Source organism: Budorcas taxicolor, chromosome 6 (genome assembly GCF_023091745.1).
Source record: "Budorcas taxicolor isolate Tak-1 chromosome 6, Takin1.1, whole genome shotgun sequence".
In the NCBI taxonomy this organism is placed as follows: Eukaryota; Metazoa; Chordata; class Mammalia; order Artiodactyla; family Bovidae; genus Budorcas; species Budorcas taxicolor.
The window spans coordinates 43,832,571-43,976,749 of record NC_068915.1 but is presented as its reverse complement, the minus strand read 5'-3'; the positions used below and the strand labels follow the sequence as shown (position 1 = coordinate 43,976,749).

General features: G+C 38.9%; 1 protein-coding gene across 2 annotated transcripts; it reads left to right on the top strand.

Annotated features, from left to right (window-relative positions):
- The first annotated feature begins 32,809 nt into the window (after positions 1 to 32,809).
- Positions 32,810 to 137,200, top strand: PPARGC1A (PPARG coactivator 1 alpha). 2 transcript variants are annotated; one of them, XM_052641799.1, is made up of 13 exons: positions 32,810 to 32,928; positions 38,273 to 38,452; positions 98,616 to 98,810; positions 100,603 to 100,725; positions 101,588 to 101,792; positions 105,699 to 105,744; positions 105,854 to 105,927; positions 117,639 to 118,557; positions 119,111 to 119,215; positions 119,366 to 119,486; positions 129,659 to 129,780; positions 130,112 to 130,263; positions 136,063 to 137,200. In XM_052641799.1, the coding sequence occupies exons 1-13, from the start codon at positions 32,881 to 32,883 to the stop codon at positions 136,164 to 136,166; spliced, it is 2,394 nt and encodes a 797-aa protein (XP_052497759.1). In that variant the 5' UTR covers positions 32,810 to 32,880; the 3' UTR covers positions 136,167 to 137,200. The 2 variants fall into 2 exon arrangements, with proteins under 2 accessions (XP_052497759.1, XP_052497760.1); XM_052641800.1 differs by lacking the exons at positions 32,810 to 32,928; positions 38,273 to 38,452 and adding an exon at positions 94,548 to 94,567.
- The last annotated feature ends 6,979 nt before the right edge of the window (positions 137,201 to 144,179 follow it).

Sequence of the window (144,179 nt, the reverse complement as noted above, 5' to 3'; positions counted from 1 at the left end):
CCATTGTGTGAACATGTCTGCTCCCTGCTGTTACTAGGGGCAAGAAAGGAGGGACAATCCTGGGTGGCTATAGAAATTCAGACCACACATGGATGTGTACCTGCATATCTTGGCAAGAAGGTGAAGTAGCCTTAGAGATGCTCCTTTCTTGATGTGATGGGATGTTGAGGGCTCCCTGTCTTCTGTTGCATACCAAAGCTAAGAAATCTACTTTGCCTCAGCTGGAATCAATTTCTCTTCAAGTGCCAAACACCCAGTCCATCAGGGGCCAATTTCTCACATGCCTGACATTTCTCCCTTGCACAGAAGGATTCTTAGCATTTGTATATTGTTTCTCCCATCAGACTGCAAATTTGATAAGGTCAAAATCCAGATCCGATAACCTGGGGATTGTTCCCTGCTCTGGCTACTTTCTAGGATGATAGGAACATTTCACAAACATTGTGGATATTCCATAAATATTGTGGAATAAATGATATTACTCCCTGTGGATGGGTAACAAGCAAGGCTAACACACTTCGAAGTGCTCTGTAACATTTCTAGAATTGCGTTGTAATTTGGAGGCTAGCAGAGGCATTCTCTTTAGTCATATGTTCCTTGAAACCATGAAGTTATTATTATTACTGCTTTCAGGATTGAACTTCCTTTTGAAAACTGAGTCCAGTGAATCCATGAAATGTGCACCTGTAAAACCATGCTTGCGTTCAGCTGCCTCCGTGTGCCTTGGACAATAACATCCAAAGAAGCGCCACACAGAGTGTACTTATCTTGTTAACCCTTCCCCTCCCACCTGCCTGCCTGATGGGCTCTCAGCACTTGCAGACAATTGTGTGGTTTCCAGTGAAAGGTCCAACCAAATGGTGCTCGGGTTCTTGGGGGGCTTTGCTAGAGCTGCTGCCTGGTGCGCCCCAGAGTCAAGTGTGGTGCTTGTGTTTAATGTTTGGGCAGCCAGGTTAGATCACACGGCTGAACTGGCTCAAGCTCACTGTGGATGCCAGGAGAAAAATAGTTTTATATTGCAAGGTGTTTCACTCCCATAGCACTTCTCTGTGTGGAAACTTTCCCAGGAGTCGAAGAATCCCTCATTCATTCAGTGCAATTCCTTACACTCTCCACCCCCATCTCCCTAACATACACCACACACATACACACAGAGTTGGTTTTCTGAGGACAAACCTTGGGTTGTTTACCGGTTTCCCAGAGTACAAAGTCTTGAAGAATTGAATTGTGAATGTAATCTGAAGAATCAAAGTCAGCCTCATTCCTTGGGAGAATGTGACGAGTGGGGGAGGAACTGTTCCTTTCTGAAGCTCAAAGTGAAGTAGTCCACTCCCTCCCCTTTGAGACAGGCAGTGGGAGGGAGGTGGGAGGATGGCATGGGGGCCTCAATTGTCCTTTTTATAGAAGAACCCCTAGTTCCCTGGGATGTGCCTTCTGGTTCCTGGCTGTTTACTTGAGGGGCAAGCCCCAGCTGGGTGGTGTGGCTGGTGAATCCTCAGCAGAACGTGAGTTCTGGCTGGGACAGGCTCCCTGTTGCTGGGACTGGTTTGAAGAATGAGAGGAACCTCTTTGTTGTTTGCAAACAGGAATCTGAGTTTGGTTTGGCTCTGGTTATTTCAAAAGCAGGGCAAGCAGGAAAGAGGATTTTAGAGGCTGAGTGAAGACATTGTAGGACACAGAGGCCACATAAAAGAATTCCAGCACAACAGCTTGCCCCAAGGTCCCCGTATCTGAAGTTGGAGAGGACTGGGATTGGGGAGATGGAAAGAAGAGAGCTGTGGTATGAGAGGGAAAGAGGAGAGGAATAATTGCAGCGTTCTTCATATACAAGTTAAGGGTTTTGGGGAGAATGAAGGTTTGGTTTGTCCAAATTAAAATGAAAGGATTACAGATTTTATGCCTGAATCAAGTTCTCAGGGGGTGGGGGTGGGCAGCAGGGACTGCGTGCCCTCTCATGGCTTCCGTTACCTTCAATGCGTAGTGTTTTCTGCGTTTTTGTAGCTTCGTGTTCAGGGGTAGCAAATTGAAGGGTTGACCACAGTACAAACCAACTACCATTATAAGGATTAACATCAGTATTAACCTTGGTTCCATTTTCCTCTTTTAAAAATGTAGGTGGATATAGTCACAGAGGCTCTTATTTTAGGTAAAAACTTGGTAGACTACCGAGTTAGCTCATCACCTGCCGCAGGAGAATACTGTCCCACTGGCAGAAGCATCTCTGCCCTTGATCTTAACCCATCCCATTACATTTACGATGCTCCTTTGAACATTTTATGTTTTATCTTTGAAAAATCAATAGATAGTTTTTGACAGATTGTGATGGGATTTCTTTATGCATACCGCTCTTCTGGCTGAGTTAAAAATGATCGTCTCTAAAATGATTTCATTTACATTTGATCCTATGTGGACCTCAAGGGTCAAACAGAACAAGCTAGACTTCTGGAACTTCGCTTTTAACCTCTCACCCACCACTGGTGACTCTTGCTTTCTTGGTCCCATTGTCTTGTTGAATATGTTGGCTTCTATTATACCCCCTTTTCAAGGTCTCCTATTAACAGGCACCTAACAGGGCTGACTTGATTCCTCCGATCTGACTCAAGTCTCAGGTACTTTTTCTTTGTCCTCCAGTTACTCTCTATTCACTCTGCTAAGCCACTTTATCAGTACATGAAAAAAGAGAAAATTCTGTCAATAACAATATTTTATCTAAGGCTCCTGACCAATTAGTGTAAAAGCCATCACTCAAATTCTATTTTCCATTAGGAAGAGGGTGGACTCTTTTCTAAGGGCTGAAGCAAGAGGAGAGAATCACCATTCATTTATTAGAAGTTAGAATACAGAGCGAGTGAAGGCTGATCTGCCTCTCAAGAGGATTCACAATTCGTTTCTCTTTCAAAGAAAAAAATCTCTTCCTTTCTTGGATGAAAAGAGAGATTTCAAACAGCGAAATTTTTCCTTCAAGCAAAATATCCTTTAAGATATATAGCATCATTGAATGCTACGATTATTTGGGAACTTAGAGATTTTCTATGGCCACCTCTCTATTTTAAAGATGGAAAAACTGAGGCCTGCAATATTTACATAAACTTATACAAATCATGTATATGGTAAGGGTAGAATGAGTATAGGAAGCCAGGTTTTTAGAACTCTGAAACTGACCCTTTTTGCATGTAACCATACAAAAAATATTTGTTGAGTACTTTTGAAATAGTCAGCAGGGTGCTTAGTGCTGTCAGAATTTAAAACAATAAAAATAAAAGGTTGCTGCCCTCAGGTGAGCTTTATGATTTATTTTAAAAAGTTAGATATATTCAAGTGAAGAAACTGGAGAAGGGTGAAGCTTGGCATATAATCAAGTGCTAGACGGTACAGTGAGGGTAGCAGTCAACCTTAATCATGTTCAGTCATGGCTTACGAGCTAGATGAATCCCCAAGAACCCATAGGATAGTTACCCGGAGAGAACAGCCCAGAACAGAGCAGCAGGGTCAGCATGAGGTCTGTGGAATAGGGATGGCAAATCCTTGACACACTGGCTACTTGTCCCATTCTTTATTCATGGCAGACATTACTCACTGATTGCAGAGCTTTTCCCAATGCCTAGACATGGTTGAATTTTTTAAAGCAATGAATTCCTGGTAGCTAGTATGAAATAGTTGGAATAGATAGGTGACAATGAAATCTGTTGGTTAATTTCCATGTTAGGATAGAAATATCTTCCTGATTAGAGTGATGAGTTCCTATTTTCATATTGTTGTTGTTCAGTCACTCAATTGTGTCCGACTCTTTGCAACCTCATGGACTGTAGTCCTTCACCATCCCCTGGAGCTTGCTCAAACTCATGTCCATTGAGTCGGTGATGCCATCTAACCCTCTCATCCTCTGTCGTCCCTTCTCCTCCTGCCTTCTATCTTTCCCAGCATAAGGTCTTTTCCAATGAGTTGGCTCTTCGTAGCAGGTGGCCCAAGTATTGGAGTTTCACCTTCAGCATCAGTCCTTCCAATGAAGATTCAGGACTGATTTCCTTTAGATTGACTGGTTTGATCTCCTTGGAGTCCAAGGAACTCTCATTAGGAGATAAAAATATATAACTGTCTTTAACAATCATGAATAATATTAGTCACGACGACCCATTATTAAGGTCCCTGGAATGTTTATATATAATCTATTTGAATTTAAATCATTTTTACTCAACTTGGACCTTTCCAAATCTAGTGTTACTGCAGTGCCTGGTATATACTGGGCATGCAGTAAATATTTGTTGAATGAATGAGACTCACAGTGAAGTTAATTGTTGCCTTGAAGAGGTGAAAGGCCAGAATTTTATGAGCTGAATACATCCAACTCATGCTGGGACCTGAGTTAGGAAGTAGAATATCCCTAATATATCTCAATGCGCAGCTCCCTCCTTCTGTAAAATTGGTATCAGCAGGGCCCTCTGTTTCCTGCCATGCACATTTGCTTTAAGTCACAACATTAATTAATAGAGAAAATTTATTGTAAAAAAAAAAAAAAGTAGCAATTCTAAATTACTTGTTTCCATGCATTTGGATGCCCTATCCAACTTCATTCTACCAGACATAATTTGGCAGGTTTTATTTTCAGAGAATATGTTGGTACTTGTATTTTAATTCAGTTATTAATCAGTGGTATTGTAAAGTACATGAGGTCTATCTAGGATTTCAGACATTATTTCAACTACTCACCCACAAGTGAGCAACATTTATTAAGTGTCTGCTCTTACGGGGCTTTCTTTTAGGTAAAGGTGAGGCTACAGAGAAGGACAGGGCATTATTTCTAGTCTCAAGGAACTCAGGATATAGGAGGGGCAATGATGGAAATTAAGATAGCTGCAAAATCTGCCACTTACAACATGTGTTCCACACATGGATCTCTTTTTTCTTTATATTCTCTACATGGGGTGAGCAAATACATTTCATCACTGTGGCCTGTTCCAGTTGTTTCATAATGATTCCTTGGAATTCATTGTCAAAATGATTCTGAAGCTGTGGGCAGATTCGGAAAAGACACACTGTGAGTGATGTTAGTCTATGAGCAAAGGAGAGTAAGTGAGAGGCATGTGCCAGGAAAGGACACAGCCTTTGTACTGAGAAGTGGACTCTCAGGAACATTCCCTTATGCCTGCCCCTAGTTCTGATTTAGTAGTTCATGATTTTCCTGTTCAGACGTAGGATCTGTAAATGCCATGCTGTTTTGATTGATGGTGTGAATACAATTAGATCGAAGCTTTGTTTCCAGGGGGTTAAAGAAATAGAGAATAAAGACCTTTCAAAAGTTTAATGATGATGTCTAGATATTTATTTTAAAAATAATGGTGATGATAGCTAACATTTGTATATTACTTTGTAGTTTACCAAGCACTTTCACAAATTGGAAACAACCTAACTGTCTGTGAATGGAGTATTGGCTGAATAAATCAAGGCACTTTCATACAATGGAATACTAGGCAGCTATTATATGGAATGATGTAGATCTTTATTTGCTGATATGAGATAACACCTATGATAAGTTTTTTAAAAAACTGGTTTTAGAACAGTATATTGTATGTGTCTAACCCTGTTTAAAAACTATATTTTCACAGACACATCTATATCCATATGTAGATATGGCATTGAACGCAATCTGGGAATTTACAGACGAAAATGTTAATAGTGGTTGTCACCGCTTACTGGGGTATAGAAGACTTTTACTATCTCTTTTCCATCTTTCTGCATTTTCTGAAAAACTTATGACTGCTCATGAAAATAAAAAAAAAATAAGTCATCCGTTAAAAAACTTAAGGACATTAATAGATATTAAGGTCACTAGATCCTCAGGATGACTCCGAGTGTACGTATTATCTGTGCTTTACAAATGAGGGGCACAAGTTCAAACTGACTGCCAGCAGTTAGGTTGACTTGGAGAAGGAAATGGCAGCCCACTCCAGAACTCTTGCCTGGGAAATCCCATTATGTGTTAGGCAATATTCCAGTTGATTTACATCTGTAAACTCAATTATCACTGCAGTCCTTTGAGGTAGGTCCTATTATTATCTATATTCTACAGAAGAAGAGATTGTGGCACAGAGAGGTAAAGTAAATTTTCAAAGGTCACACAGCATGTAAACTTAGAGAACTAGGATTTAAAACCAGTTTGCTTGACTCCAGAAGCCATGGGCTTCACAATCATGCCATGCTACCTGATAGAAGGCTCAGGGTGGGAAGAGGTAGCCTTGGTAGCTGAAATTAGCTCTGCTGGCTTCAAATTCTGTTCCCGTATCACTACACACTTGCATGTGCCTCTTATTTTGTGCTTGTCATGGCTCATCAGCGCATTATCTCCTGATCTCAGCACGGTCATAGTCTGGTATAATTTGTTTGCATGCTCGTGCTCAGTTGTGTCCGGCTCTTTGCGACGCGGTGGACTGTAGTCCACCAGGTTCCTCTGTCCCTGGGACTTTCCCAGCAAGAGTAGTGGAGTGGTTGCCATTCCTCCTCCAGGAGAACTTTCTGACCCAGGGATCAAACCCGTGTCTCCTGCATTGCAGATGGATTCTTTACCACTGTACCACCAGGGAAACTCATAATTTATTTAGGTGACTTCATAATAAATTTCTTCTGGAATTCAGTATTGAGAAAAAAAATCACTCTTGACTCCATGACAACATTTATACATATATCATCTACTGTGTAGATTTTGAATTGTGCTGCTAGAGAAGACTCTTCAGAGCCTCTTGGACAGCAAAGAGATCAAACCAGTCAGTCCTAAAGGGAACCAGACCTGAATATTCATTGGCAAGACTGATGCTGAGGCTGGAAGCTCCAATACTTTGGCCACCCGATGTGAAGAGCCTACTCATTGGAAAAGATGCTAATGCTGGGAAGGATTGAAGTCAAAAGGAGAAGAGGGTGGCAGAGGATGAGATGGTTGGATAGCATCACTGACTCAATGGACATGAACCTGGGCAAACTTCGGGAGATAGTGAAGGACAGGGAGGCCTGGTGTGCTGCAGTCCATGAGGTTGCAAAGAGTCGGACATGGTTTAGTAACTGAACAACAATAACAATCTACTGTATGCCAGACACTTTTCTAGGAGCTGAGATAAAATAGTGAACAAAAAACAAAGACCCCCCTATCTTCATGAACTTTATATTCTAGTGGAAGGCGACATAATACAAGCAAAATATACAAAATTTAGAAAACTGATAAATGCTATGAAGAAAAATATGGAAAGAAAGGGGATATTAATGGCTGATGCTGGAGGTAAGACTGGAATTACAGTTGTATTGGAGAGTTCAGAGAAGTCTTGTTTCCTTTTACCGAATAATGAATATTTATCTAACCCAAGACTTTTTTATTTTTGTCCAAACTGCCAGGAAACTCAAGTAAATTCAGAACTCAGTTACAAAAAAATAATGCATTTCAAGTTTATACCTAGTGTCTACTTCCTTTCTCCTCTTAACCTGATTTGACCTGGTTTTCATTTTTATAGTCTTGTTTTATATGTCTAACTTCATTTGTGATCCAGGATCCCATTTTTAGAAATAGGTACGGGATGCCTTTTAAGTATCAAAGAAATGAATAGTCCATGATAAGTACAAGAGAAACCAATAGCGCATTTTCCTAGAGTTCAGAGGGATCTCGCCGCCTTTGTCCTCATGTTGACAGCTGAGCAATCTCATCTCTGATTTAGCTGGGGACTCTTCCTTCCCTTTTGCTGCTTTCTTCCCGATGCCCACTGCTTTCTCTCCCTCCATCTCTTTCTCTCTCTCTCTGTTTCTTTCTTTCTCCCTTACTCTGTTTCTATCTTTCTTTCCAAGAAGTTTTAGACTTGTGTTTCTTGGATAGAATCAGTCTGTCTTCTTTTAAAGTACAAAAATATTTCCTCTTCCATTTCTGTAACCTTTTTAAGTGACAGCAAAACTTGCTAAGACCATGATGATGTCTAGCAGGAGTTGTGACTGTTGATGGATGTTGCAGTTTCCTCAAGTAATTAAAACTACAGTTATTTACAAGGCTTCATTTAGAAACTGTTGCAATATATAGTTGGTGTTAATTGATGACAAATTCAAGCTATTTATCAATAATGCAAGATATTTGTGTCAACATCTTCTGTTGCTATGCTCACACTTTTAGCTCTGCGGTCTTGAGAAACAGTACTATATTCTAGCATTAGTGCCTGGACAGTGACAGAACACACTGGTGTTGGCTGACATCCAGGCAGCTATGTTCAGTTCAGGTCATGTTGACCTGTAGTTAACATAGTGTCTAGTCCTTAGTCACCAAAAAGAGAGAGTTTTGTTTTTAAATATGATTTTGAAGATCTGTCAACCATGCATGTTAACAGTATTTCTCTTTGGTTGTTTTTCTTGCTAAAGGGTAGGAAAAAACACTCTCAACAATTAGTTGTTTGGGATTAACTTATACACACTACTGATATACAAAGTAGATAAACAACAAGGTCCTACTGTAGAGCATAGGGAACTGTACTCAATATCTTATGATAATCTCTAATGGAAAATAATATGAAAAAGAATATATATGTATGTATAAATATGTATATATATATAATTGAATCAGTTTGCTGTATGCCTGAAACTAATGCAACCTTTAAACCAACTATTGTTCAACAAAAAAAAGCAAATAAAAGCCCCACTCTCCACACATTTCTGTGGATTGAGTTCATAATCATAGTCTCAAGTTTTGGGAAAGTTTGGGAGATGGCATCTTTGTGCCTATGACAAAGCCATTGCAAGGCTATGGGTGTCATATAGCCTGATATTGTAGTTGTTTGGATATGTCAGTCTCTTCTACTACATTTAAGGACACAAATTATGTGTTAATCAAACTGGTGCTTAACAGTGGTGATGGTTGGTAGACGGTCAGTGATCAACAACTATTTGAAGAGTAAATATGAGAATTTATGTCCATATGATTGTCTTATAGGAAAGATATGGAAAACACATAACCAATTTCTTAGTGGTATAAAGAGAATCTAAAATTAAGTAAAAGGCTTTAGAACATGCCTGAAATATAGTAAGCATTCAATACAATTTGCTCCTTATTAATATTATTTATTATATGATCTGAGTGTTCTTAGGGCATAGCAGAATGCTTGATATAGAGTTCACCTTAATAAAGATTCATTCAAGAAATGAACATATGAACAAATGAACACAGTCTCTTCCAGAATAGATCAGGTGTCCATTCTCTTAGCTTGTCTAGCACCTCCTGCATTGCTTTACTCCAGTAAATTGTACTAACATAATTATACTTATTGCAGCAGCATGGATCTGCTCACTCACCAGCCTGTGGTGATCCAGAGAGAGGACTTATCTTCTTTATAGTCACAGTCTGGAGGCCCGCACAGTCTGTAGAATGTGGCAGGTTCTCAGTGCATGTTTTGTGACTGCATGGATGTGAAGATGGGTGAATGACTATGTGTCTCCTCCATGATGTTCTGTTAGCTCAGAATAAAAATAGTTTGGGTGGATACCAAGAAATAGGGAAAAAAATGTTCTACCTTGCTTTAATAGCTATGGTGGCAGTTAAGTTGCATCTGACTCTTGCGACCCTGTGGACTGTAGCCCACCAGGCCAGAATTCTGGAGTAGGTTGCCATTTTCCTCTCCAGGGGATCTTCCTGACCCCGGAATCAAACTCAGGCCTCCTGCACTACAGGCAGATTGAGCCACCAGGAAAACCCTTTACCGATTGAGCCACCAGGAAAGCCCTTTACATAGCTATAGAATTCTAGTATTTGTTCCTTCTCAACACCTGTTTTTTTAGTTGCTTAGTTACCATTTTGGACCTATGGACATAATGATGAATAAGGCAATGTCTTTATCTTTATGGAGAGTGTGTTTTAAATATCTTTGTGCGTTATTTTATTTGCATTTTTCTCTTCTGAAAAGTCCTCATTTACTTTTGCAATTTCATTAAAAATTATATTTATAGGCTTGTAGACATTTTGCTAGAAGACGTTTGTTCTAATACTGCTTCCCTGGTGGCTCAGTGGTGAAGAATCCACTTGGCAATGCAGGAGATGGGGATTCAATGCCTGGGTGGGGAAGATACCCCTGGAGAAGGAAATGGCCACCCTTTTGAGTATTCTTGTGTGGAAAATCCCATGGACAGAGGAGCCTAGTGGGCTAACAGTCCATGGGGTCACAATAATACACAACTAAGTGACTAAACAACTACTACGACTGCTGAAGGGCCTGCATTCCGTATGCTCTTTATTACATGTGTGTGGGAAACAGAGAGGTGAGAGAGACAAAGAGATGGGATGGGGAAAGGAGGGCTCATTGACTACTAGTCATTGGCTAATTATACTTTCTAATTATGTGTTTCTTGGTTAAATTGGTTAAGGGGAGGAGGGGGAAAGAAAGAGAGATTTGAAGAAATTGATATACATGATGAGGAAGGCTGGCAAGCCTAAAATCTGCAGCTCTGTTGGGCAGACTGGCAGGCTGAAAACTACAGACTTGAGGCAGCGTTCTTTCCTCTTAGGGCAACCTCAGTTTTTGGTCTTATAGTTTATAATTGATTGGATGAAGCTTGCCCATATTATGGAGAGTCATCTGCTTTACTTAGAAAACTGATTGTAGATATTAGTTACCCTTGAAAAATACCTTCACAGTGATACCTAGACTAGTGTTTGAAGAACTAGTCACCATAGACGAGCCGAGTTGACACATAAACAATGAGATTATTACATTTTATGATCCTTCATGAGGTCCGCCTAAGAGCCTCGGCATAGATAAGGAAATAAGGAACAGAGAACCTTCATCCCTTTCCTCAGGCCCTGTGGCTGTAAGCCGTGGTCAGCATCGGAATCGAATGTCTGGGGCTCTGTCACGTTGCCTCTCAGCTTGGCTTAGCGACCGAGAACCTGCTTTTGAAAATGCCATCTCTTCACCTGGAATTCTTTCTCTCTTTCTCTGAACCTTTTCTAAGGCATTTTTCTGCTTAAAAAGGTAGTTTCCTATGCTGGGTAACTTTTCAAACTAGCCTGGATGACCTTTGTGTGGTTTGGTCTTTTCATTTTGTTATTATGCAGTGTGTGTGTGATGGAGTGGGACAGGAAGTTCCTGAACAGTGCTCAGAACTGCATTTCTTTAAACATGAGTGCTTTTCAGGAGCTACTGGTATGTATTTTAATACATATTTCTTGATGAGTTAATTCATATTCACATGTCATAATTTCTCTAGTCTATGGTGGATGTTGTCAATCGTGTGCCCAATGGAAACTCGTTGATCAATTATATTTCAACATATGTTTCCTGATGAAATGCGTGACCCTATTTCCAGTTTGTATGTACTGTGTGCTCAGCTGCTTTGGTCATGTCTGATTCCTTGCGACCCCATGGACTGTATCCCTCCAGGCTCCTCTGCCTATGGGATGCTCCAGGCAAGAATACTGGAGTGGGTTGCCATGTCCTCCTCCAGGGGATCTTCCCGACCCAGGGATCAAACCCCAGCTTCTTATATCTACTGCACTGGCACGCAGGTTCTTTACCACTAATGCCACCTGGGAAGCCCCCTTAACCTAGTTTATCAACATGTAACAGCAGAAATTGTCAGACTGATGGACCATCTGGAAGATCATCAGATAACTATCAGAACTTGTTGGTGATATAAATAATCAGGACTATAACTGTATATCATGTCTGTTGTCTCAAGATTTCAAGTCATCATCACAAACCTAATATGAGAAGTCCTATTAGAATTACTTTCAGAAGTCCTATTAGAATTAACTCATATCTCCATCCCCACAAGATCATATGCTCCTTGAGAGAGGATAGATTGTATTCTATTCATATTTGTGAGTAAGATCAATAGAAAATATCATTATCCTGATAATCAAAAGATGATAAAGGCAATTATTTTCCACTGAGTATGCCCCACACTGTGCTGGGTACACATAGAATGATTTCAAAGCAGGGAGATGGGAGAAAGGCCCTGTTCTGATAACACCTGCTTCTCCTTCCCTACTCTCTTCTGGGCAGCCTGGGCTTCTCTGTTCTTCGTCCAGCAGATTCTTGTACAGCTGCCTCAGACTCATAGATTCCATCGTCCCTATTAAACTGTGGGCTCTGTGAGGCCATTAGCCAGCTCTAATTCCACTACATAGCTGTAGCACATTGCAGTTTTAGTTAGCAAAGACGAAAAACTCTGTTAGCAGAGGGAGGCAGTTTAGTGTAGAGGTTAAGGGCATGCACCCTGAAACTAGGTTGTTAACTTTTAGTGTCTCTTTCCCCATCTGAAAAAAAGGATGATAATAGTTCCTATTTCATAAGATAATTCATATGTATACGAACATTTAGAATGGTAGTGGGTACATGATGGACATTGCAGCTTGGATTGTATTTTTTTTTTTTTAAACTGCCTATTTCCTTTTTAAACTACCTTTGATTTTCTATCTCTGGTCTAGTTACTTCCTGGAATTTCATAGGTTAAAGATTGATTTCCAATAATATCACATAAGCAGCTGCATCCCACCACCTGGTTGAGAACCAGATCTTGGCTCTCACTATCTTTCATACTTCTTTGTATTTCCCTTAGCAGCTAACTCTGGACCTTGGATGATTCATCATTTGTCACCAGGCCTTTTTATTTTCTAGTCCCCTTAGTATTGAGGAAAGCTAACATTTAACCAAATATCTACAGGTGCCATGCTAGGTATCTCATCCTTACATTCTCCATGAGGGCAGTGGTGTCATCCTTATTTTATAGAGGCCCAGGGAAATTAAGTGTCTTAACTCATTTCAAAGAGTCTGGGAGTATCAGAGCTTGATTCTGTTCCCAGGTCAGCCCTATTTAAGGGGAATGTTAGCTCCCCTTCCTTATCCTTCCTCCTTCTGCCTCTTACTCTTCTGGGGACTCAGCAGGTACCTCCCAAAGACAGAGAAATCCATATGCCTTTTTCCATCCATGTATGCCTCTTGCAGTCAGTAATTCGGGATCCCAGAACTTTTATTGGCGAGCCCATGGATGGATGAGCAAGGTCCTGGCAAACCACATCTCTGTTTTGCTTTATTTGCATGTTGGCAGCCACACAGAATTACCCAACACTACTCTAAACTAGTGAGTAAGGCACTCAGCAAAGCAGGTCACACATGCAAGGGCACACAAATTTTTCCTTTGAAAGATGATTGCATTTATTTAAAAGAATGAGATAATGCCATTTGCAGCAACGTGGATGGGCCTAGAGATGATCGTACTAAGTCAGACAGAGAAAGACAAATGTCATATGATATCATGTTTATGTGGAATCTAAAAAATGATAGATATAAGTGAACTTATTTACAAAATAGACCCACAAACACAGAAAACAAACTAATGGTTACTAAAGGGGCTAGTGAGAGTGGGGGCAGAGATAAATTTGAAGCTTGAGATTAACAAATGCTCACCACTATATATAATAGGTAAACAAGGATCTACTGTACAGCACAGGGAACTATATTCCGTAGCCTATAATAACCTATAAGGGGAAAATCTGAAAAATAATACGCACACACACTAAATCACTTTGCTGTACACCTGAAACTAACAATGTAAATGAACTATACTTCAGTTTATAAAGTGGTTAAAAAAAAGCGATCATTGGATATAGCTACTGTGACAAAGGTTATAACTCTAGGATTTCTCTACTCATGAGTAATTTAGTGATGGGTTCACTCATTATTTGAATTAAATGTGGACCTAGATGGAAGAACTAAGTGAAAGTCACTCAGTGTCTCCGATTCTTTGTGACTCCGTGGACTGTAGGCTGCCAGGCTCCTCTGTCCATGGGGATTCTCCAGGCCAGAATTCTGGGAGTGGGTTGCCATTTCCTTCTCCAGGGGATCTTCCCAATCCAGGGATAAGACCCCAGTCTCTTGCATTGCAAGCAGATTCTTTACAGTCTGAGCCCCCAGGGAAGCCTATGTGAGCCACATGTGGGGCAGGGGCCTCTGACATCTTCACAGGACCTGTCTGGCATTCTTGTTCTAGACTGTTTATACGGTAAATTAGATCTGTTTTCAAGCCCCTAACTGACCCCCATCTTTTCTCCCTCACCACACATGCCCTTGTTCTGTTTACATGTGGGTGTGTTGATTGATTGTGAGTCCAACCTTGCACTCACTCTTAGACAATAAGCAGTTTTAGGGCAGAAAGTTTTATGATCTTACACAGGTTCAGTAGCTGGCATGTTGGTGGACCATCTTTTGAACATCGTGGATTCTTACTGATTTGTTGGCTCATAGCAGCTGGCTGGTTCCCCTTTTATCTTGTGTTCTATGCATTTGCAGATATATACATATATATGCGTATGTATATATATATATATATATATATATATATATTCCCCACCTCCCCCTGCCGCCCCATGCAGGTATCTAGGTGTAGAGAGACTGGTAATGTGTATCTTCCTGTTTGCTGTGGCATTATAGCCCAGAAATCGTCCTTTGACTCCAACTCTTTTTAGCAAGGACTTTTAAGTTTTAATTGTTATCTTTAGGATTGACTTTCTACCTTTACAACGTGGGAAGACTGTGAGCAGTTAGTATTTAGTAGGCAGAGTTCATGTGGAGGAGAAGGAAGTCTATCTCACACCCTTGGGCAAGTCTCAAGTTACTGTCTGAGACTATAAATAACAACTGTGGACATGAATTACAGAGACAGATTCTTCATGGATAATTTTCCAAGCAGTAAGGTGTTTTCTTTCCTCTTCCCTATTCCTTTTTCAAGTGATGGTGGTTACTGATAATATTTACAAAAAGAATATATGAATTCTGAGAATACATTTCCCTTCTCCTATGTCACCCATTAATTTATTTTATTTATTTTAAACTCTGGGCATTTCTGCAGTAGTTTTATGATGCAGATTTTCAGCAAGAGCTTTGGTGCATATGAGTAATCTAAACTTCACATTTTCCTTTTTTTGTTTGTTTGTTTTGTTTTTTGATTTTTTTTTTCTGAATGGGAAAGTACTGCATTTTACCTATTTCAGCATTTTCAAAATTTTGATTTTTCATATTTAGTCCTTAATAATTTTGCCTGCAAATACCTAAAGAAGATGCTTAGAGCTGGAAAATGTAAATATTGTCTGTCACTCCTTCTTTTGAAGCAAGTGACATTTGTTAGCAATTTGTACCATCTCTTTGCTCATACCTTTGTCCAAACTTGCAGTTACTGAAGCATTGGAGATAAATTTAGATATCACTTTTTTTTTTCCATTTAAGAGTTTTCAAGATTTTTCTTTCACATGAAACTTTGATCTTTAAAAATGCCTATGTTACACGTTGAGTTGGGACTCACTGTAATCTCCAAGCTGAGTTGTCATTTCTACTCTCTCTTCTCTAAGTAGGCAAGACACCCCCAGAGAAGGAAGCATGAAGTCTGGTCCTCATTCACCTTTGCATATTCATAAATCTCAGTGTCTGTTCCATCAGCCTGTAGGTACAGAAACTTTACTGCATACATTTTATTTAAAAAAAAAAAAAAAAAAGCTTTAGGAAGGGAGAGACAGGGAGGAGTGGGAGGACAGAGAAAAATAGCTGGATCTGAGAAATCAGACAAGTAAAGGAAGTGGGCATTTGTGTAGCTCCCCCTGCAGGTGAGACCTGGGTTCTGCAGCCTCTTACCTACACACCTTGAACTTTTGTGGAATCCCATGGTTAAGCCTGCAAGGTAGGCAGTGTGTTCATCTTCTAGATGGATAGATAAAGACTCAGAGAAATTAAGTAGTTCGGCTTGTGGGACGGAGGTGTAGAGGTGGTTTCGTATTCGTGTTTGTGTCTGGCGTTCCTTGCTGAGGGCACAGTCTTCACAGCCAATGTATTCTGTGTCCATCTGAATTAGATTCTGCTTCAAAGCGTTTGTTCTTAGCAGCCTAGTTTACATACCTAGAAAGGGATCATGAATATGAACTTGGCTTAATGCTCTTTTAGAAAGTGAGTTTCTTTTTATAAAATCATTATCTTCAGATTAGACCTCAAAATACTGCAAAACCAAAACACGCACGTTTCATTCCTACTCAGTTACAATGAGCATGGTTTTGATTTTTGTTTTAGGCATTGTGGTGATGGTGGCCATGGAGATTTCAGAATTAATAACACATGTCTACCTCCCAGGTGACCACAGCCTGTCCTGTTTGCCTTTGTTCCTCTACCCTCTGGGAGGTGTGAGGATATCAGAGCACAGTCTATTCTGGCTTTGAACTCTGGGCCATTGACTTTGGAACCTGCTCCTGTGAATGATGGCCTTCTAGTCCACCAAGTGATCCAAGGACTTGGGGTCTTAGTTATAATTGTTTCAAAACCAGCACCACAAAATTCTGCAAGCCTACACTGAAATCCATTCAATGGAGTTTGTTTTATTGATATTTTGTAAATCACAGGAGATTAGAAAACCATGTTTTTTAGTCTTTCTTTCTAGATACTTTTACCACAGTGAGTTTTGAATGGCCCTAACTCATGAAACCTTTTTGTATTTGTCCACACTTCAAGCAGAGTCTATAAAATATATATTGTAAGTTTATTCAGTTATTCATATTTAGAGTCAAGGTACCGGTCTATTTGCTGAGTTCTGTTCTAGAGAGAGAGAAACACGTTGCTTGTACTTCCTGATATAGATTTGTAAGACAGTAGATTTGTGGCATGAAAAACATTTTTTGTAGTGTGATTTGCCATGTGGCCTTAAGATGTGTTGTAGTCAGTCCTTCGCTTGCAGTTGCCACCTTCAGAAGGAGTCTTCATTTCTTTAGGGAAAAGAGTGGAGGGAAAAGAGTGGCCTTGTAATGAGGGTTTCTTTTTCTCAGGAGATGCTCTCAATGATCTGAATCAGACACCCCAAGTTAACGTCAGAGGTTGATCCACAGAAAAAGGGACATTCTTTTAAATGATTTGCAAAATCACATTCAAAGAGACCTGTGGTATGGTTACTGTTGGCCAGAGCAGGGTACCATGTGTTGACTGTATTCCTGTCTGAGCTCTGCCTTTTCTTAACTTTCCTGGCAGTTTTAGCTAAATGAGTTTGGTGTTTGCTTCTAAATGTGAAGCTCTGGTCCCCTTCTGATTAGTGGAGAGACTCCTAGATGTCTAAGTTATTTGACTTTAAGGCACAAGCAAAAAATGCCATATTTCTGCACAGTCTGCAGAATGTCTTCAGTCAGACAAGACTGACTTCAGATTCCAGGTCTCACACATACCAGCTTTTTGTCTTTAGAAAAGTTACCCTCTCTAATATTCAGAATTTATCCCTAGAATTGACATAATATTAGTACTTGCTTCTCCTGTTAGTGCAAGCACTAAGTGAGATAATCCACAGAACTACTCAGTACACTGCTTGGCACATAGGAAATATTCCCCAGATGTTAGCTATCATTTTCTTATTGCTATTATTTTTGCTCTATCTCAAAGAAGTATGGACTATGAATGTTAGAGGTAGAATGTTCTCTAGAAATAGAAAAGACCCTGTTCTTTGAAAGCTGAAGAAGGAGAGGGGGAAAAAAGGAGCCCCGTACTTTATTTCCCATCCTTCAAACTTGTTTATTACAGTAGTAGGTTGCCATGGAAACTTTCAGGATTAAGATGGTATTATTGAGTTAAGCATTCAATAAACACCTCAGGAAAGAAATCTAAGACATGTATGCACACCATAAGTAGTTTTCAAATGAAAGGGTTACTTAGGGGCAAAGAAGGGATGGCAGTTACTGACTTGCTTGTCTCATGGAGTTGCCCGAGAGAATGACGATTGAGTTGAAACTGTGATCATCACCCTGCTTTTGCCTCTTTGAGGGCCATTCCACAAAGTTGTCAGTAGTTACAGCCAGAATTTCAAAATGGGAAGCTGCTCTTTACGTACCAGGGAGTGTGGCTTTCCAAAATAGATTCTGAAGTCGAAAAGAACTCTGAGTGTTTTTTGAGAAGGGCTGACCTCCTTTCATGCCACTTACTGTGAATTAAAGCTGCGAGGGAGAACTAGTTCGGGCATGTGGTCCAGCACTTAGAGCTGCCGCTGCCAGGGAACAAGATTTGTGTTTCTAAGGAGATACAACAAAAAGGAGAATGCTTCAAGAGCCAGCGGCTGTCAGAGTGTAAAAGTATCTATGTTCAGAAAGGGAAAGAGAAGTTGAATTAAGTAATCTTATACAGAAGTTACAGGGTGCCCTTCTGCTAATAATTCGTAAATGCAAAAGCAAATAGTTGTGGTCACAAAGGGCTTAGTACATCTCAGCTGATTTGAGTTCTCAGACTCGAACTGGATGTAATTGGTATTGACCTGCTCTGTGCATGTGATTTTCAGATGGTCTGACTCTTGTCTGTCATTTTGTTGGGTTGTATTAGTAACAGAGACACAGGGTGACATATTCCAGCAGAGGTTTAGGCAGCCAGTTGACAATGAGAGGCAGAAAACTCTCATTCTACCAACCAGAACAGCAAAACAGAATCCTCTACCAGTGTCTTGAATGCTAGTGTCAGCCTATTTGCAAATGTTTAATCAGTGATTAGCATGGAAAGATGCCCTGGATGGGTTCCTTGGATAAAGTATCATCACAGGACAGAAATCACAGGGAGAGTGCACCAAGGAAAAATTACAGTACAGCTATATTTACTTTGTGCCGCTGCAGTGGGGTTTTATTTTCCACAGTTGGAAAGGGAACCACCTGTCTGAGCTGCTGATGTCAGAGAGCTCCCTCGAGACACAGGGCTGTTGGAAAGCACATGATACTGTATGTATTTGCTCTTATGTCCATATCAGGCTAAGATTGGGTTTCAAATCTGTGCCCTATTGTGGAGTTCATTGAGCAGTGACTCCCAGGTGCCCTCCCACGTCACCATGCCCTTGTGAATTAAAAAGTCGCGTGTGTGAGCCCCCGTCGTGAGTGTGCCCTCGACCTGCTGTGCAACTATTTACACTGCAGTAAAATGAATGACATGCATCCTAGGGGTTATCATTTATGGACTCAGTTCTGCAAGTGAGTATGGAGAGACATGGTCTCTGCCCCCAGCCTCCTGCTGATGTCTTGGCTTTTATTTTCTTTCTAATTATCAGGATTTAAAAATATATATCTTTCTCAGATTTGGAGGTTTCATGTGTGGATTGTTAAAGAGGAAAAAAAAGAGAATAGAATGAGTAGCATTAAAACATATACATCACCGTGTGTGACATAGATTGCTAATGGGAATTGCTGTCTATATAGCACAGGGAATTTAGCCTGTTGCTCTGTGATGACCTAGAGGGGTGAGATGGAGGGGCTGGGTGGGAGGCTCAAGAGGGAGGGGATATATGTATACTTATGGCTGATTCACACTATTGTGCAAAAATCAACACAACATTGTAAAGCAATTATCCTCCAATTAAAAAAATTTTTTTAATTTAAATTAAAAGAATAGGATGTGCCAATCTTTTAAATTTTTGCTTATTTATTTAACTTAATTTTTTTGTGTGTAGCATGTCACTGTGGGGGAATTGTTATGGAATGAATGAATGCCTAATGCCTAATTTGGAAAGGAAAAGGCTGGAGAGTATGACCATGCAGCTTCAAGGCACCTATTGAATTATAATAATTATCTTTTAAGATGCTGAAGTGTTGTATAACCACTGCTCCAATTCTTTGTATCTAGGGTAGAATCAAGCCTTTTAAACATAGCTCCTTAAGGCAACATAAAGGCCACTGCATTGCACAACTCCAGGGGGCGCCATTTCCGTCATCATCCAGGACTCACACTCATACCATCCTGCTGACTATATATCCAATCCCAGAAAATATGATGCTATTAACATTGTTCAAACATTTCATAAAAATAGAATTGTTACCAATGATTGCAGAAAGCATGCTATCAGTGAAGTTGTTCATTATTTTAATTGTACCATGCGTCTGAATTTGAATATCTTTACCAACTTGCAAATTATATGGTTGTTACACAAAGTAGGTAGAAAACAGAGTTTCTGAGAGTGTAAATTACATTCTTGGGCCACATCAAATCAATGTCCTATTAGGGATCAGAACCAGGGTTCTTAATTCCCAGACTTCCCATGATGCACACCCTCAATTAAATTAATATTTTAAATGATGCTTGGTACTTTTCCTCAAATCTTAGGAATAAATAGGATAGGCTAAGACCCCCTGGTTCATCTAATCTTTCCCCTAGTGTAAGATTTTCCTCTGAACCATTAAAAGTGTTATAATATATGATTGATATTAATTAGTTTTCTGTAAAGTACTACACTCCTTAACATGAACTGAACTAGAAATAAATATATTACCATGAATTAAGATTTTATTAGTTGCGAAGAAGAATTGGATGAAGGCACCTATGTGAAATCCTAAGTACAGGCATCCAATTGAATTAATGCCAGCACTGCCTTGAGATTAATTTGAGTGCTGAATAAGAAATAGTATACCATAACATAACTGTGTTTACTGAATCATTTTTGGCATCCAAAACTAAAGCTACATTATAAATGCAACAACAGGCTTTTCTCCCTTGGAAGAGAGAAGTGAGTGCATTTTGTAATTCAAGTGAATGTTACCCACTGAAAAATGCCCCTAGTCCCCAGGAAGAGAACAGGGTTCTTGAGGACCTTGCATACTCATCCCTCAGAGTTTGCATACTTTGTTCCGCTCTCGCCTTCTGCAGCCTGGTCAAGTTTTGGAATACGATCAGCTCTATTTTCTCTCCACCCCCCAATCTGGAGCACCTGGTTAGACCTGACTTTATAAGTTTCCATCTCATTATTATGTATATGTTTTGAAAAGGTATGGAAGGTGTTGAAAAGATATACCGGGTTGCCTCAGGGATGTTCCTGATTTTGTAAGGAGGGTGGATTATACAGCATTTAATACAGGGCTGTGAGAGAATACGGTAAAGCTCCAAGGATCACTGTCCACTAATGGGGATGGAAGTGATGCACCTAGAGGTGAGTCCTGCTAGTGCCCTGCCCTATCACCCCTTTACATTCTGAAAGCCACTGACTCTCTAGTCACTCATTTTATTTGCGTCTATGATATCACTTACTTGAGAGTGAGTGCAAAACTTTAGGCCACCACTGCCAAGTAGGAAGATTATGGCTATCATATGTATACTTTGAAATTTTCTGGTAGCCACATTTACAAAAGGGAAATTTAAATTTAATAACATCTTTTATTTTTCACAATATGTCCAAACTATTATATCAATGTGTCATCACTATAACTTGTTAATATCTTCTATTCAGTTTTTCACATTTAAGACTTTGAAATCTGTATACTTTGTATTGACAGAACATCTCAGTTTTGACTAGACACATTTCAAATGCTCAGGACCATGGGTGGGTAGTGGCTGTTGCATTGGACAGCACTGTTTTCAAAGTATATCCCTCCTTGGCAGCATATCCTGACACAGAAAAATTACTTGAAAGAAAAAAAAATACCTTAAATATCTAAAATAAAATATAACATATCCTTTATATCACTTTATCAATTTAAAAATTAATTGTATGATTGATCACAAATTCCAGAAGAATGTGAATGCTGAGACAGTTTGTTTGATGGGCCACTGGTGGCAAAATTGACTTTATATTGAATTGTTTTGCTCCTGTGGCTTTGTTTTCCATTTTTGCCCCCATAGGTAGCATCATTTTAAAACATGATTTGCTACTTGGCGGGTCTTCTTGGATTTGCAAACTCATAGTATCTTGTCAGTTTTCAGGCCCCATATGGATGTCTTGCTTCTTAACAGAGAAACTCTTGAAAGACTTTTAGCTCAGATCACTTTTGTGGCCAGCATCATGGAAACAAAAACTGCTCTCTGCAATTGCTGCTTCTGATCTCTTTAGAAGTAGACCCAGGTCAGGACTGGTGTGAGGCTGGTTTTCCCTTTCTTCACGTACAGAAATTTGACATCCTAAAAGTGTAGGTGATGATTCTGTGTGTGCACCCAAAGAAAGTTGGCTGAATATAAGACTTCAAAAGAAAGTCTGCTCTGCTTTGTTTCTAGGATGGGTTTTAGATGAGGAAGCCAGGAAAGAGCAGATCTCTGTATTTACTCTGATGGTGCTTGACGTTCAATGAGGTGTACATATTGGTATGTGAATAACAGGTATCATTACTGAGTACTTACTATATGCCAAGCGTTAGGCTCGTATACAACTCGTTGAACCCTAACACCAATCATGTAAAGTAGGTATTAATATTTATATTTCCATTTTCACAGCTAAAAATGAGAGATCAGATAATTAAACTCACTTGGGTTCACACAGACAGATGCATGCGTATGCTAAGTCGCTTCAGTAACATCTGACTCTTTGTGACCTCTGTCCATGGGAGTCTCTAGGCAAGAACACTGGAATGGGTTGCCATACCCTCCTCTAGGAGATCTTCCTGACCCAGGGATCGAACCCACATTTTTTATGTCTCCTGCATTGGAAGGCGGGTTCTTTACCACTCTTGCCACCAGGGAATCAGACCCCAAAAGTTATGTTCTCAGAGAAGAGGAGCAGGTTTTCACACCAAGTCGATGACCCCCCTAATAGTGAATTTTAAACCAAAGGCAAAGTACTAAAGTTTATGAGTTGAAAGTTTTTTTCACTTCATTTAAGAAATACATTCAGAGAAGTGAGTTAACCAGAGACAATTATGTGATATTGCTTATACATGGAATCTTAAAAAAAAAATGGTACAAGTGAACTTATTTGCAAAACAGAAATAGAGTCACCAATATAGAAAATAAACTAATGGTTACCATGGGGGAAATGAGGGAGAGGGATAAATTGGGAAATTAAGATATATACACACTACTCTAGATGATCTCTTGCATTGGGGGCAGATTCTTTACCGTCTGAGCCACCAGGGACTCATATATAAAGTTGATAACTGATAAGGACCTACTGTATAGCACAGAGAACTCGACTCAATACTCTGTAATGAGCTATATGGGGAAAGAATCTAAAAATAGAGTGGTTACGTGTATATGTATAACTAATTCACTTTGCTGTATACCTGAACCTAATACAATATGGTAAACCAACTATACTCCAATGAAAATTTAAAAAAGAAAGAATTCAGATACTTAACCCTATCTCATCTTTTGATAGAATATAAATTTAGACAATTGAAATGGCTTTGTCCAAGGTCCACACTGGGTCTCTTGATTCCTACTCCACTTCTGATTGTCTGTGTGGTTCATTGGCTTCTTTAAGGTTAGTTGAACATTCAGAATTTTTTTAACAGGAAGGTAGTAAACTTTAAAATTTGCAGTATGGGAAGATTTTCTGCTCTTTCTTCTCTATGCATTTTAGACTTTTTAACTGACATATACTATGAATACTGAAAAGTGCATATATCATAAGGGTTGAGTTCCATGAACTTTCACTAACTGACCGTATCCATGGAACCAGAATTGACAGAAAGAAATAAACCATAACTAGCTTTCTGGAGGGCTTCCCAAGTAGCTCAGTGGTAAAGAATCAATGCAAGAGACACAGGAGACAAGGGTTCCATCCCTGGGTCAAGAAGATCTCCTGGAGAAGGAAATGACAACCTGCTCCAGTATTCTTTCCTGGGAAATTCCATGAACAGAGGAGCCTGGCGGGCTCCCATCCAAGGGTCCTCAGAGAGTCTGACATGACTGAGTGACTGAGCAACCACAGTATTTCTGGAGCCCCTTGCCCACACCATGCTCCCAGCTTCTAACCAAACCAAAGTCAGTCTCTAACCTGACTTCTGGCTTAATAAATTAGGTACATCTGTTTCTGTACTTATTCATATAATGGCTAGAGTAATCATCAAACATATACTTTTTGAGTGTGTCTGGCTTATTTATCTTCACATTATATTTGCTGGAATTATGCACATTTTCACGTATAGTAGAAGTTTTTTTAATTCTCACTGATGTATTTGGCTATACTTTTGAAGTGTAAGAATCTCATCAACCATAATATTGCCAGTAGAATTAATAAGTTTATTGAACATTAATTACTGTTTAAATTGCTTTTAAAAAAGTATTAAGCTTACTTTTATTTGATTCAGTCTAAAACAAAATAAAATAACAAAACTCAATTATGGAGCCTTAGCGGTCGCAATGTAAGGTATATCCCAGCAAACCACTCTTGTCCTGTGTTTTTACGCAATATTCAACATAGGGTAATATAATAGGGAAAACAAAGAGGGCACAGTCTGAAAATACCCGCAAGAGAGTGCCGAGTTGGAGTTCCCACTAAATAGCTTTGTATGGCTGTGTAAAAGGTTAGGTGTGGCCTATTTTTAGGTACCCTACATGGAAATGGATGTACTAAGATGGATGGCAGAAAGTTATACCTCGGAAGTTGTCAGAGATTTTTGTTTTGAAAAGTGGTAGGAAAAGAATCCTTTCTGATCATCTGTTTGGGGCAGAGTACAGCCTGGGCTCTTTAACGCTTTTGAACTGTTGAAAAGGGAAACTCTTGTAAATTGCCTTTTGGAGATTTGTTTCACAGGCCCAGAAATCAAGCTATCTTATGTTAGTTTCTTATTGTTTCTTTTTTTCTGGGTGCAAGAAAATGGGAAGTTTAATCTGTCTTGCGACAGGATACTGCTGGGGTGTCCAGCACTTAGGTGCTGGTGGTTTATCAAGCACCTTTTTCCTTACCGAGGTTTATCATTTCCCTGGTTTTTCTCCTCTGTTACCAGGGCTCCGTCTCCAAATGTTCTGTTAGAGGAATGTAGTATGTCTGAGGCTATTCATTCAGCACTAAGGGACGATTTCTAAGTGTATGGTATTATTTGGCTCTGAAGCACAGGTCTTCCTTCTGCTAAACAGGGTTGTATGTACAAAGAAAAGAGCTAAACAGGACAACTGCATAACTCCCAGTGATATATCAACTATGTATCCTGTGATACATCCTGATTTAATATATTTGCTAATAATGCCAGGATAACATATGTTAGGCATTTGTCCTTCTTTTCTACCTCCACATTCTATAGTAACACCTCAGATGATCTTTCTCAAATTAAAAAAAAAAGAAAGAAAAGGTAAGGTCTCCTTTTAACAAATACTATGAGCTTTTAATTTAATGGGCTGAGTGCTCTGGTAATAGGAGGCAGGAATGTTACTTTAAGCTCTTATTTCCATGGACCTTATTCCTATTTACAAAACCCTAAATTTCAGATCCATCCACCCTTCTAAATCTTCTCTCTCTGGGTAACATTATTTCTTACCCATTGTAAAACCAAATCACATGTGAGTATGTTAAATTACATCTATATGTAGGCATAAGTGAATAGTCACTATCATATCAGCTGTGTGTTTTTCATCCTTACTATGCAAGCAGGGACTTGATCTTCAATGTGACTTGTACCGTTTAATAGAGTTAATGATAAACAAGGTGAAAGCTTGCTATTTCTCTGGGGCAATGACCTGGGCTTTGTAAGAACCTGGAGTCTGTAGAAGCTGGTCTTCTTGTGGGCAATATTCACAGAAGTATGATATATTTCCAGTTCTCATCTATTCTTTTTCTGCAATGGTTAGGAAGTTTAAAGATCCATATTTCTATGAGAGTGCGCTTTTACTTTTCCTACGCATTCTCCCTGATCTCTAGTTCCTTTGAACAGTGCAACATTTGCGTTCACCCTGTGCAAAGACGTTGTCCCGTCTCCTGTCTCTGTCAGGGCAGAGACATCACTGCATTTGAGAGTTGACGGGGATCTTAGATATAATTGAATCCGACCATCTCTATTGACAGATGAGGAAACTGAGGCTAGAATCATTAAGTGAACTGCCCAAAGTTGAATTGCAGAACCCGTGTCCTTCCTACCATCTTTTTCCTTCCTTTCTGGGCTAAATCAAGATTCACAGAGTCACTCGGCTTATCAAGAAGACTTGAGCCTCACGTCATTACTTGAAATCTCCTGAATTTGGCCTTGGTTTCAGCCCTGTGAACCATCTTCTCATGAAAATTCTTAATGGTCACAATAATGATCACCCAAGTGTAGGAAGAGTAATTTGCAGGGAAGATCCATAAAACTGCAAGAACACTAATTTGAAGAGGCTGACAGTACAGCTTTCACCCCTGTGGAGATGGTCAGCCTTCTAGGGGAAAGGGGAGGTCAAGGTCTCATGTGACATTTGGAGAACCCAGAATGAGGTTCCTGCCCAAGAACAGAGCTGCAACGTGACAGCATTTACACAGGTGGCTCCACATTCAGGAACAGATTGTGGTACAGAAATTCACTTGCAAGTTGCTGGTTTGAAACTTGGACTGCATTTTTCGCACCAGTCAATTTCACTTGTCTCCTATCAAAGCCACATCTCCAACAGCTCTTCCCTTCTTCCTTCTATAACTGCCCCATCTTATTCCCAGCTGGTAAAAATCCCGTCTTGAAAAATTTTCTTAATACTTTAGTCATACCATTCTAAAAGTATTTACTTTTTTTTCCCCTTGGTATGTGCTTCTGAACATCATTAGATGCAAGAAGGGAGAAAAAATATGATGAACAAATATAGGTGCTTTTGTATAAATAACTGAAGTCTCCTTAACTGTACTAAGGATAATTGCATTTTTCAGTGGAACTTTTGTTTCACTTAACTGGTGACATTTCAAGTTGACAAACAAAGTGTAGATGGCCATGGCATCTGGGGTCAGTGATTTGGGCCCACCTCGCAGGCAAGCTAATAGCCGAAAGCTTTCTTTTCCCCAGAATTCAGAGCTCAGAGTGTTTTTCAGGGTGCCAGATAGTAACTTCTCCCAGCCTTGCATCCTGAGCGGAGTGGCTATTAGACTTGATAGGCAGAAATGGCTTCCTTTTAGATATATGATGAATATTGAGGTTTATAGTGGATATCAGAGGCTGTTTCTATTTGTTACATTCCCTGTATGTTAAGAATGCATAGTTATAAGTCTGAATTTCTATATTTCTTAAAAAAAATGAATAGTTTTATTCTTCTGAATATAAAAGCTATACATGTTTATCTCAGAAAATTTAAAAATTGTAGAAAGACACATATATTCACACATACAAAAATTTAAAAGAACTTATGTCATTGGCCACTATTAACACCTTGTTATATTTTCTCCTTATCCTCTTTGTTCTTCTGTTTTTCTGAGTGTTATTTATATGTAAGTTTTTGTGACTATAGTTTCTTCAAATATAATTTTAAACCTTAATATATTTTGAATATTTTCTTATTATGCTATTAAATTTATTTTACTACAGTTTTTAATGATAGCATTGAATATATATACATACTGAATATGTCTGTATGAATATATATGAGTTTATATATATATATATATAGTGTGCCATAATTTATTTTGTCAGGGCATTATTGTTGGACACTTACACTGCTTTCAAGTTTTCAATAATGTAAATTATGTAGCATTGACTATCTCCACACTAAAAATCTTTGCATGTATCCCCCTGTTATTTCCTTAAGATGAAGTTCTAGAAGTAGAATTTTTGAATCTATGGGGTTGCCCATTTTTAACATTTTTGACACATACTTCCTGCTCATTCCCTAGAAAAATCTTTACTCATTTATAATCCGACCAGTGGTATTTGACATCTATTTTTGATTGAGCTGCTAAATGCAGAGGTCAGTCTTAGAAGTGGTCTTCTTGGTTAAGAATATTTCCTCAGAAGTCCTGTGTCTAGTTGGGATAGCAATAGAAAGTAAGATTTTATCCAAAGCATCACAAAATTTAGCTTAGACCTTAAGCTAATTATTTCCCAAGATGAGAATTTATTTCGTTTCTACATCCTCATATTTTTAGGATATATATTTACTGTGCTAGAGTAAATTCAAATGCCGAAGCACTGGAAAAATATACAACAGAAATAAAAGCAAAATAACCAAAACCCTTCCAAGTCTGATCTGGTGGGATTTAAAAAAAAAGGAAAAAAAAAACTTATTTAATTCTTCCATCTCAAGAATAGTTGAAAATACAATTTACTTCACTACAATCAAAAGAAGTTAAGCTCATTAGGACCCCAGCTCTAGAAATAAGTACCAAAGGGAACTGCTTGACTAACAATTTTTTTTTTCAATTTAATAATTGTGTACCCTAATTTTCTCTGGCCCTCAGGAACTTCAGTTAGGGGATAAAATGTTTTTCTTACTAAGTGAGTTCTGTTATTGAGGTTCAGTAGGACTTTAACATTTTAATAATAACATTTAATAAAATAGCATGTGCTTTATATTGTTTAAGTTAAAAAAAAATACAAAATAACCCTGTTGAACAGTTCTTGTTTAAACAACCAATAACTCACTGCATTATACATGAATTAACCTGAAATAATTAAGGTAAATGAAAATGTCTGTAAATTCTCAAATACAGCAGAGTCAAGCATCAGACGAAATCAGATTTTAACCATCCTTTTATTATCTCTTATCTGTGGGCCTAATTAGCATACTTCTTGCCTTACATTTAATTTAGTCCAACTGACTGCAATTTGGACTAATTCGTAGGTAATTTTTTGTTTTAGCGTGAGAAGTTCCAAGAACAGGTTTTGAGATCCATGTTAAAATATGGGCTCATTTGCCTAGAGCTGGTCTGCAGACGATTTCACTGGAGATGAGAGAGAGGTTGCTGAAGTTGTTTATCACCTCTAAGTTTACTGAAAAATAAAATAAATAAATGAATGCTAGGAGGCATTAAAGTTGTCCACTGATTTTTCTCTGTTTGTTGCCCGAATATGCTTAGTTCACAGTGACATCACCATGGTGGTTTTGTGTAAAACAAGACTTCATTTTAGAGTGCTGTAGTCTAGGGGCCTTTATTATACCCTGCCCTCCTACCAGCTTCTGTGCCCTGCACAGCCACAGCTTCAGCTTCGAACACGTCCCAGGGGCTCAGAGCACGTGCTCAGACACTGACGTGGAGTTTCAGGATCAATGAGCCCCTCCAGGTATTAAAAGCCAGCAACTGAATGCCTGTTAGTAATGATTAACTTTAAAAATACTAGCCATTCTGGGCAGATCCCTTTCCTTTCTAGGCAGGTAGCATTCCCAGGAATGTTGGTTTCCCATAAAATAGACAGTCTCTAGGTTATAAATTTGCCTCAGGGGACTTAGCTGTGCTTTTGATTTGAGAATGAATGTTAACCTTATGTATGAAACTTCAGTCTTCCAAGGAGGATTTTTAGAGATCTGTATGCTCTTTTTGACTGTTATCTAAAATCCTGGCTCTGTCTTATTTTTCTCAGTTATAAAATGGGTACACAGATCATCTTTATTGTATAGTTTTGAGGACTAAATTGATTGAAATGTGGTATCTAAACTGCTGATTTCAATGTCTAGCCCTTATAAGCTCTGCTGTAGGTTTTCTTCTCTCTTTTTCTTGCTTGGAAATTTTCAGCCTTAAGTTTATTCTTATGCAGTTTATTGTAAACTTAGAAAAACAAATGAAAAAAGATATTTATGCTGGTAGCTCTTCACTTCTGAGTTCTCACCTATACATGTAATAATTAGATCCAAAAAAATTGTCTTTGCTGTTGTCTACTTGGGTAATTCAGTTTGACTGTATTTAGTTTTTAGAAATGACAGTTGTCTGAAATGTGGAGGCGAGCAAAAGCCTGGAATTTGGGGCAGGAGTGGGGATTGAAACCTAAATGTTATGTCCTTAGTTATATTTTTTCCGAAGAATTGAATTAGTCTCTTGAAGGTTTATTTTCTCTTTTGTTATCAACTTTAAGGATAGATCCTCTTGCCTCCACCTATGTTGGAGTCTTGAGAAACGTTAACAGAACTTCTGAGCAGAGAAAATCCACTGGGGTGGAATCCAAGCTCTATGTAGATATGGAACATCATAGGTACTCAACAGATGTTAATAAATACCTCCTTCTATTGTTGAGACAAAATGGGGTTGATTTGGGTGTGCATTTAATGTTTAGTGAAAGGACCTTGTACCTAGAAATGGTATATTTTAAGGAGGACAGGAATCTGGATATTGAGGAAAATAGCATTGCTTCTTTCATATAAGATTATTCTCCATTTTTAATGTCTGTCATCCCCCAAATTGTAAGTTCCCTTGTGTCCATGACATATGCTGTCTTGGAAGCCCTTGCAATACATTGCTGTGGACACAGTAAGATTTCAATAGATCTTTGTTGATTGAAATCAAACATTTGGAAATCATGGAGGCAGAATTGATGAAGGGGTAAAAAGAGGGCCACAGGGAGAAAGGAAGAGAAACAGTCAAGGTAGAGGGGGAATCAAATATAGAAACTTCCTGGGAAAGACCAAGGTTGATGAGTGACTGACAATTTTTGTTTTCCTGAGAAAAGAAAAACTGGACATAAGAGAAACTTTAATCTGAAGAGCTAATCACCCAAATTATAAGAACTCTAAAATATCCCTCTCATTAGTTATCTTTTTGAGACAAAAAAAAAAGATAGTGGAAGTTATTATAATTTGCCCCAAGGATCTAGATAAATTTGTATGTGTATATAGTAATAGAAATTTGTGAGAAAAATTGTGGTATGCTGTAGTTTATAAATCATTTCAATGTTTTGACTTCTCACTAACCCTTTTTCTCTCTTCGTGATAGTAAGAAAAAAAAAATGTATAATTTTCCATTATTTGTAAGGGGGAGAATGTGCCAAGGAACCGTGTACACACACACACATCCACCTTTGGTTTCAGTAGGTGCTGATTTAATTAAGAAAAAGTGGAACTAGGTGGCAAAAAAGACAAACAAGAAAGCCCTGATAACAGAATGTAAACAGGTTCAAATATCAAAAGCAACAATACAGAGTATTCCAGTGTAAAGAACTTCTCTAAAAGGTTTAAATAAGATTAACATAAATATATGTACACACACACATATATGATGGAGGCCTTGCATTCAATGAACACAAATAAAAACATCAGAGAATATCATGACACAGGGATCACCTGATAATAATGAATAAACATCAGCTCTTCTTGGTCAAGTGACCAATATTATTTCACAGTTGACTGTGTTGAGGGCAGAGCCAATGACCTTTGCCCTGCATTTTAATAATTTACTATAGTTTTACATTAAATCAGAATATAATTGTGAAGAAAATTAGTGTTTCTTTGTGGGGAATGCAGAGTAATGCCACTAATTGCATGTATAAAAGCCTTCCTGAGGTTGTATTTTCCTGTTCTTTCTTGATTTAGAAAATTAAAACTACGGTAATTTTCCACTCTTTGTAAGAGGCAAAATGTGCCAGTGAAATGTATTCAGCTAACTTAAAATGTCAATGCTTTTGGCCATCTTTTTATGTCCAGTAATGACAAACTGTCAATTTCATTACGTTATTCAGGAATATACTAGCAACTTGTTGCAGATATCAGAGTAAGTGAATTTTTTGAAAGAGTTGTGATCTGAAAGAAGAAACAGTCTGATTTTTTTGTTTGTTTGTTTGCTTTTGGGTTGTTTTTTCTTTCACCTTAATATTTGAGTGACTTTATAGTTAGAGCAAATCACCATTTTTTTCTTGATAAAGGGAAGGACAATAGAGAATTCATTAAGTTAAACTTAGTAGAATAGAAAATTAAACAAATAGTGCTTGAGAATTATTTTTAGATACCTGGGGAACCTTTTTATCAGATGAAATATTATCAAGTAAAAGAATCAAGCTGATTTTAAAAGTATATGGAGTTTATTCACAAATATACAACCACGTGTACATCACTCTGGAACTTGGAAGGGTTAAATCGGACCACTGTGGGGTTGTGGGAAGTGTTTCCCAGAGTTGTCTAGTACCTTGAATTTGTTATGGATTCGATGTGTAGTGTTATTCTAAAACAGTTGCACCTGCTTTAGCTCTCTGTCTCAGGCTCGAAGCTGAAAAATTCAAAAAATGAAAAAGCTCAAGAAATGAATATTTCTGTTAATAACATGTTGGTATTTTTCCCCGACTCCATGAACATTCTTGATCTCACAGGCAAAATGCACAACCCAGGGCACTAGGGTTGGAATCCAGTGTTTATTCAAAAAGGCACCCTAAGGCAGTTAGAGAGGGAATGCTGCATGTATGGGGGGCGGGTAAAGGCAGCTGGAAACTAAGCTGATCTGGGCCCAAGCTGCAGCGACTGTCTTTACTAACTTGCTTTCTGAGAACTATGAGAGAAATGGAAATAATTTGAAGGACCCTGAAAGGATGGCATTTTGTTGCTTGTTCTCCTTATATGGAGCAAAGCAAACTGCAGTAACACTTCTCGGGAGCTGGTATTCCCTGCTGCCACGGGGACAGCCGTTTTCTGCGTGGAGGAGTTTGTTTATACCTTAAGAAATACAGTCTGTTTTGTTGATTAAATAAGCAAGAAAAAAAAAGTCATGCCTCATCCTCTGCTTTCAAACACTCCCCCAATTAGAAAATATCTCATAAAAATGCATCATGTGATACTATCTTGCTTTAGTCCCAAACCGAGTTCACTTGGATGTCTTCAAATTTGAGTCCTGAGGGAGTACACATTTGAGCTAAGAATGTAGTTACTCTGTCATGAAATAGGGAGCTTTGCCACTTGCTTGTTTTGGAAGGAAAATAAATTAAAAAAAGATTGCAGGGGATTTTAGTTATTATATCGTCAGGGCTCTGTTCAGAGTTGGTGGCATTCAAAGCTGGCTTTAGTCACAGCATGATGCCCCAAAAGTCCAAGTGTTCCCTTTCTTTCTTTCTTTCTTCTTTCCGTTTTTTTTTTTTTAAGCGTTACTTCACTGAGGCAGAGGGCTGCCTTTGAGTGACGTCACAAGTTTGAGCAGCTAGCAGCACAGGAGAAGGGAGGCTGGGTGAGTGACAGCCCAGCCTACTTTTTAATAGCTTTGTCATGTGACTGGGGACTGTAGTAAGACAGGTGCCTTCAGTTCACTCTCAGTAAGGGGCTGGTTGCCTGCATGAGTGTGTGCTCTGTGTCACTGTGGATTGGAGTTGAAACAGCTTGATTGGCGTCATTCAGGAGCTGGATGGCGTGGGACATGTGCAACCAGGACTCTGTATGGAGTGACATCGAGGTGAGCTGGGGCTGGGCTCGGCACTGCAGCCAGGACCGAAGCTTCCCTCGCGATGCAATTATTCCTGTGGGGGGGGGGGGGGGGGGAAGGGCTTGGGTTTGGGTGAGGAAAGGAGGCAGAAAAGTAGCCGGGGGCAGGCGCTTTTGGAAGAGAATCTCAATCTTATCTTAACTCCTATAAGTTTGCTATTTTAAGGCGACTCTGAGATACCTTGAACAAATCAAAGCTTAGCTGCTGTCATCAGGATCTGTTGCAGTTAGAAACTCTTTCCATGTGCCTTTGGCTCTGTTTCTACTCATATGCAATATTTATGCTCTAAGATATTGATATGAATCAGAAGCTGAAGTCTTTCCAGTGGTGTTTAGTGGCCTGGTTGGAAAAATGCCATTTCTATTTATAATAAGATGAAGATAAAAATATTAAAATGGATGGACTCAAATCTAGTCAGTTTTGACTCTAGTCTGGATTTTTTTTTCTTCTCTCTCTGTTCATCAGACGGAGAACTCAGAAAATCCTAAGTAATCCTGCTGGGCTATTTTAGATTGCTTTTCCCACAGAACACAAAACAACAAAAGCTGATTCCTTTAAAACTCCGCTGTGTGATTGAAAGCTTTGGCCAGCAAAAAGAAAAAAAGACCTGCTTTACGGTGCAAGGCTTTCCATTAGCATCTAGGCAGGGAAGCCAATGGTTAAAACTGTCTGTACCACGGAGAGCTGCCTGAAGCCGGAGAGAGAATAGAGTTTATGCAGGACTGTGTGTGGAGCTGCTCGCTGCTTGTGTAAAAATAGACGGCAATACATCAATTCCACAGTCTCTGCTGGCTACAATTCATACAGGGGGAGGAAAAAAAGCAAGCCGGTTTCCTCGTAATCTCTGGAGTCTAGAGTGACTAGCAGTGGGGGACGGAGGACGGCGGCATGTTTGCATTCAACACAATGGAATGTTCTCGGAAAGTTTGGCCAACTTGGGAAACAAGTGAAACTTTCTGTGGACTCTGGTGAGATGGACCCGAATTGAATTGCAGGGAGGATCTGAGTGGCTAACAATGAATCTGGCAAAGGGCTGAGAGAGCTTCCTCTGGGAAGCTGGGGGCACGTAGGGTAAGGGGAGGATCAAGGGCTACACGTGATTTGATTAAATAAGATGTCCATGTGGTACGGTGATACACATCTAAAGTGAAAATAATTTGGCCAAGGCTGTCTGCGAACGCATTTTTCTTCTCTAGCGAGGCATGCCCTGGATTCTTAACTCTTCGCTGGGTTTGCAAATGCTGGCTTCCTCTGCCCTCTCCTGCCTTGGCAGATGCGTTTTTGCGGATTGTAATTGTTCTTATCTTGTTGTGATTTCTTGGTAAGGTGGGAGAAATATGGATAATTCATATATCCTGTAGCTATTATGAGTCAGGGTTCTAAGTGGCTTCAAAGTCCTAATTGTCTTCGAGTAGCTGAAGTATCCTGTGGGTGGTTGGCTGGCACTGTGGGTCTCAGCTGCTGTAGTTTCATTTTTCCATCATGTATTATTCCTGATGCCGTTAGGAGTTGATTGAGGAACTAGATCATATGGAAATAGGGAAGATTTATTTTCATCATTGGCATTCCTGCAGTCATATTCAAAGAAGCATCAGAACCGTTTAGAACAGGGCTCTTTAATTTTGTGCTTAGGGAGGCGAGGTCTCGGGCTAATTGTCTAGCCGTGGATTGAGTTGTCGGTCGGTCGGCTGAGACCGGCCAGTCTCTCCTCTGTTGCACCGGAGGCAGTAGGCGGCTAGCAGCCCAGCCTTGGCGGCAGCAGCCCTGGGAATCACCTCCGCCAGGCTCAAATATTACGAGCAGCAGGTAGTGTAGGCCGCTTTCATTTTTTGAATCATTAATGTTTGCTGTCATCCTAAAACGTATTATGCCCTTTTGCACATAATGACAAGACAGCACGTTGGTTAATAAAGGCCTATATCACTGTAGCTACTCGGAGTCCCCAGTGTTGCACAGTTTAATGAAGGTGATGTCCAATAAGGTTACTAAGATTGATAGAGACAGTTCTGATGACATACACTCCACTAAGACTGTCACTCTTTACTGACCGCTGCCCTCCCCTCTCTCCCTTGCTTTGACTAATTTTTTTTTTAAGAAGTAAGATTCTTTTCTCGTTAATACAATTAATGTGGCCAAGTCCACTCTTTCTGCTCTCCCTCTCTTTAAAATTTACCATCAATGGCACAAAAACCTCCAAAAGGTTAATGGAGAATTATGCTTAATTATAATGATTCATTATCATCAGTGCAGTTAAGCTAATTTATTGTCTGCTCCTTAACTAAGAGAAAAGTCTGTTGGGGTGAAATAACATACAATAATTAGCCTTTTGTGTTTAGTGACTGCTTTCTCCTTTTAAATCTTATTATAAAATTAAGGCTGTGGTTGTGAAATAGCTGTCATAGTTGCAGAGAGGCAGTAGAATGTGTCTCTGTAAATTGCCATAAAGCACACCTGTTACAGATGTATAGGGAAGCAGTAAATACCAGCGTGTCAAATGAGGACAGTTACAGGGCTCGGACTGTTAAGCTGGCATCATCCAAAGACCAAATATAAATTAATAACAGGAACACTTGCTACCACTAATGTGTTTTAGATTATCAGGATAATGCCACGTTCAGAAGTCTTGATTTTATTAACACGTCAACATATGCACATTTCTCAGCCATAACAGAAGAGCAAAAATGAGACAAACTGACAGAGAGAAGAAAGGAAAGAAATATGTGAATGACAGCAGAGTAAAATACACACAAAAAATTGATCTGTCTTTTCAGTGGTTTTAAAAGTTACTGAAAAATACATATTTCTGAAAGGTTGAAGGGTTTTGAAGAGGGCATGCCTTTAGAGGGCTGTTAAAGAGAGAGACAGCAAGAAGTTGTCCACCAAATCAGTGTCAGCATTCCAAGACATGGGTTCTAGAGTGTGCTATCCACAAAAGGAATGTAAACCGAATGCACAGATAGTGTGTTATCTAACTTATTTTTTTATTTTCTTGTTGCTTTTGCTTTTTAAAGACTCTCCCCCAATCCTAGTAGTTTTTGTACCACTGAAAAAGTTTTCCCCTTGTCTCTGAATTGGTCATGTTGTAGAAGAGTTAACATTGTCTGTGTGTATTGTATTTGGAGGACAAGCAGTGAGCGAGTGTAGAGACTGGGACGTGTTACACCCATAACAAAGCATGAACATTGCACCAGAACAAAACCTTCTCTTCAGCCTAGCTTACTTATAAACCTAGTTTAGTATACCGACCTGCAACTTTGGGATAACTCCAATAATAAAAAAGGAAAGACCAATAAAATGATAAGGAAAGAGTCGCAATGGAGGTGATTGCTCTTCCTTGGCATTACCTTTGTGCCTGCCTTTCAGGATCTCTCTGGGGCCTGGTGGTTTTAGGGAGGAACTGCAGGAATGTTCAGGCTCCTCCCAGCCTCCCCTTACCAACTGCTGACTCCATTACCCAGTACCTACTTCTCAGCGTGGTGCTTACAATCACACTGCTGCATATGACCCGTGTAATGTAGCCTGCCAGGGATGACAGGGGTGCTTGAGAAAAAAATCTGCATGGAACTTATTTTATTCAAAATCTAAATGTCAAGCAGCATCTTCAGCTTCATGCCCAACTGCTGCCTGGATAGGAACAACTCCCCAGCATCTCTCCTGACCTTGGAGGGGAGGGCCGTGTGGTTGACACCTGGGAGGGTGTGTTTGCCAACTGAGACCCCTCGGCTTGCAGGTGGATTAGTCGTTATAGCTCTGATATCACCAGATCCCTGCAATAAGCAGTTTCTGCAGGGTTCTTCACAGATTGCAGTGCTGTTAGTGGTCAGATAGCCAGTTCAAAGTAGAAATCCGCCTCTTTCGGAAGAGGGTCCACTTTCTCAAAAAAGCCACCGTAGGGGACAGTTAACAGACCACTTACTGTATACAAGGAGGTGACAAGCAGCCCAGCCACAATAGAGGGTGTTTTAAGCCTCTCTATACATTGAAATCATTTTTTAAAACTCCAAAGAAAAAAATCATTCTTTTGAATTCACTTAGAGCAAAATATAAATGTTGAAGAAAAATATGGTTGTTGTGTGGTAGAGTGGTTTTTCTGTTCACACATCAGGTGATCCCAGTTGTATACATCCATCCACAGACCCACACGTGAGCACACAAGACTTGCTAGTTACACATAGTGAGAGATACAATGATAATAAGAAATGTGATTTCTGTCCTTCATCTCAAGGGACTTATTTTTGATCTGTTTAAGATGAAGTTCAGAAGCTCATGAAAAGTCAAGTAAGAGTAAAAGATTTAAATAACAATTCAAGAGAACCATGGACACGTTAAAGGACTCTGCATCATTAGTTGCTAAATGAATTATATGGATTATAATAGTTAAAAGGAGCGTAAGTGGAGAGTTTTCCTGGTATAGTTCTTATTTTTTTCTCATTTAGTAATCATTTATTTTGTCTCTCTTATATGTGATGGCAATTCCAAGGTGAAATCAAATTTATAACTTTCCCTCAAAGAGCTTCCCTGATGGCTTACATGGTAAAGAATCCTCCTGTAATACAAGAGACCTGGGTTCAATCCCTGGGTCAGGAAGATCCCCTGGTGAAGAGAATGGCAACCCACTCTACTGTTTTTGCTTGGAGAATCCCATGGATAGAGAAGCCTGGTGGGCTAAAGTCCATCGGGTTGCAAAGAGTCAGACAGGACTGAGCAACTTTCACTCAAAGTGCTTATATTCTGGGACTACCCTGGTGGTCCAGTGGATAAGACTCCGTGCTCCCCATACAGGAGGGCCCAGGTTCAATTTCTGGTCAAGGAATTAGATCCCACATGCCACAACTAAGAGTTTGCATAACACAAGGAAAAGATCCCGCATGCTGCAACTAAGACCTGAAGAGCCAAATAAATAAATAATTTTTTAAGAGCTTATTCTCTTTTTAAAAAAAGAGTGAGTGAAATTTTGCATATAGTTAACCAGAAAGCAATTTGAAACTTGGTAAGTGCTTTCAAAGAGGTACAAACAAATCTAAATTTATTTCTAACTGGACAAATAGGATGACTTCATGGAAGCATGGCATTTACCATGGATTTGGAGGTTGAGTTTGGGATGGAATGGTTCTGGCAAAGTATCCTTTGGGAGCAAAGGGAGTTAAAGAGTCTAGGATGTTTTTTTCTAGGGACTAAAACCCTGGAAACCAGCTTTGGTGGTGTTGTTGAATTAACCAGGCTTAATTCCTATCACATGCTATTACAGTTTAATAAATTCCTGCAGTTAATGAAAGTTTGTTGTGGTTTTTTTTTTTCTCCCTGCCTCCTGCAGTGTGCTGCTCTGGTTGGTGAAGACCAGCCTCTTTGCCCAGATCTTCCTGAACTTGACCTTTCTGAACTAGACGTGAACGACTTGGATACAGACAGCTTTCTGGGTGGACTCAAGTGGTGCAGTGACCAATCAGAAATAATATCTAATCAGTACAACAACGAGCCTTCAAACATATTTGAGGTAAGGACAGCCCTTCAGGAAAATTAATTTCTCATTGAACTTGGTTTAGGCCATGCTAACATGATTATTGGCCTGAAAGCATAATGGGTTCTTACTTTGCTGTCACCAAAAGACTTTTTAATCATAGTTAGGTACTTCCTATTTTGTGGAAAAACAATATTTGGAAAACAAATGGCTTTTTTTGTTGTTGTTGAGAATTAAGGCTCTGAGGACCCATAACAGAGTGTATCAAACTCTGTTGAAATACTGAGAGATTGTGAAAGAATGAATGACAAAGAAGAGTAAATGACTAAACCTGTTTTTTCCTGTCTATTTCCCACAGAAAATGGCACCTAATGTAAAACGTAAAAGAATGCATTTCCTTTTAACCAAAGGGCTAGGTCTACCTTTACTTATTTTACAAAGTAGGGTTATAAAATAGTAGGCAGGGTTTTTTTTTGTTGTTGTTGTTTTTTTACTATTAATATTATATTTTGATCATACCTCTGATTTCTTTATATTATGGGAACTTCTACACCTGACTACCCTGGTATTTACTTATAATTTAGTCAAAATTAATTTACCTTTCACTAGTGAAAATTGGAGAAGGCAATGGCACCCCACTCCAGTACTCTCGCCTGGAAAATCCCATGGACAGAGGAGCCTGGTGGGCTGCAGTCCATGGGGTCACTAGGAGTCGGACACGACTGAGCGACTTTACTTTTACTTTTCACTTTCCTGCACTGGAGAAGGAAATGGCACCCCACTCCAGTGTTCTTGCCTGGAGAATCCCAGGGACGGTGGAGCCTGGTGGGCTGCCGTCTATGGGGTCGCACAGAGTCGGACACGACTGAAGTGACTTAGCAGCAGCAGCAGCAGTGAAAATTACCTCCCAGACTGTAGACTCTTTATTATAAGCCTACCCTATAATAAAGAATGTTAATCTGCACCTATTAAAGTGTTACTTTGAGAAAAGACGTTCTTTCTCACAAGATCAGTACTCATTTACTTGAAAATGAATGATTTCTTATGGGGAGAAATGAAGCGGTTACTCTAGCAAGTAAAATGAGTTGGGTGGGATTGTCAAGTCAACTAGTTTTCAGTGTTGCCACCTCCAGCGACACCATTCTCATGTAACATTTTCTACCTCCCATGTGCCAGGATTCATACAAAGCACTATAAACTTATTTTTTATCTACCAGCAGAGACACTTCTTACACTTCAATGTTGTTTGGTTGAAATCTCGAGTCATTAAGAAAACCAATTTTACAATATTTATTGAGTTTTTCCAGCACCCAGCACATAAAAGGCACTGAATAAATGTTTATTGAGTCATTAAGAAAGCCCATTTTACAATATTTACTGAGTTTTTCCAGCACACAGAAGGTGTTGAATAAGTGTTTCATGAGCAGTGAGTGAAGGATGAATATGGTAGATTCAGCACAGTAATAGTAACAGCAAAGCGGCCAACATCTTGGAACACTTTTGCTTTACATACGCCATCACCCTCATCCCTCAAAACAACCTATTATTGTTTAGGTACTCTTCTTGTGATTCTCATTTTACGTGTGCTGACAGTGAGTTTAACAGAGGCTAAGTGATTTTCCCCAAATCACACCATTGACACAGACGTGGGATTTGAACCCCAGGTGTATCTGACTTCAAAGTCTATTACCATTGATTAAAAATAGAATAACTGAATTTGGGTGACAGCCATCCTTTACAAAGACATATCAAGCTGCTTCTTTGCTCAATATATTTAAAAATAGAACAGAATCTTTGCTTTCAGTGTTGGTTGACATGGAAGCAGGTATATAGCTGGTGCGCTTGAGGTGGCTGTAGATTCTGTCAGCGGCTAAGATTTTATAATACGTCTGGAGCATTAAGTGGGTCTTAGAAGAGTGCTTAAGGTAATGGAGTTAAGGCTGGGGAGGAGGAATCAGGTGGAGGAAACACTGAGGGTTTGTGGTTAGTTATACTTTCCCAGGCTTCTCAGCCGGGTCTCGGAAAGTTCATGTGAGGACTTGGCTGGTTCGAACTGGTAAATTGAACATTCCTCATCCAGTACACTTGTCAGGTTACAGGCCCATTTTAAGTCATGCTGCATTAAATAAACAGTACTTTTAAAAATGTTCATCCCCATAGTCCTCTTATCTAAAAATCGGCTATTTCATATTGGGTGAATGCCATGCATTTTGCAGAGGATGGTTAGGGAATAACTGGAAAGGGGTGTGTGTGTGTGTGGGTGTGTGTGTGTGGGTGTGTGTGTGCACGTGCGCGTGCATGCATGCGTGCATGTGTGTGTGTGTGTGTTGGAAGGGGTGGTGGCATGATAGCTGGTGCCTCCTTGGTGGGCTGGTTGCAAATTCAGGGACCTGTGTCCCTGAATTTCATGTTGTGACACCTGGATAAGGTACTTCCCATTAACATTTTCAGAGGACTTGGTTTGGCAACTCGTTAGATATCTATGGATGCTGTATCTGCATGAAGACACCCCTTTTGTTTTCCTGTGTAACTTTCTACCACTGACAGAATTGTTTTCAACACTCTAAACACAAGGTTTATTCACTTAACCTGTCATTAAGTCATTTTAAACCAGTGGTTCTCAACCAAAGGCAATTTTGTCTACCTGGGGACATTTAGTATTGTCTGGAGGGATGTTTAACTGTCAGGACTGAGGGCAGGGGGATGCTGCTGGCAATTAGCGGGTAGAGACCAGAGATGTTGTTTAACAGCCTACAAGGCATAGGATGACTTCCAACAACAAAGAATCATTTGACCCCAAATGACCACAGTGGAGAAACCCTGTTATTTTTTTTTTAAAATAGTTACTCGGAATTTTTAGAAAACTCTAAAGATGAATTGGTCAGATTTCTGAGAGAGAAAATAAAGTTAAGATACAGGATACAAAGACTTAGAAGCCATATAAAATTATTGAGATGCCCAGGGCCTCAGGACTGATATGTCAGAAATTCTCTTAGTGGCAGACAGCAAAAAAGTGACTCTATATAGAAGTTCCCATAACATTTTCTCTGATGTCACAAAACCCATCCTTCTTTGTGGATTAAAGGGTAATAAGGCCATGTGTGGCAACACTGTTTCACCCAGCAGCATTCTCAGCATTTGTATAGAGAAAAGATGCCTCTGCTCTTTACCCTCGAGTGTTAAACTCAGACATCTTTTGTATAATGCAAAAAGAAAAGTGTGTTTTGAGCATCGGTGGAATTCTAAAACTGTGTTGTCCCCTGTGAAGAAGCTCTATAGGCAACAGAATAACCCTGGAATGGCTACAGCTTTGCACGTCGCTTCTCCCAAAGCTGCGTCACCCCAGGTACTCCCAGCGCCTGTGACTTTAAACCTGTCACAGCGGACTTTCACCTGTGCTTGCTCACTCTCCTCCTGTTCTCAAAATCCTGCCTCATCACATTTGTGAAGGCCTTGTACTTGACCAAGCCCAACAGTCATGGTCTCTGCCACCTCTGATCTGCCAATAACAAACATTATCTACCTCGGATTCCCAGAATAAAATAAGGCGCTGAGTTGTTCAACGCTTTTCCCTGACTCAAATAGCACATTGATGACACTGCTGGAAACTGGCCACAGGGTTTCTGAATTCTCATCAAAACAGGAAGAAAGAGGGTATTTAAGAGTTACATTTAGTACTGCAGAATATTTAAATGTTGGGAATAAATAGAAATTTCTTCCTTTGACCTCTTCCATACATTTGAGTCTAAGGTTAATGTTTATGTAACATAAGAAGAAGAAAATGAAAGAATGAAATTGAATGTCCTGATTTGGGAAACAGTGAGTTTCTGAACGGGAGCAGGGTGAGCAGACACACAATTGTACATGCTGGTTGAGTAACTGGGCACACAAACAGCGATCTCTGTTTGCACAGCCTGTTTGGATGTGTAAATGCAGGTGACCAGGTATGATTCAGAAGCCATTCTGTGAAACAGGGCACAGGGCCTATAGGTGCAGCGCCCAGTGAATCTGATCCATGTGTCAGGAAAACAGGATGCTGTCCCTGGATCGACTGGTAGCAAGATTTATGTTTCAGAATATTGCAACACAACTTCCTTCTCTGTTGCTTTGTGCATTGTTCGAAGAAGGAGAATAAAGGAGTACTTTTACAGCATGACAGTGTGTAAAGATGGGTCACATAGCTTAGGTTAAATAACACATTGGCTCTTCTGGGACATTGTGGGCCACCTTGTTTCTGCTTTAATTTTTTTTTAAATCAAGGTATAGTTGATTTATGATGTCATATTTATTTATTCATAATTTTTGGCCACACCCTGTGGCAGGTAGGATCCCAGTTCCCTGACTAGGGATCAAACACATACCCCCTGCTTTAGAAGGCAGAGCCTTAACCACTAGGCCACCAGGGAAGTTCCATCACTGCTTTATTTTAACCTCTGCTTTAATGCCTCTGTGATTCCAGTGAATGGGCGTCTTTCATTCATTGACTTGTTACTTCTGAATGCAGCTACTTGGCTTCTTTAAAACATGGAGAGTAAGAATGTAACTGTCTCTAGGTCATTCCTCATAATATGTTCTGAAGTCTGCCTTTGCTAATGTGGAGAGAAGGGCTCTCAGCTGTGGCCTGCATTCACGTTGGCTAATTGCTGGAACTCGCAGGAAGGTCTGATACTGTGAACTTTTGTAAAAGAAAAAAAGATGGTTTCCAGTTTTCTTATCTGTAAGGTGTCCTGTTTTATGCTCTCAAGGGAATGGTGGATGAAAGCTTTCAAGAATATTCGATCATTCTGGTGGAAATATAGATGAATTTACACTTTTTCCTTTAACTTTGTAGTCTAATTTTTTCAACAATGGGCATATATTCTATACCTATGAAAAGTTGAAAAAAATCTTGGCTATTCAAAAAAACTGAGTATTTGAGGAACAGAGAACCAGCTTGTCTTGTTCACTGAAGTTTTCCTAGGTGATTTCTTAGAAAACAGGAGAAAGTATGTACTCAGTAAATAATTGCAACCTTATGAATGGATTAGCTATCATATGTTTATTGATGGTATGAACTGCCTTAGGTAATGTGAAAACTACATATAAAGCGCCAAAGATCTATTTCCTAAAAGACTTTAAATCTAGTTTTGGAGGGTAAATGGTGAAATGAGAAATGATTAGAAAAGAATGAAAAAGACTGTGCATACAAGCATGCATATACATGTATGTGTTCATATATATCAGCAGCTGGAAGATGTGAGGTGGCGTATATTCATGTGTATGCACACATGTACATTTACATGCATGGGGTTATATACTACATATATATTCAGTTCAGTTCAGTCGCTCAGTCGTGTCCGACTCTTTGCAACCCCATGAATCGCAGCACGCCAGGCCTCCCTGTCCATCACCAACTCCCGGAGTTCACTCAGACTCACGTCTATCGAGTCCGTGATGCCATCCAGCCATCTCATCCTCTGTCGTCCCCTTCTCCTCCTGCCCCCAATCCCTCCCAGCATCAGAGTCTTTTCCAATGAGTCTTTTGGCAAATACTGCAAAACTATGTGTTTGCATATGTACTTGTATGTGTGTGTGTGTGTATTCTAGCGTATACTGAGGGAATCAGCAAGAATAATGTCACCAAGGCTGATGATAGAATAAGAGTGATGGGTTTTCATGGACAGGTTATGAAAGCGAAGGGCTTGGTTTACTCAAGTGAATTATGTATTAATGGGAACACAGGAATAAGAGGAGTAAGTCTGGATTTAGGGTAGGTACAAGATTATGCCAGGTCATGAGAATCCAGTTGCAAATATTTAGTTTCCACAATAGCAATTAGGGTGCTAGTGAAGATTTTTAGCAGGAGAGCAATGTGATGGAGACGGTATTTAAAGATGATCATTCTGATCATTGTGAGAGCCATGGAGAAGCCAAAAGTAAAGGAGTCTGACAGCAGGCTCTGCTGCATTCCAAACCCCATGCGATGCAGGCGCGGAGAAGGGACAAGGTGACAGCAGGGATGGTGTCCAGGGAACAAAACCTGAAGCACCTCGAAGGAAAATTCCATCAGTACTGACAAATATGAGTTAGGTTAGAGAGGGAGCTGGCAAAGCATGCCAACTGGAAAATATTCCGAAGAGAATCAGAACTTCATGAGTATCTATCTGGTTCAGTGTCTGTTCACCTTTAGGACCTGAAGTACTTTCTCGGACTGTGAGTCATTTTACACAGGGGCTCCCATCTCCCTGCTGCCTCAGGGGCAGAACATATTTAACCCAATCCACACATTTACATGGTGTCTGCTTTTTCTCACTTGTCTCCTTGGAGGAAATTCTGTAGCCTTCCATGGTAATGAATTCCTGCTTCTGACTGTGCCCGTGGTCAGGCAGACTTTTCTATGAATGGCAAACCTCTTAGAATTTTAACAAAACAAACAGAGGGAAAAAATGTGTGTCCAAACCACCTCCCCTTAATTTAATCATCAGGAGAATAAATTCTCCTTTGTTATGTCGAGAGAACTAATTCATTTACAATAATCACTTCTTGAAGATTTCTGGAATTTCCAATTTGCCATCAATAAATGTTTGTCATTTAAATTCAATTTATAGCCCGCAACCAGATTTTTGCCGCACTTGGTAATGAGACTTACGGAGAACATAGACTTCAAGTAAGAAAATAATAGCCCTTTAAGTGGGGAGATAATTGGCTGTAACATAAGAACATTGAAGAATGTTGAAACTCATGGAGACTTATGGAGTATTTTAAAAATTTATGTTGTACTTATCTTTGCATTTGTAGTCTACCACAAAATTCCAAATTCTGGGTATAAATCAGTTAGATGTTCATCTTGGAGAGTCACAAATCAGGAAGCAACAATCTGACCCAGCCTGTGTACAGCTTTATTTTCAACTTCTGCTGTCGGCTTATCTGACAGGGAGACTGAATAGGTTTCTTGTGTGTGTTCCTCTACACACCTCAGTTAAAGACCATTTTAGACTTCTTGCCTGGATAACATCTGCCTTATCTTGGGAACATCTGGTTTATCACCCTGTTTCCTCGCTGCCATTATGCTGACCACTGGAAAATTATGGCTCAGGAGCTCTGATCTACGGGGGTATGTCTATTGCCATCTACCCGTACTAATAAATAAGTCACAGGATGCCGGTTACATGACATCCGTGACCACCATCACTAACTTTCCTGGTGGTTGCTTTTGTTACGGTGCATGTGTGCTAAGTTGCTTCAGTCGTGTCTGACTCTTTGCAACCCTGTGGACTGTAGCCCACTAGGCTTATCTGTCCATGGGATTCTCCAGGCAAGAATAATGGAGTGGGCTGCCATGCACTCTTCCAGGGGATCTTCCCAACCCGGGGACTGAACCTATGTTTCCTGCATTGGCAGGTGGGTTCTTTACCACTTTGGTCAGTGTAAGTTTTGATTACAGAAATGAGGTCGGCTGCTGTTTTTCACAGAAGTCAATTCAGTTCTTCAGTTCAATTCAGTTCAGTCACTCAGTCGTGTCCGACTCCTTGCGACCCCGTGAACTGCAGCACGCCAGGCCTCCCTGTCCATCACCAACTCCCGGAGTTCACTCAAACTCACGCCCATCAAGTTGATGATGCCATCCAGCCATCTCATCCTCTGTCATCCCCTTCTCCTCCTGCCCCCAATCCCTTCCAGCATCAAAATCTTTTCCAGTGAGTCAGCTTTTCGCATGAGGTGGCCAAAGTACTGGAGTTTCAGCTTTAGCACTGTGCAATTTGGAAAGTGAGAATCCATATGTGTTATTGGTCACAATGATGATAGAAAGTGGTTCTGTTGTTTATTCTTTAGACTGTGTCCAACTCTTTGTGACCCCTTGGACTGTAGCCCACCAGTCTCCTCTGTCCATGGGATTTCACAAACAATAGTGAAAAAGTTGGCTTAAAGCTCAACATTCAGAAAACGAAGATCATGGCATCCGGTCCCATCACTTCATGGGAAATAGATGGGGAAACAGTGGAAACAGTGTCAGACTTTATTTTTTGGGCTCTAAAATCACTGCAGATGGTGACTGCAGCCATGAAATTAAAAGACGCTTACTCCTTGGAAGAAAAGTTATGACCAACCTAGATAGCATATTCAAAAGCAGAGACATTACTTTGCCGACTAAGGTCCGTCTAGTCAAGGCTATGGTTTTTCCTGTGGTCATGTATGGATGTGAGAGCTGGACTGTGAAGAAGGCTGAGCGCCGAAGAATTGATGCTTTTGAACTGTGGTGTTGGAGAAGACTCTTGAGAGTCCCTTGGACTGCAAGGAGATCCAACCAGTCCATTCTGAAGGAGATCAGCCCTGGGATTTCTTTGGAAGGAATGATGCTAAAGCTGAAACTCCAGTACTTTGGCCACCTCATGCAAAGAGTTGACTCATTGTAAAAGACCCTGATGCTGGGAGGGATTGGGGGCAGGAGGAGAAGGGGAAGACTGAGGATGAGATGGCTGGATGGCATCACCGACTCGATGGACATGAGTCTGAGTGAACTCCGGGAGTTGGTGATGGACAGGGAGGCCTGGCGTGCTGCAATTCATGGGGTTGCAAAGAGTCGGACACGACTGAGCGACTGAACTGAACTGAACTGAATGCTGGTGTGGGTTCCCGTTTCCTTCTTCAGGGAATTTTCCTGACCCAAGGATCGACCCCATGACTCCTGCATTGGCAGGAGAGTTCTTTACTGCTGAGCCACTGCGGAAGCCCAGAAGGTACTAGTCTGTGCTTTTTGAGGTAGAGACCAACTAGTTCGATACTCTGGGTACTCCAAGAAGTAGGTGAGCCACTGTATGGGCATATCCTGGGTTTTTCCTACCTCCTGAACTCGCCAGTGAGTCACTGAACTGAACATTACTCTGCCTGGATATCTTTGGAGCCAGAAAAGTGGAGACCCATGTCCACAAGGAGGAAAACTTGGAGAGGATTCAGGAAAAAGTGGCTCATTGCCTCTGAGATTTACTTCAGAGATATTAGTCGAGGTTAAAGTAATTAAGATGCAGGATACTGCAGTGGACAAACTATTTGCATAGCAACCGTGTGTGCTTGCACAGTATGCTTATACAGAGTGTCTGTTTGTCCTCGTCCCCCTATCTATACGCAGTGTGGTGGAACCACAGCCCAGCAGATGGCTTACCTCTGAATGAGATCAACACACAAAGCAGATAAAAAGATGAACATTAAGGACCCACAGCCAAATTTTCTTCCACTGTTCTCCACCCTGACTTCACATTTTTAACAAGGTTCACCTGTCCCGATAATTATGTGCCTAGTCTTTTAGAAATGAACACTTTTATTGTGGATTTTATAAAAGGAATTGCCTATGATGTAACACGATTTTGTAAGGATCATTTTTTTCTTCTTTAACCTCTCAGGTTACTTTCAAGATTGTGTGCTCTTGAGGTATACTTTGAAAGCAAAGCAGGATACTGTGTTTTACTGTAGCCTGCCAAAGATGCAGAATTACAAGCAGGTAGAATGAGAGCAAGGAAAAGGGGAGAGAGGTACACAAGGAAATACACAGTCTTGCTCTGAGCAAGGGCAACTTTTTACTATGATAAATGACTTCTCATCCATTATGCCATTTGTCCCAAAATGATGATAGGAGATACTTTGTACTTGTTCTGTTCCAAAATAATAGAATAATTCACATAGTTTCCAATGCTAAACACTGATGCTGTGTAGACCTCCCCATCCCCATTACTAGTGCATGTTATTCATTCAAGGTTTGCAGCTGGATAGATTAATGAATTACCAGATCTTGCGTAAAATGACTTGGCCTGACTTTTAAACTAGGTTTTTATTTTTTTTGTCTGTTTTTTACCTTTTTGGGGGCCAGTCTTGTGATTGGCGTTAATGGGCTCTAAAGATGAAGCCCCCAAAAGCGTTATTTATTTATTTTTTTTAAGAAGTAGCTTTGTTAACTCTTCCCCCCCCCCCCCCCCCTTCTTCATTCTCTCCCAAACTTCTCAGAAGCAGTTAGTTCAAGGAGGTAAAAGCGGGCTGGTCAGGTTGGGAGAAGGGAGACTTGGTGGCCAAGTTCCTGACGGCTGATGCCCTGCTCTGTGCCACATCAGCATGATTTATCGGAGCTTTGACAACGGCACAGAGTTTAGGGTTTTAGAGCGAGTTCCTTGGTGTTTCTCACACAATATGCAGGGCTGGAGCTCTGAACTTTGAAGGAAAGCCTCAGAGCTATTTGCAAAGTGCTGGTGCTTAGTGAATACTAAATTACATTTAGGAAATAGTCTATTGCTACCAGTTATACTTCATTTTTATTCTTGACACAGACACCTAAATCAGAGAACAGTAACATTTCAGAGATTATGGAAGCAGTTTGGGTATGTTCCAACACTATAATAGGATCAGAATTTTAAGGCCTTTTGTATTATTACCAATAGTCACTTAGTTTCTACTGCAGTGTACTTTGTAGGGAATTACAGCTTTTACTAAAAAGATTAAAATGCTATTATGCAAATGATTGCAGTATGTTATTATGTTTACAAATTAACATCCATGGCTCAACACACAAATTAACTAACTATTCTATCTATGTTATTAAGGATTTAATAAAGTAACTGGTAATAAAAATGGGGAGCTTGGAACACTTAATAGGAAACAATTCTGATTTAACATGGAACTCAAGCCTTATGTTTAAGGTTCTAGGTGATCTGGTGGTAAAATAAAGTTGAGCAAAGCACAAAGAACTGGGACTATGAGAGCCACAAAGCTGCTTGTCTGAGATGCTAATGACCAGGAACTAAATAACTTCAGGCTACAATGTACGGTGGGCAGCATATCAATAAATCTAAGCAAAGCACACACACTATCTTCTGTTAATAAATAGTTCATTGAAATGATAATCGCCCTCCATTGCATGTTTGATATGTTCCATACACACAGAGAATACTCACATTATTCTAAAATGGAGCTCAGAGCAAATTTTACTGTGGCAAATGGGATTTAGCTGCAGAATATCACTGTGTGATAAAAGAGGAGAAGGCTAGGTTCAGACTAAGATGACTTTACAAACAGGCTGCAAATTGCTATTCCTGGCTGTTCATAAGAGATCATAAAAGCGAGGAGATAAGAACCGCCAAGGTCTCTGAGAAATGAATGTATGTGATTATGTTATCTTGTGGGTTGGATTTACTAGACAGACCAGCAACACCTTCACTTCAGTCCAACAGGAAAAGTAGAAAGAGAGGTAGATTTTGAATAGGAACCTTTGTTAGAATGGGCAAGTTCCAAAGCCCTAGAATTACAGTCTTTAGAAAGAAATCTAAGATTCCAGTCGGTGACTCCATTTCTTGATCTTAAAATGAAAACTAAGAGTGCTGCTCTTAAGCAAACAAACAGAAAGGGGGGAAAATAATTGCTAGAAAATCCTGGAGTAACATGATTCATACATCAGATGTTTTTGGTTTATTTTTCTTAATAGTCAAATACAGATGTTGAAGACTTTTAGGCTAAACAATAACCTTTTTAGGTCTACCTAAAAACAAATAATTAAATGAAATAATAAATAGACTATTAACGTTTTAAATCTACCTACAGAGAGCTACTACCTACAGAGAGTTGGGCTTCTTGGCAGGAATATCTGGGTGTACTTAAAGAAACGTAGAAGCAGGGAAGCAACTGCAAACTTGGTCAAGGTTTGTGCCCTTGCATACAATACAAGCAATTTATTTTGTTCCGAATAGCACCTCTGTCGTTGGGAAACTACTTATGCAAATTTGTGATATCTAGCTTTAGCAAGGCGCCTGGTTCCCTCATTTCCTTCCACATTTGGATAAATTGTGTTGTTCTTCACTCTTCCAAATTTGTCCTTGTGGAAGCGAACACTTGCAAATTGGTTGAAGCTTGCTAAGAGAAAGAAAGAGGGGGAGAGAAAGGAGGAAACGATTCAACCAAAAACAGTGGCTGTGACAGTTTATGATTTGATGGTTTGTGGCCTTGTGCTGTTCCCAGGCACCTGATCACGAATGTGGTACAACCCCTGTGATGCAGGCGTTCTGGAATTCTTGCCAGCACTCACTTGACACAACCAAGTTTTAAAGTACTGACTGTAACTTTACACAGCATAGTGGAACTGTGTGCCTGTGTGTGTGTGTGTTAGTGTGTGTGTGTGCATACATGCACGTTCACATTCCTCTTTTTTCAAGAGGAAAAAAAAAAAAGGGATACTTGCCATAGCAGGGTGGTAAAATAATTAGTCCAGTAGACAAATGTCTTGGCCTGTGTTTAAACAGAGCTTTAAGGACACAGTGTTCTCACCAGTCACATATCTAAATACAAACCAGTGTCAGCTGCCATGCAGACCAAAATGTAATAGCCTGCTTTCACATAGGTCATCGTCAATCCATTTTGGTCAGAGTCACACTTCACATCTGTTTCTGCGTGCTGCAGCCCCTTAAGGCGGCGATGGGCTCCATAAGAGCACAAACAACCTAGCTATAAATTGCCGCTGCTGGAGTTACTTTGAATAAGTGTATACTGTTTCATATTTATAATGGTGAGGCTTCATAATATGCACAGTGAATATATAACACCGATCAGTTCAACAAGCATGAAATTGTATGTTGTCAACTTGTCACATAAATAGAGTCATATTCTGGGTTGCGATAATGTTGAACTAACATTTTTTCCCCCAGAATTGTCGAGAGGGTCACAAAAAAGTGGGGAGGTAGCATTTCCTTTGGGTAGATAAACAGTCAGGGCTATTGTAAAGCTGATATTACAGTTGATGGGTTCTTTTTCTCCCCTCTCTTCAAAGTGCTTGCTTTTCTTGGGTGAATGCTAATTGGCTAATCTGGTGTGTTTCTTCTGTCATCCAATGGTATCATTTCCAGCCAGTGCTAGAAGGCTTTTTTTGGGGTTGTGTATGTGTGAGTAGCTTTTTTTGTTCTCCTTTAAAACTTTTTTTTTCTATTCTTGTAGCGCAAATCAGTGCTAATTGTCATGAAATTTTCTGTCTTTTGGCAAGCTCTCGCATTCAGTTGCACTCCAGTTAACTCTTAATTCATTACCAGAGTCCTGGGTCATAGAGAAGGCTGGACATTTTGATCAGACTTTCCCATGATGGAGAATTTAGAGAGATGCAGCAAGGAAATGATTTGAGCAAATGTACAACTTACTGAAAAGAGAAGGGGACAAATGAAAGGTACTCACCAGTCTCTGGGGTGCAATAGCAGAGACCAGTTTCCAAGGTGGCTGATATTTAGGCGCCAGAGGCATGAGTAGAAACCGAAGTCAAGTACTTCTTCACTTTTGAGAAATTCTTAGATGTGTTCAGTGCTCCCCATCTTCCTTCAAATGGCCTGGAGACAGAAGGTGTTGCCGGCTGTTTCTGCCTTCATGTGGGTTTTCCCAGTTAGGTTGCTAAGTTTAAAACCTCAGGACAGTGCTTTAGAATGCATGTATTACCAAGGGGTGTGCCTAACACTGGCTGCCCTGGTGGCTCAGATGGCAAAGAATCTGCCTGTAATGCAGGAGACATGAGTTTGATCAAGGGAAGATCTCCTGGAGGAGGAAATGGAAACCCACTCTGGTATTCTTGCCTAGAAAATTCCACCTGACAGGCTACAGTCCATGAGGTCGCAAAGAATCAGACACAGCTGAGCGAGTAACACATACACACACACACACACACACACACACACACACACGCACACACGCCTAGCACTGATCTTTTCATCCCATGTTACTTGTGGTATAGATGGTCACATTTTCTCATGGAAGAAACCACTTGCCAGCCAAAACTGCTGGTCTCCAACTTGTATTTTCACATTTCTTCATGCGTCTGGACTTACACTGTTTCTTTACACTGAGTTATTTATTCCTTCTTTAAAAAATTATTGTCAACCATCAGCATGCCCATCCCCTTGCCACTTTCTGGAGGTACTGTGACTACATGTAGCCAAAGTTTGTGGTGAGTGAGGCAGGCAGGGCTGCCTGTGAGATAAGCTCTAGGATGAAGGCAATAGCACCCCACTCCAGTACTCTTGCCTGGAAAATCCCATGGATGGAGGAGCCTGGTGGGCTGCAGTCCATGGGGTCGCTAAGAGTCGGCACGACTGAGCAGCTTCACTCTCACTTTTCACTTTCATGCATTAGAGAAGGAAATGGCAACCCACTCCAGTGTTCTTGCCTGGAGAATCCCAGGGACGGGGGAACCTGGTGGCCTGCCATCTATGAGGTCACACAGAGTCAGACACGACTGAAGCGACTTAGCAGCAGCAGCAAGCTCTAAGACAGAGAAAGCAAAGCAGAGACTTTGACCTCTTGCCTGTTATCCTGGCCATCGCTCGCAGATCATTTCTGCCCTTCTCTGGGTTGGTACACTTATCATCTTCAAAAAGGCCCTTACCTTAAGGTAGAATTTTGCTGGAGAGAGTTTCTCCTAGGTAATGGGAACTTCTGCTCCAAACTAGAAACCCAGGCACAGAGTCCATCAAATTCAGGGCAGTGGGACAGAATATTTGAAAGTGGGGAACCTGGGATTTATGATGTCCTACACATATAGTATTGAGAAAAACAGTGGTTTGCTCATTGGAAATGACTGAGAGAAGATGGGGGTAGCCAACCTAAGGCAGAGGGCAAGGCTGTCAGCAGAAAGTTCTCTAACCAGTGTGCCAGGCTGCTGTGAGTGTAACACTGAGCCCCTGGCAATGTATGTGGGGTTCCTTTGGATGAAAACCATTTTGTACCATTTTAGGCCTGTTGACCTTTCTCTATGAGAATGATATTTCAGTCCAGCTGAAAGGCCTGACACACTTTTTGCCTATATGTGACGTCCTGAATAGGTGCCTGCTTCTGTGAATGAGGCAGGCTCAGGATGAAGGCTCCCCAGCCCTTTCCTCTGTTCTCTGGAGGTACCAGGCACTACATCATTCCTGGGCCTGATTCCATTAGATCTGTTTCACTTCCCTGTAATTCCCCAGCTTAAATCTCTTCTCCCCAGCCCTTTCTGAGAAGTTTGTTTCTGCTTTTACATGGTGCTTACATAGGGAAAAAAGTCCCTCTATTACAGGAACACCCTTGGTTTTTCCACGGACTCTTGGCCTAAGGACACTAGCTTTTCCTAGTGCCATCTCATTTGTTCAGAGGTGAAGTTGGAACTTCTGTATTCCAGACATAGTTCTCCTGGGTGTTCAGGGATCCTCGCCAACGCAGATCCTGTCCAGAAATGTTCTCATGTTAGGATCCTCTTGTGTCTTGCCAGCACATGCTTAGCGGGGACACCCTGCTCTCCTCTGAGCCGCTGATATCAGTTGCCTTTTCTTTTAGGCAGTGCTGCAAGCTGGGAAGGCTGGTCTCACTGAAGAAGAGTCTGGGCAAATGCCTGAGGATGTGACTGCAGTGATGCTGCATAGGATGAGTGACTTCTGAGTGACTTCTTTCCCCCTCTGATCCCCAATGCTGGGATGCTGAGACTAGCAGATTTGAGAGTTATGTTAGGTCACAATGCCACTTTCTAGCTCCTTTAATCCTATCACCGGGCAGTCCCAACAATGTAGCTGAGGTGGCTGCCCCTGTCGTAAAAGGATTTGTGTCAGTTTCTCCTGGGACAAATCTGGGTCTGGTCTGCTTTGCAATATTTGTTCCAACTGAAAATTTTGACAAAGACATTCTGTCCACACAGAGCCAAAGAATTTTCTGCGTTTAGATGCATTTGGAGGTAACTGAATGTTGCCTGGTCTTGGCAGATAACTGAATCTGGCGGTCCACGTAGCATGATCCATGCCCTGTTTAATTTGTCTTTGAATGGCAAATGTGTTTCTTCTCTGAGTCAGCAAAAAGCATGATACCCTCCAACGGTACTCTGTGACCTCTCTGCTGCTTTTGTGATATGGAAAAACAAAACATCGATCCTACTTTTTTTCCTTTAGTTGCCAGTTCATTTTTATTTCTAGTGACATGTTTCATAGCTGAAAGAGAAGATGTATGTTCCATAGATGGGATATATTTTTACTTAATCACAGTGGTTATTTTTATAATTCATATTAGGAGACCTCGTTTCTCTGGCCATTATTAACTTAGTATTATTAATTGTCTGAAACATAACCGAGAAACACACCATTTGTATAAATGTCTCTGAGAAGCCAAACCATGTGCGAAAAAAAATCCTACCCTCAAACTCAATGCATTTTATTCCCAGATAAGCTTCTCCAACTTTCACTTACCACTTGCTTCCTTTTGTTTTACTTGCAATTTAAACAAATCTAGTTATCTGTGTTCTGAGCGCATGGGAGATTAGAAGAAATGATTTAGAAAGTTAATGAGCTTGTAGAGGCAAGGAGTGGGAAGTAAGAACTGACCAAAACAGATGAGACTAAAAACTACAAGAAGTAGACACTTACTGAAAATATGACTATCTGGGGCAATTCCAGCTGAGGAAGAATGCCCTGTATTTCTCAGGGCTATATTTCTAAATAGCTCCCTATGGTCATTTTATAGTATGACACAATGCTACAAAAATCAATTCTCGTAATTTTTAAGATGAGGAAAATATGTAAATGAAGTGCTTTAATAAAAAATTAGGTGCTTAAGCCATTTAACTTCTTGATTCATCTGTGTGAGTTCCAATGTAGATTAATGCCTGATCATGAGAGATAAATGAGGCATATATGCAAACACACACACACATTTTTTATATATAAAAGATTTTCATGAGGTCTAGATATCATCCTGTGTTCCCAAGTAGCAACACCTAACATGAGAACGTTCTGTGTAATGATAGTTTAATGTTAAACTTCATTACATATTTTGTCAGATCGCTTTCTCCTTTCAAAACCACAACTGGTAAAGTTTCCTCCAATAAAAAAGATTTTCTGATTTCTTGTCAGTAGTAAAACTCTTTAGCTATGAGGCCATTGGTTAAGAAAAAGACAGCTCAGCAGTTGTTTTTGTTTAGCTGCCAAGTTTCGTGTCCAACTCTTGTGACCCCATGGACTGTAGCCCACCAGGCTCCTATCCTATGGGTTATCCTTAAATAAGCGATTCCCTATGTTATCTTAGAATGAAATTACTTATACTCTTCCCCTTTGGTGCTTTTCTATGCAGTCTCCAAATATAAATTGCCACCCAACAATGCATAATTTATTGAGAACATACTTAAGTATTACCAGTACTGTGAATAATTTCCTCCTTGTTTCTCATTTTGTTTGCAGATCCTTTGGGTAGTCATTCCCTTCTCCAGGGAATCTTCCTGACCCAAGGATCAAACTCGGGTCTTCTACATTACAGGCAGATTCTTTACCATCTGAACCACCAGGGAAGCCCTATAAATAAATCACCATCTGTAGAGCTTGTAAGACACTCACTAAATTGTGCTGGTTGGTTTTGGGTAAAGGATTTCAGATGATGTGAAGGACTGAGTTTCCTAAGTCTTATCTCTGTCTCAAAACCCAAGAAATGCTATGACTGGGTCTTCTTTATCTGAACTTTCTGGCCCAGCTCTGTCACTTTTCACCCAAAGGGAGAGAATGGACAGTTTGGGTTTCTCTATGTGGACCCTGAGCTTTGGTTAGGTCATGACCCCTCATCAGTATTCCAACTTTGGCAATTTCAAATAATGCCGTCCACCCTGACTACTGTAAGCAGCCCAGCTCCCCTGGCACTTCTCATACTTCCCCTTTGTAAGAAGGCATTTTTGCCTCTCTTCATGTCCCTTTCAGGAGTCATTCTTCCCTTGTTCAATTTTTCCCTTTCTCTTTATGGCTGTCATAATAGCCCCTGATACAGTCAGGCAGCGGTGACCCTGTCCATCACTCACCTGCAAGCTATTCTTGAACCAGCGGATGGTCCCTGAGTGACCAGATTAATTGTGCTGGTGGTGGGCCTTTCCACCCGACCTTTCATCCAGGAGCATAAAAGCCAATCCCAGGCTGGGTGTGAGCTGGCTGCCCTGCCATTGCAGTGTCCTCCACAGAGCCGAGCAGGGGAAAAAGAGAAAATCAATGCAAATGAAGTTCAGGAACACGGACCGGAAAAGCTGTGCGGTTGGGGGCTCTCAGAAATTCAATCTGTCCTCCTTTGCATGTCACTGAAAATAAGTCTTAAAAAGTGAGAGTCCGAAGGAACTTTTCTGTAGACACAGTGTCCATAAACTGTATTATAACCATGTGCTGTGGTAAAGGCTGTGGTTGCTTGGGTCTGTGTTCAGTCAGAGCCTTTACCAGGAAAAGGATAAACTGCTAAGTCTGTAAATTTAAGGTCTCGGTGGCCCCTCATAGGCAAAAAATGACTATTATTGTCACACGTGCGAAAGAGCACCTTTTCCTTTTGTGAAGGTCTCTGCATTGTAGCTACAGGGGTCCATGCTTCTGGCAGTGTCCCTCATGCTCCATTATAAACCACACAAGGACTTCCGTCATATTCATTAAAGGGCTGCCTTAAGTTGGTGTCTTGTCATCTTCTCAGTGCCCAGCACAAAGCCATGCATATTTGGAATTCTACTTCTGATGTCTGCTGCTGCTGCTGCTGCAGTCGTGTCAGCCGTGTCCGACTCTGTGCAACCCCATACGTGGCAGCCCACCAGGCTCCCCCGTCCCTGGGATTCTCCAGGCAAGAACACTGGAGTGGGTTGCCATTTCCTTCTCCAATGCATGAAAGTGAAAAGTGAGAGTGAAGTCTCTCAGTCGTGTCCAACTCTTGGCGACTCCATGGACTGCAGCCTACCAGGCTCCTCCATCCATGGGATTTTCCAGGCAAGAGTACTGGAGTAGGGTGCCATTGCCTTCTCCGTCTGTCTCCTATAGAAGAGGGAATATTTCTCACACTCAGTGAACAGTTAAAGAATCGGTACCTTTATGGGGCTTCAGAGCATTGGGAGTAATTCTGCCCGTGTCCCAGGGACCACCTGTTCCCAACTACTGTGTCCATAGATCTTAGCCCATTTTGCTTCTCTCAGTGGATCCAGACTTCAGACCTTTTGCCACTATTTTGGTTTTTTGTTGTAGTTGCCTTGTCAGAAATGGCGATGAAAAAAATTTATTTCATATGAAAAAAATGATTGCCTAATCACTCAAGTTTATAATACCATAGCTATATGGCAGTTACCTAATTTCATGGAAGAATCAAGCACAGAGGTTAGAATTAAGTGGTGGGATGGCTAATCTTCTGAGGTGTTCAGGATTTTCAGCAGCTGTGAACGTTTTGGCCTTGCTTTGGTTTATAGGCTGGAAACCTGCGTGCAAAAATAGCCAAGTGCAAGAATCTCCTTAACCTGAATTTCTTGCCAGTTTCCATAGAGCTGTTGAATTCTTGGTCATCTTTGCTATTTTAGCAAAGACCTTAGTGAGCTGTCTTCACTTATTAGGGAACAGTTAACCAAGCCCATGTGAGTACCTGTTTAGGCTGACTCATAGAGGTATGTGTACTCTCAGTCATGTTCGACTCTTTGCGACCCCATAGACTGTAGTCCGCCAGGCACCTCTGTCCATGGAATTTTCCAGGCAAGAATACTGAAGTGGGTTTCCATTTCTTCCTCCAGAGAATCTTCCTGACCCAGGGATCAAACCCGCATCTCTTGGGTCTCCTGCATTAGCAGGTGGGTTCTGTGCCAACTGAGCTATCGGGAAAGCCCAATGAGTTAAAATTTAGTATGCCATTACATAGGAAACTCAGATACAGGAATTTATTTCATTCCTTCTTAAATGGACCCATTTGTTGACCATTTAACGAGCATCCACTGTGTGCAAGGCATAATTTAGGTACTCAAAATGCAAGAATGTATCATGTACATAATACTTAGGACAGAAGAGTTTGGTTGTCTAGTGAAAAGACACGTAAATTATCAGATATTGGGATGAATTTTGTGACAAAATTAGAGATGAAGTACCATGAAGACACCACGAGAGGGGTAAAAATGTCTGCTGAAAGATTGAAAAGGGAGGAAAGTGTGTAGGTGTTGGTAGGTTATTTATTTGAGAAACTTCATTATGTCAGGGGTTAAACATGCTCTTATTTACTTATAAAATATAGTAAACTGCATTTCTTACCTCTTAGGAAGAAAACGGAATGACCAAGAAAAAGGGATGCACATAGTAGGCTCTTAATAACATTTAAAAAATGAATCTGCCTTCTAACAAGACCTTTCTACGTCATACTTGGCAGCCCAGTAGCTCATTAGATTATAACAAAAGCAGCAGAGCTGAATAAGAAGTCCTCTGTCAGTCACCCTTGGTGGTACCTCTGAGAGCAAATGTGACAAATAGAATCAGAAGTGACTTAAATAGTCAGCTACCACAAGCCAAATTTAAAAAAAGCCCTGAAAAGACCAAAAATGGAAACATATTACAGTTATCTACATTCACAGTACAGAACAAGTTTGGTCGTATTTAAGATAATTCTCTAGTGCCTGCTATTTTTAGCCCAAGGGTAAGCTCCTTTAAGAGTCTTTTGGCATTGCATCCCTTTAACCTGGCCTAACGAACTAAGCCAGTAAGCTGTCTGATTTTCCTCGTCCATCCAGGAAGAAGAGAGAGAGCTAAAACAAACCATTTTCTGGGAAAATGTTCAGCCTATCTTGTATTAAGAGGTTTTTTTTCATATAGATTTTTAAAACATCCCAATATTAAGTGTTGCCTGTCAGAGACCAAAATGTCAAACTTTGCTGTTTTGAAATTGTAGGCTCATGGTTATAAAAAGAGGATTTTATAGGCCTAGTCTAATGGAAATAAACATTACTCCATTACCTTCAGTAAAACCAAATCTTTACAGTTCAAGCTATCATTATTAATGTCTATGAGAAGAAAGAAACGTTTCCAGGGGGGTTATTTATTTATTTTTTTTAGGCAAAGAAAGACCGGCGAGCTATACCATAGCAAATGAAAGTTTTCTTAAAGCTTTCTCCTCAGTGACTTTGCAGTGTGTAATTTAAAAGCAGAAAGCAAAGAAAATGCAGTTTTAAAACACTAGGCTGGCTATTCCTGCTATCTTTCTTCCTTACATATTAACAACTCTCTGTGAGACTATTGCCCTGTCAATTCTTGTCTGTCTGTCTCTATATACTATATACAAACAACTTTATCAGCTTTCTGTTGTTCACAACCCTGTGTGTGTGGCGCGGGTTGTATGGGGTGGGTGTGAGTGTATGTCTGGAGACACAGTTGTGAGCTACCTCAGTTTAAACCCTATAAACACAAATGTGGATTACAACACTTAATAATGTATTATCTTCTACTTAGTTCTTCAAAAATCATACTGTTAACCCTCTAAGTTTAAGGTTGTTCCCAGATTGACTGGTTTATTGAAACTCAGAAGACTGAAATTGGCAATTCAGCATCAGGTAGATTTCAGCAATCAATAGCCAGAAATTTCTTGAACTCAGAGTATAGGCAAGGTAGTAAGCCAGTGTGGTGGGGGTAGAAAGGTGTTTAAGGCAGGCCTCAGTTCTCAAGGAGACTTGTCACCGAACTGTAGGAAGAAGATACCCAGGCCCACACAGTAGCAGTCAGAAAAACTGAGGATATGTATAAAGGCCCTCCTCTGTCCCAGACACCGTGCCTAGGTTTCCTCTCTTCCACAGCGATTCTGCCTCAATTACAAGCCTTCTCATAAACATGTCATTAAGCCCCTGATAAATGCCCCACCACTCTTCTTGGTTATGCATGATTTCTATCTTCCCACAGATTAGGGTTTTAGGAGTTAGTATTTAACCAGAACTCAAATTCCCTGGTTCCCATTGCTTGCCCTCAGTGTCAATAGGATTTAATTGCTATTAATATTTTTCATCAGGAAACATCAGAAACACTGGCCTGTCGAGTAGCTATCTCCAAGGATATATTTGCTTTCTTGAGACGTTCTATTGCCTGTTAAATGATCACATGGTGCGTATTTCTGCAGAACACTGGTGGGCTCTGGGCATTCTTTGTCCTGCCATTGTAGTCTACTGCCAGGGAAGTGTTTTGTGCTCTGCAAGCTGGCTCCTGATCTTTAGTCCTCTTTAAGACCAGCTGTTAATCTTTAGCACAGGCTGACTCTGTAACCCAGCGCACACCAGGTTGCCTAACTTCTTGTTTGTGTGCTCCCAGAGATCAGAAACGAGTTTGCTGTTTTTCCCCCAAACCACAAGCCTTAGGGTCACTGCCTCTGTCTCCCTGTCCTTTGTTCTCCACTTTCTGTCTGTTGCTAAAAAGTTCCTCATTCTTAGGTGAATGATCACATCTTCCTCCGTCATTTCTTTTCAACTCTTATCAACTCGTTCTTAGTGACCATGCCCTCTTGACTGTGCCACCATCTTCCCCCTGTCAGTGCTGCTTCTGCTGCTTCTGAAGGCTTTACATCTCACACATGCCATACTAGATGATGAAGCCATTACTTTTCAGCTTCTTCTGTGTGCTTAGAACTTTGCCAGAAACTATGGTACATATAAAAAAAGTTCATGAACTTTAGGAATTCTCTTTTTTGGGGGGATATACAGCTTTGTGAGGAAACAAGACCTATTCATGGGACATAGTTGGACAACGGGTGAAACATGGATGGTCATTCAACAAAGCCGTATTCTAAGCACCATGTCAAAAGTACAAATCAGGGATCTAGTCCCTGGGCTCCGTTAGAAACTAGCTGTCCCATAAGGAAATATGCTCATCAGCATGATATTAGCAAACGCCTCTAAGAGGTTTAGAATTGGGAAAGATCCATGAGACCTGTGGGAGAAGACAGAAGTCACAACTGAAACAGATCTTCTGAACAGGGATGTCCATCAGCAGAGAGGAAGGGGAAATATTTCAGACATCAGTTTTCTTCTCATTGTTTACTCACCATATGTTTAATGACCACCTACTATATGCCAGGATTTATGCCAGCTATTAACAAACTGGATGGGACAGAGACAATAGTGAGAGCAAAGTCATGGTGGTGGAGAGACCCCGAGGGATGCTTGGGAAATAAGAACTAATCTTATTGGGTAGAAGGGAAAGTAGATACAAGTGGATAGCATCTTAGTGTTGAACTAAGGAGAGATTAGTCCAACAATAGGGAATCTGAGGGCCAGGTACCTTAAGTGACTCATATAATGGTTAACAGGGCTTCCCAGGAAGCACAGTGATAAAAAAAAAAAAAAAAAACTGCCTGCCAATGCAGAAGACGTGAGTTCGATCTCTGGATCGGGAAGATCTTCTGGAGTAGGAAATGGCTACATACTCCAGTGTTCTTGCCTGGAAAATTCTGTTGACAGAGGAGTCTGGTGGGCTACAGTCCGCGGGGTCGCAAAGAGTTGAATACGACTGAGTGACTGAGCATTCACAAGTACACACATACGCATAATGAACAGACTTAGGTCAGGACAAGCAGGGGGAAGACAGGAGACAGACCTTTTTATCATGGAAAAAGTGTTGTCTTGCACAGAGGTTGCAGGCAGAGGCCCAGTGAGGAGGCTGTTGTGGTTTTCAAGCTTGAGGTAATAGGGCTGGAATTAGGAAATGATGGTGACAATGAAAGGAAGGGCTGGATGTGGAAGACATTGTGAGGAAAGAATCGATGGAGATCTTCATCACAGCCAGTGAGAGGTTCGATGCTGTGGTGAGGCAAAAAGGAGCAAAAATGGCTGTGGTTTCAAGCCTGGGTGATTTGGAGGCTTTGGGATCAGTTAAGGAAAACGAGAGACTCAGGGGAGGGTATGGCTCATGGCAGGAGCCGAGAGGAAGGATCTAGAATGTAATATGCATAGATTTAAAGAGCCTGGGGTGGCTGCTATTGGAAGTCAGTGAAAAAAATATAGCAAGTGAGCTTGGGAGCAGTCATGAAAGTCTTTATGAGGATGGGTGTCTTAAAGGAAATATTTATTTGGCAGACACTGTGGAGGAGGGATATCGAGATTTCCCTTTGTCTGACATATTAAAGATTTTTCACTTTTGCTTTGAGGTCAATAATTTGCCAGGCTTTCTCTTGCCGATAGAAACAGTAACTTTGGGTATTTTTATGTGCTAGACACTTGGGCTACACATCTCTAAACAGTGTTTTCATGTAAAAAAAAAAATTTTATTTTATAAAGTGTGTGTGTGTGTGAGTATGCTCAGTGGTGTCCAACTCTTGGCAACCTTATGGACTGCAGCCCTCCAGGCTCCTCTGTCCATAGAATTTTCCAGGCAAGAATACTGGATCAGGTTGCCAATTCCTCCTCCAGCGGATCTTCCTGGCTCAGGGACCGAACCCATGTTTCTTGTGTCTCCTGCGTTAGCAGGCAGATTCTTTACCACTGCACCGCTTGAGAAGCCCTTATAAAGTTTAACTTAATATATTAAAAATGAGTGATCATGTCTGATTCACCTAATTGCCATGATGGGTTGGAGGTGTTATCTCACTTTACTGTTCAGAAAGTGAGGCGGTGGTAAGTAACCTCTCTAGGGCCAAGTTACAAAAAGGAACCAGAAGAACTAAGATTGCCTGACTCCCAGACTTGAATTTTTAACCACACCCTTTGACTTAATACCTCTATTGCTGGGCTCTAAGTTTCTCATCCCCTCCTACTCCCAGCCTTTTTCAAATTATCCAAATGCCTGGAATTATTTCTGTCCCCTTGTTTTCATTTCTTCTGAATTTTAAAATCACAGGAATCTCTCAAATTCTGGAAGTGTTCCCTGATTAATTCCACCTCTACCCCAAGAGCTAGCGGAGCCCAGATCTGATCTTGTTGGAAGAGATTTCATGTTATTCAGTGGAGAGATCAGCATGAATCCATCCTGCCACAGCCTGTTCAACAGATCAGAGTTTATGCCTTACTGCCCATGAATCTGTCGATGTTTTCATTTGCAGAAGATTATACTTGAAAGCCGGCTTCCCTAGTGGCTCAGATGGTAAAGGATCCACCTGCAATGCAGGAGACCCAAGTTCGATTGGGTTGGGAAGATCCTTGGAGGTGGGCATGGCAACCCACTTCAGTATTCTTTCCTGAAGAATCCCATGGACAGAGGAGCCTGGCAGGCTACAGTCCAGGGGGTCGCACAGAGTCATACATGACTGAAGTGACTTAGCATGCCATGCACACACATACTTGAAAGCATATATTAAAATTGTAAGGCCAGGAACTCTTTGTGATATTCTTCATGCCCTCAGTGTGTATATTCTTGATACTTATTGACTGATGAATGGATATTTTTGTTGGCATTTGGTTGAGAAGGAAGGCAATTACAAAGTATTGATAACACATCCTAAAATTGATTTTAAAGTCCTTTATTGAACTCTTGGGCCTGTATTCATAAACTAGATTTGGTAGAATATGCCTATAAGACAGGTCTCCTGGAAGACAAGTTTAGTGGGGTATATAACTCTTTTAAAATGCAATTGAAAACAGGTGTATTCCCCCCAATAAACCATTGCTTACAATGGTTTAATGGTTCTTGAACTTAGCTCTTATAATCCTTTCTTTAGTGGACATCAAATCATTTTGCATTTGTGGCTGTGCCTTTTTTTTTCTTAATGTTTTGTCTTTCTGCTGTTCTTGGGTTAAAAAGTAAAACTGCCTCATTCATCTCTTTTTTATGCACAATGCCTTACACATAATAGGAACTCAATAAATACATGTATTATTCCCTCAGCTCAAGAGGGATGATGATTTTTATTTTTTCCAATTCCTACATTCTCTTTGCTATTCTTTAGTCCCTAGTTCAAAATTCTGTGAATGAGAAGTGCTCAGTACTGCCTAATGAATGAATTAATGATATTTTACTTGTGATATTCAAAACCATCCTGGAAATATTTTGGGGGACTGGGAAGTTTACCTGTTAACAAGCTCTCTTGAGTAGCGGCCAGACTGGGTCTGGTAACTATCAAAATCTTTGGTTGGGTCAATGATTCCATTTCAGCTAGTTCGTTCTTTGTTTCAAATAATATAGGTTTTTGTGCAGTGATGTTTAAGATAAAGTGGTGCCCATTTTGCATTTCTGGTTATGTTTACAAAACAGTGTTTTATTGCTGTCTAAACATGAGAGTGCTCACAACCACTCCCACTGCAGCACACGGAAAAAGGACTGTCATGTGGTCTTGCCCTTCATTTGAAATATGTTGTATTTAAAGGTCATCCTGTTCTAGTTTGGGTAGCAGAGTATTGATCCGGGTATTATGGTAACAGTTATACTGTTGATTGAATGAAGATACATATCCAAGAATGCAACTGGTATTACCAGACACTATTGTTATTCCTGGGAGCCTGGTCATCCCAAGAAGGCTAAGAATGGTCAGTAGGTAAATATTATCAAACAGAGTGCAAGCTGGTGGTACCCAGTATCCTCCAAACATCACTGTTTAGATTCTGGCCTTTATATTATCCTGCTTTTTAATTGTCCTACTATAGTTTATTGTCCCCTATATTGTTCCATCTTTGTATTCTTTATTTAGAATTCCTCAGCTCTTTAGAATTCTTCTCTTGCTCCTCATTCCTTTTTTTCTTCTAGCATTAATACTCATATTTTCATCCATTTTTGAAGGATTATGGGGAGACAATATCATTGCACCTAATCCTGAATTAATGGTGCTTGAATTTAATGGCACTTCCTCTGATATCATCAGGGAATTCTTAATTATCTAATATAAAGCCCTTTATGAGGTCTCCATTCTTCTGGAATTTTCTGTGCTATTTGAATATTCCCCTTTGACTTGAATGTAGTAAAACTCTTTTCTCCCTTGGTATTTTATTTTAAATGTTTTAGTTGTTATTAATGTTCCTCTTTTCAACTTCCTAATTTTCTTTCTACTTCTCTGAACACATCTTTTCTCTTTTCTTTGCTTAGATGATCCTACAGATACCGGTTCCTTACACTTTCAGCACGTAGGCATACCAGAGCCAATTGTCAAAGCCAAAGCTCACAGCTGAACTGGCTCAGCAGTGACTCTGTTGATTTTGCAGCCATGACCTCTGAGTTGAGCCTTGTCTTGGTCTGACTTTGGGACTGGCATTTAAACAATGTCACTTTTTCTTAATTAACAGAGGCAATCCAGGGAAAAGTGGTTTATGAAATGATGCTTGAGTATCATTTTACTAGCATCATTATACTAGCATCACCTGCTAGTATAACTTTATTTCCTGGGAAGAGCACAGAGTGGATAATTCATTTGAAGAGCATACTGGAGTGGACTAGTATTAAAAGTATTACAGTAATACTGTAATTTCTATTTAAAACTGTATTATGTTATATAACTTTATGTATTACCTTAATTTATATTTATAAGTTATAAAATATAAATTTATACTTTAAAATTGTATAATTTGTATTTATATAATAATATATTTATCTACCTTAATTTTTTTTTATATTGTAACACACAGAGTCAGTCCATGTAACTTTCACTAATTTTTCCTGCCTTCCTAAAAGGACTGGAAAGCAAATGTTTTGCAGTGTGGGACTCAGTTTCAGAATTAAGAGACTAGCATTGGCAAAGGTGATGTTTGACTCAATCTTCTCTCCCAATTTTAACATATGATCTCTACATGTAGCAATTCCCACATGTATGGAGAGATTATGGAAAACCTACAAAAAAAAAAAATGAGGACCATATCTCTTCTTCACAAGAGTACACAGAAAATCAAAGGGCCTTGCCAAAGTTCCTCAGTTCAGTTCAGTTCAGTCACTCAGTCGTGTCCAACTCTTTGCGACCCCATGAATCGCAGCACACCAGGCCTCCCTGTCCATCACCAACTCCCAGATTTCACTCAGACTCACGTCCATTGAGTCAGTGATGCCATCCAGCCATCTCATCCTCTGTCATCCCCTTCTCCTCCTGCCCCCAATCCCTCCCAGCATCAGAGTCTTTTCCAATGAGTCACCTCTTCGCATGAGGTGGCCAAAGTACTGGAGCTTCAGCTTTAGCATCATTCCTTCCAAAGAAATCCCAGGGTTGATCTCCTTCAGAATGGAGTGGTTGGATCTCCTTGCATTCCAAGGGACTCTCAAGAGTCCTCCAACACCACAGTTCAAAAGCATCAATTCTTCGGTGCTCAGCCTTCTTTACAGTCCAACTCTCACATCCATACATGACCACTGGAAAAACTATAACCTTGACTAGACGAATCTTAGTTGGCAAAAGACATTAGCAATTTCCTCCTTTTCTGTATCCCAAGAACCCAAAGGCATCACATGGTTAGAAGGTTGGGTCCTGCAGTCAGATAGGCCTGGGTTTGAAATCCTGGTTCCACCACTTACTTGCTGTGGGATCATGGATATATTTACATAACTTCTCTGAGTTTCAGTTTCTTCTTTCATATACTTGTGCTGCTTACTTCATAAGGTTAGTCATTCATTCAGTAAAAATTTCTTGAAAATTTATTGCATGTGAAATATCTGCTGGACACTGAGATTCAGAAGTAAACAAGAGAATAAAAATCCTGTCCTCTTGGAGCTTATGTTCTAGTGGAATGTTATTAGGATTAAATGAGATAATACAATGAATGTGCTTCACACAGTGTTTGGACATAGTGGATACGCAAAAGTAATTTTTGACAAGTTGAAAACCTATAAACATCTGGAGATGATGCTGTTTATCCTTCATCCATAAGCATATCCATAAAGATAATAAATGTAATTATGAAAAAAGCCTTAAATTTTCCAAGAATCTGTCTATTCCATGGAGACCATTCAGAATAGTTGGAATTTAGAATTCTTTGGTTGTAAACAATAGAATGAAAAAACAAAATCAATTCCCAAGCAGAGGAGCAAAGGACATTAGTGGCTGTTGGAACTGATGAGACTACTGAACTGGGCTTACAAGCTTTGAAACAAAGCTCTAAGAGGATTCCGATCACTATTCAGATTTTTATAGTTTTCCCGTGGATTCTGTGCCAGGCCCTGGCTGGTGAGCAGAGAGTGGGGCTTTGGTTTTCTGGCTCTCAGTGCATATCTAGTGTAGAAGGGATTGTTTTGTAAAAGGAAATTGTGGTGCTGCTACAAACATACAGGGAAGTCAACAAACAAGACATGAAAGCTATAGAATCCTAAAGGTGGTTGGGGGATCTTGTCAGCATAAAGTCCTTGACATTAATGAATAGAATGAGGTTCTTGCTCCCAAATAAACAGTAGGACTCTCACCACCCAGTGGCTTTCCTCTGGAATTCCATGAATTAAAAATAGCACTGATACTTTAATTACTTACACCTTCAAAATATAAATATACATATTCATATATGTGTATATATACACACACACTAAATATATTTTATGAAACTTTGCTTCTGACATTAGTTTCCAAAAATGAACTCTCCATCTCATGGTCGGTACATTTCATTAGCATTTGGCGATATGCAATCATAGTCCTATAGTCAAAGCTATAGGGCTATGGTTTTTCAATAGTCATTTATGAATGTGAGAATTGGACCATAAAGTAGATTGAGCACCAAAGAACTGATGCCTTTGAATTGTGGTGCTGGAGAAGACTCTTGATAGTCCCTTGGACTGCAAGGAGATCTAACCAGTCAATCATAAAGGAAATCAACTCTGAATATTCATTAGACTGATGCTGAATCCGAAGCTCCAATACTTTGGCTACCTGGAGTAAAGAGCTGATTCATTGGAAAAGACCCTGATTCGGGGAAAGATTGAGAGCAAAAGGAGAAGACGGTGGCATAGGATGAGATGGTTAGGTAGCATCACTGACTCAGTGAACATAAATCTGAGCAAACATAGGGAGATAGTGAAGGACATGGGATTGCAAAGAGTTGGACACGACTTAGTGACTAACCACCAACAACAACTTATAAACATTTTACGGTAATCCAACAATCCCAGGAATATGTATAGAAGATCAGTGAGGAGCATCTTCTGTAAGCCCAGTGGTGTGCTGGCTCTGAGAACACAGAAGGAAGTGTTAAACATTACATTCTGTGATCACACATATTTGCTACCCCTGAAAAATCATTTGTTGTGTCTCTGCCAAGAAACAGAAGTCTCATCATTTAAAAAAAAAAATTCAAATAATGTATGTAGAAATAATGTAAGGGAAGTGCATAGTTCAATGCTTGGACTTAATTGTTAGTCAATAAATGGCCATTTGAGGGGACATTCAATACCCCAAACTTCCTGGATAGCTCTGTAAAACCCAAAGTGTCCTTGGGAACAAAACTGCAAGAGTATTTTGGGCAAGATTCAAATTCCGGGGAAAGAGTGTCCAGCAGCCTGCCTCTGGGCTCTGTGCCAGCCTGTCAATGATGAGGGGGAAGTGGGATTTCTGCTACTGACTTCCTAGTGTGTATCCAACCTGTACCTTGAATCCAAGATAAATTCTAGGGGGAACGGACCATGTCTCTGTTATTTACCGTGGATCCTGCACTTAGCACCGTTCCTAGCACATGGTAGGCACCTGAGCAATCTTTGCTGAAAAAAATGACCAAATTGGGAAGCTCTAGATGGAGGCCAAAGGGGAATGACTAAGCTACTTGCTTCAGTGGCTATCATTAGTGCATAATTTCCAAAAACCATCCTAGGATGAACGAGATGTTTAATCTCTGTCATGAAATGTAACCTTTGGAGGGGAGGCAAGCAAGTACAGTGTGACTTCTCAGAGGGTCCTGCAGCTTTGAGCTTGGCCTGGGCCTCTCTCTGATGTGGCTGAGGAGCACCAACAAGCAAAGGCATTTTGTATGTTAAACTGGAACCCATTGAGTCAATGACGTCTGTGATGACTAATGAGTCCAGGGTAAGAGGAAGCCAAAAAGCAGGGGCGGCCTACACTATAGAAAATATCGACCCAGGAACCTTTGCTCTGAATGCTGGCTGCAAAATTTCAGCATTTGGCATTTTCAACAACAGCTGCTTGGTTTTCTTTACAGTTTTTGTGGCTTATTCTGGAAAGGCAGTGAGTTTTAATCTATGCTGGTTGAGTGATTTGGGGTGGGGTTAAGTAAGTAAGTAAGTAAAGTCGCTCAGTCGTGTCTGACTCTTTGCGACCCCGTGGACTGTAGCCCACCAGGCTCCTCCGTCCATGGGATTCTCCACGCAAGAATACTGGAGTGGGTTGCCATTTCCTTCTCCAGGGGATCTTCCCGACCCAGGGATCGAACCCAGGCCTCCCGCATTGCAGGCAGACGCTTTAACCTCTGAGCCACCAGGGGTGGGGTTAGGGAATATAAATGTTTTTTGTTGTTCTTATACCTATATAACACATTTATATGATGACTGTATAACAAATGCCCAAATACCACTTTATTTTGGTTCAGAGTGGGAGAACCTGGTGATAGCTAAATGTTGAATGGGTCCCATATGACACTTGCATAATTGGTCATTTATTCAGTAGTTATTTATTGAACATCTGCTAGATGCCAGGTCTGGTGACACTTTGAGTTTTTCTATGTGTGAGTTACACTGTTTTGTTTAAATGTAGCACATCTCTTTGTCTATCTCTTTGCCTACCTAATTCCTAATTATCATCCAGACTTTGTCTTCTATATCACCTCCCTTAGATTGCCTCCCTCAAGTACCCAGGACATCCAGGCCCATCTACTGTGTGCCTCATAGATTCCTGCATTTTCCTCAGTCTGTCTGTTTCTATTCTGCGTCTCCCACTGGATAGGAAGATATTTGAGAGTCTGAGCTGTGATTTTCACTAACACATTCCCATGCCTAACTCAGTGTCTGAAATATAGTCAGCTCTTGTTATGCATATGTTGAATGAATAAGGCATTAAAATTTTGAAATTATTTTTGGAGTGCATTAGGAAATATTCAATGCTAGGTATTCAGAGAAACATCAAACATAACTTGGTACTTGATTGTCTTAAAGGAGCTTACAGTTAACCATTCTCAGTTTTTAAACAAGTGTCTGTTGAATGCCTACTATGTTCTAGGTCATTGTCTATTTGGAAGTAAAGTTGGGTATTCTTTAATTAGTTCATGAATTCACTTATTTAATTCCTTTTATTTATTTATTTATTGGCCACACTGCTCAGCTTGTGGGATCTCAGTTCCCAAAGCAGGGGTTGAACCTGGGCCATGGGAATAAAACCACTGAATCCTAACCACCAGGGAACTCCCAAGACGAGTATTTTAAAAGATAATTAATATTAAGTACTGTTTGTAAGTTCAAATAAGACAAAGCAATGAAAAGTAGCATCATGGGAGGATAACTTAGGTAATATATTTGAACCTATTTTATTTTGAAATAAGGCCTTTCTTTGTCTTCTTTCCTCTTTTTCTCTATACATTCATTCATTCATCCATCTGGGATTAACTCGGCATCTGCTATATCAGAGATTTAAAATACTAAAGTAAATGGCACATCTTTCCCCAGGAAATATACACAGATGAACAATTTTTAAGATGAGCTCTGCTTTTGAGCCAAACATTGTAGTCCTATATATTATCAGTATTAAAATGCATATTTGTTATTTGACCTTCAGATAGTGACCAAGGAAGGGGTATGAATTATAGCAAATCTCTGTGTCACCGTTTTGTTGGTGGCGGTGGTAAATGTAAATACATGAAGCTTTTTGTACAGAGCTGATAGGCTTCCATTAAATAAACATTAAAGAAAGCCTGCTTTTTACAGCATTTTCCTTAACAAACTTCTACCTAGTTACGTCACACCTCTCTATTTTTAACTTTAATTTTATTGAAGTATAGTTGATTCACAGTGTTGTGTAAGTCTCAGGTGTACAGCAAAGTGATTCAGTTATAAATATACATATATTCAATTTGTTTTTAGATTATTTTCTCACATAGGTTATCGCAGAACACTGAGTTGAGTTCCCTGTACTGTACAGAAGGTCCTTGTTGGTTCTCTATCTTATATATATAGTATTGTATATACATTTATCACAAACTCTTAATTTATTTCCCCCTTGACCATGTTTCCCTTTTGCTAACCATGTTTGTTTTTGATATATACATCTGTTTCTGTTTTGTAAATAAATTCATTTGTATCACTTTAAAAGATTAGATTCCACATAGGAGTGATATTGTAAGATATTTGTCTTTCTCTGTATGACTTACTGACTTACTTCACTTACCATGATCATCTCTAGGTCCATTCATGTTGCTGCACATGGCACTGTTTCATTTTTTTTAATGGCTGAGTATATTCCATTGTATGTATGTAACACTTCTTCTTTATTCATTCCCTTGGTAATGGACATTTCGGTTGCTTCCATGTCACGGTTATTGTAAACAGTGCTGCAATGAACACTGGATTGCATGTATCCTTTCAGATTATGGATTTCTCCAGATATATGTCCTGAAGTGGAATTAAAGGTAGTTATATGGTAGTCATAAGGGTTTCCCTGGTGGCTTATATGGTAAAGAATCTGCCTGCAATGCCAAAGAGCCAGGTTCAATCACTGGGTTAGGAAGACCCCCTGGAGAAGGGAATGGCAACCTACTCCAGTATTTTCGCCTGGAGAATTCCATGGACAGAGGAGCCTGGCGAGCTATAGTCCAGTCACATAGGAGTTGGATATGACTGAAGCAATTAACACATGCACTCACATACACACACACACACAATAATTGTAATCTTAGGTTTTTAAGGAGCTTCCATACTGTTCTCCATAGTGGGTTGTACCAATTTACATTCCCACCAACAGTGTACATGGGTTCCCTTTTCTCCATACCCTCTCTAACATTTATTGTTTGTAAAGAAAATATACTTTTTTCCCCAATTGTGGCTTTCCATATCACTGTTATGTCATTCCTAATTTGAATACAGGCTTCAGACTTTACTGGATTTATGATGTCAAAATATGTAAATAAGATAAAATTGTACTCTTACATTTGGATAAAATGTAATAGATTAGTCAAAAAATAAATAAAAATAAAATTCATCTTTGTGGGACAAGGGCATCTTCATTTATAGTTGTTTCATTTTTTTCTCTCAAGCTGGGCTTCTTTGCTAAGGCTGTGAAATTATTTGGCTGTATGACCTCTCTGTCCAGCCAGTCAAGTTGCGAGGCCATCAGAAACTTGAACGTGTTTCTGGTAATTGGATAGGTTCATAATCGACTTGAGTGTGAGTTCTAGATGTGCTCACCATGAACTCTCATTTACAGGTCAGAGGGAAAACTTGATGTCTTAGCAAACCCAGACATTAGGAGAGGTCTGTTTGTAATTATTGTCAAAGGGATTTCCATGACCACGATACTCTAATTATGCTAAAAATGATATGACTTTGATAAGAAATCCCTTGCCTGGTTTCCGGGCAACATTACATAAAATTTAAAAATGATGCTCCCTTCTCAGAACCAACCCTCAGTCTCTGAAGGACTTATCTGACATGTCATACTTTCACGGCCTTGTGGAATTAGTTATATTTTCATTGTTCTCATCACACTTCCTTGCCTGGATTATAAACTCACTCATTCAGGATAACAAATATAAAACATTTAAATATTGGGCTTCCTCGGTGGGTCAGATGATAAAGAACCCACCTGCAATGCAAAAGACCTGGGTTCAATCCCCGGATTGGGAAGATCTCCTGACGGAGGGAACAGCTACCCACTCTACTATTCTTGCCCAGAGAATTCCATGGACAGAGGAGCCTGGTGGGCTACAGTCCATGGGATCCCAAAAAGTTGGACATGACTGAGCAACTTTCACTCACTCACTCACTCACTCATCTCTCTTCCTTGACTGGATTATAAACTCACTCATTAAGGATAACAAAGATAAAACATTTAACTATTGAAAGCCTCTATGTGCCAAGAAGTATTCTAAGCACTTTATATGTTTTAATTCATTTAATCTGTACAACAACCTTGAGGCAGATACTTTACTATTGTCTTTACTATGGATGCAGATTTGAGTTATAGAGAAGTTCAGTAGCTCACGCTAGGTCCTGGGCCCTACTGAATGTTGGAGTTAGGACTCATGACCTTGTAGTCTGACGCCAGCTCTTGTATCCTTAGCTCCTTCATTATCTGACCTCTCCAGCTCTCTCCTGCTTTACTGCATGAGGACTCATTCATGGAAGGGGCTCCTCCCCCCAAAATGAAATATTTGACTTATCAAATAGTTTTACAAATGCTTTCATAATTTTATCAAGTTTTGAGGTATCCTCCTGAATGGGTATAATGCAGTCATTACCTTAATATTCTGGGGAGTTTGACTAAGGGACAGGGATTATTTCAGGTACAGCATAAGAAATCCCTCTTCATTTCCATCCCTGAAAATTCACAGTGGCTAAGTGTTCATCAGGTTCACTTAGGATAGTGGTTTTTCTATGATATGGAAACATGTCTGACAATTTGAGATTCATCTCATATACTTTCCCCCCTCAAAATGTATCTCATTTTTTTCTGAGGCAATGTAGTAGATATAACTTAGGAAATATTTCTTTTTATCTCTTCAATAAATAATAATTCTCTGGCCCATTGTATTAGAGTCACATATAAGGTATCACCATTCTGATGTAAATATTGCATTATTGCTGAATTTTCTGTTCTACCCATCTTTCTTACACTCTCTCATGCTCCCCATTTGAAGAGATATTTCAGAGCATGTCTTCCTCTAAAGATGATCCCCTTTCTCTATACTTACCTTTAATTAAGCTATTACATTTTAAGTAGGTAAAAGTTTTAACTATGCCTTTGCTTTCTTTAACCCAAACCTTCTTCTAATATAGGAAACCAATATCCTAAGTGCTGAATGCTTAAACAACAACAACAAAATTTTTACAAATCCCTTATACAACACGGAAAATCTGTGAAAGAAGATATATCATAGCTCTAGAATAAAATTAGCAAATAATTTTGCTTGTAATTACTTACTATTAGTCATTTTGTTAATCTGCAAACTCCACGGTGTATTGTTAATCCCTTAAGGAAAGTGACAGTCTGGTTAAAAGCTGGGGTAATTGATATACAAATGCATGCACATATGCTTATCTGAGTCATATATCTTATATCTATCTATTTCACTACATAGATGAAGGCTGATAAAAATGTGCTTATGAAAAGATAAAAACTATGCTTTACACAATAAGCTTGAAGTATAGTAGGAGGAGCTATAACACTTTAAAAGAGTTATGTTGGTGTTCTTCAGTAATATTTAATGAGATGGGGAAAAAATCAAACAGGATCTTAAGTTATACTTAGGATTTCTATGGGGGAAAAATGGGGAAAGCATTTTATATGAGATATCATAATGAGTAGGTAGTAAAAAGGGAAAAAAGGAAGATCAGAGGAGAAAGAGACTTTAATGCTAGTGGGAAATACAGTAAGCCATGGAAACTCAATGTCAGAGCTGTAAGGGGAGAGAGGGGAGAATTGGTGAGGACATCCTTTGAGTAAGGGGCTTCCCTGGTGGCTCAGGCAGTAAAGAATCACCTGCAATGCAGGAAGGGTTGGGAAGATCTCCTAGAGAAGGAAATGGCAACCCACTCCAGTATTCCGAATCCCATGGACAGAAGAGCCTGCTGGGTCCATGCGATCGCAAAGAGTCAAACACGACTGAGCAACTAACATACTTCTTTTGTGTAAAATGATCAACTGCTCCTCAAATCTTTTGACTTCTCTGGAAAAACAAAAGTTTCAGATGAACTCTCGAGTTTAGTAAATATTATTTTCCAATTTAATAAAGTTTAAAGCCTTCTGTAGGTGAAAGCTACATTATCCAAACAAAACATATGTCTAGGCTATATCTGGCCCAAAGATCTTCAGTTTGGAACCAGAACTAGAATGAGTGAAATGTATAAAAATCTAAGTCTTCATTCAAAACATTGCAGTGTGCCTTTCTGGTGGGGATTAGCTATAATAACGGAGAAGGCAATGGCACCCCACTCTAGTACTCTTGCCTGGAAAATCCCATGGACGGAGGATCCTGGGAGGCTGCAGACCATGGGGTCAGTGAGGGTTGGACCTGACTGAGCAACTTCACTTTCACTTTTCACTTTTATGCATTGGAGAAGGAAATGGCAACACACTCCAGTGTTCTTGCCTGGAGAATCCCAGGGACAGGGGAGCCTGGTGGGCTGCTGTCTATGGGGTTGCACAGAGTCGGACATGACTGAAGTGACTTAGCAGCAGCAGCAGCAGCTATAATAAACAGAATTTTTCTGCCTTGCGTGATGTGCTGAGAAAATGTGCTGAGCCGATGAAAACTTGAGACTTACGACTCAAACTGTGGTCCATGGACCAGCAGCATCGTAGCATCCAAGAGGTGACTGAGATTCAGAATCTCAGACTGATCCCCAGAATCAGAATCTGCATTTAACCAACATCATCTGGTAATGTATATGCATGTTATTGTTTGAGAAGCACTTGATATAGTACACTTAATGTTCTTGTTCTTAAATGACCCCTGTAAGGCAAATTGTACAGCCAAAATTTGAGCAGGTAGCAGAATTTCCAAGAACCTTTAGTGTTACTAGCGGAACATGGAACCAAAAAGTTTGCTGTCGGTGAAGCTTGAACAGAGCTGTTAGTATGGTAATGTTCACATAGTTGGTAACACTTTTACAGAGCTCTTTACAGGAACTTGGTGAGCTAGACACAGGGCTCCACACAGGTAATGCATTTATTCAGTAATCAGTAAATTACCTTATATAGTCAGTAGATGTTGCATCCTGGACAACTGATAAGATCATTGGCTTTTGTGTGTTTTTTTCAATATTGTGTTCAGCCTCAAGTATAAATTGAATAGGGTGACCTTTTGATACTCTATGAAATTGACTGCATTTCCTAAGATTCTGTGGTTTCAATTACCATAAATTTTTTTAGATTGGGTCCACAACCACTGGACCCAGCATAACAATATCTTATCATTGGTTTTGATAACACAGTCAACAGCAGCAGGGCATACTGTCACTAATATGTGACAACGTGTGGGTGTGTGTTTCCAGTCAGAACTTCACATCAAGTACACAAACAGTATGCAGCTTACTCAGATCAAATCTAATCACTAAGTGGACTGCAAAATGTGAGGGATTTTCAGTCCAGTGTGATGGAAATTGTGTTCTAGGGTGCTAGCTGGATCTTGAATTTGTGAGATAGATAAGTTAATTAGTGGTTCCTCAGTTTATTAGCAACTTAATTGCCAGAATGTAATGGAAACTTCTGAGCTGCAAAAACTTATTAGAAGTAATGAAACATGTGACTTTTTTTTCTAGAAGTATATTCAGTGAGCTGTGTTTCCCCCCCTCCCCCAAAGGGATCTTGAAAATAAAATTAACAAGTTGGAATCCACGTCTATAGAGATATAAGAATTTTGAATTCTGCAACTTAAAAAATGCTCCAGAAAAATTAGGGACACTAAAGAGAGAGGGAGCCTGGGTTCAAATTTCCACTCGGTCACATGTTTGCAATGTACGCTTAGGCAAGTTTCTTAGCCTGTTTAAGCCTGTCTCTTTTTCTGTGAAATGGTGAAATGATAGCTCTTTTATAGGATTATTTACAGATAAAAGGAAAGAGCAGTTACAATATCTCTAGCACACAGCAAGAGCTCAAAGATTACTATTCCCTTTCATTTATACACCTATACATTTTTCTTCACTTGCCTTTTATCTTGAAATAAGTTTGGTTTTTAGAGCAGCCTTATTGCTTTCAAAATTAAATATGTAATCATTAAAAAGTATGAATCCATTGTATTATCTACTAGAACGAGAGCTGTTTCTAGAGCGGTCATACTTGCACTTTACAGAAATAGATAGTTCCTGCCAAAACAAGAGTTTACTTTTTAGCTCCCTGGTAGACTTTGGTTAGAATTTATTTGGCCTGTATGGCAATAATGCTCTGATCACTGTCACAGAAGCCCAAAGAAAAATCTTATTTCTCCTCTGTTTTATTATAGCTGTAGCTCCCAAAGAAAATCTTGGCAATGTTTAAGAGTAAAGAGCAGTTAAAGAATTGTGTGAATGTGAAATGTGAAATAATTCACATTTCAAAGTCAGTAATTATTTTCTAAAGCCCACAGCCCAAATGAAGTGTGTAATATGAGAAGAGTGTTTCATTTCTAACTAAAAGTGATGATAAAATTGTGAATTATTCCATTCTCCTCCTAATTTCTTTGATTTTCAGTTTTCTTTTTCTCATTTTTTTTCATTCTTAGTCTATTTTTCTTCCTTCATTTATTAAGTAATTGTGTTAGATTCTATACCAATGACTGCTGAGCAACTGGGATGCCGTAAACATGAGGACAAGGAGGTGTCTGTTAGAGCCACTGCTGTGTGCCTGAGACACTTGCCATTCAAGAAGTATTTTCTAAATATACAAATTAATAAAAAGAAGAATGAATGAATGAAGCCACATAAAACATGGCCAAAGACTTCAAAATGCTTAAATATGTATTGAGACTTTTTTCCTTTTTTTAAGACTTTATGAAAAATTAAAGTAAAATGCCTGCTCTGTTTGCTGAAGACTCTATTTTGCCTAGTCTAATCTTTAGATGCATGCATGCTAAGTTGCTTCGGTCGTGTTCAACTATTTGCAACCCCATGGACTGTAGCACGCCGCGCTCCTCTGTCCATGAGGTTCTCCAGAGAATAACACTGGAGTGGGTTGTCATTTCCATCTCTAGGGGATCTTCCTGACCCAGGGATTGAACCCACATCTCTTATGTCTCCTGCATTGGCAGGCAGGTTCTTTACCACTAGCACCATCTAGATAAGATGAATCAATTCTTTCTTCCCCTTATCATCTTTAAACATCATAACCTTTTCTTTTCCTATATCTGATGTTTATATTTTCTTTGACTCAGTGGTACTTGATTTTTTAAATGATATTTTTGTCCTAGTTCAGCTATTCCAAATTGAAGGCTATATCTATAAGCTTTAATAAGTTACAAAACACAGTTATTATATAAGTAGCTGCTGCTGCTGCTGCAAAGTCGCTTCAGTCGTGTCTGACTCTGTGCAACCCCATAGACAGCAGCTAGAAAGGGTACTTAATCACAGGTAAAGATTGTGAAATGGCTCGTCTTAGGTAATTAAATTCTTATTACTTGGGGTTTCTTAGGATATTCTTTTAAGTTTTGCTCTTTGATTGACAGGGTAACATTTTGAAATGACCTTTTAAAAGGAACATTATTCGATAAATAGAAGGAAATACTTGAGACTGTTTTATAGTGCCCTTCTGCCCAATATCTCATGTAATCTTTACCCCAATGATGTGAAGCAGCTATCTACATACAGTTGATGGCACTGAGGTAACAGGGCCCAAATATCTTCTCTAAGGATACTGGCTAGTCTGTGACAGAATCAGAACTTGAACTCCATTCTTCTCAGGCCAAATCTCATAAGATTTTGACTGTTACTTTGGAAATATTCACAGGGGACATGATATCAATAGGAACAGACGCAAAATGAGGGATCTTGGGTTAATGTTTCAGGAATATTGAACTGCTGAATGCTCTGCCAGGGACAAAGTAAGCTACAATTGATGCTGTGATGGTTCAGAACTATTTCCCTGTCAATTGCTAAAGCTGTATGTTTTCATATTGTGTCCAGAAGTGAAAGGATTTACTCTAGGGACACCCTATCTGATAGCATCAGATCTTTCACCCCTGAACAGATTACAGCAGACTGACATCATCCCAACAAACAGACCTGGAAAGTCTGTCTATAACCATTGATGTCAGCTGGGGCAACAGGGGTGTCAGAATGGTTTCTCAATCCCTTTCCATGGCTTTGCCATAGAGTCTTCCATCACCGTAACCTTTCCTTTTCCTGGATACCCCCGGTTTAAATTTTCTAGGACTCTATCCTTTTTTAAAATGATATTTTTGTCCTAGTTCAGCCAATTCTGTCATTGTTCTTATACAAGTTGCTATATCTCCTTGATACTGTGGGGTGTTTTGAGGAAGAACTAAATTTAAGTATCTGGCTAGGAAGTATAATGCAAATTCAGTAAATATTGTTTGAATGATTTTATCTGAGATGCGTGCACTTGTAGCACTACATTTTTGTGTATTGCTTCTCAACTCTTCCTCAAAACACATAGGTATTATGTTGCTTCTGCTTCTGGTAACCTTAGGGGATACACGCAGCATATTTCACTGCTGCCATTTTAGAGCTGAAAAAAATTAAGGTCTAAGGAAGGCAGATTTTAAGCCAGAGTCACAGAGCTGAGTAGACCTGGAATGATCTGGATTAATTCTTTAATCACGCTAAGCTTTTTTCTCTTATCCCTTTACCATGTTAATGTACATGCTTTTTATTTTATATATTTATTTTATAAATATAAAAGTGATCATTAAAGAAAGATTAGAAAAAAATTGAATTAAAGTCATCTGAAATCTCACTTTCTTGTAATTTTTGGTGTGTATGCTTTCAGATGTTTCCCAGTATATATGCATAGATCATGGGCTGAACAGGTGGCACTGGCTAACTTTCTTTATTGACTTAATAGTATTTAATGGGTATGTCTTATTTTACTGATATACATGTGTATCATCATTTGCAAGGATGTAGCATGTCACTGTGGAGAAGGCAATGGCACCCACTCCAGTACTCTTGCCTGGAAAATCCCATGGATGGAGGAGCCTGGTGGGCTGCAGTCCATGGGGTCGCTAGGAGTTGGACACGACTGAGCAACTTCACTTTCACTTTTCCCTTTCATGCATTGGAGAAGGAAATGGCAACCCACTCCAGTGTTCTTGCCTGGAGAATCCCAAGGATAGGGGAGCCTGGTGGGCTGCCGTCTATGGGGTCGCACAAGAGTCGGACACGACTGAAGTGACTTAGCAGCAGCAGCAGCAGCAGCATGTCACTGTATGTGCTCTCCTGAACACCTTTTTACTTCAAACCCAAACTTCCGTAGCTTGCCCAGCCTGTGGTCAGAAGCCTCTCTAATGTGATCTCAGATTACTGTTTTTTAAAGAAATGATCCAGTATGACAACAGCAGTCATAGCAACAAGGCTCTTGGCTGTGGTTGTCCCTGCCTGCCATATGCCAAAGAGATCTAGTTGATAGTCTTATGCATACTAAAGAAAGGTTGAGCACTGCAGAGAGTTACTGACAGGAACTAACCCAGGAGTTTAAAGGTGAAACTTTCAACTCCTAGACTACATGGAAAATTGAAATGAGAACTGAACCCAGGAAAGAAAGCCAGACCTGGCAAAGGGGCCATATGTGATATGCACTGGATGAAGATGAAACTGCATTATGTGGCTGCTGCTGCTGCTGAGTTGCTTCAGTCGTGTCCGACTCTGTGTGACCCCATAAATGGCAGCCCACCAGGCTCCCCCGTCCCTGGGATTCTCCAGGCAAGAGTACTGGAGTGGGTTGCCATTTCCTTTTCCAATGCGTGAAAGTGAAGTTGCTCAGTCATGTCCGACTCTTAGCAACACCATGGACTGCAGCCCACCAGGCTCCTCCGTCCATGGGATTTTTCAGGCAAGAGTACTGGAGCCGGGTGCCATTGCCTTCTCCAACATTATGTGGAACATGTGGGAATTCAGGGACACTGGCCTACATATGGAAAAGCCTGTGAAATATAGATCATAGCAAGCATTTTCACTTCTCTCAAAGGGCAAAAGCTAACAGAGTTTTGTCAAGAGAACAACACAAGAGATGACTCTACAAATGGACATCACCAGATAGTCATACTGAAATAAGATTGATTATATATAAGATGGAGAAGCTCTATGCAGTCAGCAAAAACAATATTTGAAACTGACTGTGGTCAGATCATGAGTTCCTTATTGCGAAATTCAGGCTTAATTGAAGAAAGTAGGGAAAACCACTAGGCCATTCAGGTATGGCCTAAATCAAATCCTTATGATTATATAGTGGAGGTGACCAATAAATTCAAGGAATTAAATCTGGTAGACAGAGTGTCTGAAGAACTACAGGTGGAGGTTTATAACACGGTAAGGAGAAAGTGACCAAAACCATCCACGGGAAAATAAATGCAAAAAGGTGAGGTGGTTGTCTGAGGAGGTCTATAAATAGCTGAAAAGAGAAGAGAAACAAAAGGCAAATGAGAAAAAGAAAGATATACCCAACTGAATGCACAGTCCCAGATAATAGCAAGTAGGAATAAAAAAGGCTTCTTACATGAACAATGAAAGAAATAGAGGGAAATAATAGAATGGGAAAGACTAGGGATCTCTTGAAGAATACTGGAGATACCAAGGGAACGTTTCATCCAAGGATGGGCACAAAGACTTAACAGAAGCAGAAGAGATTAAAAAAGAAGTGGCAAGAATACACAGAAGAACTATACAAAAATGGTCTTAATGATGTGGATAACCACAATGGTGTGGTCACTCATCTAGATTCAGACATCCTAGAGTGTGACATCAAGTGGATCTTAGAAAGTATTACTACAAACAAAGCTAGGGGAGGTGATGGAATTCCAGCTGAATTATTTCAAATCCTAAAATGATACTCTTAAAATATTGCACTCAATATGTCAGCAAATTTGGAAAATTCAGCAGTGGTCATAGGCCTGGAAAAGGACGGTTTCATTCCAATCCCAAAGAAGGGCAATATGAAAGAATATTCAAACTACTGTACAGTTGCACTCATTTCACATGCTAGCAAGGTCATGCTCAAAATCCATCAAGCTAGGATTCAGCAGTATGTGAACCAAGAACTTCCAGATGTACAAGCTGAACTTAGAAAAGGCAGAGGGACCAGAGATCAAATTGCCAACATCCATCGGATCATAGAAAAAGCAAGGGAATTCCAAAAAATTCTACTTCTGCCTCTTTGACTATGCTACAGTCTTTAACTATGTGGATCACAACCACTTTTGGAAAATTCTTAGAGATGGGAATACCAGACCATATTACTTGTCCCCAGAGAAACTTGTATGCAGGTCAAGAAGCAACCATTAGAACTGGACATGTCTAGTTTGAAATTTTGAATGGAGTACATCAAGGCTGTATATTGTCATCTGGCTTATTTAACTTATATGCAGAGTATATCATGTGAGATGTCAGGCTGGATGAAGCACAAGCTGGAATCAAGATTTCCAGGAGAAATATCAACAAACTCAGATATACAAATGATACCACTCTAATGGCAGAAAGTAAAGAGGAACTAAAGAGCCTCCTGATGAATGTGGAAGAGGAGTGTTAGAAAAAAAACTGGCTTAAAACTCAAAATTCTAAAAGCTAAGATCATGGCATTCGTTCCCATCACTTTATGGCAAACAGATGGAGAAAAAGTGGAAACAGTGGTAAATTTTATCTTCTTGGGCTCCAAAATAACTGCAGATGGTGACTGCAGCCATGAAATTAAAAGACGCTTGTTCCTTGGAAGGAAAGTATGACAAACGTAGATAGCATATTTAAAAGCAGAGACATCACTTTACTCGCCAAGGTCCATCTAGTCAAAGCTATGGTTTTTCCAGTAGTCATGTATGGATGTGAGAGTTGCACCATAAAGAAGGCTGAGTGCCGAAGAATTGATGCTTTTGAACTGTGATGCTGGAGAAGACTCTTGAGAGTCCCTTGGACAGCAAGGAGATCCAACCAGTCAATCCTAAAGGAGATCAACCCTGAATATTCATTGGAAGGACTGAGGCTGAAGCCGAAATGCCAATACTTTGGCCACCTGATGCGAAAAGCCGACTCACTGGAAAAGACCCTGATGCTGGGAAAGATTGAGGGCAGGAGGGGAAGGGAGTGACAGAGGATGATATGGTTGGATGGCATCATCCACACAATGGACATGAGTATAAGCAAACTCCAGGAGATAGTGAAGGACAAGGAAGCCTGGCATGCTGCAGTCCATGAGGTCTCTAAGAGTCAGACACAACTTAGGACTGAACAGCAATAACAAAGCCTTTACCATTAAGTCCTGTCTCCTATTAGAATCCAGCCACAGGAGCTTTTGAAAAAAATACTAAATCCTACTTCCAAAGATACTGATTTAATTGCTCTGGTGAGGGGCAGGGGAGGTCAAACATATATATGTATATAGCTCCTGTGATTCTAATATACAGCCAAATTTGAGAGTCACAGATATCTTTTACTTTGTGTAGAAGACAGTCAGTAAGAAACTTTTCTTTCAGTCAAGCTTTTGTACTAAGATTTATATTTTCAGCAGTTTAAGTATTTTTACATTATCCAAATATAAAATCTTTTATAAGAAAATGTCATGCCCTGTTTTGTAAATAAATCTAATTTTTAAAATATTTGGCTTTTCTCTAGTAAGTGGAGTTCTTATTGCTATATCCATTCTTTCATTCCTCACAATTGTTTATTTTATAATTTACAGCAATTTCAGTTTTTAATCATCTGTATCCCCTTGCTAGAATAAGCTCTGTGAGGGCAGGGACATTTAGTTACTTTGTTCGTTTTTAATTATTTTGTTCATATTCCCAGCATCAAGAATACCTGGCACATAGTAGATACTCAATAAATATCTGTTAACATTTTCTGACAGTTTGACACACACATCATGATCCCTATTCCCAAGAAACTTCTGATCTATTTAAATCCCAGACATGGAACTTATTTGTAGTCCAGTGTTTCCATGGAGGACTGAACTGGAAACTTTCCATTTACAGTATTTTAAACAAACAATGTTGAGGCCTAAAGAATAAAGGGCAAGTGTACGAAAAAGATTCTTTGCTATTATTTTCTCCAATTCTCCTGGGAAATGATATAGTATAGTAGAAAAAATAAGGAAAACATAGTGCCCCCCCCCCACCAAATATAGGTTTAGACCAGTTACTAATTGGCCTTGAGAAAGTCTGTTTAACCCTTTGGGGGTCAGTCTTCTAATCTGCAGAATCACGTGGTTGGGTGAGTTGACTAACTCTTACTGTTTCGTATTTCTGTTACTATGTTCTGTCATTAAGTGAGGCTATCATTAAATACTTGTTTTCTCCTTTCTGTAACTCTGGAATTTTTATCCAGTTTGGTTTGCACTTCTTTTGTCATCTCCCATGTTGTTAAAGACACATATACTTTAAAAAATCCAGTTATCAAGGTCACTTTCGAAAATGTTACCTTCGGTGTTATTAACCACTTTGTCTAACCAGATGTCTTAGGCTACCCTACTGTGCATGCTCATCGTGGTGTGTATAAATCACTGATGATCATGAGTGATTCTGTATCTAGAAGGAATTCAGTATAAAGTATTTAAAGATTTTTCATAAGTGTTGTACTCAGTCTGGCATTAGAAGTTCAGACTCTAAATCCTAGGAAATTGCAGACTTACTCAGATGCTTTGGAAACCCAAAGCCATGGAGAATACTTAGCTTCAGAGTCATTGAAAAGATGAACTTCTCATATCATATCTATTCTGCAAGTATTTATTGACAACCCACTACTCTGTGCAGAGCACTTTAATGGAGAATTAAAGGTGCTCAAGGAGTCTCAGGCCCAATCCCAGGCTCTAAGTGGCTCCTATTCTCTTGGGGACAGGCCATGAGCCACACAGAGGGTTATTGGGAACCTCACTTTAATTTCCTTCACCCTAGATGGCCCCACAGAGAGGACAGACTTGCCGCTGATTAGCTTCCAACCACCTTGAGACAATTTTCTCTCTTTTTAATGCTATTGCCAGAATATCGCAGTAATCAGATCATTTGACATCATCTGCGTCTTGGCATCCCCAATCTTAATATGCCATATAGATCCAGGTGTGAGACATCTGCAGCTGCGTGGTTTGCACGCATACCTCGTGGTGCTAAGTCTTTAGGAACAAATAGCACTGGCCTCTGTAATGGTGCCTTCTAAGCACTTCTTTGGGGCAGAAAATGTACCATCTTAAAATTTAGGAGTTGTAATGGAAAATTATTACAAGTGTTTCTTACAGTCAGTCTAAAATACATTGCTTATGGCCAGAGTTAGTATAATCTGCTAATTTACAGCAATAAAACTTCCTGAGTCATTTAGAGTAGGACTCCTTTCTGAAGTCCTAGCGCTGCTATTCTGATTGATCGATGCTCATGTGGAATGTCTGTTAAATATTTTCAATATTACCTCCCTCCCCCTTCTACCAATATGTAAACCGTGAAACAATTAATGTCTCACTCACTGTAAGTTTGCACCTCAGGACCTTTGTACTTACTCTGTTCTTTGCCTAAAATATTTCTTTCTCAGCTATTATGGCTTGCTCCTTCAAATCCTTTCTCTTTCTCTTTCTCTCACATGATAAGGTACATATATATATGCATTTGTACTATCTATCTATCTCTATACTCCTTTCTCTGTCTATCTTTATACCCCAAATATTTTGTCTCCTATGTATTTATATATAATAAATGTATGTATATATTTTGTCTCCTTCTATGTATGCATATATAATATATGTATACATATAAATGAACCAAATATATTCTCTCCATATATATACGTACATATGTACTCTTTGTGTATATATATGTATATATACTGTATGTTCTTTTTATATGATATATATGTATATATAATGGCTACCTAATCTTTGGAAGGTCTGCCATCCTCTCTCTACCAAACTAAAGTGTAAGTTCCTAGAACAGAGATTATAGCCTGTAGGAGTCACTTAATATATGCATTAGTAATAAAAAATATATTTGTAAACATGCATATAAATATGGTATTTTTGCATGTGTGTGCATGAGTGGAGGGTGAGTCAAGTGTAGATATCAAAGTTCAGCTTGGGGTAGATTTTAGGAGATCACTTCATGTAATAAACATGCAAGCATCCAGGGATTATGTCAAACCGTGGCTTAAAGCTCAACATTCAGAAAACGAAGATCATGGCATCCAGTCCCATCACTTCATGGGAAATAGATGCGGAAACAGTGTCAGACTTTATTTTGGGGGCTCCAAAATCACTGCAGATGGTGACTGCAGCCATGAAATTAAAAGACGCTTACTCCTTGGGAGAAAAGTTATGACCAATCTAGATAGCATATTCAAAAGCAGAGACATTACTTTGCCGACTAAAGTCCGTCTAGTCAAGGCTATGGTTTTTCCTGTGGTCACGTATGGATGTGAGAGTTGGACTGTAAAGAAGGCTGAGCACCGAAGAATTGATACTTTTGAACTGTGGTGTTGGAGAAGATTCTTGAGAGTCCCTTGGACTGCAAGGAGATCCAACCAGTCCATTCTGAAGGAGATCAACCCTGGGATTTCTTTGGAAGGAATGATGCTAAAGCTGAAACTCCAGTACTTTGGCCACCTCATGTGGAGTTGACTCATTGGAAAAGACTCTGATGCTGGGAGGGATTGGGGGCAGGAGGAGAAGGGGACGACAGAGGATGAGATGGCTGGATGGCATCACTGACTCGATGGACATGAGTCTGAGTGAACTCCGGGAGTTGATAATGGACAGGGAGGCCTGGCGTGCTGCGATTCATGGGGTCACAAAGAGTCGGACACAACTGAGCGACTGAACTGGACTGAACTGAACTGATGCCTGTTAATTCAGACATATCAGCCTTAAGAAGTAACATGTAGGCAATATCCTTTATAAAATTGTAAGGATTTCTGAGCATTCATGTATTTAATAATTTCATTGTCACATTTTAAATCTCTATGTCAGTCTATTGAGTAGAATGTTCTTCCCTGTCCCCTTCATTTGTTTATACCCTATCCCTACCTCAAAGTCAACTTTTAAGTGTTCCCTCTGTATTAATTTTCAACAAGCTTATGCTTCATCTCATTTATTTTGAACTCAATCTAGTGCATGAGGACAATAATAATGATAATATTAACAATAAGAAACATAAGTCCTTTCTACATACTAGGCACTGTTCTATACAATTTGCATGGATTAACACAGCTGAATCTCAAAATAACCTTACAGTGCAAGTTTATTATTATAATATGCTTTTCTAACATGAAATTCGAGACACAGAGAAGTTAAGTAATTTGCTGAAGGTCACATACCACATAAGGATGAATTTAGGATCCCAACTCAGGCAATCTCACGTCAAAATATATATTTTGCCTCACTGCCCCTTTCATAAGAACATGCAAATCTTATAAGGCTTTTATGTGCTTTTGATCTTGAAAAAATCTTAAGAAGTCTAGCCATGTTTAAGAACTATGTGAAAGTATGTAAAGGAGAATCCTCAAGAATCATTTGGCATCTAGTCTATGTAATCAAATAGACGACAAAACGAAAGTGAACTTTATTATAATGATGATGGTCAGAAGATTCTGAAGAAAGAAGAGAGTGATTGGCAATAAAAAGAGTACAATACCATAGGACTAATCAAAAAGAAATTCAGGGCATAAATAACCGATAAGCTGTTACCAACAAGGAGGCATAGACTGTAAAATGTCTAGGGACATTAATGTAAGATATTGGAAATAAGAATTCATATAGAATAAATTAAAAATATGTTATTAATAACTTTAAAAAGCTGCCAGAATTGCATGTGTTAGAAATTATAAATCTGGGGCTTCCCAGGTGGTGCTAGTAATAAAGAATCCACCTGTCAATGCAGGAGACACAGGAGACCTGGGTTCCATCCCTGGGTTGGGAGGATCCCCTGGAGGAGGAAGTAGCAACCCACTCCAGTATTCTTGCCTATAAAATCCCATGGAAAGCAGAGCCTTGTGGGCTGCAGTCCACAGGGTTACAAAGAGTTGGACACAACTGAAGCACCTTAGCAAGAAGTGATAAATCTAGCATTCATAGAATTGTAAAGTATAACTTGATTTATGCACTTCTCAATAGGCACAAAATAGCAACTTACCCAAAATTGCATAATTATCAGAATCACTTGGGATGGTTATCAAAACTTAGAATCCTGGATGATTCCTTTAGGGAAATTGTTCTCAACTGGGGGAAGTTTTACCTCCCAGCACATATTTGGCAAAATCTGGTAACAGTTTTGGTTGTCACAGTTGGAGAAGCATTACTGGCATCAAATAGATAGTGGTCAGGGAAGCTGTGAAACAACCTACAACACACAGGGCAGCCCCCTAGAGCAAAGAATGATCTGATCCAATAGTGCCAAAGCTGAGAAACTCTAATCTAGATATTTTGATTTGGTGGTATCTAATGGGATCCAGGAATCTGTACTCCTATCCAGTGACCCAGCTTACTTTTATAAAGGCTTGAATATACCAGTATCAGTTGGAATTATTGAATAACTTTTTATTAAAGAGGGACAGAAAATGAAGAAGAACTGAAGAGCCTTTTGATGAAAGTGAAAGGAGAGTGAAAAAGTTGGCTTAAAACTCAACATTCAGAAAACTAACATCATGGCATCTGGTCCCATCACTTCATGGCAAATAGATGGGGAAACAGTGGAAACAGTGGCTGACTAGTTTTTGGGCTCCGAAATCACTGCAGATGGTGACTGTAGCCATGAAATTAAAAGACACTTACTTCTTGGAAGGAAAGTTATGACCAACCTAGATAGCATATTAAAAAGCAGAGACATTACTTTGCTAACAAAGGTCCACCTAGTCAAAGCTATGGTTTTGCCAGTAGTCATGTATGGATGTGAGAGTCGGACTATAAGAAAGCTGAGCACCAAAGAATTGATGCTTTTGAACTGTGGTGTTAAAGAAGACTCTTGAGAGTCCCTTGGACTGCAAGGAGATCCAACCAGTCCATCCTAAAGGAGATCAGTCCTGAGTGTTCACTGAAAGGACTGATGTTGAAGCTGAAACTCCAATACTTTGGCCACCTGATGAGAAGAGCTGACTCATTTGCAAAGACACTGATGCTGGGAAAGACCGAAGGCAGGAGGAGAAGGGGATGACAGAGGATGAGATGGTTGGATGGCATCACCAACTCAATGGACATGAGTTTGGGTAAACTCTAGGAGTTGGTGATGGACAGGGAGGCCTGGAGTGCTGTGATCCATGGCGTTGCAAAGAGTCAGAAACGACTGAGCAACTGTACTGAACTTAACTGAAAGAGGGACCATTTATAATAGGCTTTGAGGTGGGAAACAGAGATATGAAAGAAATGAAGGGTAAAGGGGAGATCATTCTAACAGAAGAGCAAATCGTACCCAGTAGGACGAAAGATAGTAACGCTGGCTGAGCAATAGATAGTAAGAAGCAATCACAGCAAAACCTCTTTCTGCATGGAAGGCCACTCTGCTTCATGGAATGTAGCTGCATTTCTTCATCTTAGTTCTTAACTGTTGATAATTAACTGATATGTCTTTTCAACTCATTTTATATCCCCTAATGTGAGTATAGATTAGATTAGCCCATGCCCATGTTCATTTTTGTTCTAATAATTTCTTCCATAAAATTCCAATGTATAAAGAAGAGAGGGAGAACAAGCTTTTATCAGATATATCTGGTTTGACATACATGTCTGCTTCTCATTAGTCATGTGAGCGTTGGGCTACTAATAGGGTTAATATTGATTTAAATGAAATAATAAGCATAAAAAAATTAACTCAGCCCCAGGCACATGGAAAGCACTCAGTAAAGGTCAGTGGTGTTTACTATTTTTTTTTAAATCAAAATAACATGTATATGTCATAATATTTTTGACACTATTTAAATGAACATTAAGAAGTGAAGTTGGGGTAGAAGATAAGGCTCTTACAGCAATCTTGTCAACTGATTATTTTGTACATTTTTTTTGATTGATGAGGGTTGAGAAAACCCTACTTCACAGAAAGGAGTATTTGTAAAGGTTTTGTAAAGATGTAAAGATTGTAAAGTTGTGCTCACATGCACATCTGAAGATAATTTTAAATCTTGAGGCCAACACCAAATGATTCAACTTGGCAGGTTAAGTCAGTGGTGGTCTTCACTGTGTTTATGATAAGATAAATAGCACAGCTGAGTGTGCACATTGCTTTCTGAAAGTGAATCAGTTATATTTGCATATGAAATCAATTATGTAGAATATATCATACACTATGATATTTACAATCAATTCTTGCAGTAACTGTATGCATATCAAGGGTTCCGTGGAACACAGTTTGAAAAACCCTCTGGTTAAATGTATATTCCCAGATGTGTATGTTATAAGGTATAGAATAAAGAAACTCACTGTCATCCAGATAGATTATATTATCTGTTTTCTCCTGATTAGTAAGCCTGATGCTTCCTGCATGAATAGATAGTTGGGCTGGCATGATTTTTCTCTTGCATCTTTTTAGATATGTACAGATTAATTGCTTAATAATGCATTCCAGTATCTTTCCAAACACCAGAATTGGTGAGAGTAAATTTCTACATTTCAAGACCCATCTCAACCCTTTCCTTTACAAAATATGGATCTATAAAAAATGCGTGAGATAGAAATGGAAGCTGATTTTAAATAAAGACTTAGATAAGCAGTATTAATAAGAAATATTCTGGGGATGAAAAGAGGTAGGAATTACAGAGGATACAACAATGCAAAACAAAAGGAGGATAAAAAGTCACATTATAGTCTTAGGACTGGTTAGAGTTTTTTAGTTGTTACTCATTTCATTTTTATTAAGCATCTACTATATGCCACATGTCAGTTGCAATCAGATAGACCTTTCAAGGCTTCTATTTTAAATAGACCATAAAGAGTAGTTATTAAAATATATATTGAGTTATAGAAGTAAGTTTCAATTAAAAAAATGGGGAGGTGGATAGAATGTGTTTGGACTAGTTGGGAGGGTGACATTTGAGTATAATTAAGGGGATAAAGGAGAGGGAGATGGCACCCCACTCCAGTACTCTTGCCTGGAGAATCCCATGGACGGAGGAGCCCGGTGGGCTGCAGTCCGTGGGGTCACTAAGAGTCGGGCACTACTGAACAACTTCACTTTCACTTTTCACTTTGATGCATTGGAGAAGGAAATGGCAACCCACTCCAGTGTTCTTCCCTGGAGAATCCCAGGGACAGCAGAGCCTAGTGGGCTGCCATCCATGGGGTCGCACAGAGTCGGACACGACTGAAGCGACTTAGCAGCAGCAGCAGCAAGGGGATAAAGGGGGCCTAGCCATGTGGCCATCTGGCAGAAGAGACTTCTAGAAAGGAAAAATGGCAGATGCAGAGCCTTTTGGCAAGGGAATGCCTGGCATTTTTGTGGTCTAAGCAAGGAATTCAGCGTGTTTGGAAAGGAGTCAGCCTGATAGATGAGGGGTATTGAGAGTGTCAGATGATGTCGATCTAATCTAGGGTAACCAACCATGCATCTTAGTTAGCCTGCAGGAGTCTGGTGATTGGTTGTTGATGGCACCCACTCACTCTCAAAAGTGTTCTGGCTTATATGATAAATTATATGGTGATTCTAGGCTAGTAAGTCACTCTCAGAACTTCGACTCTTTCTTAGAGTCGTGAGAAGCCTTGGAGGGCTTGGTCAAAACTGGGGCAAGAGAAGACTTAGGTTTTATTAGGATCACTGTCTTCTGGGTTGAGAATGGACTATTGGGATGGAGTGGCAGTGGCAAGGGTAGAAACAGGAACTAGCATGTGCAGCCCACTCCAGTGCTCTTGCCTGGAGAATCCCAGGGACGGGGGAGCCTGGAGGGCTGCCGTCTATGGGGTCGCACAGAGTCGGACACGACTGAAGCGACTTAGCAGCAGCAGCAGCATGTGCAGGGTAGCCAGAACTGAGTAGTTTGAAGCCACACAGGTCACTAAGAGTACAGTGGGACTGGGATCCATTCTTTTGACTTCTAATCTGGTGTTCTTTTAAATCTGCCCAGTTTCTCTATTGGTTTAAGTTTGAGGACAAATGAAATGCCTTAGCAGCTCTTTTTCAATCGATTAGACCTCCTGCTCAATGGCACCACCCAGCTGCTGCTTCTTTATACTGTGAGAAATAGACATGAAACACCCCCTCCCCACCCAATCTGTAATCAGCTCATTTTGAGTGCATCAAACAGGATTTTCTTAGGCCTTTCTCTTGAACTTCTGTATTTACACTTTTGGCTCATGTGACCTCTTCAGAATAATCAACTCCATATGCTCAGGATATGCTTATTAACTCATGAGTATGTGATATAAGCTAATGTTAGATAAAGCCTAAGTACAGATGTCAACCTACATTTTATGCCTGCTTAAATAGAAGTGTAAGTATTAGCAGGAATTAAATGGACTCCCACAGGTGTAAATATGTCTATGGAAGGAATCCTTCAGGTTTGCTTGTATTTATTTCAGCTTGATTCTTATTTTATTTTTATAGGAATTAACTTCAGTTTTTGTTCATTGCTTTCTTTAGTTAGAGTGTCTTAACTTGTAGGAAGAATACAAGCCTTGATTATACACTTTCAGTCAACAGTTGAATATGTAGAATGCACGCAAGTGGTTGAGATGCATGTACACATAGATTCTGTTGTAACTATGTCCTTGAGATGCAAACTTCTATGATTTGGGGGTGTGGTGTGTATAAACACATTTACAGACACACTATTTTAAGTAGCCTGTAGGTCCATGGGGAGTTGCCCTGATAGTGAAATTAAGATTTGTGTTCTTTCTATTAGCTACTATTATCATTCAACCAGCAACTCTAGCATCTGACAGGGAAAACACAGTGGCACCTAATGTACTCATTGTATCTCTCCTGGTAATAAAGTAGAGGAAGAAGCTAACTCTCAGGGCACAGGACATTTTTAAGAAATGAACAGATTCAATGTTATTTTTTATAAGAAATATGTGATGTGATGTAAGATGGTCTTTAGGTCTTGATTATATTTCTGTTAGACATATACACTTGAGATTAAGGTGTTTTTTTTTTTTTTTCTTGCCTTCAAGTGACCATCCCATTTTCAAAGCCCTTTATTCCGTATGCTAAACCAAATCTAGTGGATTATTTTAGAGGCTCTTCCTATCCAACAGGGTAGCAGTTAGCAACCTATAAGAAGTGCCATGTGGGGATTCTGCCCAATTTGGAGTGTGAGAAGATGGGCAGACATGCTGTTAGTACCCATGCCTGGGTGTAAAAGAAGCAAGAAAAATCACCATGGAAGGTAGAGCACTCGAGGAGAGAAAGAGAAAAAAGAGTTGTTTGAAAGTGGGTTTTCCCTATGGCTGAATCATGTTAATGTTTGGTAGAAATCAACACAATACTCTAATGCAATTATCCTTATTAAAAAAAAAATGAATGAAGCAAAAAAAAAGTGGGATTTAACAACCTTTTTAGCAAAGACTCAGACCACTCAGAGCAGACATGTGCAATAAACAATTAGTGAAGTGCTATCTGTCCAGTGTAAAGTGGTCTTTTAAAAAATTGAAAACTTCAAATTCTATTTCAGGGGTTTAATCTGAATTGTTATTTTTTATTTCAGAAAAATTTTTTTCTTTATTTTGAATTCAGCTTCTTGCAAATCTTGAATCAAACTTTATATCCCAAAACTGACTTTGTTACATGCAAATGTTTTGTCTTTTTGTGCATGAAACAGAAGTATAGAACTTTATGTATGGTAATTCAGGAAGGGGACTCCTATGGTCACTTGTATTCCTTATTTAAGCCCCTGAATCTATCATAAAATTCACTTTCTTATGTAATTATTTCAACTCCTGGTAGTGTCTAGTGGAACAAATAATCCAAAATAGTGGATAATCCAAAAATGTCATTTATATTTGGCTTCAGAACACATTACCAGATGTTACTCTAGCCGATTTCCCTTCTTAATTAGGCCTCACTTAAAGTAGGAGTTAATTTTGTCTTCATTAGCTGCTTCCAAATCAGCAGTATGGGGCAGGAAGGAAGCCTAAAGCTTGCTGGGAATTTGGGAGGAAGCTGGCCCAGTGCTGAAATTCGGCTGTAGATCGTGCTCAAAGAATGGAGTTCAAATATGGCTAATCAAGATGATGGGCATATACACCAGAGATGTTTATTGAGCACCTTCTTTAAGAATTCTAAGACCTCTATCAACTGTTTGTGTTTTTTTCTCCTTATTACTCATGAGTGCAGAAAATTCTGTCATAGGAATTTGGCAGATAATAACCCAGAATTTTATATAGTAAAAAAGTGGAGGCTCAGAGAGGTTAAGTGACCTTTCATACAGATTGATCTTGGAGTAAACAGTAGTGCCTAAGGAACTGAAACTGATTAGTGAATGATAAGAAAACACCACTGTTTCCTTCTTATTGATGATTGGAATAATAAGGAAGAGTGAATTCTCCTGGCCCAATTTGCATTAAGAGTGTTAAGATAATGAAGCTGTGATTAAATGGCTATTAAACTATTTTTATCAAACAGAGATCAAGCAAGTGTGAGAATCTGGGGACGCAGAGTGTAATTGCAATTCTACAAGATGTGGAAAAAATTACTATCCTAAGCAGGGCATGGTCCTTCCAAAATAGCCTGCATTAAAAATATTCAGGATACCTCATGCAGTTTTCACTCTGTGTTTCTCCCTTCAGGTGTCAGGATCTCAGAGTCCCTCATCTCCTCCTTAATTTAGTGGATTTATTCACTCTGTGTGCAGTTGGGTGAGTTGAATGCATTGTCTGCCCCACCATGTGTCACTGGTTGAAAGATCCTTTTGCCAACTGTTCACAAAAGAAAAAGGCCCAGATATTATATACTGGATCCCAAATTTCAATCTTGAGGTGACTTGGGACATGCAAGGGGGCAGAATCTACCTTTCTTCAACCGTACCTTTTGAATTATATCACACTTAGTGCAATTCATATAGGGACCCGCAATCCCAAAGAGAAGAAATGAATTTTCTGGCGTAATTGACTGCTCTGAACGATCACTTATGAGACACAGCACTGTTGCAGATTTGGGCGGGGGGTGGCGGTGTGTGTGCTTACTCACTCAGTCATGTCTGACTCTTCGTTGTGACTTGATTGCCTCACACTTGCCTAGTTCCCATTTTCATTTCTGCCTTGCTGCCCCCACTGAGACTGAGCTGTTTGTGCGACTGTAGATCACCACCCAGTTGGTGATCTGCGCTCTCTTTTTCTCCACTTGGCTTTTCTTGCCTTCAGTTATGTGGAACTAATACATATGTATATATTTTTTATAAAAACAGTGGAAGTGTTAGTCCCTCGGTTGTGTCCAACGCTTCATGAGCCCATGGACGGTAGCCCACCAGGCTCCTCTGTCCATGGGATTCTCCAGGCAAGAACACTGTAGTGGGCTGCATCCATAGATTGAATCATTGCAGGCAGATTCTTTAGCACTGAGCCACCAAGCAGCTCTATACTGAAGCAATAATGGAAAGCAAGATTAATTGTTTAACAGAGTTCTTTTTGTCAAATGCATCGCCTTCTCTGGGGTGTTCAATTGTTGAAACTCATGTCGAACTAATTGAAATTGTCAGAATAAGGTATAATGTCCACTCAACTTTACATGTACAAATATCTGTTGAGCTTCAACACAAAAGTGTCATTAAACCTTCCTCCTAGTCTGCTCTGATGAAAGAAAACAGAATTTGAAATCATAGCATTCGTTTCTTTCTAATTCAAGAACAACTCTATCAAAACATTCTTAGAGCACCTCTCTGAGTAACACATATACAAGGATGATAAGAAAATGAAAATGTTTGATAATTATTTCTAATGGACATTGACTATAATGATTACAGTCCCACTGTTCCATACTGATTTAAGACTAGCCTACCCACTTCACATACTTCAACACACACACACACACACACACAAATATACAATGCCAGTCTTCCATTCCACAAACTCTTCCCTCCCATTGTAGTTTCAGAAGAGAGGAAAATTTAAATAGCTGGTGGTTTAATCAGGTCTTGTAAATTAATTATGACATTATCAAGCTCCAGTATTTCTGCCATTGTATTTGGTGTACATTCACCTGGGCTTATTAAAGAAATTGGAGAAAACTAGTTAATTTAAGTGTTCTTTGTCATTTTGACTTGATTGGAATTATCATGGTTTGTTTACACTAGGGATAGAACTAAGATGCTATTGTATTATGTGATTGAAAGCAAATAGGGGCTTGTAGTATTGCTGGGAAGTCAAACACAAAATGTAAATCGGAGTAAACAAAATTACTCATTTATTGGTAAACATGCTTAACTATTTTTGCCTAAGTTCTTTTTGAACTTCAGTGAAATAAGCCTTTCTGGAAACTGGGTTATCTGGAAAAAATGTCCAATTTATTTATTTAAACTGTGTGTGTGTGTGGTTGTGTGTATGTGCATGTGTGTGTATGTGTGTGTGTGTAAGCATGTCTGGTATGTTTGAGACATTTTCAAAGACTATATTTATTAGATAATATGGAGATACTTATATTAATGTAAATCTCATGATTTTGAGATGATTTTAAGCAATATATTTAATTCAAATATAAGTTTTATTCAGAATAGTTCAATAACCTGAATTTGGTTTCTGGTACATGAGGAAATTTAAGTTAAAATTAAAAGGGAGAGATTGGCATCTTTGGATACCAGATTATGATCCCCCAAAGAAAATAGGGGCAGATTATTTCATGATCTTTATTATTATAAGTTTGCGTGGACAGAGGCCAGAAGAGTTGAGGGTGAAGGGGATGCTCAATAAAGTCTTTCTACTCAGCTGAGCAATTTGGATTGTAAAGAATTGATCAACTTTTGGAAGGAAATGGTACCTTTTTGAAGTTTACATTTCACGCCTTCTGGTTAAAATTTACCTCCTGCACTACAGTCTAAAAACTCATCGAACTGTCACTCCACCCTGTGTGTCTCAAACCACTTAACTCACAACGTCAAGTCCAGGGGCATTAGGGAAACTGAAACAAATGTTAAAAATGCCGAATAAACTCTACCATGAAGAGCATATATTGCTCTTCTTGGCTTCTTTAATCCAAAAGAGAAAGAGGTTCATAGTTTTGCTCCTGGATGGAGACTTATCAGTAATGAGGGAAAACAATTTTTATATGAAAATAGAGTGTATACGTGAGAAAGGCCTGCCTAATTTCTCTAGTAATACAATTTGATTTTCTGATTAGCTGTCCTATTCTGTGATTCTTGTAATTTTGTCAGGTCAATTAACTGGAGTTCAGTGCTAGAGAGAAAGGAAGTATGGGCACTGCTGGCTTCATTAGATGTCAGCAGCTTAGGTGCATTTTGTAATAGAATCTGTGTGGGATAATTGAGCTGATATTGTTAATGTCATAGTGTACAGAACTTAAAAAATGACTTAAGAAGCAGGTCAGATTGGACAACATGAAGTGCTTAAAGAAGAAAGGGAAACTAATCTACACAATATATATTTTAGGCATAAAAATGCAGATCAGTGAATTACTCAGCAAGTAATCAATAACTTACTATATTGTATGCCCAGCATTGGCATTGGTTGCCCAGGTACACAAGAATATAGTACATTGCCCTATCAACAAGGTATATAAGCTCTAGTTTGGAAGATCTTGAGGTGGGTTTTTTTTTCTTTTTACAGAGTGCTGAAGTAAGCAAATATTATCTTTTAAAACATGTTGTTTACAGGTTCTTTCCTTTCATTGATGGGTTCTCAAAGGGGCAGAGTTTTGTCTTATTTCTCTTTGTGTCTCCAACACCTAGCATGACTCTGACATATAGTAGGTGTTCAAAAATGTTTGTGCAATAAATAACTGAAAATCAGCTTTCCAAGGATGTGTTGGTGGGAATGAGTGTGGCAGGTGGGAAATTGAGTTAAATTTATATTTGCAAGAGCCCCTGTTGGAAGGAACATTGCCCTAGAAAGTACCCTTGGTCTTAAGAAATGAATACGTTTAAGATATGCTACAAATAAGATCCTACTTAGTGCCTGGCCAGGTAAAGAGGATTCAGGGTAGTTCCAGAGTTAAGGATCTGTAGAAATGTTATACACACCCAGAAAGTCAAGAGAAACAGCAAGTTTTTTTTTTTTTTTTCTGAGAAAAGTCCTTAGTTTGAATTTTGAGACAAGGAACCTCTTATCAGGTAGAAATGTCCAATAGGCAATTATAGATTTATGACTAAAGTTGGGAAAGATGTCAAGGAGAGAAATAAATGACTGTGGAGTGTTCAGTGATGAAATTATAAATGAAATCATGAAAGTGTATAGTTTCTCTTGGTATACTTCAGTTTCGGGCAGTGTTTGAACAGAGAATTATCTGAACATTTTGATGCATATGCTATACAGGAGGCTGAAACACTATCGAAGCACTGTCTGAAGCTACGGTAGATAATGGTTAAAATGCTCTCAACCCCTGAGGTTCTCTAAATCTTCTCTTTTAGTTAAGAAAACAAGACATAAATACGAGAAAAATGACTGAACAAGACAGAATCACATTTAGCATCATTAATACTGACATAACAAATAGCTAAATTAGAAAGCTTAACAATCAGAGATTGGTCCAGTAGAGGTATTAATTGATTGTATGATTCAGACCAAAAGGGAGTTTGGAATTTGAGGAGGACATGATTTTTGTTATGGGATAAATGTTCCGAATTTCATGTATCATGTACTCATTTGGTTAAACATATTCAGTCTATGCTGATTAATAGATTACTCATCTCCCAGGGTCAACTCACTCATGTCTTCCTCTGTTTTACTGTTTTTGCAGAAGATAGATGAAGAGAATGAGGCAAACTTGCTAGCGGTCCTCACAGAGACACTGGACAGTCTCCCTGTGGATGAAGACGGATTGCCCTCATTTGATGCGCTGACAGATGGAGATGTGACCACCGAGAATGAGGCTAGTCCTTCCTCCATGCCTGACGGCACCCCTCCGCCTCAGGAGGCAGAAGAGCCGTCTCTAGTAAGAACCCTTCCTACTGTTTAACAGGAATTGGAGTTGCCTCTGGCTACCCGCTGCATGGGTATGATGTAGTAACAATAAGGTTTGGATTTTTCATTTAGACTCATGCCAAAATAATCCCCAAGCATACTCAGAGTTGCAAATTCTGTGATTCCCTGTTGAAAACTGTTGATAATGCAGACTTCATGAAGTCTTACTGCAGCTTTTGGAAACTATCTTTTGCTGTTTATTTGTAGGTTTTGATGTCTTAATATTATTTATGTTAATGATTAGAAACTTAGAAAATGTAGATGACTAAAATAATAGAAATTTCACCTGTAATAGCCTCTAATATCAAAAAGGATCAAAATCTCCTCTTGTTTCAAGATGTATCATGAGCATGTTCAGGAATTTTAAATAGATGCATAGTTTTGAATGGTTGCATAGTATTTTATTGTTCAGAGGTGAACCAATTCATTAAGCAATCCCTTATGGTTAGTTATTTAGTCTTTTTCCTATTTTTTTTCATGATCATAAATTGCATGATAATTGATATATTTGTAGTTTTATTCTCATGCATATTATTTTAGAAATAGCAGGTAGATCAAAGAGCATGCAATATTTTAAGGCTTTGCATCCATAATTCTTACGAAGATTAGAAAATAATAGCACATTTGAAACCTAAGTTTCCTAAATTTATGGTAGGCAATGAAGAGTGGATTTGTTAGCAATGAAGAGTGAATTTTCTTTTCAAGGCAGTGCTCAACCAGGATTTTATTAGTTCTGAGACACAGTTTACCTTCTCAGCTATGGTAGCCATTTGTCACTTGCCATAAATCTGATGTAAGAGCACATAATGTAAATTATGAAACGTCATCCTGCAGACTTTAATAATGTGCTTTGGCCTGCCTTATAGTTGCTGTTTCTCTCCCATCTCTAAGTTTTTAAATGTTAAAAGCATTCCATATAATATATTCCATATATTCCTTTGCATTTTGAGATTTCTGGTCTGGAGGAGACTGTCTTATAAACAATGATAACATATGTATCTCCCAATTTTTCCTTGTGTCAGTGGCATTGGCTTTGTTCTCTAGTGCTCTGATATAATAATACCCAATCATTTCCATCCACACCATGGTTTCAACTGGGAGGGGTTGTTAACTCAGAGTCATACTGCATGACCCAGCAGGGAGGTCCTGGAAGGCCAGTGAATCAAATGAAGAGACAGAGGTCAAGAGAGAGGAAATGTTTTGCCTAAGCCAAAACCCACATCTCCTAATCTACAAGCCAGAACTCTACCTTCTTAAAAGTCCGTTTTAGCGAAACTTGCTCTTTTAGCCCAAATATTATTTGAATCAGTAGTGTTTTATGCTTATTTGAAAAACATGATTCAAAGCATCACAGAATCTTTCATTTATTGGTATTTGATTCATTTGGGTTATTGAGGGGAAAATGTACACACATTCCCCTAGCCTTCATTTATCAAAGCAGCTTTCTCAACTCTTAGGTATTTGGAATCTTTTAAGGAAGATTCTTTTGCCTTGTTTTATCTAAAGAAAAATTAAGGTAGACACAGCTGTTTTAAATGTGGCAAACAGTAACACTTTCACAATTGGTAGTGTAATACCCAACTTTTTCTAATTTTTAAAAAATTAGTTTCCTTTAGTGCTATTGTGCTAAGGTGTTCTGTGATTAGAGTGAATCCATTTTTGTAATTATAATTAATTTGAAGGTTAAAGTTTTAGTAGCTTATTCTCATGCTTAAAAGATGCCTAACTTTTCTCGCTTTCCCTCCTCCTGGATCTGTTTCTAGCTTAAGAAGCTCTTACTGGCACCAGCCAACACTCAGCTAAGTTATAATGAATGCAGTGGCCTCAGTACCCAGAACCATGCAAACCATAATCACAGGATCAGAACAAACCCTGCAGTTGTTAAGGTACAATTGTAAAGTTTTTTAATACAGGAGGGGAAGTCACAAGGAGGTTTTGCTTAAAGCTATAAACAGTAGGCTCCTATGTATTAATTCAGCTGGAATCCTGCAGAGACTTCATAATGGTGAAACATTATAAAATGGGTCTCCAAAAGCAGTAGTCTAGCTATTTGAAGCTAGGAAGAGTTCACTGATGCTTTGTCTTTGGACAATTGAAATGCAAGTTCTACCATCTGTTACTTCATGCCTATTTTATTAATACATGCAGCAGCGTGGGCTACAATAAAATTTGCTGATAGGTTGGTATCATCTATGAGTGTCTTTAAGATGCTGCAGTGCCATTTTGCCAGCTGTCTAACCTGAGAAAGATTGCTCAGGAATCACTGCAAAAGATCTATCTCTGCCATTAATTGGATGGAATGCTGGCAATGACATAATTCAGTTAGCGGGCTGTATTAAACAATGTTTGTCTTGCCATTCACTGTGAGTGAAAACGGAGCGTTAAGGGGTACTTAAGAGAATTGTGAATACTGGGCTCTGGCAATCAGTGGCAAATTAAGGTTTAAGCCAGCTTTTTTTTTTTTTTTTAAATTCACAGTAAAGGCGCTGTAGGGTCTTGTTAGTTACATGTTGCTGAGTAGGAACATTGAAATGTAGGAGAAATGAAATAAAAAGCTGTATAAATGTCATTTAGGAATTTTAAATGTAATTTTCTTTCCTTGTTCTGCAAACAATTATTCACAGCTCATAGATCTAGTACACTTAGGCTGAACACTTCATTGAAAATCTCATCTCTTCAGAAAACCTATATCCATTTTGATAAGGTTCAGTTCACTAATTTTCCCTTTCTTTATGCCTTGTTTTTAAGACCGAGAATTCATGGAGCAATAAAGCGAAGAGCATTTGTCAACAGCAAAAGCCACAAAGACGTCCGTGCTCAGAGCTTCTCAAGTATCTGACCACAAATGATGACCCTCCTCACACCAAACCCACAGAGAACCGGAACAGCAGCAGAGACAAATGCACCTCCAAAAAGAAGGCCCACACACAATCGCAGACGCAACATCTACAAGGTAGGCTGGACCCCTGAACACCCACTGTTGGTAAGGGTGGTGAGGGCAGAGCAAACCTGCTCCAGGCTGAGGACACCCAAACCTCAGGCTTCTGTTCCATCGGTGTCTCTCTTGACAGAGAGTTCAACACTTTATGATAGTAGGGAAAAAAAATCCTTCCTTGGACCCAGATTGACCATATCCTATTCAGCTGAAATGCAGCCCAATTCACAATCCCCTAAAGGCACCTGAAATATTAGCCAGGTTGTAGGAGATGGGGAGCAGAGGGAATTGCAACATCAGGTGATGTTGGTAGGAATCTCTGAATTGCTGAGATAACTGAAGTTCTGAGCAAGCTGGGCTAGCCAATTCATGAAAAAGCTTTGATTTTTTTCCCTTCCAATAACGGGGGTAAAAATGAGGCACTGTTGATTGCTGTTTATGCTTTAAGAAATAGCAAATAGTACTTAGGCAGTCACTCCCAGTTATGATGTACATTCTATTTTTAGACTACATGGCACACTCACACATTTTATTTTGTAACTATCAATTTGGAAATTCCTGGATATTTAAAATTTTTTCTATTTAAAAATATATTGCTTATATACTAAACATCTGGGTTGATTTCTATTGTCCCCATACGTTACTGAAAAGCTGACGCTCCTGAGCAGAACAGGGTGATTTGGGGAAAACTTCTGTTGGCAAATATAAAATTTTCTTTATTTTTGGTGTCTTCCCTCAAAGCATTCTAGTTGTAGAGGCCCAAAGAGAGCTCATAGAAAGTTGCTGTTCCTTTAATATATTTAACTTCCACATTATCTGTTCCTCTGACTTTGTAGTGGAAGTAGACACATTCTAAAATAGCAATTATAAACATCCACCTCTTTTTCTTCCTTCTGTTTCCCCAATTCCCCTTCCAGCTGCAGAGTGGTAGCCCCTGATCCCTGTTTTGAACCATGATTATTTCATACAGGTATGCTGTTGCTGCTGCTTTTAATACATCTTTTCTTTCCCAGTGTTTTGAATTTCCCTCTCTCATTCCTACTTCACCATAAGCCGGGGATTTTCATATTCCTTTAATGTTTTTAATTGGCTCTTCATTAGGTTTTCCTTGGTGGATATCTTGAAATCACTGTCCATCCCTTTCTATCAGTTCAAGGAACTATACTTATCAAAATGAGCCATAGTCTCTTAGTTTGCTTCCCCCTGATTGGCTTCTCAAGCACACACACTGGAACAGTTTTCTTAGCTCAGGACCAACTGTGCTGTGGGATTCTAGGCCCTGAATTGAAGGACTCACTGGACTAGTCGTTGCCTGGTCCTGGTCATGCATTCATTTTCTAGAGCTGAATTTAAAGCTGCAGACTTGCTAGAGCCCTTTAGTGAGTGAGCCTAGTCCAGCAGCACATTCTCTGAAGTGTGTGCGGGGTTTTCTGTTGTTCTTTTTTTTTTTTTTTTTGTCCAGTTGGTCCTTTTGGATTTTGAGGATTTTAAAACTTTGTCAGTCCACGCACCACTAAATATTACTGTAATCTGTTACAAACCATGGCAGTGAGAAATTAAGTTGGCCTTTGAAGGACATATTCTTTGGATGAGACCTGCTGTATGTAGGTTTTTTTTAATAAGGTATATTTCTGTGGTGAGGCAGCAAAAGTGTAGTTAGCTCAGAACAGAACAAAGCTTATTAACCAAAAAAAAAAAAAAATCCTGTAGTTACTTAAGGTCTAAAAGAAAACAAACCTGTAGCTATGGCTGATTGTTAAAAACCAATAGGATATAAATGCTGAGTTTCAGGGGATATTTATTATTCAGAATTTTAATATAGAAAATATATGAATGATTAGAGGCAATAGCTAAGAGAATTTTCTGAGGTTTCCTTACTGAATGTATTGTCATTTTTTCACACTAGCTTCATGTGTGCTTTCTGTACTGTTGTGCATCAAGCTTACTTTCTTAGTATAATGGTCTGGGCTTTGGCAATTGTGGGGGCCCATTTGTTCTTTTATTGATCCCTTTGTTAATGCAATCATTCATCAAAAATATCATGATCTTCATGAAAAAGATTCATTCCTGTCCTCAAGGATCTCAGAGTCCCTGGTCTTCCAGTCTTTGGAATAGTGTGGTTAAACTTACAAAAAACCAAATCAGCACTTTTAGTTTTTCTAAGTGTGGTCTTATTTTGAGATTGGATTCTTGAAGCTATACCCTTGCTGTGGCCCTCATTTGCTGGTTGCATTTTGTCTCATGAAATATGACCACTTCCTGTCCATCTCCTTCCATTGCCATAGGCTTTACTTGTACCCAGCTATCAGAATTTTGGAAATCTTCCTTTGAACATTACCCTAAACCCTGAAAACTGAAATTTCAGCAACTTATTTACAATGCACATCATTGTGTGACAACACATAGTTCATACCTGGTAATATTTGTGTAGAACCTGTATAGATCATCTTAATTATTAATTGAGCACCAGGGAAGTTGGTAAAGTTCCTTCATAAATGTGTTCTTTTTGAAAGGCTCTTTATATCAGATATACTAAAAAATTGATGTCAAATCAGTTTATTTATTGGTATATCTGAAAAAGGCAATCAATCAGTGCACCTAATTTGCGTTAGCTTCATATTTCTGGATGCACACTGGATAGATGATAAACATTCAGTTGCTTGAAAATGAATTTTAAATCTACAAATTAAATATGTAAATACTATTTGTCCAAGTAAAGTACCTAATTTCAACCTAATTTGGACATAAATAATATTTTCACATTTCAAGGGACCTTAATTACTGAGGTTGATTAATTTGTTTTAGTATCTATTGAATGCAATTCTTTTTGATAATAGGAGAAGGAAAACATATTCTGGGCCCAACTCTGCCAGTAACTAGTTTTATGGCCCTGGAAATATCATTAAGCATCTTAGGTCTCAAGTTTTTCATCCATAAAATAAGAAAATTTATTCTAAAGACCTTTTTGGTTTCAAGTCCATGATTTTCATTACATAAATGACTACCTCTTGACCTTTTGAAAGTAGTTATTTTAACGAGAAAAAATGACAAAACCTACATACATATAAATATATCTTTATAGGTAAGCATATATATATGTATATATATATATCTATATACACATAATATGTGGATGTATACCCCAAGTACGTTTCTCACCAGTTTTCTCCTCCTTCTGTTCAAAATACAAGACTGCCAAGGAGAAGCAATTGAAATTTTGGAGTGAGAAGATTCTTACTCCACCCTTCATAATTGGGAAATGCCTCCTGTAGGAGGTAAGACTCAGGAAACATCAGAAGAAGTCGATGAGCTCTCTTTGCAAGTCTATAGGTCTCTCAACTGATAAACGTTATTTTTACTTTAGTTGTCTATCAGATTTGGGGATCTGAACCCTTCTAAACTATTTGGGTCAGTGTTTATAATTTGTCATGATCTCTCAATTAATTTTCAGCAGATAGAATGGTTATTGAGGGAGTTTGGCCTCATAGAAATAACCTATTCTCAAAGCTAGATGTAAAATTATACATTTTAGGGGAAAAATCAACTGAATATTCATAACGTTCTGTCGTCTTGTAGTTACTCTGCTGTTTTCGTGTCTAAACAAACCGTGTACTATATTCCAAATTAAAATAGAAAACATTATTTTTCTCTGATGGTCTTATGCAAATTTTGTATCCTTAACAGTGATGCTACATTTTGGGGAAAATTCTGTTTTCGTATGTTTTCAAATGATAGTCTACTGATGCAAATGTTGTTTGGAATTTGTTTTAGCATAATGGACTGTTGTCTGACTTTGATCCAATATTCAGGGATTTCCTTACTTTAGTTTTCCTGTTTCCAGTTTCCAACTTGACTGTTGTAGAAAGAAACCAAATCAGAAAAACACTCAATATTTCATAATTAGTTTCCTTTTTTTTCCTTTAGCCAAACCAACAACTTTATCTCTTCCTCTGACCCCAGAGTCACCAAAGTAAGTATTAAGAAATGTAACCATTTTCAGAAAGGGAAGGGGGTTCTAATACATTTGGCTACAGCAACTCCATTTCAGTTTGTTTTTATAAATGTGCCATATCTTCCAGTGACCCCAAGGGTTCCCCATTTGAGAACAAGACTATTGAGCGAACCTTAAGTGTGGAACTCTCTGGAACTGCAGGTAAGTCTTACATTTCATTTGGACCTTTTTGAATGGATGAGTGTGTATGTGAAATGTATATTAAACAAAGTATAGTCTCTATGCAATTAATGAAATTAACTAAGAGTATAAACAACATTGAACAAGAAGTTATCTATAAATATTTTCAGTTGTTAATTTTTTTAAGAGGAGACATTTATTGTTTGTCAGACTTGGGACAGACTCTCTAATGTATATTACTGATTTGGATCCACAAATAAACCTACTCCCAATTAAGACACTAAAACTTGAATAGGAGGAGAAATGAACCTTTATTGGTCTTCCACTCAATAAATATGCCAACCATACAAGTCATTTTAGCTAATTTCACAAGAGCCTCATGAAGATGGTGGTGTTTTTGTTTTTTAAGATGAGGAAATAAGGTTCAGAGATGTTAAGTAACTTGCCCAAGATCACAGAGCTAGAAAGCAAAGAGTAAAAGTTTGAACTCAGGTTTACTTGAAATATGTTGTTACTGTTTATTATACTTAATAGTATAATGCTCTCTTATATTTGATACTGTTTTTATGTCTTTTCAGTAAAGGAGAAAAATGAAAATATGCCCATTCACCAAAACAAAATGTTCTTATATATTTTAAACAAGAGCAATTTCCTTCACCACTTGGACTTCTGAATTTATCTGGCCAGTTTTACTCCACATCCTGAAGAGGAAGAAGCTTTAAAAACTTGAACTAATCCCTAAGAGACTTACAAATCCAAAGAGTTCCTAGGCAGACATCTGAGTGGGGTGCAAATGGTACCTTTGCAGTAAGAGCTTAGGTTTAGGTACTTGAACCTCACTAGAAAGTGAATCTTAGGATGTCTAAACAAGAAGTTCCTAGGCTCTGGCCATTGCTGATAAGGGTAAAGGAACAGTAAGTTAAACAAGACGCTTTCAGCCAGAACTGTGGTGCCCACACGCCCCGTGGTCATTGTTGCTAAGTCTAATTTCACACTCTGAGTCTGCTAAATTTCCTCCTTATGAAAGGGCTATTGCATGATTGCATGATTTGGTCAAGCAGTAGAGCAGATAATTTCATGGTATTTACATATAGTTTATGCATGCGTATGCAAGCATAAATATATTGTTACAAACACACATATACACACATGTATTCACATATAAAATATATACACAACATCATTTCTTAAATTAAAATTACACATATGATTATAAGTAACTTTTGTGTGTATATATTATGTACATTAGACTCCTTATCTAACCAATGAGTGAGTATTTGGTGGGCTTATTTTAAAAAGTTGATTGAAGTATACACAGTTTAATTGTTTTGCTTCTGCTTAAAACATACAAATTATGTATTCAAATATGAAACTTTTGGTATAAGACAGACCTTTGCACTGAACTAAAATGTACTAATGGGGGATCCATTCATCTCTGTGGTACAAACATCCCTAATAATGTATCATGGATGGTATTTACTTGTCTTTTCTTGCTTTTTGAAGGAAAAATAATTAAGGCTATTTGTGTGGTAGCCTGAGTGCAGAATCATTCTAGATTTTTATGATTTTTAATATAAATCATAATCATAATTCCCCATGTTTTCCCAGTATTTTCATTTGACAGCCCTTCTTTTAGGAACATACCTTTATTGGATCTTTCTATATAAACTTGTCTTAATCCTATTTCATTCACCTACATAATGTTTTATTAGTTTACATAATTTCAGTCACCAGTATAACAGACATTACCAAATTTGGGAAAATATACTACTTTGGCTCTAGTAATGGCGATGGCACCCCATTCCAGTACTCTTGCCTGGAAAATCCCATGTACGGAGGAACCTGGTGGGCTGCAGTCCATGGGATCGCAAAGAGTTGGACACGACTGAGCAGCTTCACTTTCACTTTTCACTTTCATGCACTGGAGAAGGAAATGGCAACTCACTCCAGTGTTCTTGCCTGGAGAATCCCAGGGACCGGGGAGCCTGGTGAGCTCCCGTCTATGGGGTTGCACAGAGTCAGACACGACTGAAGCCACTTAGCAGCAGCAGCAGCAACAATCCAGTTGAAAGGAATTCCGTTAATTGAGAGTGTTCTGGATTCTGTGTGTGTAAGTTACTTTGGTTTAGAAAGGACTGAGAAAGCTTTCACTACATATAACAATACCAAGCTTTCCATTAAAGAAAACCATTTTTAAAATTTTTCTCTTTTTATAAATAATATAAGCTTACTATAAAAAATGTCAGAAATACAAACTAGTGGAAAATTGTGTATAGTTCTAAATTGTTTTCTATGAATAGTTTTACATCTGTGACAATTTTGTATACACATAATTTTGCATTCTGTTTCTTCGGTTAACATTTTAAATACAGAAGGTTTATATTATCACAGACCCTTTATTATCAGGCTTTTTTTCAGTAGGCTATATAACATTGGTTTGAGTGGATACCTCAAAATGTATAAAAATTTATTTATACTTTTACTGTTTTACATTTAGTTTGTTTTAAAGTGCTACTATTCTGAAATAGCACTAGGGTGGAAATTTTTGTTTATAAATTTTTTACTCTTATTTTTCTCAAAATAAATTTCTAGTACTCATTAATATTGAACATAAGGATATAAATATCTTGGGGGTTTTGATCCATATTGTCAAAAGATGTGTTTCTACTCATGCTCTTACTATAAAAGTGTAGATATATTTGCCTTATTACATCCTAGCTAGGATTGGGTATCTTTGTTTTTACAGTGTTTGCTAATTTACATGTATATCATATAATTTAAATTGCATTCCTTCTATTCATGAGATTATAGTGTTACAAAAAAGCACTTAATTTTCTTCTTGTCAGAAATTTTACTATTTCTCTTATTGACCTAACATTAAATAATTTAATTATACATTTGAAAGGTTAGTAGGTCATACTATTGAGATTTTATAAGAGAAACTTAAAAAAAATACTTGCCACCCTTAAAAATATCTACAGTACAGTGAATTTATTTCTGTTGGTGAATCAGAATTCATCTTACTAGTTTAAATCCCTCTTTCTTAGTGCTTTGAAAGGTTATTGAGTACCATGGAAATCAGTTTACCCATATATATAACATATACAATACCAGCTCTATGCTTGCAACACAGTAGGTTTTGGGAAATACATAACAAGCATAAGACGTAGAGACTAATCCATGTAAAGCATAGAATATTGTACTTGGCTCATAGAAGGTGCTAAATAAATATTCTTGTTTTCAAGATGTGGTCTTATAGTCAGTTTGGAAAATAATACATATTGCCGAAGTAACATGAAGGGAAGATAATATTTAGTGTTTATAGTATTTTACTACTTTCTAAGGAAGGTGGGTCCAGAGATTGGTTTTTCATTTGTTGAGCAAGGTGGTAATGAGTGCAGATACAAATCACATAAGCTGATGCAAAGTCAAATTGCATTACATACCGGAAGGTATTTCCAGCTACAGGAAAATCAAGGGATTAAAAAGAACCTGGAAGCTGCAGAAGGTGGCTGGAAGAAGTTTGAAACTTGCCTGGAGGATGGTATAGGGAGGAAGGGACTGGGGAGGAGAGTTTTGTTTTTGTTTTTGTTTTTTTTTTATGGAGGTATTGTGGGTTTGAAATGGTAGACAATACCTCTATCTCCACTAAACATCTTCAGTAAAATTTGTGTAGTAGTGTTTGAAGGATGGGAAAACACTGATTGTGCCTCAAGAGCATCATCCAAGGGAGAAAACAAGTTATCAGAGGGAACCCTTCACATGGCTTCAAGTTAATTACCATGATTGTGCAAAAGATTGCAAAGAATTGTAGAGAGCATTCAGGATTGAAGAAAGCATTAAGGCAATACCATTAGGCAGTGAATGACAGAGCTGACCTGTGGAAAGGAGTCTAAGCAAGCTCCAGGAGTTGGTGATGGACAGGGAAGTCTGGCGCGTTGCAGTCCACGGGGTTGCAAAGAGTCAGACACGATTGAGCGACTGAACTGAATTCAAGGGAGAAAAATATTTGCATTTGATTTTTACGTGCGTGGGTGGAAAGGGGAAAAGATATTTCTGGAGCAAAAGATACCACATTATAAATTGAAATATAAGATTGTCAATATTCAACATTTTTGATGTATGAAAAAAATGGTGATTTCATGTGGTACAGCCTGAACTAATATACTTTATAAACTGAAGAACTTCAAATGAAAGTAGTTTATAATGATATTTTAAAAAACAGCATAGTTTAGTGAAGTTGTGAAAAACCTTGGCTCTGATATTGGACAAACCAAAGTTCAAATTCTGGATCTGCCCCAATCTAGCTGTATGGCCTTTGGTCAATTTAATTAAATTCTGTAAGATTCGGGATGCTTTGTATCAAATGAAGCTGATCACAGTGCCTACATCTCATTGAGTCACTGTGAGGATTAAGTGAGATAAAACATGAAAAAAGCTTAGTCCAGTGCCAGCATATGTGTTCAGTTAGCTATTCAATTACTAACTCTACATTAAATTCATCTATGGAAGTCACTGTAACTTTCATCTCTTCAACTTTGGCTACCTTTACCTCTTTCCTTTCATTGGTCTTAATATTATCTCCTGTTTCATATATGAAATTATATATTATTTTATATAAGTATTCTTTTTATAGTAAAATCTCCCTAATTTCCCATGAAATTGAACATATACTGCTTTTGGTATGGGTGTGAGATTTACCAAATCAAGGTAGAAAAATCTCCCCTTGGACATTCATTTACTACTACAAGTCCTAGAGGCTAGGCACTCACTAATAGGCACTTCACATATATCAATATTATTTTTTGACTGTCTGTCCACTTAATTGTTAAGGGAAAAATGTTGATTCTAGCTCTGTGGTAGACCCTGGGTTCAAAGCAGGTCTGTCTGACTAGAGATTATGGCTCTTTCCTGAAGCCTGAATTTTAAAGATAGTGGTGGACATCTGTTATGTTAAATAGGTTTTATTTCACTTGCCAAGTGTCATTGATTGGTATTGGCTGCCAGAAGCATTGTGTTGAGAAGGATTCTAAGGCCAAGTCTGTATTCAGTGGGAATGTCATGATCAATTAGTGATGTCTGCCTCTGGGGCACCAGAGAGGTAGACAGGATGGGGACGGCATTCAGGTTGTTGATTTGTTGATTCTTGCTGTATACATTTAATGCCTTTAGTTACAACAGAGCACATGGATCAAGCTGTTACCCAGGCCTTTCTTGTGTTTTCTTTTTCTTTACTCTTGCAAATTTCAGTGAAATTTTCCAAATGTTTAAGTGAAAATGTAAAGAGTCAACAAAATTCTAAGACCTCCAGAATAATCCCTTGGCCCCATCTGCAGAGTCTTAGGGGAACAGGAGGGATGAGTTAGGAAGTTTGCTTTATTAGGTATCACCAGCTGGTCTGACTTTGTGTTTGTCCTAAACTAGCTCATTTTGGCTGATAAAAAAAAAAATGCGTCTCTTTTACAGGTGTAAAAACTAATTTGATTTCAAAATAACTGTTAGTAAAGCAAGATGAGAAAAAAAGAGAATGCTCTTTTGGCAGAAGGCATTTAAATCTATTGCATATGGAGATGTTCAGAGTGTTAGAATTTTTGTTTCTGAAATGGGAATGGCAAAGCAATGTCAGCTCAACACAATGATGGTTTTAACCACAGGACATGAAGGAATTTGATTTAGGTAACAAAGTGAGTGACAACCCCTCCCCAATTTTTATTTATATATATGTGTATATATAGTACATATATATATGTGTGTGTGTGTGTGTGTGTGTGTGTATGTATATATACATATATATATATAGGGAGTTTCCCTGGTGGCTCAGTGGTAAAGAATCTATCTGCCAATGCAGGAGGTGCAAGTTCGATCCCTGGGTTAGGAAGATCTCCTGGAGGAGGAAATGGTAACCCATTCCAGTTTTCTTGCCTGGACTTAGGAGCCTGGTGGGCTACAGTCCATGGGGTTGCAAAGAGCGGGACGTGACTGAGCACGCCTGCGTATAGGTATATATGTATAGACATGGGTATGTATTTATAAGTACCTATATATGTAAACATTATTGTGTTACTATAAAAGTAATAAGAATTAATATAACTTTTCAAACTATTTAGGAAGAAAGAACAAAACCGTCAGCAGTCTCATCACCCTAACACAGGAGGCCTTAGTAATGTTTTCCTCCACTGACATGTATGTTTTCCCCATGGTTCTCATGATAGTGGACTTCTGATTTCCTATCCTTTTAAAAGGTGATTTTGCTGGATGGAATATTGACAAACAGCATACATTTGCTATACCCTCTTGCTATATACATCTTCTGTATGTGACTTATCTGTGAGGAAATAGAACAAAGCAAAATATGAGAAAGTAGTTTGTTTTTTTTTTCCCTTTTTTGGTGGTAGTAGTTGGTAGTTTTAAAGGAAAGCCACAATGACAGAGAACGAGAAAGTGATTTTGACAGGCCATATAATCCATTCCTATGGCTGAAGAAGCCAAGAAAGGGAGACCCAACAAATTCTCTTTACAGCCCATTCCAGTGTTTGGCAACTTGTCCTGACAGGAATTTCTTCCATATTTCAAGCATATCCTTCATTCTCTTGTTTTAATCTCATTCTTCTTGCCTCAACGTCTGAAAAGTGCCTCAGTTTTTTTTCTGGAAATGGTACTATCTAATTTCTTTCAAGCCAAGGATAGCAAAGCAGTTTTCTCTCCCACATCTACTTCAGGGGTTTGGTGAGAGACACCCTGACAACTTCTCCTGCCCCAGCTCTGTGGGAAAGTGCCTGAGGGCCAATGGATAACAGCTCTACATTTTCCATGAGAAAGCTGGGGCATTAGACACATGTCATGGGAGACATGTCAGACACATGTTCCGAAGTTTTTCTGTAAGGCCAGTTTGTTACGCAGTAATCAGGAGTGACATAAGAAATGCTTAAAAAGCAGGAAAGGTGGGAGCTCCATCAGTCAGAGTGGACATGCCAGCCTGGGTACCAGAGCAGGGTGTGGGAGAGGCCCTCTGTGCCAGGGGTTAACACTTTGATTGCTGGCTCTTGTAAAGATCCAGTGAGTCTTGGGGAAGTTAGGGATGAAGAAAGAGTACTAGAGGAACTTTTATAAACAGAATATTAGCAGTAACAATAGCAGTAAACTGTTCATACTGATTGAGTTTCAGTCCTTCCTATGCTCCCTTGCCACCCACTCCGAGTTCTTGAAGCCAAAAGTGTGTGGATGAACTCAAGTCACACACCTAGTCCTTCTTCTTTGGTAAGTTTTTAAGAAAATTAGAAAATCATCTTCTCATTTTCTTTCCTTGAGAAATCTTTGAATTGGCATGTAACATAAGAAAAATCCTACTGTCAAACTCCAAAGTAAGTCTCAGGTTTAGCAAGAGGTTGTGTCAAATGCAAACCATAAGACTGTGTCAACTACTAAAAAAAATCTTGCTGAAGTCTTTGGCTGGATAGTGGAGCACAGAATACAGAATAGAGGACTCGCCATTTATTAGAGTCATTCAATTAAACAAACCAACCCAAAAGAGAACTCCTCAGAGGAAATCGTTTTATATCACATAATGAAACACAAAACCAAACCAAACTTGTCTCTGACTTTTTTTTAAAGGTTTGCTTAAAAAGATAACTGGAGAGTGTGTACCGCTTCCTCCAGATTTGCTGTGCAGAAGTGCATAAGTGTGAGTGATGTAGAGGTACTTGTTTATTATAGAGCACATTTCAATGCAGTAATCATAAATATTGCTAAGGTTGTGCTCTGTTGAAATATGACCTACATACTCTTGATTGTTTGTGTTACGTGATTTGTCTGACACCCATTACATTCTGGGTAATAGCAGCCATTTGTTGCTCTGCACAGCAGGCTCTTTTGACAAAAGGAAATAGGCAGCAATAAAAAAGCTATAGTCTGAATTACATTCTGCACAGTGCTGCACTGCTGAGAGTTTGTGCAAGTGTGTTAACAATGTTCTGAACTGCCTCTTGTCAGCCTTCAGCCTGTAATGGCCATCTGGCCTCACATAAATCTATCAAAACCTGCTAAGTTCAAGAGAGAGCATGGAATATACCTTGTACTGTCAACACCAAAATGTACACATTCCCCAGAAAATCAACACACAGGAAATAATCCAGAGGTTATGGGAGGCATTAGCACTGTTGATTTAGGCTTGTAGGATGAAATTGAGAGTCTGGCGATTAGTGGGAAGATGACAGGGGTAGTGGCATTGAGGAATTGAGTATTGACTGCCCTCCTACCACAAGGGAGAACCTTCTGGATGGAGGAGATGGGGTTAGAGAAATCAAATTAGTTCAGGAGCAGCAAAGGGTTCCCTGTCCTGTCCATGGCTCCTAAACTTTGGACATCACATTTAGAAGAAACAAACAAAAAAAATACTTCTGACACTTCTGCTTCACTTTGTTTTGTTTTGCTCTGAACCTCAGGATCTCTATCTGGAAATAGATTTTCAATGAGACTCTGGTCCCACGAACTCTTGTGACCCTCAAGATGTCTCAGTCTTGCTTTGGGATATTCTCCTTGAATTAAAGAAATTTTCAGTTAAAAGTAAAAAGTTTACGGAATGATCTGAATTATTTTTTTCCTGTCCACCTATTCCTAATCCAAAAATAACTTCCATCAACTGAGTGTTATATTTGATTTAATGAGCAGTGCCAATCGAAACTTATCAGCCCTGATATTTTCACTCATAAGGTCTATCTGGTTATCTTATGGTGTTTCTGTAAATTTTAAGCAGATACATGAGAACATGTACTTACTGCAGATTTTAAAGGGTGATCTCTTTACAAAGTCCTGAGGGCTGAATCTCTGAAATGCCAGCATTTGGTAGGCTATTTGGCACATAGTAGGTCCTCAGTGAATGTCTATTTAATCGCCACGGCCCATCTAAAATGTGAAGGACATGAAAGGCTTTGTTTTTAACTCTAAGAAACTACTCAGGGTGTCGGCGCTCCCAAGAGCAACTTGAGAATCAGTTATTTAAGCGATAATGAGCTTAGGTACTAGGACAAGGGTTTCAAATGTTCAAGACGAAAAAGAATTTCTATATTTAAAATCCCTAGATAGCTGAGCTATTTTTAGGACTAGTCTCTCTTTAATAGTGGCCTAATTTGGTGTTTCTGAAGTTTGGGGTTTCTTTTTATAAGTCTACAATGTCAGTCAAAATACATCTACCTGAGATCAAGGCAACGTGCCACACAGACACGACAGGACCGTGGCTCTCCATAAGTGGTCTGTGAACTGTGTCATTAAAAATATTTGACCAGCTTCCCAAGTGATCCTTGGGCCACTGAAATAGAACACCTACGAGTAAAGGAGGATCTAGAAAAATAAAAACGAGTGAAACATTTTGCAAAAATAAGCGCAAGCAACATTTCCTCTGAGAGCTGCTAATCTATTTGAAGAGACAAGATATAATTCACATTCAGAAAGAGATAAGTGTGAAAATATAGCAATATCTGATAAGTGAGTGATCCTGGCAGTAAATTATTAGAAAAGTAAAAATTACCCCAATTCAGAGTATCATGAAAAGATTTATGGAGTTGTATTTGAGGATGTTGAATGTCATTTCCTCTAATTCAAGGGCTATGTCATTTGGAATATTTGACTGTTATTTACTCAGTAAAGAGAGATTATTCATCATTATTTCTTTGAGCATCTTAGCTTCCTGTGAGAAATATTTGAGATCTTGTCATTTCTTTGCTGAGAACTGGTATCTTTAAATTTGTTGTAGTGGTAATTGAAGGCGGGGGAGCATGTAGCATTAACAGAAATCGGGGTATATGTATGTGGCAGCGCGAAGGGTGGAGGGAACAAGGAGAGAGAGAGGAGGGAGATAGACAGGCAAAGAAAGAAAGAAAAGAAAGCAAGAGAAGGAGAAGATAGAATGAAGGGAAGTAGCAGGAGGAGACGGAGGAGGGGAAGGAAGAGGGAAAATTGGCCATAGGGGAATTTTTTCAGATTGAGCAAAAGACACACTTGTCTATGAAGAGAGAACACAAGAAGGGTGAGGTTCATTCAGTAATGTTACCTCTCTATTATCTCTAAGCAAAGAGTAGGGGGAGCAGGCATCCAGTAGGCTGCTAATAAAGGGAAGATTTCTGAGACTCAGATGTGTCACAAAGGAAGAGCAGTGTTTGCTTCTCTTTGTGTTTGCATTTCCCTGTCTTTCGGAACTGGGATGGATTTCCACAATCACACCTCTTTGTATTTTTGTTCATGTCTTTCCCTCATTTGGGGAGAATTAGCTATGTATGATAAATGTTACCAAATATTAGTGTCAAAATATTTCATTTTAAGGAAAATATTAATTTCCTTTCTTTCTTGTAAAGTAGGGGAGAGAGGCAGTGTCTTCTTATTCATACCAAAACTTCATGTGGCTGTCTGTGACCTACTTGTGTGTATATATATATATACATACACATATATTTTTTTCCAGCAAGGTAGAATTTTCCTTGAAATGTGCAGTTGCCTTAAGTCTCACCCCAGGCTTCTTAGCAGACTTGAAGTTCTTTTTTGCTGAATAGCATTCACCCATCCTCCTAAATAAAAAGTGTATTGTAAACTAAAATGTTCCCTTGTAAGCATAAAGTCATTTGAACTGCAGCCTGCCCTTCTTCAAAGTTCCTTCAACTCTGCAGCCCTTCCACAATTCTTCTTCCTGGGCAGAAAGGGCTGAGTAGGACTTACTTGGGGTGAAACTGACAGAGCCAGCCAGCCTTCACATAGTCTCCTACGATGACTTCTGATGGAATTTTCTGTCCTTCTGCAGAAAAGCAGGAAAGGCAACAATTTACAGATGTCCCCCGTTCTTCCACTATTTTTTCTCTCTTTTTTTTAATTAGCTAATTGCCAAACTTTGGATTCATTTCTGTCCTTCAACCTCATAATCTACCCCGACGTGCTGCTCAAAATGAAATGGTCCGCCAGCACTTCAATATTTAGTGTTACTGTTCACTTAGGTTTCTGTGGCAGAACCATATTTTAGACAGAATGTATTAGTTATGCTTACAAGAATGTATTATACCTACATTAGCCATGGTTTACTAAGTTAATGAACTGTGGAGACAAAGAATCATTCCTGTCAGGTTGTAGAGTTGTCTGGTGCCCTGCCTTCGCAGACCATATTTTAGTGAACTTACTTTGAAGTTGCCTATGTCATCCCCACCCTGCCCTGCATTTGCTGCCATCCCATCTTTTTTTTTTTTTTAAGTTACCTAATTCTTTGACACCACAGGTAGAGATCTTTCATTGTACAAAAATTCCTATCCCCCTTGCATCCTCCCCAGTGTTCTTTGCAGACAAACATGGCCAAAGCCATTCACTGAGTCCCTTGAGTACCACTGCATTCGTTTTCCATAACACAGTTGACAGGATACCATTCTGAACCTGAACTTTGGTTCTGCCTGGTGGTGATGTGTTCATGTTTCCTGGGAAGCAAGATCTGTTAGTGTTGGCGTTTGAAATACAAAATATCAGGGCTTTCACTGCAGTCTTGCAATGTATATCTGTCTTTCCTTGGTGACAGAGGCTTCCGGGGACAGAGTCACTTTTTCAGGTCTTATCAGGAATTTAGTTTCCTTTGTTTTTCTATGAGTTTTAACCATTGACTGAAATCTCAGGGAAGTGAGGAAAATGTATCCTGGCATTTAACAACATTCTGTCTCTTTTCTTTCTCTCTCTCCTCGTTTTTTTTTTTTTTTCTTTTATTATCGTAGGCCTAACTCCACCCACAACTCCTCCTCATAAAGCCAACCAAGATAACCCTTTCAGGGCTTCTCCAAAGCTGAAGCCCTCTTGCAAGACTGTGGTACCTCCACCAGCCAAGAAGGCCCGGTACAGTGAGTCTTCTGGTACCCAAGGCAGTAATTCCACCAAGAAGGGGCCCGAGCAGTCTGAGTTGTACGCACAGCTCAGCAAGACCTCTGTGCTCACCAGTGGACACGAGGAAAGGAAGGCCAAACGGCCCAGTCTTCGGCTGTTTGGTGACCATGACTATTGTCAGTCAATTAATTCCAAAACGGAAATACTTGTTAGTATATCACAGGAGCTCCACGACTCCAGACAACTAGAAAATAAAGATGCCCCCTCCTCCAACGGGCCGGGGCAGATACACTCTTCCACAGATTCTGACCCGTGCTACCAGAGAGAGACCGCGGAGGTGAGCAGGCAGGTCTCTCCCGGCAGCACCAGAAAACAGCTCCAAGACCAGGAAATCCGAGCCGAGCTGAACAAGCACTTCGGTCATCCCAGTCAAGCTGTTTTTGACGACAAAGCAGACAAGACCAGTGAACTGAGGGACAGTGATTTCAGTAATGAACAATTCTCCAAACTACCTATGTTTATAAATTCAGGACTAGCCATGGATGGCCTGTTTGATGACAGCGAAGATGAAAGTGATAAACTGAACTCCCCTTGGGATGGCACGCAGTCCTATTCATTGTTTGATGTATCGCCTTCTTGTTCTTCTTTTAACTCTCCATGTAGAGATTCTGTGTCACCACCCAAATCTTTATTTTCTCAAAGACCCCAAAGGATGCGCTCTCGTTCAAGGTCCTTTTCTCGACACAGGTCGTGTTCTCGATCACCATATTCCAGGTCAAGATCAAGGTCCCCAGGCAGTAGATCTTCTTCAAGGTAAACCTTGTCAAAACCCACCCAAAGCCTAAGATATCCCCAGGAATTAAAAAAAAAACAAAAAGCATTTAAAACTCACCAGCATCCCAGCCCCTCAACAACATGTTCCTGGTGCTCCAGGAACTAAGGAGATTGTTGTTACCCATACATTCTTCCCCATCTTCTCTTAAATCTGTCCTCATTGAGTACAGCACATGAACCAGTCAGACCAGAGAGAGCAATCTGTAGGAAACTTGCTCATCTAACTTTTTCCATTACCTGGAGAGCTGCTCTGTGCAGAATAGTTGAGATCCATGCAAGATAAAGCTGACAGTGTACCAGGCTGGCGTTCGGCAGCACATCCATAAGAGATGTTGCAAGAGAACATGTCACCACTCCCAGACCTTTAAGCTGACTAGAGGTTCACACACTGTCACTGGGAAATCTCACTAGTAGTTGGGAACTGAAAGCCGTTTTATGTTAAGGCAGAATTCCAGGGGCTACTCAGTCATGCCAATAAACTGGAGTTCGCTGGCAGTTGCAAATGCCCTTTTTGTTTTTCCTGCTCTCTCAGATCTTGCTACTACTATGAGTCAGGCCACTGCAGACACCGCACACACCGAAATTCACCCCTGTGCGCAAGGTCACGTTCAAGATCGCCCCATAGCCGGCGGCCCAGGTAATGATGCACGTTCACTTCCCTCCGTACCTCTTGTCCCTCAAGTAGATGACAAAATGTAGTCCAAAACCCTGCCCCCTCCCTAGTTATGATTCATTTTGCTCGTGCAAATGGAGGTGGTTGACTTAATGATGAAGTTATGTTTCTCAGGTATGACAGCTACGAGGAATACCAGCACGAAAGGCTCAAGAGGGAAGAATACCGCAGAGAGTATGAGAAGCGGGAATCTGAAAGGGCCAAGCAGAGGGAGAGGCAGAGGCAGAAGGCAATTGTAAGCAGCCTGGAGCTTACTTTCATTTTACAGAAGGGTTTCTGTTTTTTCTCTCTCTCTCATTTTGGGGGGATGTGATGGGCATAGATTAGAAAATATGGTAAGGATGCTGTTAGAATATGCAGTACTCAGACTTTTGGCTTTAGCATCAGTGACACCTCAATCCCTCTTAACACTGATTATTGGAAAACAAAATAAGTCCATGTATTTCTCCTCCATACTGCCTGTTTTTCACTCATCTGGAAGCTCATTATTGCTTTTGACTTTTGTTTCTAAAATAGAAGGAGGAGAGATGTATACTGGTCCCATTGATCTAGAGGATGAGTTATTCATACTGTTCTCTGCTGCTTTTTGTTCTGAGTGGAAAATGAGGAGGTGTCACTGAATGGTTTCATCTTTTTTGGCAGATGTGAGGGTTGGGTTGTCCATGGAGAGACTGTGTTTGAGTAAGATTTAAAAGCAGTGGTAGAGAAAGATTTGCTAAGTCCCTACTTCTTCCTTGTGCTGGGTCAACACATCAGATGTCCACATTTCTTATGAGCTACTTTTCAATAACCTATCATGGATTTCAGCACCACTTACTGTAGGATATTGTGTTTACTTGACACATAGGCACTACTGACCCTTTGGGATGAGGATCTAGGTTATAGGAGTCTAGTTCATTCTGTTTGTCAGAACTTAGAAGGCAAAAACTGGGTCCTCCAATTGTCAGCATCCAGTACTTGTCCCAGGCAGACATTCCTAGTTGATTAAGGAACTGTTTCCCACTGAGCCCCAGTAGAGCCTTGAGGACTTTCACAGCCTGGTGCTCCACCATCAGGCTCAACCATCACAAATGGCACTGTTTTTGTTCACTGTAGCTGCTGTCTGTTGGCTTCTAAGTATCATTTCAGTCAAGATCAGCTTTTGATACATCTTGCATACAAGCTAACCAGGGCTTGCTGCTGCAGCTGCTAAGTGGCTTCAGTTGTGTCATGCTCTGCGCGACCCCACAGACAGCAGCCCACAAGGCTCCCCCATCCCTGGGATTCTCCAGGCAAGATCACTGGAGTGGGTTGCCATTTCTTTCTCCAATGCATGAAAGAGAAAAGTGAAAGTGAAGTCCCTCAGTCATGTCCGACTCTTAGCGACCCCATGGACTGCAGCCTACCAGGCTCCTCTGTCCATGGGATTTTCCAAGCATGAGTACTGGACGGGGGTGCCGTTGCCTTCTCCAACCAGGGCTTAGGGAAGTGATTTTTTACTATAAAGTTTATATGGATATGGTACCTTTAATACAACCAACAACCATCAAAAAATCTTGAGAAACCTACATAAAAGAGCTAACTAATAAAGTCCAAATCAAGCATAGGCCAACAGTTATCAGCTGGAGGAAAAAGGTTAACTGAGAGGTTTGTTAACTCAGGTACTCAAGGAAAAAGAAGGGAGAAGTAATTGAATATGTAGGCTAAAGGTCTAGGGCTTTGCTGCCATTTAACTTTGAATCTACCTAAGACCAAATTAAAGGCCTTGTGAAAATTATAGCACTTTCCTTCATTTTTCTCAACTTTCAAATTAGCTGTAATATTAAGATCTACCAGAGGATCATTAGTTAACATTTAACAAGATGAATGAAAATGGAAAATTCAGCTTTTCTAATTTTGCTGTTTTTAATTAATAGCCTCTTGAGTAACTATAACAACTCACATTTACAGAGTGCCATATAGTTTACAAAGCCCTGTAATATGGCACATTGCAGTTCATATATACCAAAGAGAGTCATGTAGAGTAAGCATGTAAGTAAGTAGCTATTTCAGTGTTTTCAAATTCATATTTGATGAAACTCTTCATGTGTCTTCCCAGAAGAGTGACACTAAAGAGAGAAGTTATTGTATCATATGTTTGCTCATTTGCACAAAATGTAACACAGCTATAACCAAAGCTGAGTAGATAAATATAGATAAATGGCATGTGGTTTTATTATTCTTTCCAAAGGTAATATAGTGCCAGATACTTACTTGGGTGAAGAAAGGGGTGGAGGGCTCCTTTTGCTAGTTTGGCTCTTTGCAAATAGATCAATACTGTGATTCATCTGTAATATACTCTATATTCCATAGATGCCAGAGCCAAAAGCACTCTTGAGGCCACTAGCCTCAGTTTGGAAGCAGATACCACCCTGCCTTTCCTTGGTGTCACAGATGTTAACAAGTTCCTTGGTTAATTCTTTGACTAAGACAATCTTTACCAATTCTCTTTGAAACAAGGCAATTATAGTGCAAATGTCAACTTGACATATATTAAGTCATTATAATTAACTAGATGTTTGTGAGAATTTTGGCTTTGAGATTTTTATTTTTGTTTTTAAAACCCAAATTAAAAAAGAAAACTAAGACATAGAAATTATTTACTAGCACAGTGACCTATAGATAGTAAGAGATTAATATAAAGATTTGGGACTTAACTGTTAAACCAGTTAACCGGTTGGACAATTAGATGGTATTTCTGTAAATATAAGTGAAAACACATGACTATGTGAGAGACATTTTGTTAGGTACCTGGGATATAAAATTAGCTAAGACTTCATCCCCACATCTTAGGGAGCTTCAAGTCCACTGACTGGTAAAGATATGCAATGTGTTCATTGCTGTCATAGAGCATGTATCTAAGTACTGAAGTGGCATATGGGTGGGCACCCAGCCCTGGGAATGAGGGAGGGCATCCCTAGAGAGTGTGAGACTGATGTGAAATCTACAGGGAGGAGAGGGCAAAGGTTCTTTCCATGTGAGCTGTGCAACGAGATAGCCATCAGCCAGGAGGCTAATTAAGCTAGTCCCAAATTTAAATGCACTGTGTGATCGAATTTTGAAGATAGTACCAAAAAAAAAAAAAAAAAAGAGTTTAAAATACCTCATTAATACTTTTTATGTCAATGACAAGTTGAAACAATAATATTTTGGCTGTACTGAGCCAAGTAAAATATATTATTAAAATTAAATTTGTTTCTTTTTACATTTTTAAAAATGTGCCTCAGAAAATTTAAAAATTACATATGGTACATTATATTTTTATTGCAAATAACTATTCTAGGCAGATACTTTAGCTCATACTAAGTCTCTGGAACAGAGCAAGATATATTGGGAAAGTGCTAGTCATTTAATTATAAGGCTAGGGTATGGGAGAGGCAAGAGGTGAGTCTAGGGGGCTCCCCAGTAGCCAGATACTTGAAGGGTCTTGTAAGTCATCGTGAAGATTTTGAAGAATATCTTGAAGGCACAGTGGAACTGTTTAATGAGGTTACCCTTAGGAAGTTTTTCTGACTGATTTCCTTCCTCAAAATGATCTGCTTTCTTGTGCCATAATGCGTTTGCAAAATGTATTTTAATGGAGTTGAGCATGGAGATAAAGGTAGTGATTTTTGACTCATTTGGCTAGATTATCTTGAAAACTCATTCATGAAACAGTTCAAGGAATTAGGACAGTTTGCCTAACTTGGTCATGTACGTGATTTTCATTCAGATTTCTGAGACACTCTTAAAGTCATGAATGAATAGCAAATTACATTTGGAATATCTTGGGTGGAATGCTGATTTATTCATTAATTCAGATCAATTTTATAATCAGGGGATGAGCAAAACAGAGACTCCAGAAGGAAATGAAAAAAATGTTACGATCATGTAATAGGTATTTTACAAAGTTAACCTTTGCTTTCTTGTCTTGTGGTCCCTATTGCCTTTTTTTTTCTTTAGTTCCATTAAGAAGGAGATAGTGTAGGTCATCTATCAGGTTTTTACTGTGTATGTGTCCAAAAGTCTTTATTTAGACCAACTTCAGTGCATCAAATCAGACAGCTAGGAAAGGACTAATAATTAGTAATTAGTATAACACAGAATCATATGTTGTGGTTGAATGTTGTCATTGTATAAATCGCTGCTTTCCTCTAAATGATCTCAAAAACCACTTCATTCTCTTCTTTCCTAAGTCTCACAGGCTTGAAATAATTCAGGTTATATTGGAACTCTGCAAGCCGGAGTTTAGTATTTAATGTCTAACTGTCACTGCTCTAATTTCTCATGGAGTTCTAAGTCCAACTCCGTTTGCAATCTCTACAGTTCCCTGCCAAAAAACATGATAATAGGATGTTAATTTAAAGGGCAAATCTAGACATTATGAAATGGCTCAGTGCTTAAAACCAAAACCAGATGTGCTTGGGCAATGACTATGCCATTTCTTTTCTCTTCTCCGTTGGTCAATATGCAGCCTAGGAGCCAGAAACAGAGGCTCATTCCTGAAAATTATCAGCTTCTTCCACAGGAAAAAATAAAATACTTGTCTAATTTCTCATAGTTATTCTATGAGAAAATGTTCTGTTCAGGCCTTTTCAAGAGCTGTTCCATATGGGTGAATATGTTATATTATGCGTATAAATGCACTATTTAGAAATTTTCAGTTCTATCAAAAGTAGTTATATGTGCTCCAAGTCTGTAGTTTTCATATTTTCTGACTCATCGTGGTGTTTACTTGCTCTTATTTGTGTATTAGCTCTTAAGGAGACTAATCTAGATTTTTAAAATTAATTTATCTTTTAATTGAAGGATAATTGCTTTATAGAATTTTATTGTTTTCTGTCAAACCTCAATATGAATCAGCCATAGGTATACATATATTCCCTCCTGTTTGAACCTCCCTCCCTCCTCCCTCCCCATCCCACCCCTCTAGGTTGATACAGAGCCCCTGTTTGAGTTCCCTGAGACATACAGCAAATTCCCATTGGCTATCTATTTTATGTATGGTAATGTAAGTTTCCATGTTACTCTCTCCATACATCTAACCCTCTCCTCCCCTCTCCCCGTGTCCATAAGTCTATTCTCTATGTCTGCTTCTCCATTGCTGCCGTGCAAATAAATTCTGCCCTGCAAATACAGAAGATTTATTTTGTATATATGCATTAGTATGCGATATTTGTCTTTCTCTTTCTGACTGACTTCACTCTGTATAATAGGCTCTAGGTTCATCCACCTCATTAGAACTGACTCAAATGTGTTCCTTTTTATGGCTGAGTAATATTCCATTATGTATATATACCACAACTTCTTTATCCATTCATCTGCCAACGGACTTCTAGATTGCTTCCATGTTCTAGTTAAGACTAATCTGGATTTATTCAAATTTGTCCAACCTTAGATAATAGTAGGCACTTACTGAAGCACAATACTTTGGCATCTGTTAGAATTCAGTAAATGTGAATCTCCATACTAATTTCCTTTTCTTGTTAGTCAAACCCTTTTTACCAACAATTATTTTTTTTACGAGAAACAACTGTCGTATGTTTTCCCCAGCTAACTGGGCAGCTCTACACTCTTTCTGATAGAGATTTGGATACTGCAAAGTCAGTTAATTCAGTCATTTTTTTTCTTTATTTATCCTCTGTCTTGATATAATGAGGATTTACCATACCTGTTAATGCAACACAAATCTTCAATTTTATTATCCACCCCGTCAGCAAACTAGCTTTTGTAAAACTTAAAGCTAAAAGATACTTGATAAATGTCCCATCCTCCTTGATAGTGAAAACTGGTCTGAAAATCATTTTTCAAGGAGCTTTTTTTCAAAGGTTTAGAGTTCTTCCAAGCCTTTAAGAAATTGGAAATGTTATTAGGCATTTTGATTTCTTTTCCTTTCATCTCCTGTTTAGAAATTAATGTCTTGAAAAATTGGCTGCAAGTGTTAAGGTTTTTTAAAGATATGGAATCTATTCATCTGTCTAATAAAACTGCAACATGTTAAAAATAATCGATTCTTCGCTAGACCTTTGGGCCAGTCTTGGGAAGGTTTTTATCTTTGCTTTTTAGACCTTCAGATGCCTTTTAATTTCATTTTTTTAACACTAGTAAACCAATCACTCTAATCATTTTCTCAAATGAGAATTTCAACATGTATTTAGTCTCTGATCTTTGTAAGGTAACAAGACGTGGTCCCATTCCTGTGTTATATAAAGAGAGATTGACAGTCAAATAGGTGATTTTAAGGGACTGTGGACCAGCCATTTCTATTTCTGTCTCTCCTATCTAGGTTGTATCTTCTTTTTACCACAGAATGTATCAGTATCTGATATAAAAGGTCCTCGGGTTTATTTTCTTTGTGGGATTATTGTTGCATACAGTTTCCTATAAAGAAGCAATTCAGAGACTATCCCGATATGTCTGCATATGGACGTGCATATGGTCGATTTTCGCTTTAACTTTGAATTTCCTTGAAGATGAACATAGGCTGTGTGTATTCCTATAATGGTAGCTGAGCAGTTTCTTTATGATGGTTCAAGTTTTTTACACTCTCTTCTACATTCCTCCCTCCTTTTCCTCTATACAGTAGTAACCTGCCTAAAAATGTTCATTAAAAAACAAAAAAAAAAAAACAAAAAAAAAACAGTGCATAACACTCATGCCTGCAGGCGCCAGGAAGTTTAGATAACAGTCCCATCAAGTTCGGCTGTTTGGAGGGAGCTGGCTGCATAAATAGAATGGAATGTGATGTGATGATTCCTTTGTTCAAGTGTAAGCATTGCCCCGGGATATCTCCCTTTATATTTATTGACCTCCAGGATGTGCTGGGTGCTCTGCAACAACACAATCACAGCCTTCAGCTGAGACATACAATCTACATGGAAGTAAACTGGGCAGCCCCCTCTGCCTGCTATACTTCATCTGGTCCTTTATGTAGGCTCAATAACTGCTGTCAAAGAATTGTGTTTTACCAGGTGCTTCAGCAGAGTGAAAAAAGTGAGTCCTTACACTTAACCCTGTAAAACAAATCATGGAAACCTTTGTTGGTACACCCAGCTGAGTTACCTGGGCAAAGTTTTCCCTATGATAAAAGCACCAAACCTGGTTTTCATTCTCCATTGTCTTAGAGACTCTCAGAGAGGAAGGGCCATACTTGGGCACCTTTGATGTAATGAAAGGTATGGAGCTAGGTCTTGAAAATAATTAGTTGGCTATTGATTGATTTTTCAACAAATATGCATTGAGAAGACTCTTGTTTTGTGTACTCTTAAAATAAGTAGTTGACAGGACTGATATGGTCACTGCTTTCATAAAGTTTTCATTGTAGGGGGATATAGACATTGAAGACATTGAACACTAAATAAGCTATTAATATTTAATTATAATTGGGCACAAGGGGCTTCCCATGTGGCTTAGTAGTAAAGAATCTACCTGCCAATGCAGAAGACATCGATTTGATCCCTGGGTTGGAATGATCCCCTGGACAAGGTAATGGCCACCCACTTCAGTATTCTTGCCTGGAAAATCCATGGATAGAGGAGCCTGGTGAGCTACAGTCCATGGGGTCACAAAAGAGGTAGCGACTAAACAACAGCACAGAATTACAAAAGAGAAGTAGACTGTTCTATTAGAGCAACTTATAGTAGGAACTAAAACTCATCTGAGGTCTCAGATAGGAAACAATTGTTGAATTCACTGTAATTCTAGGCAGTATGTATGTTGATGGAGAGGAGGGTGGGGCAGCGTGGAAAGGATATTCCAAGTAGCAGAGAAGCACCTTATGCAAAGGCCTTAGAAAAGGAAGGAGCACAGTATATATTAGGGACTGATAGAAGATCAGTGTGGCTCAAAATAGAGGAAAGGAAAGAATAAGGTGTGTGGGATGAAGCCCAAGATGGAGACAGATCCAAACCCCAGATCTAGACAGAAGGACCTGGTAGATTCTGTTAATGATTTAAGTCTTTCCCTAAACGTTGTGGGAAAGCATTGACATGTTTTAGATCTTAATTGGCATGATCCTGTTTTCTTAATAAAAACTATTCTGGATAAAGTGAACAAATAAATTGGAGGAGGGTAAACAGCAGACAGGCTATGGTTTTTCCTGTGGTCATGTATGGATGTGAGAGTTGGACTGTGAAGAAGGCTGAGTGCCAAAGAATTGATGCTTTTGAACTGTGGTGTTAGAGAAGACTCTTAAGAGTCCCTTGGACTGCAAGATCCAACCAGTCCATTCTGAAGGAGATCAGCCCTGGGTGTTCTTTGGAAGGAATGATGCTAAAGCTGAAACTCCAGTACTTTGGCCATCTCAAGCGAAGAGTTGACTCATTGGAAAAGACTCTGATGCTGGGAGGGATTGGGGGAAGGAGAAGAAGGGGACGACAGAGGATGAGATGGCTGGATGGCATCACTGACTCGATGGACATGAGTCTGAGTGAACTCTGGGAGTTGGTGATGGACAGGGAGGCCTGGCGTGCTGCGATTCATGGGGTCGCAAAGAGTCGGACACGACTGAGTGACTGAACTGAACTGAAACAGCAGACACAGGATCCAAATTAAGAGGCTGTTATATTAGTTCAGAAGGACATGCTGGCAGCTTGATTTAGGGGAGATGAGATCAAAGGAGCAGATTTAGGAAGTAAAAATCCACAGGACTTAAGGAGTGATTGGATGTAAGGAGGGGACTAAGTGGGGAGAATTAAGGAAGGTCCTTGGGTTTTTGTCCTGAATAACTGGATGGATGGTATTAACTTTACTGATACAAGAACATTGCAGGAAAAACCCAGTCAGAAGAGGATGAATTAGAGAGTTTGGTTTGAGTAATGTTGGTCTGGTTTGAGGTACCTAGGTGACATCCAACCTGGGGTGTCAAATAGATAGTTGGTTATTCGAATCTGAAGCTCAGAGTAATTTCCCTGATGAAAATGAAAATATGAGTTCTGCATATGGTGAAAGAAGATGAGACATGGATGATCAAATCACCTGGAAGGATATGTATTACAGGATACGTCTATGAATTGTTCAGTTGTATTTCACACGCATTTATTGATTGTCCTCTCTTTGCCAGGTCTTTTGCTAAATATTGGACACATGAAAAGGACATGCATTCAGTAAATAACGTAGGATATCTCTTTGCCTTAAGCGTAAATGACTTTTTTTTTTAGCATCTAAGACAACATATCCTAAGCACATCCAGAGAAAACTCTTAGGCAAGCTAAATCTGTGCCTTAGCCCTATGATTCCTAGTTTCTGCCTCCATCTAACTTAAATCTCTCCAACTGTAAGTTCATTTCATTCTTGTTTGTCATCAATAGATGTACAGGCTAGTTGATAAGGACATTCGTATTAACTTCTTACATTCTTGAAAAATCTTTTTTTCAGTTTTGAGAGACATGATCATCTTTGGCCTTACCTTCTTGAAACAAGAAATATAGGATTATATCTTACACTGAGAATGTGTTCTTGTTCTTCAAAAAATGAATCCATTCTCAGGCTATAAAATATTTTTCCCGTGTTTTGTAGGTTATAAATTGCTGTTGACTTTAAGATTATGATGATATGGACTCCACTTGTGAAAATTAGGCCACACCCTTCACATCTGTTCCTAAAATAAGATTCACTGGCAAAGTGAAATTTATAGCCTCTTTTGTAGCTCTTATTCTTTGGAGACCCATGGCTTAAAATGGCCTATATTTTAAAACTGTATTTTTAAAATTATTGTCTTTGGACCACCTGTATCAGAGACACTGGGGTATACTTGTTAAAAATAAAGATCATTGAGCACTATCTTCCACTTTTTTTTTAATATAGCTGGAATAAACTCCAATAATTTGCATTTTAATAAGCCCCCCAGGTAATTTGTATTTATACTAGAGTTTAAGAATCAATATTTTGAGGGATATCAAGATTTATACATCAAACTATCATGCTGTACACCTTAAAATTATATGGTAATGTACATAAGTTATTTGTCAATAGAAATAAAAAAATGCACACGTTTTATTATTATGATTCTGAGTTAAGGAGAAATTAAATGGTTTTGCAAACCAGGTCAGTTTCTTACCAGTTTTGAAGATGAATAGTGGAGTCACAATTGTTAAAATATTTAATAGATATTATTCAGCTCTTTAGTGATAAAAAGACCACATTACACATTTTTTTATAATAATACATTAAATTTCATGTTGTAAGACAGAAAAGGTAGAAGAGAGTGAGATGCAGCAACTGAAATTAGAGAAATGGAAAGTAAAACTTGGTTCAAGCGTAGTCTTCCGTTAAGTTTTAGCGTGTATTTTGCTTTAATTGGCAGGCCGTGGGGGTTCTTGTTATGCATGATTCTGCCTTCCTAAATGGTTCTGGCATCAGTGTCTTTCCTATCTTCAGAACTAGCAAGTCTCTTCTCACTTCCCCCTCCAGGAAGAGCGCCGTGTGATTTATGTTGGTAAAATCAGACCTGACACCACACGGACAGAACTGAGGGACCGTTTTGAAGTTTTTGGTGAAATTGAGGAGTGCACAGTAAATCTGCGGGATGATGGGTGAGAATCTTCAAGATTATTTCTTGTTTAGAAGCTGACATATGTAAAAAATTATGGCCGCAAGATTACCAGGATGGGAATGCTTTGACAGATGACATGTTGAGTTCAGAACCTTATTTATTTTCTTTCATCCCTATTTATTAATCTTTCTAGTTGAGATTTCCTGTCCCAGAAATAAGTATTTAGCGGCTTGACAGGACAATCACACTGATAAATGGATGCAGTGGCTCAGAGGCTGGCACCAGCGAAGTCTCCAAAGTGGAAAGGGTTACAGTCATATATGCTAATGCTTCCTCACTGGCTTTGAACTTTTCCTCTTTGTCTGTTGCAGAGACAGCTATGGTTTCATTACCTACCGTTATACCTGTGATGCTTTTGCTGCTCTTGAAAATGGATACACTTTGCGCAGGTCGAATGAAACTGACTTCGAGCTGTACTTTTGTGGACGCAAGCAATTTTTCAAGTCTAACTATGCAGACCTAGGTATGGATTTTACTGTACATAGAATGAGGAATCCATAATGTTGAGTTCAAAATGGAAACATATGTAAACTGTAGGCACATTGGGTCAAACCATTACTACCTTCTACTAAAGGAAATATTTGAATACAGATTTTTATCCTATTTTTTTTTACTTTTTAACATATGAGATGATTTCAGAAGGGGCTTAGATTTTGGTGACAAAGAGAAACAGATTGTTTCTGTTGCCTGCCCAGATGCTGAAATTCTACACTGTTTGTGTGTCTTTGTGTGTGTGGTGTTATATTTGGTATGTGCGTGTGTTGTTTGTTTGTAATCTCTTGTTGCTTTTGTGCCTACCCTGAATCCTTTTATACAGACTCTAGCACTGGCATCATTGCTTTGCAGAGCAGAATATGGAAATATTTTATTCTTTTTTTCCTTATTATCTCACCAACTCTTAGAATGGTTAGCATTTCCTACAAATTGTACTCAGAGGAAAAAGTAAAATTTTATGTGCTAAATCACACTATACTTTCTTTAAAACAAAAGAAGAAAATAAACCTGCTATTTTTTGAGTGCTTCTATATGATGGGTACTGTGTCAAGGCTTTGCAAGTATTTTCTCATTTAATTACCAGAACAAATCCTAGAAGTAGATATTATGTATTATCATCCCCATTTTACAGATAAGGAAACTGAAGAATAGATAAGTATTCATCTTTTCTGTTATAAAAATTGTACCGACTCAAGGGGTAACATTTGGAAAATATACAAAGATATCAAGAAAAATAGTAAAATTACCTATCAGCCTATCACCTAGAGATAACTACTGTTACCAAGTGAGTAACATGCTGTTCAGTATTTTGTCTCAGAACATTGAACTTCTTATAGTTGAGCTTATATTATACATATATAGACTTTAAAAATCTACTTTTCTAAATTAATATTATGTAAGTTCATTTTTTACTGTGACCCAGGGTTAAAAATGATTTGCTAGTATATTTTAATGGTTGTATAGTATTCTGTTTGATGAGTAGTAGCATTATATTTAATCATTCCATCATAGCTAAACACATTTTCTTGTTTTGATATTATAAATAATAGCACAATGGACATCTTAATTTCCTTTCCAGTTTTAATTTTGCTCCTTTCCATATTAGTCCCTATCTAATGTGTGTATTATAAGCCTTTATGTTCCTTTATGAAATAATGAAGGAAAATGGCAAGTGTCTTATGCATATGACAGTTATTTAAATCAATTTATAATAATAATCATGAAATTAACATGGAAATCTGCTCTTAAGCATTATTACATGTCTGTCTGTACTTACTTTGGCTTGGTATAAAGAAAAAAAGTAAATACCAAATACAGGGTTTTTTTCTTCCTTCCACCAAATTGATGTCTTCTAGAGTAATTGATCCAGGTGGGGTGCATTGTTCAGGGGGAATATGCTATAATTCACTTCACAAGCTAAACAGATAGTACGAAGCAGGGGAGAGGCAGCTGACTGTTAGATAGAGGCCTAGGGATGAAAATATAAAAGGTGGCAAGTCATTTGTTCAAATGTTGGCTGATAAAAACAGTCCAGACAGACTGAAATCTTGAGTTGATTTGACTTATTTTCTTCAGTGATGAAGGCCAGGGTGTTTTCTAGTGTCTCAAAACATCTAAAGTTTAAAATAAGTTACCTCGAGGGGACTTTAGATCACGATTCATCACTGGTAGAGGGAGCATTGGATAGTACTTCCAAATTGAACTGGAGCCTCCCTGAAATATTTCTAAGAAGAATGCTTCCCTCCTTGTTATCTCTCTGCCTTGCCAGTGGCAATAGAAACTTTACCATTGCTAAGCTGGTTCTGAATTTCCTGAAAAGTATGTTTGATGTGTACTGTAGCAGCATAGGTTTTTCCAATTCCCTCCAGCCTTACAATCACAGGAAAGGTAGTGGATCTGAGTACAAGCCTAGTGTAGTTTGACAGCACCTTGGCACTGGAATCTTGCAGGCCTGGTTTTGAAACCTGAGTTAGCTTTTGACCTTGAGCAATTAAACTCCCTCAGCTTCTGGTGCTTCATTTGTAAAATACCTTATAACATTGCCATGAAGATTATATACATGTTTATGAAGCCCTTAGCATAGTGTCAGTGTCTGGCACAAAATAGATTCTCAATAAATGGTAGCTGTAATTATAATAAAAAATGATGACAATGGGAAGTTATAAATTTCAAATTATTTTAAAGTGAAAGCATCAACACCAGGGACTAGCTTTGGATCTGAACATCATCATGTATGTCTTGTCTCTGTTCTTTGAAGAGTTCAAGTTAAGTGCTTCAGGCCATGAATGCCGAATACGGTGCATAAACCCAGGGGGTTGCAAGAGTCAGACACAGCTTAGCGACTGAACAACAAGCATATACTGGACTCAGAGGAATTGGCCGCTTATGTGCACATCAAGAGTAAAGTGTTAAAATGACGTGATACTGATTAGTTTTACCAAAAGTAAAGCAACCTATCATTTAGATTACTATTTTTTAAAATTTTTATTTGCTTTCCTAAAGTAAGTTAGTTCACATATCACATTTCTCTGATATTTTAAAATTGAAGTATAGTTGATTTACAATGTTGTGTTAGTTTCAAGTGTACAGCAAAGTGATTCTGTACACTTGAAACTATATATACATGTATATATTTATTTGCAGACTTATAAATGATACCCATTTTAACTGGTGTGAAATGATACCTCATCATAGTTTTGATTTATATTTCCCTAATAATTAGCAATATTGAGCATCTTTTCATGTGCCTATTGGCCATGTGTATGTCTTCTTTGCAGAAATATCCCTATTTAAGTCTCCATTTCTTGGCTGTTGAGGTTACTTAATGGTTATTACAATACTATTAATGCAAAACGCAGTGATTTCGGTTACCATTTATGAGCCAGATTTATAAATGAGACTCAGAATTTAAAGGGATGATCAAGCTTACCATGATGAAGACAGTATTTAAGTCTGGTTTCTGTGAATCTGTTATCTGTATATCTTTCTATTTACAATTCTATAAACAAATGGATCATTCCATTTGAAAGAGCTTGATGAAAAATCTTAGAGAGAAAAGACAGAAATTAGGACTACAGGGTAAAAATAGAAGGATGGATCAGGATTAAGAATATGATCATTTTAATCGGGAATTAGTTACGATCAAATTAGAATTTATACTTAAGCAAGAAAAAGGAAAAAATAACATGTTGGTCACAAACTATGAACTCAAAGAAATGTATTATATTATCAGCATCCTGAATATATATGTAACTTTTAATATACACTTGCTATTCATTGGTAAGTCAGTACCAGATCCCAACACAAATATTTTCAATCAGGTTTTTAATAATTTGCAGGTGTTCAATAAAATACATTTATTTGACAAGTACTGAGTCTCTACTTTGTGCCCACAGTTTTCTAGGTGCTAGGATTATAGCTATAATGTGACTTATTTCTATTAATATAATATTATTATTTATAACAATTTATTTTTAAAACTTATTAGAGTGATTTAAAGATTATTCCTAAAAAACTTTCATTATATCTTACTTGTGGATATATATCCTTCCTTTACTAGAGATAAAGTGGATGTTATTGCCCTAGAAGTTACAGGTGGATGCATTCTCTCTTCAAGCAATAAAAATTATTTTGTGGGTGCCTATTGACATATGTATGCCCATGAAAGTTGGTATATATATAAGCATCAACCACCGTATTTCACAGTAAAGAAACTCTTGAGAACCGCTGTATCAAAGTACTTTTAATATTTGCTAATGAAAACACAGAAAGACTGAAATTCTGAGTTTCGTGTAGAATGATCTTAATTTAAGACATTTTAATTCTCAAAATTTCCTCCAAGGAAAGCTTCACACATATGTTCTTGATGGTTCTATGTGGACTTCATGTCACACAGACTGCCATCATTGAATGACTCATTCATCTTCTACAATGCAACTGAAATTCTGATTTCAAGCTAATCTCTAGCAATGAGCAGGACTTATTTTTTGTCTTTATAAAAAGATTAAGGTTTGAACAACAGCTGCTCAGGCAGCTTTAGTTATACAATCAAACTATTCATTAGGCTTTCAAGAGAAGAGTGTAAGCCAGTGTAATTTAAGATTGATCGTGTAAATTTTGGTGATGAAAGATGGGCCCTTTTTGTCCTGTTTTTGTATCTGAAGCTGACTGTAATTGTTCACCTTACCTGGACAAAGAAAGGCGGTAGAGACAAGGGATGATGTGAATGGGAAAAAAAAAAAGTGAAAGAATTTCCTTGTCTTTAAATGTAAGATGTCTTTAAAGTGGATCGAAGCTGGTAAGGTAGGGGAAACAGCCTGGTTCTGTAGAACTTGAGGGATTCGCCACCTTTTCAGCAGAACAACTTGTGAGGTCAATGATTAGCCTCCATTTTATCTTATATTACCCTTTTCTGCCACTTTGAGCATTTCTATTTTGTAATTTAATCTGGGTAAAACACAAATGTGCATATTTTAGTAGGATTGTTAATGTTTCCCAGACAGGTTTTGTCTTCCCTTCACGTAAATACAAAAGAATGAATGTGTTTGCCTATTATATATCCAAGGTACCCTTTCTCAAGCTGAAAGACCTGAAGGAATGGTAGACTTTTTCTTAGGTGTCAATGGAGAAAAATAAGAAATATTCTAAGGATTTTTACTTTATACCCAGTGGGACTGAAACATAGCAATTTTGTTCAGGGCTACTGAAATGGCATGTGGAGCTTTGCACAAATGCTTACTTTGACTAGTTTAAGGATCTGAGAAAGACCATAGCTTTATTTGAAGTTGTGTGTTAGTCACTCAGTCGTGTCCGACTCTTGGCGACCCCATGGGCTGTAGCCCACCAAGCTCTTCTGTCCATGGGATTCTCCAGGCCAGAATACTGGAGTGGGTTGCCATTCCCTTCTCCAGGGAATCTTCCAGTCCCAGGTAATGAACCCAGATCTCCTGAACTGCAGGCAGATTCTTTACCATCTAAGCCACCAGAGAAGCCCCATTAATGAGTAGAGAGGCTGAAACTGCCCTCTCTGGACATGAAGCATCTTCCTAAACCTTCTAATTTGGGGAGGGCTTGTACCACCATTGCTGGGGTCCCTTGAGGTACTTGAGAACTTACATCCCTCCAACTTTTTCAAGGGGAGCGGCAGACTGATGAGTCTGGCTTTTATACTTAATGAAATCAATCCCAATGAACAGAAAGATTAGTTCTAGCTTCTACTTTTTTCTCTCCACCTAAGTTGTTGAGGAACCTGGGGAAGTCATTTAACATAGCAGGAAGGAGGAGGGGCCTTAGTTTTAAAGCATGTTGATTGCCTAGGTTGCTATTGAAAAGAAATAGCCTGTTTTGATTACCTCCCAGGAGTGTTTAAATCCAAAATGAGTCAATAGATGAGAGTTTTGAGTACTCATTACTCCTTACCCTCTGCAAATACATACAAGTGGTATAAATAGATAAATATATAAGCATAATTAATTAAAATATTGGTGTGTTTATGTCATACCATCTACCATATAAGTACCTTCTGCAAATATACACATAATTATTAATATTCATACATATAAATACCTCCTGCAGATATATATGTAAATATACACACATATATATGTATATATCAACACAAACCTCATATGCTAATAAAAGTTGGGCATATTTTGTTAAAGTGTATTAACTGGATAAATTGTCTTTGAATCGGGTTATCTTAAGTTAGATGATTGAATTAATGACCGTAAGCAAAGGGTACATCTGACCTGGCTTGGGTTTCTTTCAGATTCAAATTCAGATGACTTTGACCCTGCTTCCATCAAGAGCAAGTATGACTCTCTGGATTTCGATAGTTTACTGAAAGAAGCCCAGAGAAGCTTACGCAGGTAATATGTTCCCTGGCTAAGGATGACAGAGGCATGGTGAATACCTCACGGGACAGCGCGTCCTTCCCTAAAAGACTATTGCAAGTCATACTTAGGAATTTCTCCTACTTTACACTCTCTGTACAAAAGCAAAACAACAACAATACAAGAACAACAACAATGGTTTACACGAACCCAGCTGCTGAAGAGGCAAGAGACAGATTGGAATTCCAGTAAGCACATGTTTATTCATGGGAGTCAGCTTTGCTTTCCCTGAGTCTCTTGATGACGGAGTGTGTGTGTGTGTGTGTGTATGTGCGTGCACGCGTGTCTGTGTGTGTGTGTTTGCCTGGTTTGGGGGAAGTATGTATGTACAGGTGGGGACTGGGGACACCTGACCAGTGCGTGCAAGGGCAAACCACTTCGAATGGCAGCAGTTCCATGAAGACACACCTAAAACCTAGAACTTCAAAATGTTCATATTCTATTCAAAAGGAAAAAAAAAAAATACGTACATCCAAAAGGAAAGAAAGCTAACCAACCAACCACAGGCCACCCTAAAATGACAGCCACTGATGTCTGGGCATCAGCCTCCGTACTCTGTTTTGTTTTGTTTTTTTTTTAAGAAAGTGCAAAATCAACGTGAAGCAAGCTTTCTCTCACAACGTAATGATTAGATGACAATCCTGAAGAAACCGCAGGTTCTGTAGAACTCATATCCTTTCTCTCTCTTTTTCTTTCTTTTTTTCCTTTTTCCTTTTGCCAAGGAATCTGGGTGGGAGAGGATGCTGCAGGCACCGAACGCTCAACTTTCCTAACATTTTGAAGTTTCTGTAGTTCGTCCTTCCTCCTGACACCCATGTAAATGTCCAAAACGTTGATCTCCCACTGCAAATTTCAAAAGCCTTGTCAATGGTCAAGCGTGCAGCTTGTTCAGTGGTTCTTTCTGAGGAGCGAGCATGGTGTTACATTACTAAGGAGAGTTGGGTAGAACTCTCTGGGATGTGTTCAGATAGTATAATTGCTACATTCTCTGATGTAGTTAAGTATTTACAGATGTTAAATGGAGTATTTTTATTTTGTGTACATACTATACAATGATGTTCTTTTTTTGTTACAGCTATGCACTGTAAATGCAGCCTTCTTTTCAAAAACTGCTAAATTTTTCTTAATCGAGAATATTCAAATGTAATTATGAGGTGAAACAATTATTGTACACTAACATATTTAGAAGCTGAACTTACTGCTTATATATATTTGATTGTAAAACAAAAAAAGGACAGTGTGTGTGTCCATTGAGTGCAACACAACAAATCGATGCTTTATGCACAACCATCCCCTCTTAGGTGAGCTTCGATCTAAGCATCTTGTCAATAAACCTCCTAGCCCCCTAAAGGTATTAACCACTTCTGCAATATTTTTCCACATTTTCTTGTTGCTTGTTTTTCTTTGAAGTTTTATACACTGGATTTGTTAGGGGAATGAAATTTTCTCATCTAAAATTTTTCTAGAAGATATCATGATTTTATGTAAAGTCTCTCAATGGGTAACCATTAAGAAATGTTTTTATTTTCTCTATCAACAGTAGTTTTGAAACTAGAGGTCAAAAATCTTTTTAAAATGCTGTTTTGTTTTAATTTTTGTGATTTTAATTTGATACAAAATGCTGAGGTAATAATTATAGTATGATTTTTACAATAATTAATGTGTGTCTGAAGACTCTCTTTGAAGCCAGTATCTCTTTCCCTTGGCAGAGTATGATGATGGTATTTATCTGTATTTTTTACAGTTATGCATCCTGTATAAATACTGATATTTCATTCCTTTGTTTACTAAAGAGACATATTTATCAGTTGCAGATAGCCTATTTATTATAAATTATGAGTTGATGAAAATAATAAAGCCAGTGGAAATTTTCTACCTAGGATGCATGGCAATTGTCAGGTTGGAGTTTAAGTGTTTCATTTGGGAAATTCCGCTTTGCAGAAGCAGTGTTTCTACTTGCACTAGCATGGCCTCTGACGTGACCATGAAGTTGTTCTTGATGACATTGCTTCTGCTAAATTCAATAAAAAGAAAAAAAAAAAAAAACTTCAGTAAAACCTCCATTTTTGAGCATCAGGATTTCCTCTGAGTGTGGAGCCCTGGAATGGAATTCAGTAAAGTTTGGCGTGTGTACTCAAGTTTCTGAGTTGAAATTCAATTACAGTATGGCCGACATGACTTTTCTGGAAGACATGATATACCTACTATGTAACCATTCTTTTCCTTTCTCTCGCCCAACACGATCGTATAAAAATGGATTACACCCCCAGGCCAATGCAGCTAATTTTGAAAGCTGCATTCATTTATCACCAGCATATTGTGTTCAGAGTGAATCCACTGTCTGTCCTGTCGGATGCTTGCTTGAGTTTTTGGCTTCTTATTTCTAAGTAGATAGAAAGCAATAAAAATACTATGAAATAAAAGAACTTGTTCACAGGTCCTGCGTTACAACCGTAACACATCTTTAATCTGCCTAATTCTTGTTCTGTAGGTTAAATGCAGGTATTTTAACTCTGTGTGGACGCCAAACTAAAGTTTACAGTCTTTCTTTCTGAAATCTGAGTATCTTCTGTTGTAGAATAAGAATAAAAAAGACTATTAAGAGCAATAAATTATTTTTAAGAAATTGATATTTAGTAAATCATATTATGTGTTCAAGGACCAGATACGTTCTCTATTTTGCCTTTAAATTTTTTGTGATCCAATTTTCAATACATTCTCCTTTTTGCCCTGGATCGTTGACATGAGTCAAAGACTGGGTTTCCTTTCTTACTTGTCAAAAGACAACACTACAGATTTCATGTTGAGGATTCATTTACTCCCACCCTTCTGGCCTGACAAATAACTTGTTACCATGAAGATAGTTTTCCTCCATGGACTTCAAATTGCATCTAAAATTAGTGCAAAGAGAGAATCAGTAGACCATCCAAATACAGCTTTTGTATCTTATGCAGACACTGTGGGTAGCCCATCAAAATGTAAACTGTGTTCCTTTTATTTTTATTTTTAATTTTTTTGGAGAGTATATTTCAAACGAACACATGCACCCCATCATCACTGGAGGCAAATTTCAGCATAGATCTGTAGGATTTTTAGATGACCCTGGGCCATTGCCTTCATGCTGTGGTAAGTACCACATCTACAATTTTGGTAACTGAACTGGTGCTTTAGAAATGTGGGTTTTTTTGTTTTTTTTTTTTTAAGAAATGTAGCAGAATAATTCTTCCAGTGCAACAAAATCAATTTTTGCTAAATGACTCTGAGAGCAACGGTTGGGCTGTCAACATTCAAAGCAGCAGAGAGGGAACTTTGCACTATTGGGGTGTGATGGTTGGGTCAGTTGAAAAAAAAGGAAACCTTTTCATGCCTTTAGATGTGAGCTTACAGTCGGTAATGATTATGTGTCCTTTTTTGATGGCTGTAACGAGAACTTCAATCACTGTAGTCTAAGACCTGATCTATAGATGACCTAGAATAGCCATGTAATATAATGTGATGATTCTAAATTTGTACCTATGTGACAGGCATTTTCAGTAATGTGAACTGCTGACTTGATGGAGCTACTTTAAGATTTGTAGGTGAAAGTGTAATACTGTTGGTTGAACTATGCTGAAGAGGGAAAGTGAGTGATTAGTTGAGCCCTTGCCGGGCTTTTTTTTCCACCTGCCAATTCTACATGTATTGTTGTGGTTTTATTCATTGTATGAAAATTCCTGTGATTTTTTTTAAATGTGCAGTACACATCAGCCTCACTGAGCTAATAAAGGGAAACGAATGTTTCAAATCTACTTCTGCTTTTCTTATTTATCATAACCAAACTCCTGGCACGTTCCTCAGATCAGTACACGTTACTCGCTTATCATTATTCTGTTTCCTCTCTGGATCACCTGCCCTCCCCTTGCTTTTCCATATTCATGAATGGATTTCAGCTCTAAGGTAACGTGTGCCTTCTGTATTTTACCTTGTCTCCTTTCAAACAGTAAAGGCGGAACTGGTGATTTCTCTAATGAGAAGTGACGTCGGACTTTATCAAACAGATTAGCTCTGTTTTTGTACTTAACCCTGGAAAGTATGAATTTTAAGTACAAGCCACTGCCTCAGTGAGAAAGCTGCTGAATATTTCAGCTTAGGAAGCAATTCTACCATAATGGACTGAATATATATTTTTATTGAAGTATAGTTGAACTATACTATCCATTGAACATTGATTTACAATGTTATGTTAGTTTCTGGTGTACAGCATAGACTGAATATTTCTTGAAGACTTGTAACAGAATGCACCTCCCTGTCTCTCTGTCATATGTAAGTCATCAGGTTAAATATGGGACAAGTTGATAGATTACTGCTGGTATGGTTTGCTGTCAGGATGTCTACCATGCTTTGTAGGTGATTGGTGGTCCTCATGACAGAGATGACAGAGAATGTGTTACTAGCGCTCTGCCAAATCTGAATTTCAGCTGGTGGTCTCTACTCCCAGCTGCTTGTAAGATTCAGCATAAGCCTAGCCATGGGGAATGTGGCTAAATATATTTCAGCCCCTAGTTCCCCTTTCTCCTACAGAAGAAAATATTCATACTTATTGGAAATGTGATAGAGCTACCAATAATACATTGAAACCTGCTAAGTAACCCAAGAAGCACTTCTTATGGCTCTCTTTCTATTTTGTAGCACTGTAGGATTTGCCAATTATTATATCAAAAGAGGAAATAAAAACTTACTATCATCTTACCCAAATATTGCATTCTTCTACAACTGTGATTCAGTGGATAAGCCTCACATCACAATTTGTCTTCACTGATGGTTCAAATGCACAGGGCATTTTGAATATTCTGGTTGGAATTAGCAAGAGCAGTGGAAAAATTACAATCTTCCTTTTAAAGGGTTAACTTTTTACCCTTAAAAACCTTTTGAGGGTAAAGAGAGATTTTCAAAGGGAAAAAAATAGTAGCCACTAGTCGTGTACAGGAGCTTCCTGACTAGAGATAAAGGATTCATTTGATGTTGTCCTCAAACATTAAATCACTTCCATCCTTGAAGATACTAATGGCAAAATAATTATTGAAACCAAAATTAGGTTGACGAAAATAAATGAACACTGGATAGGAATAGTTTATTGAAAAGGAACTCGTTTCAATTCAAAAGTCCTCCAAACTAAATCTGTTTAATGTGATATTGGTTCAAAATCCTTTTTCAGCATTGCCAGTTTTCTCTTTCTTGTAGCATTATTTAGCTAATCATTGCATAAATTTATGACTGAGAGCATTATTATACTCATTTGACACTAGTGTTACTAGCTACAGTTGTAACTCAGTATTAATTATAGAATGTTTTAACCAAGGCGTAGTTTTTGCAATGTTTACTTTATATTAATCTTATACTTTGCTATTCTCTTTGCTAGTCTTTGTTTTCAAACACAGTATACACTATTATAAATCAATCTTCGTACTTTATCAAACAGCAGAGAGTAATAAAGAAGGTCACAACTCATAGAGGAGCTCCTTAGAGGTTTGTAACATCATGATTTAAATCTCAGAAAGATTTAATCAAAAACTGAATTAATCCCTGGGGAAATAGATGCTATATAGATTCTATTGATGGGCACAGAGAAGCCTACTTCTTTTCACTAGTCTCTGTTAACATGTTGGGGAAAGGAGCAAAGTTTTTTTCTGTGAAAAAGAAAATAAGATTTCCTTGGTGGGGGAAGGATAATATGCAATGACCTTTTTGTCCCGTTTCTTCCCTTTCAGTCAACATGTTCCTTTTTATTCTCCTTACCATGGTGTTATCTACTCTTCTCGTTCATGGTTAAGTTAAATGCCCTCCGCCCTCCTGCTCCCTTCAGTACATCCCATGTGATTCCAGTAATTCTGCAAAGTCCCACAAGCTCCACTCCAGTCAAGCATGTGGAATGTGTGAGTCACAAGAGCTGGTTTCCAGGGCTTCTGTTGCAATCAGGTGACTGCCCCTGAGGCAAATTCTCAGCATTCAGGGACACTGGAAACTTGCAGGAAGAAATGATCAGAAAATTCGGGCATGTCTAGGACCATGTTATACTGGAAAGCCTAACATTGTTCCTCGATTAGACTGTATACTAAGGACAAAATGCCATTTCCCTCCCATATGCCTCTTTTCTGTCCATCATTCTACAGGAATGTGATCATTCTCCTTTTAATCCTAAAACCATTCCTTACCATCAGCTGACTTATAAAAGGGGCAGAGTGGAATTAATTAATTGAGAAAAAGTGAGAGAACTTTTAGAGGAGAAAACCAAATGATCCTATAATATTTTCATGATTAAATTAAATGAGCATAATTATACATGCACATATGCATACCAGGACATTATCATCATCAAGAACCTTAAAATATTATATTGTTCCAAATATATGCATATAGCACTTACTGAAGACAAGTAACTAGTGTGATATTTGAATTTGCATATTGACCATTTTCATATATTTTCATATATTAATTTCTAGTAGGAAGAAGCTGAATTATTAGGGGAAATCCTGGGGTGATTTAGAAAAAATATTGTGCTTCTGCTCGTTTTGGAAACTCAGGAGCACTTAGCAACATTATCTTTTTTTCCACATAGTTTTCTGTGATGGATTTTCAACAAGATGACATCCAAGTGAAAGCCAAAATTAAATGGGAAGGAAAGAATGTTAAGTGGTAAAATCCTAAATAGCTTATTAGACGACTTAATTGGAGAGAATTTATTTTTGCCGCTGTTAGGAAGTCTATCGTCAAGCTTCTCTTTAACAATACTAATTGAAAAAGAAAAGGGGGACTATGGTAATATAGTTACCACACAATACCCTCCAGCAAGTCATTTAAGGAAATTCACAGGTACTTTCCTTTGATTCACTTTGGTGTTGTTGAAAATTATTCATATCAATGCTATCACACTTCATTTCCAACCCGATCTCTTATTCCTACCAGAGCTTCACAGTGCACTAAAAAAGGACTGAAAAGAAAATGAAGCTTGTTCCTAATTTAACCATGTAGCAGGTTTTCAGCTTGACTGCTATATCCTTTAGTCAAATGACTCATGTTGTAGTACTTAGAGGTATTGCCCTCTGTAAGCCTGTCACTATTTGTTGGTAGGAATGTGTGTACACTGTCCAGAATGATGATTAATTATTCTACTTGCCAGAGAAGGCTAAGTTAGTAAGCAGGTCACACAGCATGTCATGTGGCCACGTTACTTTCACATCAGGTAACTTCATGATCAAGGGCAACACATGGCTTAATTACTTTTCCTCCAGTTATCTGGCTACACGGGTCAACATCCGAATTGCTATCAGACCATCCAATAGAAAAATGATTGCAGGGAAAGCAAAAATTGGAGATCTCCACCACACGTTTGGCCTCTGGGTCTGAGGCTGAGAAGTGCCTATATGTTGGCACTGACAATTTTCCATTTTTAATGGCAGATACGGGGACATCCAAAGGGAGCGTCAGTGTATGCTCCTGATGAATGAAACAATTCATAGAGAGCTCATAAGAGTTCCTTTGTCACATGGTGCCAGGGTCTCATTGAGCCACCTTCTGCCATGACACACCATGGCAAGAACTAAAACTAGAAAGGTCAGCTGAAGGAAAGAGATGGAATAAATAGAAGGTTAACCAAACACAGTTGAACTTCAGGTACACAGCAAGGTTCGGGCGAAGATTCTCCCTGGTTTCTTTTTTGCCCTGTATGCTGACTTATTTCTATGGGATTATATAAACAAAAGGGGTGATTGTACAGTGAGGACAGTGGAACTGTGAATAAGAGAGTGGACTTTACAAAGCTGGTTCCATATGTAAGTGTGGTTCTGTGTCAGCTAGAAGGCAATTGGCTTTAATAGACCTGGTGTTTTGGTTGAAAGAGTTACTAAAATCCTGTTAACTGCCTGGACTGTTAGACTGGTGGCATGCTCTTAGAGACTTCCCTAATCAGGTTTTGGAGAGAAATGTTCAGTTTTATTTTTATGGATTGATAAAAAGA

What these genes read in the sequence shown, in the direction of transcription:
- PPARGC1A (XM_052641799.1), top strand. Translation starts at nt 32,881, where the DNA reads ATGGCGTGGGACATGTGCAACCAGGACTCTGTATGGAGTGACATCGAG. An exon ending in GGCAGTAGATCTTCTTCAAG is followed by an intron (nt 118,558 to 119,110) that starts GTAAACCTTGTC and finishes CTGCTCTCTCAG; the next exon opens with ATCTTGCTACTACTATGAGT. An exon ending in GGCAGAGGCAGAAGGCAATT is followed by an intron (nt 119,487 to 129,658) that starts GTAAGCAGCCTG and finishes TTCCCCCTCCAG; the next exon opens with GAAGAGCGCCGTGTGATTTA.